This window comes from Spermophilus citellus (genome assembly GCF_964194105.1).
Source record: "Spermophilus citellus genome assembly, chromosome: 15".
In the NCBI taxonomy this organism is placed as follows: Eukaryota; Metazoa; Chordata; class Mammalia; order Rodentia; family Sciuridae; genus Spermophilus; species Spermophilus citellus.
The window spans coordinates 26,130,838-26,236,713 of record NC_138195.1 but is presented as its reverse complement, the minus strand read 5'-3'; the positions used below and the strand labels follow the sequence as shown (position 1 = coordinate 26,236,713).

General features: G+C 37.2%; 2 protein-coding genes across 2 annotated transcripts in view; one reads left to right on the top strand and one right to left on the bottom strand.

Moving 5' to 3' along the window:
• The first annotated feature begins 6,122 nt into the window (after positions 1 to 6,122).
• ATAD1 (ATPase family AAA domain containing 1) lies at positions 6,123 to 60,127 on the top strand. The gene is made up of 10 exons (XM_081268667.1): positions 6,123 to 6,258; positions 9,979 to 10,153; positions 20,335 to 20,433; positions 24,104 to 24,224; positions 34,054 to 34,254; positions 36,228 to 36,334; positions 43,353 to 43,442; positions 46,603 to 46,653; positions 55,193 to 55,326; positions 57,297 to 60,127. The coding sequence occupies exons 2-10, from the start codon at positions 9,992 to 9,994 to the stop codon at positions 57,415 to 57,417; spliced, it is 1,086 nt and encodes a 361-aa protein (XP_081124793.1). The 5' UTR covers positions 6,123 to 6,258; positions 9,979 to 9,991; the 3' UTR covers positions 57,418 to 60,127.
• Positions 60,128 to 73,054: 12,927 nt separating this feature from the next.
• The window catches only part of PAPSS2 (3'-phosphoadenosine 5'-phosphosulfate synthase 2), a 91,502-nt gene continuing 58,680 nt past the window's right edge, over positions 73,055 to 105,876 (bottom strand). The window contains exons 8-12 of the mRNA XM_081267562.1: positions 102,367 to 102,572; positions 79,544 to 79,679; positions 77,440 to 77,708; positions 75,599 to 75,828; positions 73,055 to 74,880 (exon numbers count right to left, since the gene is read on the bottom strand). Of these exons, the coding sequence (XP_081123688.1) occupies positions 74,739 to 74,880; positions 75,599 to 75,828; positions 77,440 to 77,708; positions 79,544 to 79,679; positions 102,367 to 102,572 (983 nt within the window). The 3' untranslated portion in view covers positions 73,055 to 74,738. The remainder of the gene's footprint in view (positions 74,881 to 75,598; positions 75,829 to 77,439; positions 77,709 to 79,543; positions 79,680 to 102,366; positions 102,573 to 105,876) is intronic.

Here is a 105,876-nt window from a genome sequence, read left to right as displayed (position 1 = left end):
AAAGACCCCCCCACCAAAAAAAAAAAGACATTTATTGGCGAGCATGGTGGTGCATGCCTGTAATCTCCAGCAATTCAGGAGGCTAAGGTAAAGTTCTAAGCCAGTCTCCTCAATTTAGTGAGACTCTGTCTCAAAATAAGAAAATAAGCTGGGCTGGGCACAATGGCAAACACCTGTGATCCCAGCGATTTAGGAGCCTGAGGCAAGGAGGGTCACAAGTTCAAAGCTAGCCTCAGCAACTTAGCCAGGTTCTAAGCAATTTAGAGAAATTCTGTCTCAAAATAAAAAATAGAAAAGGTTAGGGATGTGGCTCAATGGTTAAGCACCCCTTGGTAAATCCACAGTACCAATAAATTAAAATACAGAACAAAAGGGTTTGGGATGTAGTTCAGTGGTAAAGTATCCCTGGTAAAAAATCCCCAGTATGAAAAAACAAACAAAAATTATTAATTAAACCCCTCCTACTGCCTAGACACCCTCTTTTCCTGAGAAGTTCATATCTGATAGAGTGCAGACTCAAACTGTGATTTTGGGAACTAAGCATCATGCCAATGCTAAACATAGTGAATCACAGGAGCTGACAGAATGTACATAGACTTTAAGTGAATTTGTGCTTAGAAAACAAAAGATCTTAAATTCTTCTTGCTCATTTATGCTTCAAGTTTACAAGTTATTCTGGCTAATAGAGAAAGGGGATCAGAGAAATAATTCATGCAATCTTAATTTTTAATATGTTAAGTACCAGTACAGAATCTCTTCCAAAATTCTTCCAAGGGCATTTTCCTAGAATCAGGTAAATGAGAGCAAGCAAGTGACCTACTTACAGCAAAAATTGCTCCAGGTTATAAAGGATGGGAAGTCAAGTGCATCCTGGAAACCACAGCATCTGGTCTTGTTTTATGCCTCATCTATCAATCTGTTGTTACAGGAATTGAGAATTAACATTTCAACTACTGATTCTTCTATTTTGGCTAATGAATTTATATCTTTGTTATTCTTACGCTTCCCTCATCTTCCATTAAAAAAATATGAAAGAGATTGTATGAAGGTCTCAGATGAACTTCACTTTTTATTTATGCCTGAAGTTTTCCTAATGAGGCTATAGAAAGGTTAGCCATTTTCTTGAAGCAATTCCATTTTTCATCAATCCTAACTTTTTTTTTGGCGGGGCGGGGGGGGGGGGCAGTACCAGGGATTAAACTCAGGGATACTTGACCACTGAGTAACATCCCCACCCCTATTTTGTATTTTATTTAGAGTCAGGGTCCCACTGAGTTGCTTAGCACCTCGAAGTTACTAAAGCTGGCTCTAGTCTCAGCCTCCCAAACTGCTGGGATTACAGGCGTGCGCCACAGCAACCGGCAATCCTGATTTTTCATGGAAAGTTGGTTTATTTTTGGTACCAGGGATTGAACCCAGGGATACTTTACCACTGAGCCACATTGCTTTGTATTTGATCAAACCCCAGCCCTTTGCTTTGTATTTTTCTATTTCAAGACAGGGTTTCACTAAGTTGCTTTGGACCTTGCTAAATTGTTGAAGCTGGCCTCAAACTTGAAATCTTTCTGCCTCAGCCTCCAAACCATTGGGATTACAAGTGAACATCACCGCACCCAGCTTTGAAAAGTATCATTTGAACAGTATATTTTCAGTACTGTGGGAAAGCTGAACAACAAAATGCTGTAGATTTTTAAATAAATATCTAAATTCTAGAAAATGTTTTTTGTAGCAGAAACTCTAAAAAACATACAACTGGGCCAGGAGCCTGGCACACACCTGTAATCTCAGCAACTCAGCAGGGTAAAGTAAGAGGATCCCAAATTGAAGGTGAACCTCAGCAACTTAGAGAGGGCCTGTCTCAAAATAAAAAACAAAAAGGGATGGGGATGAAGCTCAGTGATAAAGTACCTCCGAATCCAATCTGGGTTTAAACACATACATACATACACACACAATTGGCAGTACTGCTTGAAAAAAAGTGTCACATAAAAATGTAAGATGGATTAGTACTACCCCAATGAATAAAAACTAATTTTCATGTACACTTATTATACTATGTGTAAAACTTTAAAAAACATAAAAGTATGAAAAGTAGATTTACAACTATATGTTCTTTGAATTTTAATGTTGTCTTTTAGCTCTCCATGCTTTCTATAGAATGGAGTTATCAATTTATCTTTCCATTTGTTCCAATCAGTTGAAATTTTAATTTTTCACTATTTTTTAAAATATGTTTTTTTTTTTTTTTTAGTTTTAGATGGACACAATACCTTTATTTTGCTTATTTTATCTTTATGTGGTGCCGAGGATCGAACCCAATACTTCACACATGTGAAGCATGCACTCTACCTCTGAGCCACAACCCCAACATCAAATTTTTCACTATTTTTGCCCTGATTCTATCTTATTAAATTGGAGCTCAAGTATATAATCTTGGTCTTTTTCAGTGCTTTCATAGCTTCAGGTATAGCTCCATATTCTTGTTTTATTTTTCTTTCTTCACCCATTCATTTACCTTGTCAAAATAATAATTAAGATTATTCCCTTCTGATAAAATACTTGAAAAAGAACAAGGTTATTATTATACTGATCACTGCTATACAATTTCATCTATTTGTTGGAAGTTCGCTCTTTCCAAATCACTGTCAAGTGAATTATTTCTAATGAGCAACAAATAGAGTCAGGTTTATTGTGTTTACTTATCCAAAGATTGTTTTATTCCAAAGGGATCTTACTCCAAATGTCCTCATGAAGCCTTCTTGATTTAATTTCTTAATGTATCTCAGTTGGCTTACTGGTTCAGATGACCAGATAAGCCTTTTGAGATAGGGTGATAGATTTTTGCAAATATACATCTAAAATTTTCACTGACTAGGGCAGAACTATTTATACCTGAATCATCTCAGTTGTTTGTCAGTTTATTTATTGGCTGATTGGCTTAACCAACAGAAATTTATTTCTCACCATTCCGGAGGTTGGGAAGTATAGGACCAGGGTACTGGCAGATGGTCTGTCTGGTGAAGGCATTCTTTCTGGCCTGCAGAAAGACATCTTCTTATCATATCCTCACATGACAGAGATCTCAGATGGTTCATAAAACTGCAGATCTGGGCCCAAACCTGGAACAATTGGATGGGAGCCTCTAAGTTTAGGAGCCAGGAATCTGCATTTTGCCAAGCTGTCTGTGTGAATGTACACACAATAAAATTGAAGAACAGCCAATCTAAGGACTTCCTTCCCACCAGGTATTCAGTGCATTGATCTAAGCTGCAGAGCAAACTAACCACTCCTACCTTCTAACGAACATGGAAAATTTGGTTCCATAGGGGAGAACTGTTATAACTGTTTCAAGAAGAATTGGTGTAAGTTTTTTTTCTTCAGTAACTATAATTATAATACTGATTCTAAAAAGGAGCAAAGGGGGCTGGGGATGTGGCTCAAGCGGTAGCGCGCTCACCTGGCATGCGTGCGACCCGGGTTCGATCCTCAGCACCACATACCAACAAAGATGTTGTGTCCGCCGAGAACTAAAAAATAAATATTAAAAATTCTCTCTCTCTCTCTCCTCTCTCTTAAAAAAATAAAAATAAAAAGGAGCAAAGGCCAAAAAGTTATAATTTCCTGATTAGTACTGCACATAATGAATTATTTATTGAATCCCTACTGTGGGCCAAATGTGATATTCTGTGTTGCCAGGGATTATATAAAGCTATCCTGGGACGAAAAGCATATGTTCATCCTCTCTATTTTGGAAGAACATACTTGATTTAGTGATTGCTGGAAATGAATGTGCATAGTACATAGAAAGACACTAATGTGATGTGTTAGGGCCCAGACATAAGAAATTTCCAAAGGATTTGCTACAAGGAAACATTAGATCCAAAAGGTAAAGGCAAAGCACTAGGTAGGAATGAGCAGCAGCATTTATTTTGGACTAAACTCTTCCTGATCAGCCTTGATTTTTTTTACCCAATAGTTTCCTTTCCTGTGAAAACTTCCTTTCCTTTGAAACCTCAGATATTAGGTAGATGAACTGAAAGTAGATTAAACATATTGAGAGCTCCACTTCATGGTAGGACTTGTTTAGTATGTCCTTAGTATAGGGTGTGTTTTAGCATTAAAAACCCCCATGCTGGGCATGTGCACATAGCAAACAAGGCCATGCATTCAAGACAGCAGGAGTTGGGGAGCTACTGCTCCCCCAGGAAGCAGTTGGGATAGAGGGTAGAGGAATTGGTAGTGCAGCTCACAGATATTTCTTAAAAAAAAAAAAAAAATTGAAGAAAACGCGCATTCCCCAAATCCTTTCACTCTCAAGCAAACTGGATAGGTTTGGTCATCCTGGTAAGGTGCTTAGTTGAAGTTTCACAGTAAATAATGATAATCTTTTGCCTTCTTGAATTTCTCAGTTTATTTTCCTTACTAGGGGCTATGATTACCCTAGTTGGCCTCAAAACCTAAGGTTTTTTCCTTTCATAACACCTTCTTTTGGGCCTTGTCAAATCATATCCCTGTGAACCTCCCAAGCAATGACTAAGTTTGGGATCATCCCAGAGAACCAGCGGAGAGTCTCTTCCAAGCCTGCTAAGCACTGATGTCCTCTGCTTTTTTGTGAATATTTTCCTGGCTTCATAATATCCTGTTCTTCTTAAAGACCTATCTTCATCTCTAAATAATTCATCTAGTATTCCCAAACCTAGCTTCACATTACTTTTTTTTTTTTTTTTAGAGAGAGAGAATTTTTAATATTTATTTTAGTTTTCGGCGGACACAACATCTTTGTCTGTATGTGGTGCTGAGGATCGAACCGGGCTGCACACATGCCAGGCGAGCGCGCTACCGCTTGAGCCACATCCCGAGCCCCCACATTACTTTTTGTGGCTCAAGCGGTAGCGCGCTCGCCTGGCATGCATGCGGGCGGCCCTGGTTCGATCCTCAGCACCACATACCAACAAAGATGTTGTGTCCACTGAGAACTAAAAAATAAAATATTAAAAATTCTCTCTCTCTCTCTCCTCTCTCACTCTTAAAAAAAAAAAGATGTTGTGTATGCCGAAAACTGAAAAAATATTAAAAAAAAAAAAGAAAATAGACACATATATAGGAAGCCTTAAAAACAAAAAAGGTCTGGATGTAAAACATTAACCGCTTATAGTATTAAATTCCATTCTATTCTTGTCAATGAACTATATACTACAATATTACAAGATTGTAACAGTGGTAGCATTTGCTAATTCAATAATCAGGCTGCAGAATTCTTTAGCTATCCAAGACGATCCCTACAGCAGACAAATACAAACTGCCTTCCCGAGGAAAATACGGAAGGGAATTGTCTCATGACTTTATAGTCTCACCGCCTCTATCTAAAGGAAGTGATGCCTCTTTTATCTGGGGACAGGGCTAATGTTATCTCGCCCCATCTCGCCCCCAGGCAGTCTGTGTAGTCAGAAGGTGATGGCTTTCAGTTTGTTCCCTTAGGACCTCTAGTGTCACGTCGCTCATTCTAGAGGATAAGGAAAAAAAGGAAAAGGGAAAGGAAAGGAGTGGTGGAGGTGAGAAGTAAAAATACGTGAGAGAAATAAAAATATATAACATATTACCAAATACCCTATTCCGTCCCAACTGCCAGTCCTGCCTGCGTGGGCTGCTCAGTCACTTCGTCAAAGGCTTTTCAGGCGCCACCCCCAGGTGTTTGTCAGTACAAAAATGGGAGAGCAGGGTGAGCTCACTCTAAAAACTAAGACAGATGGTGAGGGGTGGCCACGCGCCTCGAGCTTTGGCTAGACAGAGCAGCAGCGCAAGGGACTGCATGGGGTGATGGGAAAGAGTCAAAATCAGCTGGCGTCAGGAAAAAGATTTTTGTTCTTTGCGTTCTCAAGAAGCCTCCCTTATTTGTTAGTGTTGCTCCCAGCAGGCCAACAGGGCAAGGACTTTATGTGATAAGCGCCTTCTCCAATTCAATCTGAGACACAGCAGCTAAACTTTGATCCCTGGAAAGCTGTTTGCAGACACTTTGGCTTCGCGGAAAGACTCAGCTCAGCGAGTACCAGAGAAAGCACGAGACGCGAATCCACTTGCGTGCAGCGGCAAGCCATTTCTAGGACCCAACTGCGCTCCTTCCGGGCCTGCGCCGCGGCTCGCGCACGCTCAGTGTAGGGGGCGGGCCGCGGCTCCGCCGGAAGCGCTTTCTCCCAGGCGGCATTCCCTTCCTGTGCAAGGCCGGCTGAGGGCTCCTGCTGCTGCTGTTTCTTCCTCCGGGTGAGTAGCGGGTTCCCGCGGGGCCTGGTGAGACTCATACAGGATCTCTCCGAGCTCTCTTAGGGACTGGCTCCACTCTGGGAAAACCCACCGGAAAGGTCACCTCGCCCTCTTCCAAGTCCCACCTCAGTGCCGCCCCCCAGCGCTCCGTAGCCCTTGCTATGGAGCGGATTAACCTCCAAGGGCGTCCCGGGCCTCGCCTTGGCTTCGGGCCCGCCCTGGGCCCTGGGTCTCTGTGGGCGCAGCCTAAAGACTTATACCATTCCCAAGGGAATCTCTATAGACAGCCTGGACACTGTGGAGGCTTAGGGTCGTCCCGGACGACTTCAGAACTAGGGTTCATGGGCCAAGGCAGCCGGAATGAGCCGGGTCTGGTTGTTGCACTGGTGCTTCTATTATTTTGTGCAAAAGTAGAGGTGTTGTGTAACCCAATTTTGAGGGCTGGGCAGGCTTTCACAGAGAATGATGATGTTAACTTGTCCTCTCTGTGAAGGCAGGAAGGCCTTCATCGTAGGACCTTGAAGTCTGTGAAACTGGGACTTTTTGAGTTTGAGAAACCCGTTGTAAAAAGCTGCAGTGACCCAGAGAAATAATACAGCATGAATGCTATACTCTCGTCTCTTAATCTGCCAGTAAATTGCTCATAGATGAGGTAGTATGATCTTAAAGTTTTCCATCCTGAAATCGAGAAATCAAAATAAACCATTTGGAATTCAGGGTTGCCTAACAGATAACTGAATTGCCGGAGTTTTGCGATACATAGAACTGAGTATATGTACATCTTTGTGTATTCGTTTTGTTGAACCTAATGTTTATGCAGGATAGAAATGCTTCCATCCTGTTATGTGCATTGGCAGCTTTTATTTGTATTCTTCTGGAATGGTATTGTTTCTGTAATAGCCTTACCTTGGAAGTATATCAGTGCTGTAAGAATGTGCTGTAAGTGCACATCTCATCTACAGATAAAATGTAAAGTATTTGCAGTTACAGTCTACAAAGCAAGAGCTTTCAGTTTCATTTCAGGATTCTGAAGTCATTTAAAAAGGTAGACAATATATAGTTTTAGAATTGCCATTAGTACACTGCTGTACTATTATGTTAATAATTTTAGAATAGGAAACTATATAAACTGGTTTCTTATCTCGGCATTTTAAAATAGGATTAAAAATTGTAACTATCTTGATGACTTTGGAATGTGCTTTGGAAACAACCTTAATTTGTTCATGTAGTTCAGTGAACATCCAGTAGATGGCAGTTTATCACTACCAACTCAAACTTTATAGACCAATGAAAATGTTTTATTGGAATGTCACCACTTTTCACAAATTGTTAATAAAACTCCTACTTTGCCTACTGGATTATTTTCATCCATGAATTGTACCTCAGATTATGCTGCCACACATTCCTACTGCATTTTCAATTTTATTCTGATGGAATAAAGACTGAAGAAGTCAATTTTTCACTTTGTGTGAGAAGTGTTTTGTAACCCAATTTTAAAAATCCATCCTGATGGAAAAATCACACTTTGATTTGTTACCCGAGGAAAGATTTCAGTTATGTGGTTTTTTTTTAATAGCTCCATTTTTAAAAATAATTCATTATAATTAATATAATTAGTTTCTTAAGTAGTTAGGCATTATTGTATATCCACTATATAGTAAGCTTTGTTGTATATAGATGTTTAATAAATGGCCATTGAATGAATTAAATTGTTTAATATCCTTGGGCCAAAATTTCTTCATCCAAAATGAAGGACTTCAGTTATTTGTTGTGTTTAAATTATTGTATTTTGGTACTGGGGATTGAAACCAGGTATGCTTAACCACCTCGCCAATACCCAGCTCCCTCCCACTTTTGTATTTTATTTAGAAACTGGGTCTTGCTGAGTTGCTTAGTGCCTTGCTGAGTTGCTGAGGCTGGCTTTGAACTTGCAGTCTTCCTGCTTCAGCCACTGGGACTACAGGCATGCACCACCATGCCCATCAGTTATGTTTAAATTAAGTAATGTAATTATTGTGAAGTGAATGGTTCTGAGTAATAATGTGAAACCTTGACTTTTGGAAATTCTGCAGAAGTCTGACTTTGTTGATTGGAAAATTTTTCTTCAGTAGAACAAATAATTTTTGAATAGTCTCTCTGTGTGACAGTTGTAAAGATGTGAATAAGATGAAAATCCTGTTTATGAGGATTTAAACTCTAGTTGAGTAGAATAGATATAAATCCAATAATGATTTAAAATAAGACATTTCTTAAAATTGTGTAGTAAAACTAAATAAATAATATAGAGAGTTAATGTGATTTGAAAGGCTTTATGGAGCAGATAAGGTTAGTGTTTGAAGTTTGTATAGAATTTGAGTCATCTTAAATGAATGAGGGGAAATGGCCCCTCCAGGGCACAGACAAATATAAGACTGAAGGAGAAATTTGGCATTTTCTATGCCAGTGACTTCATTTGTTGAGAGTTCCTATTGAGAAATTTGAGAAATGGTCAGAGATAAAAGGCTTCAAAGTGACTCTTTGGAGCTAGATGAGGATAGGTTTGAATGCTTCGGAATCCTGCAAAGGGAAAGCTTTGAAGTCTTGATAAGGAAGAAATAGAGTATACGTGAATGAATAGGAGGTCTATAATAGAATTTTAAAAATTAAAAATATTGTGGAGAGATGTTCCAGAGGGAAGGAGTTGAAGAGGATCTTTAACTTAGAAGAGAAAACAATAATTTAGAGCTGGAAGGACCGTGGATTTTAATCTCTGCAGTACCTAATTTTTAGGTGCTGTTAAGCTGTTTGCACAATTGTGATTTACTCCTTTCCACTTGAATGCAAAATATATATTCCTGTGTGTGTGTGTGTGTGTGTGTGTGTGTGTGTGTGTTTTGAGTGGCATTGTTTGAAAATGAGATCCTATTCCCCAAAATGCAATTAGTCACATCATCTCTAATAAGTTTATTGTTTTATATACTTATTGCCTTTGACAGTGAAGTGCATGCCTCACTGTAAACCCAGCTTCAGTTGTTGTAGCTGTTAAGGGATATATACTTTATGTAAAAGTAAGCATATTACTTCCTTCTTCCCTGCTTTATTTTTGTGATAGTTTTCTTGATTAAATCTTTTGAAAGTTCTATTGTTTCATATTTAGCTGGGTTGTTGGGAGCAATAGAGGGATCAAAAAATTTAATATCACTTATTAATTGAGAAAATGGAATACTTAAAATTAACCAGGCTTCAAAAACTTTTAAAAGTAGGTATGAGAAAAAATAAATTATTTCATAGTTTGAATTTCACTCTCAAAAATTATCTGGTATATAGATACCTAATTGAAGAGATAGATTGTCAGCATCATATTAGTAAAGTATTTCATTGTCAGGCAGCCGTTCTTCAGTTAGATTAGTGTAAAGTCATTATTTCCAGATTTCCAGATTCTCTGGAATATTTATTTAAAAACTGAAAGTCACTTAAGACCATGTTTTTCAGTAAAATTATTCTACTCCTAAATAAACTTGTTTTTAAATCTACTTCAATTTGTAAGAAAAGCTTTAAATGTGTTTGTTTATTTAACATTGAAAATCCACTTCTCCTTAAAAATGAAACACATTTTTCTAAGGTAGGTAGTGTTTGAATTTGATTAGAACTTAGCTTCTTGCTTAGTTCAAACATTTTAATAGTCTCTCAATGTTAATGAATATAGTTATTATTTAGTGACATTTCTCTTTGTTTTTTAAGGTTAACAATCAAGATGGTACATGCTGAAGCCTTTTCTCGTCCCTTGAGTCGGAATGAAGTTGTTGGTTTAATTTTCCGCTTGACAATATTTGGTGCAGTAACATACTTTACTATCAAATGGATGGTAGATGCAATTGATCCAACCAGAAAGCAGAAAGTAGAAGCTCAGAAACAGGTATGACTGAAATGTTTGAAGATAATTTCTGTTATGGCTAACAAACATTCTCCTTCAAAACTAAAAATAGAGTAGAATTTTAAATTAATAAGTTATATAAACCTCATAAGAAATGCAATGGTACTGAAAATGAAAGTCACTGAGATAACAGGCATGTGCCACTATGCCCAGCTGAGTTGTGACTCTTGATTCATTCAATAAGCATTTATGCTTGGTGTTAAGGAAAAAAGATAATAACTCTTGTTCTTTCAAAATGCAGCAGACAAATGTTGAGAAGAGGGCTGCATTATAAGCATATCTCTTTTTTTTTCAGTAGTAATATGATTTATCTTCATTGGCTTACAGTGTACCAGCATATTCAGAAATTCTTTTTTCTTTTTTTAAAAAATTAATTAATTAATTTTTTAATTATTTCTTACCTACATCACAATAGAGGAGTGCATTAAATTTATAATTTTTTTTGCATTACAATTCTTAATACACCTTTATACCACAATTTATCAAATCTCTGTTTGTATATAAGGTATGTTGACACCAAATTCACATCTTCATGCTTGAATTTTGTGTAATGATGACCATCTACAGGCATACCTCTTAAATCAGTAAAAAGTGAAAAATCACAGTTTCATTAACACTGATAGTAAATATATATCTGAAAAGTAGTTTTGATATTTATGAATTTATTTCCAAATTTGATTATAAAATAATTGGCTCAAGGTCTACTTATATCTTTAGCCTATTTATAACATGCTGGGAAGTCTGAGCAGTGTAGGTTGAAAAACAAAAGACTGACCATGGCCAGGTACTCTGGTGCACACCTGTAATCCCAGCAACTTGGGAGTCTGTCATAGGAGGATTGCAAGGTTGAGGACAGCTGTGGCAACTTAGCAAGACCCTGTCTCAAAATTTTAAAAAGGGGGTAGGATGAAGCTCAATGGTAGAGTGCCCCAGGATTCAAACCTCAATACCATCATAAAAAAGAAAAGAGAAAGAAAAGAAAAAGCACCTTATTATATATTATATACCTCAGTGTAGCTTTTTTTTTTTTTTTGCCATCTAGAGAAAGTCAGTTTGAGTCTCAGGTTAAGATATTGATAAGATATATTATTTTCAGCTTTTTGGGAGGTACTGAGTTAGAACTCAGGGGCACTCGACCACTGTGCCATATTCCCCAGCCCTATTTTGTATTTTATGTAGAGACAGGGTCTCACTGAGTTGCTTAGCACCTCACTTTTGCTGAGGCTGGTTTTAAACTCATGATCCTCCTGCCTCAACCTCCTGAGCCACTGGGATTATAGGTGTATGTGCACCAGTGCACCCAGCCCAAATATGGATGCTAAGGGCTATGTAAATAGATCACATCATTAAGCCTTTGGTGAAAATTATATGTATAATATTGTTCTAAATATTGGGTATGTGAAGTGTCAGAATACTGTCCTCATTGTGCTTATGGTAGGGAGAAAAAACTTGTTGTGACAATATAAATTATAGTAGTAAGTGGCATATGCTAGTTGTCTAATGAGTAGTATAGAAGACAAACTGGCTTTTGGAGAAAGGAATAGTTACCATGATTGAGCCAATTGAGTATGGTTTCATGAAAGAGCTTGGCTTCTAGGTTCTCAAGCAAGGACAATAGTAAGTAGAAAGAACATGAACACACTCATAGTGGGGGTAGAAATAGCAAAAGACCTATTAAAGGAAATGGCAAATGGTCTAGTCAGGTTGGAGAAGGAAGGTTTATGTAATTAATTAGGTGGTAGAACCTTCAGGGATATGTAAGGACTACATGCTTACGGGTCCTAAATATAAAGTTTGAGATTAGGGTTTTACTTTTTCTTCAGTCTTTAATTTTCTGGTGGGTAAACTGAGGCTGATTAAAAAATGGTACAGTATTTTAAAAGTCCATCATCACCTGAGGAGACATGCTTTTTGCTTCTAATGTTATCCTGTTCCACACTAACTTACTAGTGTTTAAAACATCAAGAATGAAAAGATTATCCTGAGTTTTGGGTGTCTAAGGGCTGTAGCTTCTCTGCATTCTGTTCTTCACTACATCCCTGACCAACTATTGAAATACACTGTTGAGCAGTTGAAGATTTCTGTGTAGGCAATGATAAACCATTAAACGTATTTGAATAGGTGGGTAGTATGCAAAGCACTGCTTTTAGGATAATTCACTTTAAAGTGGTTTATAGGAGGAATTGAAGTCAAAAGAAACCAAAAGGGAGATGTGTTAGTTATAAACTACAAAAATCCTGACAAAGACCTAGAATAGGGGAATGAAATAAATTCAAAGGAATGAATGCAGGAAGCACTCTGTGATGATGTGAGGAAAGAAAAAGGACATTGTTTAAAGGAATCAAAGATTTGTCTTGATTCCTCAAAGACTGGCTAATATTTTTATAGAGGTTTGGAAATTGTTAGGGCAGGTTTTATGAGGTGATGACTTTTGAAATGTGCATATTGAGTTTGTTTTGATGGTAGGGATTCAGGGAAAAGTGTTGACACCAATTGAAATTGTAGATCTGAATTTCAGCAAAAATGTCAGTCTTAGGGGTACTTTCTTATGCCCATAAGTAATTGGCATTGGAATCATTAAAGTAGTGAGTCTTGGTCGAAATGGTGTAAGTCATAAGATTTTTGCTGTGTATGTGTGCATCATTTATAGAGCTTTTTCCAGACCACTCTCCAATCTTCACCACCACTATCCAGAATTATACATTCAAATACTTGTTGAGAGCTTTTGATATAATTGTCATAATAATCAATGCTGATAACTCCACTGAGAGTGCTGAGATCTTCAAAGGAAGTGTGATAAGTAGTAGTCTAAAGAGTAATCCTTGACACATTCTCATCTTTTAGAGAATGGGAAGATGATATGAAGCCAGTGGAGAAAGACTAGGTCATTCTGAGTTGCTACATACCTTAACTGAATTTCCTGTTTAGAAAACTAAGTAAACTTAATTTTATATATATATATATATATATACACATATAAATATAATTATTTTTTTTAATCCTCTTTTAAAGTATTCATGAGCTGTCAAGAAAGTAAGGAATTCTGACTGGGCACAGTGATACATGCCTATAATTCCAGTGATTTGGAAGCTAAGTCAGGAAGATTTTGAGGCCAGGCTCAGCAGTTCAGTGAGAGCCTATCTCAAAACAAAAAATAAAAAGGTATGAGAATGTAGCTCAGTAAAAAACACACTGGATTTGATTCCCAGTACCAAGGGGGTTGGGGGAAAGTAAGTAAGGAATTCAGGTAAGAAATACTTCAGGCAAAAATTCAGAAAGGTAAGCTGAACTTGATGACTCACTTTCACCTTGAGGGAATTTGCTGAGCCTACTGAATTTTCGTTGTCTATTCTTATGACTCCAAGGAACTCAGGATGCAAAGCACAGAGCCAGTCCAAGATAGAGTCTCATAGACAGCAAGGTAACATAAGAGTATCCAGAGATGAGTAACTCAAAAGATTTGGTTAAAATTTTAGTTTAAGCTGGGCAGGATGGCACACAACTGTAATCCCAGTATCTCCAGAGGCTGAGGATCACAAGTTCAAAGCCAGCCTCAGCAACAGTGAGATGCTAAGCAACTAAGTGAGACCCTCTGAAATAAAATTCAAAATAGATCTGGGGATGTGGCTCAATTGTCAAATGCCCCTGAGTTTAATCCCCAGTACCCATCCCCCACCAAACAAAACTAAACTAAAATTTTTAGTTTATATAGTATCTTAGCAAAAGAACAATATGTTTTTAGAGAATTGAGCAAACAAAAGGACCTGAGTCTCTGCATGAAGCAAATAATGGGAGGGTAACTATATGGGAAACCATGGGTAGGAAAAAACTAGTAGAGTTTGATGGGTGTGGTGGTGTATGCCTATAATCCCAGACTCGGGAGACTGAGGCAGGAGGATCACAAATTCAAAGCCAGCCTCAGCAATTTAGTGAGGCCCTAAGCAACTTAGCAATACCCCATCTCAAAAACAAACATAACAGGTTGGGGGTGTTGCTCAGTGGTAAAGCTTAAATAACCAACCAACAAAATTAGTAGAGTTTGTTACTCTGGTGAACATCTTCAGGATATGTCTAATGTGGACTTTGTGACTGACTTCTGTCCTTGGTAGAGAGGGGAGGAATGACACTTTTGTAAGCATATGTCCTACTTTCAGGAAAATACAAGGAGGAAAGAGGATTTTTCTTATACTTATTTGTTTCCTTTGAATTGCCCTCAGCTCAAATATGGCATTCAGCAGAGAAAAGTGACTAGAATAAAGCCAAGATATTTAAGGTACTGATTATTGTCATTTTCCCCTAATCCCCCATGTAGCATACAGAACACTGAAGACTATAATAATGGTTCCTTAGGACATTGATTATCAACTGACTTGTCTGTGTTCTGGAAAGAAAAAAAATTGAGAAAATTGGTGGAATGGGGAATATAATTTTAGAAAGCTCTAGAATTTTTTTTTTTGTTTATACCCCTCCTCACATTCTTTCATACTATCTGGAGAATAACTTTTGTATAAAGTCACCATTAGCTAAAGGAAGAGGTCGCAAAAAAGGATTGGTGTGAATGTGGTATAGAGTGGCCAAGAGAAATATGACCTAAGAAAGTGTAGTAAGTTTGGTCATTTAGTGGGGGGCAAGTATAGTTTGAGGTAACAAATATGAGCATTCCAGCCAGGTGAAGTGGTGTACACCTGTAATCCTAATTATTAAGGAGGCTAAGGCAGGAGGATTACCAAGTTTGAGGCAATTATTAGTAATTTAGACCCTGTCTCCAAATAAAATTTTTTTAAAAAGGAGAGCTGGGGATATGGCTTAGAGGTAGAATGTTCCTGAGTCAATCCCTAGTACTGGGGAGGGAGTTGGGGGAGGGGTACGAGGAGGAAGTAGATGAGATTACTAAAGAAGGTGTGTAGTAGATGGAGGAAGGTTCCAGAAGAACCAGGAGGAGTTGGGATTAGTAGTTAGAGGAACATTTTAAGGTTGAGCTAAATATTTTTTCTCAGTAACATGAAAGGGAGTGGAGGAGGTTGAAAACCTGCTGAGGTAAATAAATGTTTGAGCAGTTCAATGGGATTAAATTATTATTGACCATAGAACATTAGGGGATAGTTGAAGAAATTGGGAACTCAATTGGATGTTTGTTTTGTGGTACTAGGAATTGAAGCTAGGGCCTCACACATGATAGGGAAGCCCCTCTACCTTTAAGCTACAATCCCAGTCCTTGTTATTCAAGCATTACTTAGCAGCTTAGTGTCTGGGAGTATGGTAGTGCTGAACCAGCATTGGGGATAATGCTAATTAGAAGTGTTAAAGGATTCTGAGGAGGGTATTATCTAACTAACCACCTTATAGTTCAGCCTATGTAGGAAGTCAGATATTACCAGATAGGAGAATAATTCAGTTGGAGAATTGCCAGGAATTAAGGAATTATAGTACACTTTAAGAGCAACAATCAGATGTGAATGAGAGAGAAGAAAAATATGACTTTGGTCAGAAAGAATGTGGAATCTAAAAGCTTAGATTAAAATACTTCTTAGAGGTTGCCAGATTATTAGTAGACCTCATGTGATTTTTTTTTGGGGGGGGGTATTGAGTATTGAACCCCCAGGGCCACTTGACCACTAAGCTACATCCCCAGCCCTTTTTAATTTTTATTTTGAGGCAGGGTCTTGCTAAATTGTTTAGGACCTCAGTAAGTTGTTGAGGCTGGCCTTGAATTTGCAGTCCTTTTATCTCAGCCTCCTAAAGAGATTATAGGCGTGTGCCACCATACTTGGCCCTTATGTGATTATAAAGGCATTACAGTTTGAAAGGTGCAAGGTAAAAGATGGCATAGTTGCACTGAAATCAGGAGTAGTAACCTGGAGGTAGTTTTTGTTGGATTAAATGGGATATTTGTAAATAACTTCTAGTTTGAAGTCAGGAAAGCTTCCGGTTTGTGAGAATGTAGGATATTTAATGGTTCCCGCAGAATGTTATAGAGGGACAGGAATTTTCTGGATATATGCTGCTGTTTGGATCATACTTAAATGTAATAGGAGAGTTTTGATAGACATCTCTGTAATAAACAGTGGATATTGTTAATTGGGACATTATTATTATTGTTATTATTATTATTATTATTATTATTATTATTATTATTTTTTGTACCAAGGATTGAGCCCAGGGGTACTTTGCCATCAAGCCCCATCCCCAGCCTTTTTTTATATTTTATTAAGGTCTTGCTGAGTTGCTGAGTTGCTCAGGGCCTTGCTAAGTTGCTCAGGCTAAGTTTGAACTCACGATCCTCCTGCTTCAGCCTTGTTCACTGAGATTACAGGTGTGTGCCACTGCACCTGGTTGGGTTGTTATTTTATTTAAAAGCTTTATACTAGGTATTGTGGCACTTGCATGTAATCCCAGCTATTTGGGGGAGGATAAGGCAGGAGGATTGCAAGTTGAGGCAATTTAGGGGGAGGCCCTTTCTCAAAAAAGAGCTGTAGATATGTTAGTGCTTACCTAACATGTGCAACGCCTGAATTCAAGCCTCAACATGACCAGTAAAGAAGAGCTTTAATGTACAGGATGAGTGATTCATACTGGAACTGTTGTGGGCATTTATAAATGCAGTATTTTGTTTGTCACATTAGTTAGACTATGTACTCTTCCTGAGATAGATTTATTTAGTAATAAATCACAGAAAAGATTCAGTACCCAAAATTCATCATATACAGGAAGATAATGTACATAACTGTGTAACTGTGGCCTTAGTTTTCTTCCTGTTTGTCATACTGTCATTACAACTATAATCTTACAAATTTTGTTTCCATTATTTTGAGAGAAATAATACCTCAAATGCTTTATAAAGAACTGTACACTGGAATATTAAACTGAAACTCTCAGCTGCTAAGTAATTTTAAAAATAGCCATCATATAATGACAATTGGAAGAACTATCATTTGTTACCCCAGAAAACAGTTGTAAAACTGTATCACTGTATCATCAATCATGTGACTTTTAAAGCGTATGATTTATTGGAACCAAATCTTAGAACAGTAAAAGGTAAGGTCAATAGGAAATTAAGATAGGAAATCCATAAGGAATGTACAGTATTGTCTGAGTGAGAGAGTAGATAGAGGAATAAGGAAAGAAAAGCAGTAAAAAAGGAAACAAGAGGAGGAGAAAAAAAACTCAGTTTAGCATTGAGTTTTATACATAAGCATAGTAGAAGAGCACTATAGTACAGATATCTTACCCAGGAGCTTTCAGAACCCTATGGTAATATCAGATATTACCCTAATATTACGACAATAAGTACACTACTGCTAACAAAGAAGTTTCCTGTCTCCACATTTCCTAGAAAAAGATGTTTCTAGTCTTTATTATAAGTTTGTGATAATAAGGGCTTATACTTAACATGTAAAGATACTCAAATTCTCTGCTAGTTCTGCTTTAAGTGCATTTCTTAAGATAGTTTATCAATGATTTCCTCTACCTACACTTAAAATGGAGCAGTTCAGCTGTGACCTCAGTGAAAGAATCATAGGTTGTCCTTGTTTCTGATCTTTTTAATTAGTTCCTCTGTGTTTTTCATTTTAAGTTGTTAAAGTAACTTCCTAAAATTATTCTTCCAAAAGGACAGTTAATCTTACGAATCTTTTAGAACCTGAATGAAATGAGTGTTACGCATAATAGTTCCTTTTCCTTAATTCCTCCTTCCCCATTCTAGGCAAAAATAGTAGTTCACTGTTTCCTATCCCACTACTTCTTCTTCATTTTTTTTCCTATTCCACTTCTTAACAGCTTTTAATAATTGTACTTCACATGAAGAAGAAAAAAAATAGCAAGAAAGGGTAATAAAGTAATGTGAAAGGGTAAAAAAAAAAAAAGTGTAAAATAGTTTTTTTTAAAGAGGGTGGGTATTCAGTAAAAAGTAATTTTCCTACCTATCTGGTTTTTTTTTTGGTACCAGGGATTAAAGCCAGGGGTGCTTAACTCCTGAGCCACATCCCCAGCCCCTTTTTTTGAGCTTTTTATTTTGAGACAGTATCTCACGAGGCTATTTAGGGCCTTGCCAAGTTGCTGAAGCTGTCTTTGAACTCAGAATCCTCCTGCCTCAGCCCTCAGAGCTGCAGAGATTATAGGCATGTGCCATCGTGCCTGGCTCTTGGTGCATTTTAGTCGTATATAGTGCTGGGTGGAGGGGGGCTTTCTTGTGCATTATAGAATGACTAACAGCATCCCTACTTCAATGGTCTAGATGTTGATAGCCCCTTCTTCCCCATCTCCAAGTGTGCTAGCTAGAAGTATTTCTAGACATTGCCAAATATCTCCACGGGACCACATTTCCCCAGTTGAAATCCACTGTTTTAGAGCATTGCCCTGAAAGAACACATGTAGGATGGCTTCACATTTATAGCAGCATAATGAAAAAGAAGAATAAATTAATGTCTTTACCAGTGCTAAAATAAGATACCTTCCATAGCTGACACATAAAAGCTTTACAGACAGTGAAAGAGAAGGCATTTTCAAGAGGTAAAGGAACCTGGAAAAGGTTACTTATTTCATAGGAAGTGAAAAATTGAAAATTTATTCTATGTGATTATCTGATGACTTATTATTTTTTAGTTGTAGTTGGACACAATACCTTTAGTTTATTCATTTTTACGTGGTGCTGAGGATCGAACCCAGGGCCTCGCACATGCTAGGCAAGTGCTGTACCGCTGAGCCATAACCCCAGCCCTCCCCCCTTTATAGCACTTTTTTAGAAGAGGTATTACCAGGATATGACTAACACATATTTCTCCTAATAACCTAGCTAAACTGTAAACATAAGCTCTGTGATATGAATTTCCTTTATAGAACAGCGATATCCCTGACAAACAGCAAGATCAGCAAAAGCATCTTAGGAAAACGTAACAAAAATTGTAACATTTTAAAACATGATATACTAGAGTACCTTTATTCTAAAATGCTCACTTATTTGAAATTTTAATGTATATATAGATTTATGAGGGTTTTTTTTTTTTTTTGGTGGTGCTGGGGATCAAACCCAAGGTCTTGTGCATGTGAGGCAAGTACTCCGCCAACTGAACTATATCCCCAGCCCTCTGCATTTTAAGTAGAGAAACCAAGGCAAATATGTGTGGTGGTTAGAGTATGGGCTCCATAGTTGTATGGCTTGGATTCAGATCTTGCCTCTTCCATTTGTTAACCTTTCATCTAAGGCAAATTACTTAATCATGCTAAGCTTCAGTTTCTTTTTCCTTGATAGGGGAAAATTCATTCTACTTTATAGGATCACTGAAGATTCAGTGACTTCATCTATTTACTCTTTTGGCATAGTATTTGGCACACTCAGAAAATGTTTGTCTTCAAACATTTGTTGCATTGCTAGAACTCATAGATTTAAAACTAATTTTGCCCTACTTCCAGAATACACACACACACACACACACACACACACACACACACGTTAGAGTCATTTTATTATCTTTGGTTAACTAGATCCAGAAGTTGACATTATTATTATTTTAGTTGTAGATGGACACAATACTTTTATTTATTTTTATGTTGAGGATTAAACCCAGAGCCTCTCACACATGCCAGGCAAGCATTCTATTCCTGAACTACAACCCCAGCTCCCAGGAATTGACTCTTAACTGAAAGGGACAGTGTCTCAAAACATTTTAAGTTAGATATTTACAGACACCTGTCGTACATACCTGGATAATTTGAAGGCAGTTGGATATCTATTTTAGATTCTCTGCTAATTTAAGGAAAGAAAAAACAATTGTACATTTCTTGGTATCCTTAGCTACTTGGACTTTTATCTTGAGGTTTTACCTTTTCTTGTATGTTCATCCTAATAGGTCAGAGAAACCACATTGTACCCTAAGGTCTCCTTGAAACCATAGGAGGCCATATTATGAAGTACATCCTTTCTTCAGTATTGTATTCTATTTTCTCATTTCCCAAGAGCTGGTTAAATTGCCCTGGTTTCTGTGGAGTGGAAATTTTTTTCCTATAATTCTTAGTGTCTCACAATAGGGAAGGATAAGACCAAGAAACCTAGAATAGTCCTTGAAAATTCTTGTTTATTTATTGCTTTTTAGATTATCTGTCTTTCTATCTTGAAATACCAGTAACTAATATCAAACCAACAATGATCGCTTGTTTTTTCTTTCTAGGCAGAAAAACTTATGAAGCAAATTGGTGTGAAAAATGTGAAGCTTTCAGAATATGAAATGAGTATTGCTGCTCATCTGGTAGATCCTCTTAACATGCATGTATGTATCCTTAATCTTATTATGATTTATTTATTTTGGCTAGTGTTCTATATTAAAGGAGTGGAAGATTATGAGCAGGTTCAATGATTCTCTAGGAGGAATCACAGGACTTAGAACATAATTGTATTCACAGGTATGATTTATTCTGGGTACAAGGCAGCATCAGCAAAGGGAAAAGGGAATGGAGTAAAGTCTGGAGAAAGGCACAGTCTTCCTAGAATTCCCTCCACTTGAAGTCATAAAGACGTGCTTAATTCTTTCATCAACAAGTTGTGACAACACATGTGCAGTATTGTCTTCTAGGAAGCTTAATAGAGACACAGTCCAGGGTTTTTAATTGGGGGCTATTCATGTAGTCCTCATCTTCCTTATGTGTTTTGAAATTCTAGACTCCCAGAAGGAAAAGTGATATTAACCATAAACCACATCATTGGCACACACTGTTTAGGAACAGTGAGCTGTTGTCAAGGAATTGTGAGAACTCTCAAGTTCCCAAATGCTAGGCCTGCTATGTTACTCTTTTCTGAACACATTTTGAACACATTTGCCTAGGAAAACTTGTAATTTTATGTATTTTTCATTGTTTTATAAAACTTCTTTCCTCATGTGGGTGTTTTGATTTGTGTAGTTTAAATCTAGACCTTTTTTTTTTTTTTTTTTTTTTTTTTGTACCAGGGATTGAACCCAAGGGTGCTTCACCACTGGTTTCTCCACATCCCCAGCCTTTTTATATTTTATTTAGAGACAGGGTCTCACCGAGTTGCTTAGGGCCATGCTACATTGCTGAGGCTGGCTTTGAACTTCTGTCTCAGACTCCTGAGCCTCTGGGATTATAATCATATGCCACTGTATCCAGTTAAAATCTAAATTTTTATGGTATGTTATTGTAAGCAACACAGGATTCTGAATCCCAGTTTTTCTATTTGTGACCTTGGCAAATGGTTTTCTCAAGTTTCAGTTCTGATGTCTATAGCCCAGGGATAATAGCATAATACCTGTCTATCTATATACTTCATAAACATTTTTTTGAGGATTAGATTAATATAGTTTATAAACTCCAAGATGCTATGTGAATACTTGATTAGCAACAGATATAAATATGCTAGAATATATTTATCTAATACATTAATGTTATTGATACAAATTGAGTAAAATATGGTAGAGCCATCTCTAAATCTAGAAAATAAAAATGTGCAATACCTTTTAATATTTGTGTATAGAGAGACATATGTACACATCCCTAGATTTAAGCCTCTACTTTAATTTGATTTATGACTTTATAATGACATCTTTTAGGGCCCTAAATGTATCTATGTGTGAGTTAGTCTACAATAAGGGATAGTATGTTTTCCCAGCTATTATGAATATTTTCTTCAGATTTAGCTACTGTTTTACATCCCCACCGGTTATGGTTTGGATTTGAATTGTCTGCCAAAACCTCATGTGTGAGACAGTGCAAGAAGGTTCAGAGAAGAAATCATTGGGTTGTGAGAGTCTCAACCTAATCAGTGAATTAATCCCTGATGGGATTAACTGAGTGGTAACTGGAGGCACATGGGGTGTGGCTGGAGGAAATGGTTAATTGGGGGCATGGCTATTGGGTATATATTTTGTATCTGGAGATTAAAAAATATTTTATCTTTTAATTTTGAGATAGTGTCTCTCTATCTTTTCCCACTGCCCCCTCTTTGCTTTCTGATCATAATGTGAGCTGTTTCCCTTTCTCACGCTCTACCACCATGATGTCCTGCCTCACCTAGAGCCCAGAGGAATGGAGCCTGCCTTCTGTGGACTAAGATCTCTGAAACCGTGAGCCCTTAAATAAACCTTTCCTCCCCTACAGTTGTTCTGGTCGGGTCTTTTTAGTCAGAGCAGCGAAAAAAAGCCGACTAAAACACCATCCCACTTTTTCCCCTAAGTTATAAAAAAAAAGTAAAGCAGTGCTTCTGAATGACCCTTTTACTATGCTAGCTTAGAACTAGGTTGATTTCTTTTTCTCTTTCTGTTTTTTTTTTCCCCCTTGGAGGGGCAGGTACGCGCAGCACTGGGGATTGAATCAAGGGCCTTGTGCACTATAGGCAAGCATTCTACCACTAAAGCTACACTCCCAAGACTCTTCCTTAAAGTTTATTTTGAGACAGAGTTTCAATAAGTTGTCCAGACTGGCCTTTAACTTGCATCCTCCTTCATCAGCTTTCTGAGCTGCTGGCATTATAGATGTGGGCCCAGCTTATGGGATGGATGGATGGATATACACACACACACACACACACACATACATACATACATACATATATATACACACACACACACATTAATATTAAATTATAAACATATATAAATGTCTATATAGATATATAGATACAGCTTTTTTTTTTTTTTAAGTCCCTTTTAGCTTTATTTAAAAGAAACATTTTGATTCAGAAGGTTTTCCATGTCTATTTGAAAATATGTTGTGTTAGTCAGCTTTTTGTTTTGGTGACCAAAATACCTGACAAGAACAACTTGGGGGAAGTGAATAAACTCTTATTTTAGCTTATAGTTTCAGAGCTTCTTTTGATGGTCTGCCAGATGTTCTGGGTCTAAGGTGAAGCAGAGCATCATGGCCTAAGGGTGTGGTAGAGAAAAGCTGCTCACTTCTTAGTGTCCTCAAAGCAGAGAGAGAGAGAAAGGGGAAGGGGTTGCACGGAATGTGGACCTTCACAGGGCATTTTCCCAGTGACCCACTCTTCCAGCCATGTTCCACTTGCCTAGTTACTACCTAGTTAATTCATTCAAATTAGGTTGGATTGATTAGTTTACAGTTCTCATTAATCTAAGCATTGCACCTCTAAATATTCCTAAATTAACACAGGAACTTTTTGGGGAAATCTCATATCCAAACCATAGCATTTATTTTTCTTTTTGTTACTTAGAATCTAGCCCTGAGGTGCTTTACCCTGAGCTATATTCCCAGCCCTTTTTATTTTTTATTTTGAGATAAAGTCTTATTGAGTTGCTTAAGCCCTCACTAAGTTGCTCCTGCTGGCCTTAAATTTGCACTCTTTCTATCTCAGACTCTTGAGTTGCTGAGATGGATTACAGGCATACAGAACTGCTCCCAGCACTTCATAAGTTTGACAGTTTTTACTTTTGATGAATAAAAATCAGAAGTTCAGTGTGATTAGTATACACCTTATCTCTAAAATTCCTATTGTGTTGATAATATCTTATGTAAAATAGGTACATTCCTGGCAAAACTCTTCCCCATCAGCTGGTGCTAATTATCCTGAGCTGTTTCTCAGTATTCTTGTGGAAGTGTATTTTCTACTCAAATGGAATGAATTCAGTTAAATTCTTAACCCCACATAAAACACTGGCGATTGAACCCAAGGCCTCTCCCATAAGAGGGAAGTGCTCTACCACTGAGCTACATCCAGAGCCATAATGCTTTATTTAATTTTTTTTTAAATAGAAAGAAATTGACTTCTAAATTCCCTTTTCAAGTGTCACTGAGCTTATTAATGTCATTACTGCTGCAAAGTGTTTACTCATATTAATATACAATTTTAACTTTTTATTATTTATCTGTAATTACCAGATTATGTAATGGTTTACAATTGGGGGTGGATTTTTTGCTTTGTGAGTATACATTAGTTGTAAAATTTATATTGACTTTAACTTTTTCCAGGTTACTTGGAGTGATATAGCAGGTTTAGATGATGTCATTACAGATCTGAAAGATACAGTCATCTTACCTATCAAAAAGAAGCATTTGTTTGAAAATTCTAGGCTTCTGCAGCCTCCAAAAGGTATGGTAAAGAATATATATTTGCCGAAAGCATTAAAAGTCTAGAAGACATTATAACTTTTAGGCCTTAGAGAACTGTTTTTTGTTTGTTTTTGATGAAATCAGGTTCTCCAAACACAATGCTGCGATCCAGTGAACTGTTGTATAAGTAATAATTTTAAAATAATTTTTTATTCTGTTTACTTATTTTGGTACCTGGGATTGAGCCCAGGGGCACTTAACCACTGAGCCACATCCCAGGGCTTTTTATTGTATTTAGAGACAGGTTCTTGCTGAGTTGCTTAGGGCCTTGCTAAGTTGCTGAAGGTGATTTTGAATTCAGATCCTCCTGCCTCAGTCTCCTGAGCCACAGGATTATAGGTGTCTGCCATCACCCCCAGCCTCAGTCATTTTTTTTAATATTTATTTTTTAGTTGTAGTTGGACACAATACCTTTATTTCACTTATTTATTTTATGTAGTACTGAGGATTGAACCCAGGGTCTCACATGTGCAAGGCGAGTGCTTTACTCTTGAGCCACAACCCCAGCCCCCCTCAATCATTCTTTAGCTTCTAAAATTTTTATAAATTATTTCCTCATTTGTAGTTAGTCACCACTTTGAAACCTTGAAACTTAAGCATTGAGAATGTTTATAACTGCATTTGTAAGTATGATCCTTTTAGTTTTGTTTATGCATACAGTCTTATTATAGGCAATTCAAATAAAGAATGCAGAATCACTTTCGGGAAGGAAAGTTGGTTGCTTTTCAAATACACTAATAAGATAGTATATTTGTCACCAATGAGGATTATTTTAAATTGGAATATGTATGTATCAATTAGTCTTGTCTTTCTTTTTTTGAGTGAGAGGGATACTGGGATTGAACACTACTGAGCCACATCCCCAGCCCTTTTTTTATATTTTATTTAGAGACAAGGTCTTGCTGAGTTGCCAGGACCTCACTAAGTTGCTGAAGCTCTGAACTCAGCATCCTCCTGCCTCAGCCTCCTGAGCCACAGCGAGTGCTGTATTGTCGCGACCCCCTTGCCCGCAAGGAAGACGCAACACCGGGAATCTTCTTACAGCTGTTTATTCAGGCTCTGCAGAGTTCTTCCTCCCCCGGAAGCCCCTCCCAGCCTTAATAAAGTATCCGAACACCCAATGTGAAGCTGCCACGTGGAGCTTTCTCATAGGGTGTCAAAGAACCAAGTGCCAACTCTCCCAAAGAAGGAGTTGTTTGTCACAGACCACAACGAGGCCGGCGCCATCTTGTAATGGCGACCGGTCTGAAGAAACGGCTCACCACAGTTCCCCCTTTTGTTTTCTAAAAACAACACAGGCGAGAGTAGAGGTCCTATCCCACTGTGCAGAAGTGGCTGCATAGTATGGCTCAGCACATACTTATATATTTCTTGCAGATAGAATGGAAAGTTACCAGTAGGCGGGAGCAAGGGCGGGGGGAGACAGAAAGTTCTTGTTAACTCATACCAAGCCTTCAACCAGGAACCTTATCGGACCCAAGCAGGTCAAGACGTTCCCACATGACCGTTATAGGCTGAATAATATGAAAACAGACACCACAAGTCCTTCAAGGCCTGGTGAGCTGCCTCAAGGCCTTGTGAGCTGGCCTCTTTGACGTGCACAACAAGAAACCAGGGCTGGATCCAAGCCCTGGGGGCCGGGGGGAGTCCGTGCCAGCAGTTCCCCCTCTTTTGTTTGTGGCACGTCAAAGGGAATCAAGTAGCCCCTGTCTTAGGTCGTTCACTGCCCTTACAGTGCTTACCCGTCTCTGGGGAGGCCCCATTCCCCTGTCTTAGGTTGCAGTGCAAGCGTGAAAGTTGCCCGTCTCTGGGTACTACAAGATCAGCTCGTTGTTGCCAAGGCGTTTAGTGGTATCTATTCAGCCAGTCATTATTAGGTCTTTAATTGGTTCCGGTTCAACAGGGCATAGAGTCAGAGGAGAGGAATAATAAAAATAAGGAAGAAAAGGGGGCAAAAGGAGAAAGGCATGAAGCAGGAATCATTGTAGAAAAATCATCTTCGAATTGGTCGGAGACAAACTTCAGTAAGATCATCTTTGGTTTGTAGGCGTTGATAATGGACCTGTATTGGCTTAGAAGTCAGAATGTTAATTTGGTCTTTAATAAATTGTGTCATTCTCTTGACAAGGCAGGGGCCTACAGCAGCTACAAGAAGGAGACCGAAAAGCGGTCCCATTACAGTGGACATCAAAGGAGTCAGCCATGGGGTATTTTTAAACCATTGTTCAAACCATCCTTGTTGTGCTTCAAACTCCTTTTGTCTTTTAGCCAATCTTTCCGTGACCTTTTCTATAGTTTTAGGATTACCCCAGTGTGATCTGCATAAGCATAACACTGTTCCTATAAAGCTATACATAGTTCTCCTTCCCTTACGAACAATAAATCTAGTCCCCTCCTATTTTGTAACACAACTTTTGAGAGGGAGGTGAGGGACTTTTCCAAGGCGGTAATTGATTTGGCCATGGCTGTTAAATCCTCATTCATAGCCATTTGTAGATTTAGTAATTGACCTCCCTGGACATAGGTGGCTGTCCCTGTTCCTATTCCGGTTGCTATTCTGCCTATGCCCAGTAGGAGGGCAATAGTCATAGTTATGGGTTCTCTGGGGAGCCGAGTATGTCCCTCAAGGTGTCCCAGGGTGTAGTCTGACCCATGATAAGATATCCTCGGCCATAGTTGTACCAACACACAGAAATCAGTAGTTGTATTTAAGACTGCCATGGAAACACAGGGAGTTAACCCAGTATTGCAAGCAAAATAGGACCCTTTGGGACCCCACAAATAATCAGATTGAGATTGATTTATTGGTCGGGTGATGTTGCAGAAATGTTGGCGTGAAAGCGGCACCTTTCCCAAGCAAACCCCTTGCCCCATGACCTCCGTGATAGTCAACTTATAGCTGGGCAGAGAATAACATTTAGGATCTGCAGTGGTATTAGAGGATAAATTAGACAGTATCGTTACCCCCTCATAATAGGGCGGCCTGGAGGTCAAGCATAGCCAGCAATCTTGGGTCCTGTTAGGATTAGTGGCATTGAGAGCGAAGAAGGCTCCTTGGACCAAATTAAGAAGGCGATCTCCAGTTCCAGGGTATATGGGCTCAGGGGCATAATCAAAGGTTTGATAGCCCATAGTTTTTGTTTGACCGCTGGGGGAAGGTTTTACTGTTGGGGCTATGGGCTGCTTGGGTCCAGATGGGGCCTTTTGGTCTCCGAGCACCTGATTAGGTCCTATTAGACTTCCAGTAGGCTGTTCTGTGGTCAATTTGAGCCGAAAAAGCAGGCCAGGATTGTACTGTCCGGGGGTGTAAATACTCAGCCCCCAGAGATATCCTTAAGTCCAATCTGGTTGTTGTCTTCCATTGGAAGTAAACTGAATAGTAATATTTGTTTGCCAGAAATGGGCATAGTCATTCCTAGGTGAATTCTTAAGTCAATACCCATTACTAGAGGTTTCACATCCCCAGGAGGCACAATAATAGGCCTTAGGTCCCTGGCAGCATCTATATATTTTCCCCTCCTTTATTTTTTGTAGATAAATTTTTAAATGTTGATGGGCTCGTTCCACAATAGCTTGTCCCTGGGGGTTATAAGGAATACCTGTTTTGTGTTCAATCTCCCATTGGGTGCAGAACCGTTGAATTGTTTGGCTTATATATGTGGGTCCATTGTCTGTTTTGAGACAACGTGGACTGCCCATGCAAGAGAAAGCTTTTAAGAGATGTCCAATAACATCTTTGGCCTTTTCTCCAGTGTGTAATGTAACAAAGATATAGCCAAAGTATGTATCAATAGAAACATGTACAAAAGACAGCTTACCAAAACTAGGGAAGTGGGTAACATCAGTTTGTCAGATATCATTGGGGTGTAAGCCTCTAGGATTAACACCCAAACTGGGGAAATGAAGAAATGGAGCACATACTGGGCACAGGGAGACAATTTGTAAAGCTTGATCACGCGAGCATCCTGTGCGGAAGCGTAAAGATTGTGAATTTAGATGGAATTTAGCATGGAGTTGTGAGGCCTCATCATACTTGGTTATAGTGTATACTAGGCCCATATTATGAGTGGCAGCATCTGCTTTAGCATTACCTTCCGCCAGAGGCCCAGGAAGCTCCGAGTGTCCTCGGATATGTCCAATGAATAAAGGATCTCGTCTAGCCCAAACAAGGAGCTGAACCGTTTGTAATTGTTCCATGATAGTGGATTGCCTGCCAATATAAGGGGCTGTTTTAATAACTGAGGCTAACTTAGCAACATAGAGACTATCAGTATACACATTAAGTGGGATGGAATTGTATAGTTTAAGGGCCATAATTAGAGCCTCAACTTCTGATCTTTGGGCAGACAGTTTAGGAACAGGGTGTCAAATTACTTGAGATCCATCAAAAACAACAGCAAACCCCCCTTTTTGCTCCGTCTGTATAAACAGTTTGAGCTCCCGAAATAGGCTCTCTTTTAATAATTTTAGGAAAAATGATAGGACATCTCTTAAGGCCTTCTAGAAGTTTATGTCGGGGAAAGTGATTATCAATTTTACCTTTGAAAGTACAAAGAAAAAGACACCAAAGATCATGTTTTTGTTGTAATTTTAAAATCATATCTTGGGTATAAGGTTGAATGAGAATGTCAAGAGTCTTTTTAAATAGTGCATCACCCAAATATTTGGCTTTCCAGAGCAGATTTATCACCAGTTCATAAAAGGGAGTTATCACCCGAGAGTTAGAAGCAGGTAAATGGACCCAATAGATGGGACTAGTCTGTCAAAACACTCCAGTAGGAGTTAATTTTGATGGCAGGATTATAAATGATAGGGGTATAGAATAATCTATCTGGGTAACCTGCATCTCTTGTAAGGCTGTTTCTATTAACCTGAGTGCCTTCAAGGCTTTTGGAGTAGGTTTTCGCAGGGAGGTGGGTGAGGGGCCTCCTCTCAAAAGGTCATACAGGGGTTTAAGTTAGTAGTTTAATATACTTAATGTTTAATCAACAATGTGAATTTATTTACCAAAATTAATCCCTATCTTAAACAGTAAGAATTGTTAGGCAACAAGGATCTTTCTGTAAAGAAATAAACTCACATTCCAATAGGTGTTTGTCATGTCAAAATATGGACAAAATTTTAGCTCACATTAGTATGGTTAAATTAGGAAAATAAACTGAAATATCTTTAAGTTAATTATAGTCAGTTTAGTATATGAAATTTTTTCTCTCTTTTTTGTTTAGATAACAATATAAAAATCTTTTTACTTAGGGAAATGAATAGAAAGACCTTATTTTACCCAAAGATGATTTCTTTCTTCTTCTTAGGATCCATGTGTGCTTTGTCTTTGTTGGAACATCTTGTTCTTTAAAAAAAATACACTTTGGAACAATTTCTGAAAACCTTAGGATCCATAAACAAATTATTATACTTTGATAAGAAATATCAATGAAAATATAGTTAAAACCCTTAGATATTTTGTAGAAATAATTATAATAATTTATCATCTTATGAGTTTAAACAGTAACTTTGAGAAGGAGAAACTACGTGATTGCATTTTCACTTAAAAGCAAATTTACAGTAAACACATTTATCTCAAATATCTGTAACTGAAAAGGCAGAGTATCTGATAAATGTAAATATAAAACATAAATTATGGGTTTTCTGTTGAAGAAAAACAATTAGGCAAATATATATTAATTAATCAATTAGGCATGTGCTAATTAATTTATAGATTAACAAATATAGGTTATTTAAATATCTAAAAAATATATATTAAGAATAAGAACTTAACTTATAATTGTATTAACTTTATGTAACCACGTGGTCTTAAAATATTTGGATCCATGTTAATTTATTTTTAACTAGGAGTGCACTCTTCTATGTGACGTCACTTGATGTACTGAAATAAGATCCTTGAGTATACATTTTTATTTTTATAGTTAGCAATTAGAATAAGGATTTTTTGGTCATCACAGGAACCTTGCCGGCTTGTTCCTGTGGCAAGCAAATGCATCCTCATAACTTCCAAAATTAAAAGTAAAATATAAAGAAGCATATTTGATATCTCTCATCAATAGAACATTATTTAGTAACACAACTACAGAGAAAAGTCAGGTTATTTAACTTGGAACTAGCATAAATTTAGGACTGTAACATAGAAAGCTGTGGAATTAAATTTTGTCTGAAAAAGATATCTTTTGTTAGCATTGATAGGCAGGCATGTTTCAAAAATATAGGCTCTGAGTAGCTCCGGTAGAAATCTGAAACACAGCAAAACAGGTCAGTGGCTGGAAGGCGGGACTAGAAGTCCTGTCTGAGTGACTGTGGAAGAACCAATCGGCAGCCCCCAAAAGTGTGGGAGGTGGGACCAGGAAGCCGCTCTTCTGGCTAGGCACCCCATGGTTACCATGGTGATGCAAGCAACATGGAGTCCGCTGCTCATTTTGGAGGCAAAAGTTCCCCAAGGTTTCCTAGCCGATTGCATTTTGTTTGATTTTGTCTGCATTTTTCCCCGCCTGGCCAAGATCTTACTGCGGTAGCAGCTTGTTCTGTCTCTGGACCGCCCCGTACACTCTGGCTTCCGGGGCCCGGGGTGGGCCCCTGTTCCCGTTTCCCGGCTGCAGTGGGCGTCCCTGAGCATCAAACTTGGAATTACGCTCGCTGCTGTAGCTATCTGAGCATAGACCCCAGGACCATAATTAATTTGCTGATTTATGATAGCATATTGTCCTGAGCCTGTTAAAATTTCAAGGTTACACTGTGGGAAGCCGGCGTCCTGATTGACTCAGGCTAGCTCACGACACCTCTCTTGATTTTCACTTGTCCACAACAACAACAACAACAACAACAACAAAAATCCCTCCGGACAATACAGCCCTGCAAAGTTGTTGCCAGTCACTAGGTGTCAGCTGATTGGCAGAGAAAAACTCGAAGAGAGTCAATGTAAAGGGGGCATGGGGTCTGTAATTAGTAATTGCCTCCTTTAGTTGTTTAATGTCCTTAAAGGCTAAAGAAACATACACTCTGGCCGGCTGTCCATCGGCATCCAGGTTTTCAATTACTGGAAAAGTTTGGGATATCTTAGGCTGCCACTGAACACCCCCCCTGCCTTCTGGGGTTGTCCTCGTTCCAATCGGGGTTATAAGGAGGGAGCGCAACAGGGATCGGGGCCGTAGATGCTTTAAATCTTGACTTCTTCATTCGACCCTCCAGTTCCTCTATCTCCCTTTCCAGTTCCTCCTCCTGCCAGCTGTTACCATGGAGCCCAGTTAGTAACTCCCTTATCTTAGAAATGTACTCAGCACTGTGAAGCCCAGCTCAAGGCCAGGGGCCTTGTTACATATTTGTGTGAAAAACTAGTAAGGGAGTGTCTAGCGCCTGGAGTGCTGATCTTTTCAGACAGTAGCCAAATAAAACAGGACACAGCAACAAAAGAAACACAGAAAACAAAAGTGAAAGTACACAGTGCAGCTGCAATAAAATATGAGGCTCTCTCTTTCTTAGTAGAGGAGCTGATTCCGCTTTGGTCGCGGGTCCCACTAACCGGGACTATCAGGTCCCGCCCACCGGGACTATCGGGTCCCACTCACCGGGACTGTGGGGTCCCACTTACCGGGACTGTTCAGTGCACCACCTCTGACGACTTGCAAGTTTTGATTTTCCCGGGTCTCGGCACCACTTGTCGCGACCCCCTTGCCCGCAAGGAAGACGCAACACCGGGAATCTTCTTACAGCTGTTTATTCAGGCTCTGCAGAGTTCTTCCTCCCCCGGAAGCCCCTCCCAGCCTTAATAAAGTATCCGAACACCCAATGTGAAGCTGCCACGTGGAGCTTTCTCATAGGGTGTCAAAGAACCAAGTGCCAACTCTCCCAAAGAAGGAGTTGTTTGTCACAGACCACAACGAGGCCGGCGCCATCTTGTAATGGCGACCGGTCTGAAGAAACGGCTCACCACACTGTATGTCAGCTTAGTTTTTTCTTTCTTATCCTAAATCTTTTATTTGCCTGTAGCACTTAACAAGTAAAACCCTCACAAAAAACATCCATCTTAAAAAGAAGTATGAATTTTTAGGCTTCTACAAAGCATAAGATAAACATATATTTGTTTTGTTTAAATTGGTTATGTAAGTGCCAAATTAAGCTCAAGAAACTAGTTAAAAGATTGTGAAACTAAGAATTAAAGCAAAATGCTTTATGATGTTAACTTATGGACTACTACTCATTTACCTCTCTTAATACATACTAACACTGTTTAGACCACTAAACTGCTAAACTCACTGATAATATGTCAGTTGAATCTTAAAAATGAAATATAACATACATAGATAAAATATTTGAGTGAATAATTATAAAGGTAACATGTAACTATCACCCAGGTTAAGAAGTACAATATTGATATCTCCTTATGTATACCTTATTTATCATAACTCTATCTGCCAGAAGATTATGAGATTTAAAAGCCTTCATTTCAAGTTTAATTTTCAGACACTAGCAACTACTTACTTAGTAACACTAATTTTGATTTACAAAGAGAAATAATTGGAAAATATTAATCTTCTGTCCAAACTACTAGGAGAAAAACATGAAACGATCAACGAATACTTTGAAACAAATATGGCATTCTAAAAGTAGTGCATATGTTTACAATGGTGTAACTGTAAAGTGTACAAAATACAGAGGCTTTCATATGAATGGTTCTAAAAATTCTGATATAATTAATATTTACATATGAATTTGCTAGTAAATGTGCAGCCCACATTATTATATGATCAAAAAATGAGATATAATAATTCCACAACACCAGCAATGATCCATGTGTTTTCAGCTTTAAATGAAATGTCATTAGATGACTATTCTTTATTGTTTCACATGGCTATCCAAAAGAAAAATGTCAGTTGAAGGATCAGATTATAATTGACTTAAGTAAATTTTAAGCAGCTGTAAATGGACTTGAATTAAAAATCGTAAATTCTGCTTGAAAATATTAACTTGTCCTGGTAAAGTTTATGGAGTTAAATTTCAAAATCAGCTTTAGAAATGTTTAAAACTTGGGCTAGTTGATGGCCAAGCGCAATGGCACACGCCTGTAATTCCAGCGACTTGGGAGGATGGGGTAGAAGGATCACAAATTCAAAGTCAGCTTCAGAAATGGTGAAGCACTAAGTGACTCAGGGAGATCCTGTGGCTCAGTGGTCGAGTGCCCCCTGAGTTCAATCCCCAGTACCAAAAACAAACAAAACTTGGGTTAGTTTGATGTTGTAACATGAATCTTAAAGAATTGTGATCAATAGAAAAATATGTCTACTCTTTAGGAAAAGTTTGACCATTATTTTGAGATGCCTGATGTAAAAAAAAATATATAAGGTTTATGGAAACAAGCTCAAGTTTTTTATTTAAAAAAAAATTGAAAAGTGGGCTGGGAATATAGCTCAATGATAGAACTCTTGCCTAGCTTGCTCAAGAACCTGGCTTTGATCCCTTGCATGGCAACCAAAAACAAATTCAGTTTTTTGACATGTGTTTTATATAAATATTTTATGCAAAGTATTTATTTTTTTCCTCAGTTTGAATTTTATTTTTATTGTCCAACATTAAGAAAATTTGTATATCTCCATGGGGCTGGGGTTGTGGCTTAGCGGTAGAGCACTTGCCTACCATGTTCGATGCCCTGGGCTTGATCCTCAGCACCACAACTGTCCAACTACAACTGAAAAATAAATATTTTAAAAAAATTTGTATACCTTCATATCTATTATACTTTACTCCAAAGAAAGCAAATATTTCATTATCTTGAAGATAATAATAAAATAATGTTAATTTTTCAGGTGTTCTTCTCTACGGACCTCCAGGCTGTGGTAAAACATTAATTGCAAAGGCTACAGCTAAAGAAGCAGGCTGTCGGTTTATTAACCTTCAACCTTCAACATTGACTGATAAGTGGTATGGAGAATCTCAAAAATTGGCTGCTGCTGTTTTCTCCCTTGCCATAAAGCTACAGCCTTCCATCATCTTTATAGATGAAATAGGTATGTTGTTTTCTATGTGAGCCTTTTGAAAAGTCATTTTAAAGGTAATATTTAGAAAACCAGATTTAATTTTTAACAATTGTTAGGCTCTGCTAATGAAACAAAAGGCATAACTCTCAGCTGAATATTCTGTATCTCATATCTGTGTTTTGGAATGAATCATAGCCTTTTCATACCCTTGCTTGATAGGCTTTTCTCTCTTAATAGTATTCAGTGGAGATATATGTACATGTTTTATTATGCATATATGTTTATCTAGGATAGGTTCCTAGAAGTTGAACTTTCTTCAACTTCACTAGGATTACAAGTTCTTCAAAATGATTATACCTAGACACTCATAACAGTGAATTTGTTTCCCAGCATACTAAGATTTATTTTTTCAGACATTACCATTAATTTTTGCCGATTTGAAAACCAAGAATTATCACACCATTATTTTAATTCATGTTTTACTAATCACTAGTAAATTTGGATGTGTTAATATGTTGATTCGCTGTTAGGGTTTTTTGCTTGTAATTTCCAGTTTTTCTTTGGGGAATTTATATTTTTCTGGATAATTCGTTGTTGATGTTTATTATAATTACTTCAATTTGTTTATAGTAGTTTCTTTTACAATGATTTAAATGGCTGCAGTGATTTAAATTTGAAAGTAGTCACGTTTATAAGTATTTTTCCTCTGTGATTTATGCTTTTTATGTCTGGTTTACAATACTTTACACTATCCCCACAAATATTCTTAAAATTTTTTTTTATTATATGGTATGAGATAGAAATCCAATTCCATTTAGACAGCAAACTTATAAAAGAGACCATCCACCAGATTGCTAAATAAAAAGCACTAAATTGCATAGTAGAAATAAATCTGAATACATTAGCTGTCATAAAAATAGCAAATTAACTACACTTCCCAATTAAAGAAATAGATTGAAATTATTTTTAAATCTAGCTATATACTCTCTTTTTTGAGATGCATACCAGAACCCCAAATATTGAAAGAATAAAACAATGAAAAAATTCCCAAGGCAAATACATAACCAAAACGTTTCTTTTGCTACAGATTAGAAGTTCTTTATTCTTCTTCTAGTGAAACATTTAACATACGTACTTGTCTTTTTCTTTGGTATGGGGATTGAACCCAGAGTGCTTAACCTCAGCTCTTTTTATTTTTGATTTTGAAACAGGGCCTCACTAAATTACTTAGGTCCTTGCTAAGTTGCAGAGATTGGCTTTGAACTGGATCTTCCTGGCTTAGACTCCTGAATTGCTAGGATTATTGGTGTGTGTCATTGTACCCAGCTATACCTACTTTTCTTAAATGTCTAAAGCCTAATCATCGTCTCTGCCCTCCTTGTAAGCTATATAGTGACCTTAGAACTTCTACACATTGATAATTCCCCCTAAATTTTACATGTTTTCCAACATTTTTCCTTTTTTATATCTTACCTATTACTGTTATTTTCATTGCTTTTTCACCTACTCACATTTGCCAGTTTTTTATTCACCAGTGCTTCTTAGATCTTGCCTTTTCTGGATTTAATTTTCTTATTAAAGTCTTAAATTTCTTTCAGCAAAGGTTGTAAGGAGTGAATTCTTTCTGTTTTTAGATGAAAGAGTGTTAATTCTTTCTGCCTTATCTCTTAAATGATACAGAATTATTTTCCCTCAGCATTTTGAAGTTTCAGTTTCCATTGTTTTTCAGACTTTCTTGTTGCTTTTGAGAAATCTGCTTATTGCCTAAGATATCTAAAGATTTTATCTTTTTTCTCTAGTTGTTTAGGTGTTCTATTTGCTAAGCCTAGTAAACCCACAGTAATGCGTTTTGATCTGAGAATTCATGGCTTTCATTACTTCTGAAAAATTCCTCAGGCCTATGTATTTTTTGAATGTTGTAATTCTTCCAGTGCATAAATTATATAAAGGGTAAATAATTAATTTCTAAAGTTAAGGACCTTTTTTTTTTTTTTTTTTTAAAGACTCCTTTCTACGGAATCGTTCAAGCTCTGATCATGAAGCTACAGCCATGATGAAAGCTCAGTTTATGAGTCTCTGGGATGGTTTGGATACTGATCATAGCTGCCAGGTATTTGAGTAAAACTTGGTTACACTAAACTGGTTGTTTTATTATTAATTGGAAATGTGGTGAGCCACTTAATACTTCCATACAAAAGTTTTTTTCATAATATTTATACTTATACTGTATTATACTTATCACAATATAATGTGTTCAGATACATAATCTTTATACTTTTTTTTTTTAAGAAAGAGTGAGAGAGAATTTTAATATTTATTTTTTAGTATTTGGCGGACACAACATCTTTGTATGTGGTGCTGAGGATCGAACCCGGGCCGCACGCATGCCAGGCGAGCACGCTACCGCTTGAGCCACATCCCCAGCCCCCATCTTTATACTTTATACTACTTGTCTTTTCAAAAAATACAAGTGATGGGGCTGGTGCTGTGGCTCAGTGGTAGAGCGCTTGCCTAGCATGTATGAGGCCCTGGGTTCGATTATCAGCACCACATACAAACAAATAAATAAATAAAGGTCCATCAATAACTAATAAAAATATTTTTAAAAAAACACAAGTGACGAAAATTCAAAAGAAATAGTTTGTGTAAATTATCCATTTTGAGGGTTTCACGTTTAGTATTGACAGATCGTTTAAGTACCTGAAATAGATGGTGATGGAAGAGAGAAAACGAGGGTAAAGCCCCTCTTTGGAATTTTCAGAACCATTATGCCAAAGAATTGACTAGTGTCTGTGGGTGTTATTATTCTTTCTTTTCCTTTTGAGTCTTACCCATAATTCCTTATAGTTTTTCAGTTCTGTGTATATGTATGTGTAGTGCTGGGTTTGAAATTTTGAGCCTTGTACATGCTAGGCATACTCTGCCACTGAGCCCTACTCTCAGTTCTTATGTCCTTTGTCTTCTCATTTTACTGTGCTCAATAGCTGCTGAAACTTGTATACTTTCTCACTTACTGTCACATGAGCCTTCCTTTAGATTTCTTCGTTTATGCTAAACAGTCCTTTATCTAGACTTTGTCTCTTGCTGCTACAAGGATGTGGAAATGGGTGAGTTCTCTTGTTATGCCCCTAAAGAGAAAGTCAACTTTAGTGTTCAGTTTTCTTCTTTTGTGTTCTCACTTTCATTTACTTGATCTCTGAATATTTCATATTTTTTGCCAGCTTAATGGTGTTTACATGGGTATGTTTCGGTATGCTAGGGAAACGCAGGGCCTAACACATTAGGCAAGGCTCTACCGCTGAGTTGCATCCTCTGCCCTCAATGATGTATTTTAAAAGTAAAATTAAAATTCATTTTGCATTTTATTTTTTTCTGCATATTGCTGGAAATAGAAATCCCAGAACCATTTTCCCATAGTTTCTTCATGAATTATGTCACATGGAAAAATTAATGTTACTTTAGCTTTTTTTTTTTTTTTTTTTTTTTGTACTTGGGGTTGAACCCAGGAGCACTTAACCACTGAGCCACATCTGCAGCCCTTTTTATTTTTTTTTATATTTTTACTTTGAGGCAGGATCTTGATAAGTTGCTGAGGGTGGCTTTGAACTCATAATCCTCCTGCCTCAGCCTCCTGAGCCTTTGGGATTATAGGTGTGCACTACAGCCCCTAGCTTGTTTTGTCTTTTCAAAAAAACACAAATATATTTGAAATCACATCTTTCATAACTTTTTTTTTAGACACAGATAGGAACAGAACCCAGGGCCTTGTGCATTCTATCACTGAACTATACCCCTGACCCTTTTTTTTTAATATTTATTTTTTAGTTTTAGGTGGACACAATATCTTTATTTTATTTTTATGTGGTGCTGAGAATCAAACCCAGTGCCTCACGCATGCTAGGCGAGCGCTGTATGACTTGAGCCACATCCCCAGCCTCCCTTGGCCCTTTTATCACTTCTTAATAATTCAGCTGCATTTCTTTAATTATTCTTTTTTCTCCTTTCCCCATCTCCTTTTGGCATCCAGTTAGATGTATGCCTTTTGATTTTCATATTGTTTTTTTATACTTCATTCTGAGTAATTTCTTTACCTCCTTTTGTTGTTGTTCAATTTGATAAATCTGTGTTCTTTTGGAGCTCTTCTACTGTAAAGGAAACATTGATCTTATTTTTTTAGATTGTTTTTAGAGGAAATTTTTTTAGATTGTTTTTCAAGTCTATTGGGTCAATTTTGATAGGCTCTTGCTGGTTACTTATGTTCCCAGTTCAATCAGAAAACCAGAACTGTGACATCAACTAACCAACTTTAATAGTTATTCTGTACTGTATAGAGGAAATAATTTATATGAAAGGGAACACTACCTCGGAATTGTTGTAAGGAACCAGTCTGAGTACAGCGCCTTAAAAGGTGCCTGGCGTAGATTTATAACTCCATAAAAATATATTAACATACTGATTTTTATAATCTGTATTCAATAAATCTAACATATGACTCTGTACGTCTATATTCTTGTGACTTTCTATCATTTGTAGTTTGAATTTATAGCATTTTTTTTTGTTGTTGCTACTTAGTGGATACTTTATTTGATAGAACTTTGTGAATTCTTCGAAACTCAAGTTGAAGGTTTGTTGCTCAAAGGAAATTTTGTATTTGCCTTCTGCTGGATTTTTTTTTTTTCCCCAACACAGATATGTAAATTCAAGCCAGGCCCAGTGGCCCACTCCTTTAATCCCAGCAATTTGGGATGCTGAGGCAGGAGGATTGTAAGTTCTAAGCCAGCCTTGGCAATTTAGCAAGACCCTGTCTCTATAAATAGAATATAAAAAGGGGCTGGGAGTGTGGCCCAGTGGTTAAGTGCCCCTGGGTTCAAACTCCAGTACCAAAAAAAAAAAAGAAGAACAAAACAAAAAATAACCCAAATATGTAAATTCCAAGATCCAGCATGTTACCTGGCTACAAATTGTGAAATCTGAAGAACTTTGTGTGCATATATACCACCCCTTCCCCATGAAGGCATGCTTTTACTAAGTGAATTTTCTAACATTTGACCACTTTTTGAGCATGTAGTATGTAATGAGTCCTGGCTTCAGGTAGAGTGTGCTCTAATAAGGTGTTATAACCTGAAAGATATTCAATACATACCATACATTCTAGGTTTTATACATGTCTATAGGGTATTTGGTCAACTTCTACTTTTGCTTGCTTACTTTATGCATAGGCTTTACTGATGGCCTCAATTCCTTTTTTTTTTTTCTTTCTTTTTTTTTTTTATTGGCAGACTTAAAGATCATCATCATTATTTTGGTAGCACTGGGGCTTGAACCTTGGGGAGCTACATCCCCCACTCCTTTTTTATTCTATATTTTGAGAGAGGGCATCACTAAGTTGCTGAAGCTGGCCTTGAACTTGGCAGTTCTCCTGCCTCAATTCCCAAGAAGCCGGAATTATAGACACATGCCATTATACTGACTACAGATTAATTTGTTTGAGATATTTTTATATTTTATTATTCTTATATGTCTTGTTGCCACAGGGCTTTAAGGGTCTCTTAAAGTTCACCACATTACCATAAATTAAAATTCTGAACCACATCAATTTGAAGAAGAAAATTAGGCCACATGTCCTAAATTGCCTTTATGAAAAGTCTATTTTTTATGAGATTTTGAAATAATCTTTAGCTCTATTGAATGGTTAGAGAAAAAAGCACAACATAAATTTCACAATGGTATTTAACTCAGACAATTTAACTCAGACAACCCATTTGAGAGAAAACATTTTAATTTCAGAATATAGTGTTCATCTATTTAGGGCAGAGAATATTTAGTCATTTCGATATAGCATACTCTAGAACTGCCTGTCTAGCATGTGCAAGGCCCTGGGTTTAATCCCCATTATTGCAAAAATAAGCAAAGAATAGAAGTAGAATATAAGATTTGATAGATATTTTAACTTGTTATGAGATTATATTTCAAAAATTAAAACCTCTTGAGCTGAGGAGGTCTAGATAGTTCTGATACAGCACAACTGAGTTTGCAGAACAATGAGTCCTTATTCCATTGATAGCAATTGCTTTTTTGATTATGATGAGTTTTGAATTGAAGAGCCAATAGAAGATGTTGCTATTATATTAAACTCCAGAACCTTTTTTTTTTCATTTTAACATTTTTTTTATTGGTTTTATTTTTTAAATACATAACAGCAGAATGCATCACAATTCTTATTACACATATAGAACAATTTTTCATACCTCTGTTCAGAACCTTTTTTTTAAAAAAAACTTTTATTGTGTGTTGAGGGGGTTAAAATTGATATTAATAATTTTAAATAAAAATTTTAGACATGTTACTTTGCTTTTTCCGTATTTTTTGTTGGTTTATTGTAGTTGTACAAAATGGTGGCATTTGTTGTTACACCTTTATATATGCACACAATAAATAATATAATTTGGCCAGTATAATTTCTCACTATTTGCCCTTTCCCTCCCTTTAGATATATTTTACTTTCATATGAATTTCTCAGATCCCAATTACTTTTAATTAACTAAGCAAGTCTGTCACCTGGAGGAAAAATATATATACAAATATAAATTTAGGAAATGTTAGCTTCACAATGTAATGCATCTCCATGCTTGGATTAAGTGACCCTAGAATCCAGTATTGATGCTCATCCCCATTTTTCTTTACTGGCATCTTACAATTGATAAAATTATTAAAAAAGAAAAAAATTCTACCAAACAAGTGATTAAATGGATTAACTGCATAAGATAAAGAATACATAAATGTTTTTACATATTAAGTATCAAAAGAGAAATTACAAGTGATATAGAGTAGCTTATTGAATACTGACTATACTGAGTCGCAGAAAATCATAAAAGATATTGTAGTTGAGAAAATATTTGAGGGACTAGGGTTGTGGCTCAGCGGTAGAGCGCTTGCCTCGCACATTCGAGGCCCTGGGTTTGATCCTCAGTACCACATAAAAATAAATAAATAAAAAAAAATATTTGAAAAAAAATTAAAAATGGGTAACATTTTAAGAAACATTCTAGGTAATAAGTAGCCTAAGACCAAACAAAAAACCCAGTAGTAAGGTGAAGTGCTAGAAAACAGAATCAAGGAATTCAAAGCAATTTAGTTATATAAAGGACTTTCATGATGATAAAGCACGAGTGATTGTAGATACTTACACCTTCACTCAAAGAAGCAAATGTTAAAAAGTGATTTTAAGGATAAAGACAGAATCTTAACACATTAATCCTATTTAGTACAAATGAACTAAGAATTCAAAATGGGAAACAATATTAATTTTTTAGTATTTAAGCAGCAAAAAAGTCATCTAAGATATTGTTAAAACTTTTTAAAAGTCTTAAAACAGATAATGAAGTTCTTTACCCATTCACATTTAAAATAATCAGATCTAAATCTATGACTCAAAGCAAAAACCCTCCTATAGCACAATGAAACACACCTGCAATTCCAATGATTTGGGAGGCTGAGGAAGGAGGAGCACAAGTTCAAGGACAGCCTCAACAATTTATCAAAGCCCTAAACAAGTTAGTGAGACTCTGTTTCAAAATAAAAAATAAAAAGGGCTGGGGATGTGGCTCAGAAGTTAAGTGTTCCTGGGTTCAATTGTGGTACCAAAAAAACCCCATGAGAATGTGTCCTCATTTCCATTTACAGTGATGATTTTCTTTGGGTAATTTACTATATTTATTTCCATTGTAACCATATACTGGAAAGGTAGTTAGGATACTGAGCTCCATCTATTATCAGAGAAAAGATAATTTTAATGTGAGGAGTAGAAGTAGAGGCCTGGAGAGGTAGCTCAGGGGTAGAGAGCTTGCCTAGCACGTTCAAGGCCCTGGATTTAATCCCTAGTACCACACACACACACAAAACAAAACAAAACAAAGTAAACAAACAAACAAACCACAATGAGTAAAATATAAGATTTGGTAGATATTTTAACTTGGCCTGGGAATTATGTTTCAGAAATCTAAGACCTCTTGCACAGAAATAAGAATAGAGAAATGTTTCCATAAATACCAATAAACTTCATTTTGGATAGCAGATGTATGCTATTACTAGATTTTACCCAAGTATTGATCCCCCTGCTTCAGAGATGTACTTCTGAATAGTTGTTTTGTTTGTGTCTTAAGGTTTAGTTTTTTCTACTTTCTACATCCTTTATAAATTAAGTTATATAGACCCAGAATTTGATAGGACCACCAGCAATTTTTTTCTTTGGTATTAAAAATTCTTTTATTTTCCCCTCATACATGCTAGGCAACTGCTCTACCTAGCTAGCCCGCTACACAGCATTTTGTTGTTTCCTTTTACTCTTCTCTTTTTTTAGAATTGGATTGCTTTATGTTTAACTTTTTTTTTTTTTTTAAGCTTCTATTTTCTCTCTTTCTTTCTTTCTGGTACTAGAGATTGAACTCAGAGGCACTCAACCATTGTGCCACATCCCCAGCCCTATTTTGTATTTTATTTACAGACAGGGTCTCACTGAGTTGCTTAGTGCCTCGCTTTTGCTGAGACTGACTTTGAACTTGCAATCTTCCTGCCTCATCCTCCCGAGCCACTGAGATTATAGGCGTGCACCACTGTGCCTGACTTTATATTTAGCTTTGAGAAGATATTGCCTACAATGCTGATAGTCTCTTAAGACAATGATGTGAAATCTAGAGGGAAAAAAGTACATTTTCAGAATCCTCATACTTGTGGAGAATTGATTCTCTTCATATTTATTATTAAAGGACATGATCCCCCACTGTCTATACTCCCAAACTATATTTAAGGTAAGTATTTTGTAAAATACAACAACCCTCTAAAAAATCTTTATAATTCTTTAATAATGACACTTGCAACTGAACAGTACATGTTTTAGTTACTAGACATCCAATGAAATGCATGAGTCTTTCCAGATTGGTTATTATTTTATTTAGGATTAACTTTACTTTTTTCTATAAATACTTGAGTAATACTGGATTAAAACTAGAATTCTTAAAGGATTCAGTTTAAAAACCACTTAATTTTCTTTACCTTCGAAGTCCTAGTAATAATAACCTCAAAGGTTATTATTGATATATTTAATACCTTGTGTTTTTTTCTGTATTTAGGTCATAGTAATGGGAGCTACTAATCGTCCTCAGGACCTTGACTCAGCTATAATGAGAAGAATGCCTACAAGATTTCATATCAACCAGCCTGTAAGTGCTCTTGATTTATAAAACAGTTAAATATTCACCTTTTAAACAAGTCTTTCTGTGATTTTTAAAGAAGGAATGTTTTGTTTCATAGGACTCATTTATGACAGGCAGGGAAGGAATGGAGCAGGAAATTCCACAATTGCTTCTTTGAGCTTTCCTCTCTCTCCTTTGCTTTTTTTTTCTTTTTACCCTAAGATCAGTGGGTTTTGCTTCTCTTCCAAGAATATAATTACATCATATTTGCCTAGTTATTTTAATGATTTACTTTAGGAAGATATGTTAAAAAATCTAAATTATATTTTTAGATTAGCAGAGAATAAAATTGGGGAAAAATATTAAATACTTATTTTATTCTGAAGGCCTAGCATGAAGAACTACTTGGTTTTGATTAATTATTGGTAAATGTAATCAGTACTTCTCTCTGACTGGATACTAATTCCCAAAGCTAAAGTATTATATATGCTTAACTTAATGCAAATTTGTGGCTCATGTTGAACCATTACTGCCTTCTTTCTAGCTTTTTTTTTTGGTTAGTTAAGATGTATCCTCAAATAGATGATTATAACTTTTTGATACCCTTTAAATTTTGCAGAAGATCTTAAAATATTGAATTTTGTATGTCTTCATATTGAAGAAAAAAGAAAAAAACAGATTTCCATGGTAGAAGATATGTTCCATATAGTCAACATGATATACTTATAGTTAGTTTTTATTCCTTTCAGGTTTGGTTGTAAAAATATATATAATTTCATTTGTAATCCTTGACTAAAAATTATTTGTCCCATTTATATTCTGAAGCTTATCATATCAGTTTGTTGCAGTAAAAATTGGCCTTCTAAAGTTTGATGATTGTGACTCTGTAAAATTAGTCTGATAAAGTATTTGCTACAGTTAGAATCTCTGGTACTTCTGGTTCCTCAGAGAATATGCACATATTTAGTTACTATATTTGAAAATTACCTGATAAATCAATGAAGAGATTTTTTAAAAAACTTGATATAGGAGAGCATAAATTATATTTAGTATGATGAATACTTACCAAGTATTAATATTTGTCAGATACTTGCTGGTTCTGGTGAATGAAACATTGCCCTTTTTCTCAAAAGAACTTTGGGTTACTGGGAAAGCAGACAACATAAATAATGTTAACATGTTTTACAAAGGTATGTTCAAAGAACCATGAGAATCTGATGAAAACTAATAATTTTGTCTATGGAGCCCTTGGATTTACGGAATCCAGTTGGATGTTGAAGGATGGTAGGAATTTAACAGGCAAATAAAATAAGGGTTCTTCCTACCAGAATGAACAAAGGCAGGAATAGTTTGAGTGAGCTTTAGGGGTAGCTCTGTTAGATACCAAGGAAAATAGAGATAAACCTGGAAAGATTGACTGTAACCAAGTTTAACTTCATATGCTTTATGCAAGAATGTTTTATATTTTGTAAGCAAAACATTTTAAAGTAAATTAGGTTTCTTGTAATTCTGAATCCCAAGATTACTGACTTTTATCAGTAATTCATTTGGAGTCCCATGGACAACAGAGGTTTTGATGAATAGTATTTATCAAATAATAGAAGATACCTTGTAGCCCAATAGAAAAAGAAAGGTTTTTGATGTACAAGCGAATAGAACTTAGAGTACAACATGGAAAGTAATCTTTTTTGAAGTTATAATGTATTATATGTTATCAGACTAATTTGTAACAGATTTCATCAAATTTGTTATAAATTTGTGTATGGATAACATAGAAATTGGAACTTCGTTACTTCCTTTTCATTCTGTTTTAAATGAATATGCACATATATTAGAGGATTTTCTTTCCTGTTTAACTACAGTGTCAAAGTGTAACCTTATCTTAAAACTCCTAATCAAATAAAATGGTTATTAACAGAAGTAGTTATTGGTGATCACATAACATACCAAGTGAACCTTCATTACTCAATACATGTGAATTACAGAAACTGTAGAGTTTTATTTGGTTTTTCAGGTAATTTGATTTGAAGATCATTGTAATGAGCATTTTTTTGTCAGTGGTTCAAGAGGATTAAGGATGAATTCTGTCATAATTCTAAAAATCTAAACTGACGTCAACTTCTTTCAAAACCTTTGCTGGGATTGTAGCTCAGTGGTAGAGCACTTTGCTAGCATGTGTGAGGCATTGGGTTCGATCCTCAGTACCACATAAATAAATAAACAAAATAAAGTTATTGTGTTCATCTACAACTAAAAATATTTTTTAAAATCTATATAATTATTCCCTAAGTGTAGTTTCTAATATAATAATGTGAGGTATCACTGGGGGAAAATTATTGGAACTAAATAAAAATTCACTGATAAGTGTTAGTGAACGTGGACATTTTATGTTAAATGGAGGAGAGGTAAGTGTTGCCCCAACCTCCAGTTACTAGTAAAAAAACATCTTATGGCAGCCAGGTGCAATAGTATATTTCTATAATCCTAGCTACTCTGAAGGCTGAAGCAGGAGGATTACAGATTTGAGGCCAGTCTGGTGAATTTAGCCTGTCTCAAAAATAAAATGAAAAGAGCTGGAGATTTAGCTCAGAGGTAGAGCACCCCTGGGTTTGATTCCTAGTAACCCCCTTTCCTCAGTCCCTCTCAATCTTAGGGTAGTAGTGAGTTTTCATAAATTTCGTAAGGAAGATTGTAGAGTTATATAGGAAACACATTGTAGTCTTAGATATTCCTTCACTCATTCAGTAAATATTAAGGGCATATTCTTTCCCATACCTTATAGGCACTGGGGATACAGAATAAGAAATAGAATTCAGTGGCATACCCACAGATGATTACTGTAGAGTATCAAAATAAGATCTTGCTTTGATCTCTACCAGAGTTTCTGTTTTGTTTATTTATTTATTAGTACTGGGGATTGAACCTCGGGGTGCTCTACCATTGAGCGATATCACCAGTACCCTGCCCCGCCTTTTTGAGAGAGGTTTCACTAAGTTGCTGAGACTGCCCTCAAACTTGCCATCCTCCTAAGCTTCCAAGTTACTGGGATGACAGTCATGTGCCACTATGTACAGAAAGTTTCTGTCATTTTGTTTAGGTATCATCACATAGTTCACAAGGGAAGAAGAATTAGGAAAACTAATTGGTCCTTTAAAAAAAATGCTAACTGAAATTATTCTGCATTTAGGCTCTAAAACAAAGAGAAGCAATCTTGAAGCTCATCTTGAAAAATGAAAATGTAAGTAGAAAATAATTTTTCCTCATTCTATAATGTGGTGTTTATGTTCATAAAATTATTTTAAAGAGGAATGAATGAGGTGTCTGAAAATCATGTAATTTTGAACTTGATCAAAATTACTGTAAAACTGTAGTTTGCTCCTGTAACTCAGTACCTTTGAACTAGTTAAGGTGAGCTTCATGTTTTTGTATTAATACTCTTTAATATTTTTTAGACCATTCTGTGGTTACATAAGAACATTTATTTTTGTAAAGAAAATAAATTTTTTGTTTTGCGTCTTGTTTCTACTTAGTTGAAAATATTTTTTGAAGTTGGAATTTAGATTTAAGAGAAATCTTCAATATCTTAAAAAAATCTTTGTTATTTTTATGTGGTGCTTAGAATTGAACCCAGTGCCTCACATGTGTGAGGCAGGTGCTCTACCACTGAGCTACAACCCCAGCCCCTTCAATATCTTTTGTATTTAAGTTGTGTTTTTTTAATAGGCCATATAGTCAAATGTTTCAAACATTAAAATACATATATTGAATGGTATACAGGGAAAATTCTCCCTTCCTTGTATTCTGTACTTTGAAATTGTTGTTATGTCTTTATAAGCAAATTAAAATATAGTGTTATTCCTCCTTTTTTAAAAAATATAAACCATGTTAACAAGTCATTTCACTATTCTGGTCATTGCTTTCTTATCTTCGAGGTCTTTCCATATTAGCATATATTTTTCTTATTCTGCTCTCTCTCTTTATATTGCTGGGATTCTATTGTATAACTACAATGTAATGTTTTTAATCAGTGCCATATTGAAGGACATTCAGGTTGATTCTAGTCTTTCATTATTATAAAAATATTGCATTGAATAACCTTGTACCAGAATATTAGTAAAGCAAATTTTTACAGAAGAGAAATCGCTAAATCTAAGGACAGGGTATTTCTTTCTGTTTTGGTAGCTCTTGCCAAATTGTCTGTGAAAGTTTATTCTCATACTGGCAATATTGGAGTACCTCTTTTCTTATAGCTTCGGCAAAGAATGTTATAGAATTTTGTGCCAACATGATGGGTTAGAAAATAGTTATCTCATTAAAGTTTTAATTTGCATTCTTTAGAGATGAAGTGAGTATTGCTATATATTTTTAAGAGGAGTTTGACTTTTTTTTCCCCCTATAAATCCCTCCACGCTCCCGCCCCCCATTTTTTTTGTACAAAGAACTGAACCCAGGAGCACTTAACCACTGAGCCTCATCCCTAGCCCTTTTTATTTTTTATTTTGAGACAGGGTGTCACTAGGTTGTATACAGTCTTGCTAAATTGCTGGGGCTGGCTTCAAACCTGTATCCTCCTGCATTAGCCTCACTCATTTTCTATTGAATTGTTCCTTTTTATAAAGATTTGTAGAAATTCTGTATTAGGGAGATTTGTCCTTTGTATGATTTGACAAAGTTTCCAAGTTCATCTTTTGATTTTATTGATAATTTTTAAGATCCTTTTCTCTTCTCAGGTTTACAAAAGAATTTTCCATATTTTCTAAGTTCTTGTTACTTGTTTTTCTAAAATTCCATATATTTTTAATTTTAATATTTTTATTTTTAAAGTAAAACAAAATCAAAGCCATCAAGATATTATATATCTCCTGATGGAAGAATATAATTTCACCTAAGAAGTCCTGTCTCCTCTCTCTATCAACCTGAATATATATTTTTTAATTTTTACTTTAAAAATATTTTTAGTTGTAGATGCACACAATACCTTTATTTTGTTTATTTTGTTTTTTTAAAATGTGGTACTGGGGATCGAACCCAGTGCCTCACATGTGCTTGGCAAGTACTCTACCACTGAACCACATCCCTAGCCCCCAAATATATTTTTGATATCTAAACTCACTGTTTGAACTCAATACTAAAACTAAGAAAGTAAAATAGATTTCCCTAGTCCAGGATATTTGTATGTCTGTGGCTTACTTCCTTTCTTGAACCCATCGGTATCTACTTCTCCTTTCATATCTCACTTCCTAACTTCCCACATTTCCCATTGTGTTACATCTGTAAATATTTCATTGTATTGTATTGTATTTGTATAACCTTGTTAATAATCCATCTAACAAAAATTTAGTTATCATTGTCTAATCTGTTCAAATTTTTAATTGTCTCCTAAATGTCTTGATTTTTTTTAGCGGTTTTTGTTTGACTTGATTATCTATATTGAGTTCATAATTTGCAGTTATTTGGTACTTTTTTTAAAGTCTTGTTTAATGTATAAACTAAAGTTTCATTTCTCTTCTTCTTCTTCTTTTTTTTTTTTTTTTTTGGCTCCCCCTCCCTTTTGAATTATTTTCCACCGTCCAGATTTTGCTGTTTATACAGACAGTTACCCTCTAAATTTGGTAGTTGGGTTAGGAGACTGGTAATATTTAAGTTCAGGTTGATAGAAAAGACAGGACAGGACTACTTCTTAGGTGAGCTTATATTCTTCCATCAGGAGATATATAATATCATGGTGGCTGTGGTTTTATGTTTTATATTTAAATCTTGGGTATAAGGAGCTAGATATGGTGGCATGCATCTTTAATCCCAGCTATTGGAAGACTGAGGCTGGAGGAGTATGAGTGCAAGGAAAGCTAGCCTGGGCAACTTTTGAGACTATCTCAAAATTGAAAGAATTTTTTTTAATTTGTTCAAATTTGAAAATGTATAAAAAAAGACAGGATGGACTGGGAATGTAGGTCAGTAGTAGAGTGCTTACCTAGCACATGTAAGGCCTTGGGTTCAATTCCCAATATTGGGGGGAAAAAAAGGAGAGGACAAAAAAGAGCTGGGGATGTAGTTCAGAGGGTTCAAATTAATAAGTAAGTAAGTAAATCTTTGCTGTATTTGGAATTTATCTGAATAGGTAATGTGCAGTATGAATCCAAATTTGCTTTTATTTTATTTTTTTTAAGATGGGAATTCATTTGTCCTAACACCAATTATTGAATAGGCCATCTTTTTCTTTATTGAATTTTCACATTTTGGCTGTGTTTTGGACTTTGAATTCAGGTCATTGGTCTTTTGTGTTTGTGTACACTGGCAACACACTGTTTTAATTATTGTGGCTTTATAAGTTATAATATCTAGTGGAACTACCCCATGTTGTTTTTCTATCCCTATTATTTATTTATTTATTCCTATTCCCATTCTATCTATCTATCTATCTATCTATCTATCTATTTATTTTTCATGAAGTTTAAAATCAGTTTGCCTTTTGGAGGGAAAAAAGTTAATATTTTTAGTGGATAATTATTCAAGAGAATTGAGATCTTCTTGGTGTTAAATCTTTCTATCCCATAGCAAATATTCTTTCTGATTAATTCTTCCTTATGTTTCAGCAGGGTTCTAAAGTATATCAGAATAACTGTTCTAGTCATTTTTCCATTGCTATAACAGAAGCTTATTTAGCTCACAGTTCTGGAACCTGGGAAGTCTAAAGGCATGGTGACAATGGATAGTGCGGGCTTTCATACTGTATATAATGGCAGAAAAGCCGAAGGGCAATTGAACACATGTGCAAAAGTAAAAGTATGAGTGGTGGATCTCTCTAACAGCCTGCATACTCAGTAACTTACCCACTCCCATGGTGACATTAAACCATTCTTTTTTATATATATATTTATTTTTTAGTTGTAGTTGTACACAGTACCGTTATTTATTTATTTTTATGTGGTGCTGAGGATAGAACCCAGGGCCTCGTACTTGCTAGGTGAGTACTCTACTGCTGAGTCACAACCCCAGCCCAACATTAAACCATTCTTGAGGGCTCCAATCCCGTGAGGTCTCAATACTACTGAGGTGAGGATTAAGTTTCTGACACATGAATTTGGGCCACTTACTTAAAGCAGAGCAGTAATATGAAAAAGATTAAAGAACCTATCAAATTACAAAGATCAGAATAAATTACAAAGATTACAGATCCATGGTTTTAACCATTTTGGGAGTGGTAGAGTCTTTTAAGAATGAGATAAAAGCTCTAGTCTTTCCTAAGACAGCAACATATTTGCATGGAATATTTTGTTTGATTTCAGAGAAATTCCTAAATCTTCCATATTAGTAAGGAATTCCTGTCTTAGATAAAAAATGCAAATTACATTTTGCCTTTTAATTGAATATTTGGTAACTGCTTTCAGAAAGATATTGTGTAGTTGCAGTACTATTTAGATAAAACACAGTTTATAAATCTTTCTCAAGAATAGACATCAGCAGGAGAAATAAACAGAGGAGATAGGTCGACTATGTTGTGCCTAGAAATTGAACAGATATTAGGAGATAGTTCTTGACAACTTTGCAGAGATTTCAGATTATCAGTATAATTTATTTAACTTTAAAAAAATGTAATGAGATATTGTATTGCGTAACTGAAAGTTAACCATGTTTTTAAACCACATGTATGTATCTAGTAAAGATATAGATAATGTAGATGATTTATATATTTAAATATATATCAACAGTGTAAATGATGAAATTTCTGTTTCAATATTGTTTTGTGTGATTTTTTTTTAATAGCAATGTCTTTGGAAATTCTTTTAGAATTACATTTGTCATGGGCACAGGAAGTTTGTAGCATTCTGTTTCTTATTCATGAAAGCACAAATGATTAGTCTCTAATCAGTTTTATGATGCAAAATATGAGTGTTTTCCAGATAATTGCTGACATGGGAACATCTCATTTCCTACTAGCTAATATTTATATGCTGAAGGCAGATTGCTCCTTCAATAAAATATGAAAGAAATTTATTTACTTTTTTTAAAGATGCTTCACATCAGTAGCACAAGTGAGTACCATTGCTGTTTTTACATTACTGAATAAATAAGCGTTTATTGATAGAAATAAAGTAGCAGACTTTTATATTTTTTGAGTTTATGTTCTCTGAAGAAAAGATTGATACTCTTAAAATGATCCTGTGTTCCACTCTTACAGTTCTTTATTAATAGATATTCCATAACATTATTTGCTTTCTTTTAAAAAGAAAGGGTAAGCTGGGTGCAGTGGTACACACCTGTAATCCCAACTACTTGGGAGGCTAAGGCAAGAGGGTTCAAAGCCAGCCTGAGCAATATAGCAAATCCCTGTCTCAAAATTTAAAAAATTAAAAGGTCTGGGGATGTAGCTCAGTGGTAAAGCTCCCTTGGGTCCAGTCCCTAGTACCAAATAAAATAAATAAGTTTTTAAAGTAGGGTAGTAGTTTTGGCTTAAAATTTTAAGTGTAAAAAGAATTAACGCTAATAAAATTTATATAATAAAAGTATCATGTCTGACTGTAAAGTAAGGAGGTCACTTTTTTCCCCTATACAAACTTATCTGAATTTAAACAGAAATAATTAACAGGCATGGGCTTCAGAGACAGACCTGAGAGTCTCCCATATTCTGGCTTGACCATTCCCTGCTTGGTCATACTGTTCAGTATATTTATGCCTCATTTTTTTTTCCTTTTGGAAATTAGATGCCAACAATCTAATGGAATCATTTTGAGAATTTAATTAGATTTTTGTATGTAAACTACTTAGAGTAATATGCATATTAAGTGTACAGTTAATTTTAGGTAAAGTAAATACCTATATAAACAAGTGCTTTTCTTTCAAGTTATTTTATTTATTTATTTATTTATAAAGAATATCACATGGTGCTGCAGAACACAGGAGGGCCTTTATTTATTTATTTATTTATTTGTTTATTTATTTATTTATTTATAAAGAGAGAGTGAGAGAGCCAGAGAGAATTTTAATATTTATTTTTTAGTTTTCGGCGGACACAACATCTTTGTTTGTATGTGGTGCTGAGGATCGAACCCAGGCCGCACGCATGCCAGGCGAGCGCGCTACCGCTTGAGCCACATCCCCAGCCCTCAAGTTATTTTAGAAGTCTCTTAATATGCTCTAATATTGTTACCAATTCTCAAAAATCTTCAATTTGGGAATTGGCTTTATTGCTTAATGAAAAGAATTTCCATTCATGATTTGTCTAATGTCTATTATTCTACAGTAAAAAAAAGAGGGGGGTACTTTTGGAGTGCTTGCTATGTACCAGCACTGCTGTGAATTGTGCCTTGTTTTATATACTACTCAGTCCTACAAGGAGTACATATTAGCTCTGTTTTATAGTTGAGGAGACTGAAACCCAGACAAGTTATATAAAAATTTGTTCAGAATCACACAAAGAAGTGATGGAACCTTTCTCTGAACCATTAGGCTATGCTTTCTCTGTTAACTAACTTGCTCCCCCATGACTAGAATTTTCTTTTTTTCTTTTTCTTTTTTTTTTTTTTAAGTTATAGACAGACAACTAACTTCTTTCAAATTTAGATCAAATTTAGCAACCTATCTCTACCCACACCCCTATCACCATCTAACCTACTTTCCTGAAGTTGACAGTGAATATCAATTTAATTAATATTTGAGAGTAGATGCCTTACATTTGCATAGGTGTAGGTTATTTATTTTTTACTATTACAAATGTTAAAGAAATTGGATCCTTGTATGTATCTGTTGATGTACAAAGAAGAGTCCCTGAAACAAAAAAGTGAAAACTACAAAGAGAATAGACAAATCTGACTATAACAGACTTAAATCTTCTCTATGACAAGATAACATGAACAAAGTGAAAAAACAAGTCATTGGAAAAACATTTACAACCCTATAACCAAAAAGGACTAATATCTAAATTATATGCCGAATTCCTGTAATGTGTTTGCAAGGTTTATGTGTGGTTATAGTTTAGATATGAAGTATCCCCTCCAAAAAACTCATGTTAGGCAAATCGGGAATGTTCAAAGGTGAAATGCTTAGATTACGAGAGCTAAAACCTAGTGAGTGGGTTAATCTGCTTGATGAATTAATAATTTGAAAGGACTACTGTACTCTGTGATGACTATAGGCAGGTAGGGTATAACTGAAGGAAATGGGTCACTGGGGGCATGCCTTTAGGATTTATATTTTGTTCCTGGCACCTCGAACTCACTCTCTGCTTCCTGACTGCCACGAGCTGAGAAGCTTTCTTCCACCATTTCTTTCCTCCATGCATTCTACCTCATCTTGGCCCCAGAACAATGGAGTTGACTGATCATGGACTGTGCCTCTGAAACTGTGAGCCCAAAGTAAACTTTTCGTCCTAAGTTGTTCTGGTCAGGTGTATGAGTCCTAATACATGTAAGTACATTAGATCACAGGTGCAAATTTTAACTGGCTGTAAGAATTTATTCTTTGATGTTTCAATATATGAGACATGTTAAAAATATCCCAATATTATTGTGAATTTGCCCATTTTTTTACATAATTATGTTTTGGGGCCATGATGTAAAGGTACAGGGAGTTTTTGTCTCTTCTGGTATATTATTTTTTATATAATGATTTCTCATCCCAGTTAAGCATTTTGCATAAAAATGTTTGATCTGATGTAACGAGAACTATATTAACTTTCTCTCAGTGTTTGCTTTGTATGTCATTTTCAACTTTAAACTTCTTTTTAAATATAAACAAAGCCTATTTTCTTTAGCATAGTTGTGAATTTCAGACCTCAGCTACATTTTTACTACATACACATAAACAACATAAACACAGAATATCTTGTCATTTCCTGATTTATTCTATTTGTGATGATTACTGGTAAATTTGTGTTTATTTTTATTTTAATCTTTCCCATGCCTTTGCTTTCTACCCCTACCCCCTAGTCTTTGTTCATTAGTATTGCTCTTGCATTTCTTACTCCCTTTTTTCCTCTTCCTCTCTTGATTTCAAAGCTACAAATTCTCTTTGTATGCTTTAGTGGTAACCCCCCAATTTTTTAGATATAAATCTAATTAATAACATCTCTTCCCTCTTTCCAGTGCTATTATTATAAAACCTTAGAAAGCCTTAATGGCTGGTCAAGGTGATGCATACTTATAATCCCAGCTACTTGGGAGGCTGAGGTAGTAGGATATATCCTTGGCAACGTAGCATGAGCAGATATAGATGGTAGTCATGAATATATCTTCTTGTTCATTTTTTTTATCCATAAGTTTATGATGATGCTTTTATTCTCCCAAAGCTGTTATTTGGCCTTGACTTAACTGACTTGACTATAAGCTTAGGATGGAGAGTAGAACTGTAAGCACTAAAATAAAGCATCACATTTAAAAGGAATGTTAAATAGAGTGTTTTGGTTTTTGTAATGGACTCTGGACTTAAAAATGCAAGCTCTATGCCAAGTATGTTGAATATATTATAAAATATGTCAATTTGATATCTTCTTTAGAAGTTCAAAAGTGAACCCCAACAGTGCTTGAATGTCTACTCTTCTTCATCACTCCACAGTGTATCCAGTAAACTAACTTCTATCATGATAAATGATAATGAAAATTGAATTTCAAGTTTCTAAACTTTGTGGTTATTGAAAAAAATTCTAAAATTTGAAAGTACTTTTTAATGTTTCTGCTTTGACAATATGCTTAACTTTCTTTAACTCTGAGACAGATGTTTGGAAGCATCCTTTGCAGTATATTTTATATTTGTTTCTTAAGCACGTTTCATGTTTGTTTAAGGTGGATAGGCATGTAGACCTGCTAGAGGTTGCCCAGGAAACTGATGGCTTTTCAGGAAGTGACCTAAAAGAAATGTGTCGAGATGCTGCCCTCCTGTGTGTCAGGGAATACGTTAATTCTACATCAGAAGAAAGGTATGTATATATTTAGACTTGTTTCTGGTATTTATCAAACCTTTTAGAGCTTTTAGTTTTAGTTTTTTGAAATTTTGCTTCATAATAGTAACCCTACTTGGGGAATAAAAGGTAAATTTGAATAAGCAGCTCCCCTTTCCCCCTTATTTATTTCCCCCTTATTTCTCCCAAATTTCTAAAGGGGAGTTCTAAAGGAAGGAAGAAAGGGCAGTGGAGAGGTTCTAGGGGACAAAAGCTGAATTTCTTCTGGTAATCCATGGCGTGGGTCCCAGAAAGCTGACAGAAACCTAGGCAAGCCCGTCTCTGTTAGGAGAGTTCTCTCGCATACCTAGATAATTTTTGCATCTTAATTTCCGTTATATAGAAATGAATGTCTTGTTTTCCAGGAATTTCATGTGTAAATGAAAGGGGTACTGAATCTTTAATTTGTTAGTAATAATGTTATTAAACAAACCATTTGTTACTAAACCAAATTTTCTTGAAACTAATTTCAAAGTATGTTAAACTTGAGAATTAAATTTTGTACTATTCTTAATTTCAGCAAGAATACTGGTGGATTGGGATAATTCAGCCCTATTAACTTTATCCTTTAAGGAAGATTCTCAAAAGGTCACATGCCCTGAATAAGTACTACTATGCATTTCTTTTCAGAATAGCAACCCTTTAACAAAGAATTCCTGAGACTCTTAAAACTAGTATTCTTTGCAGGGGGGCTGGGTAGGTTGAATGACTTCTCAAACTCTTGCCACTTTGTCAGTTTCCCTTCTTGAACTCCCTGAGGATCTTAGTCCAAGTGATCCTGATTTGCCTCTGGTAGTTTTATACTTACGTATAGGGTGTTACTATAGCACACTTCTGCAAAACCTTTGTGTGTGTGGGTATAGAAGGGTTTGTGTGAAAGCTACCCTATCAACCAGTAGCTATGTATGCAGGATTCTGGTTCCATTGATAGTACTTCCTCAAGCTCCATTGTGAAGAAGTTGACACTCTTTATTTGTTGCCAGATTAATCCAGCTACTTTAGCAAGTTGGGGAATACTTTTGACCTCTGCAGCTAAAGAATCTGCCTTCCAAAGGTCTTTATTGTTGTCAAATATGGAAAAATAAGCTGGGTACACTGGCATACGCCTATAATTCCAGCAACTTGGGAAGTTGGCGCCAGATAATTGCAGGTTTGATGCCAGCCTCAGCAACTTAGCAAGATTTTCTCTCAAAATAAAAAAGGACTGGGGATATAGATCTGTGGTAAAGCTCCCCTGGGTTAAGCCCCCAGTACAAAAAAAGGAAAAAAAAAAAAAAAAAGAAAGTAATAACCTATACAACATAAATTTTAAGATTACTTAATAAGAAGACATGTTTTTCTCTTCTGAAATTTATATATTTCAATATTGAAAAATCCAGCTAATAGACTTGGGTTATCAAAACTTTCCCTATCAATTTTTTTTTCCATCAAGTACCTTTGAACTACATAGGAGGCATAATATGCTTAATTTTTTCCTCATGATTAAGTGGGGAGGACTTGGATTGTTTTTTTTTTTTTTTAATGATGTTTTACTTCCAGTTTGTAAAAAGCTAAACATGTAGATGAGTATATACCTAGAAATGCTACTTTTCAATTCCATTTTCATAGAAATAACTTTTAATTTTTTGATGGGAATTATGTATATACCTATTTGGATAAACTGACAATACTGGGTAACATCTTCATTTTTTGGTAATATTCTGTACTTACATTATATTCTTGGTATTGATTTCCTATCTTTTAGCAGTCAGTGTCTTTAAAAAATCACTTATGACTTGAGTATGCATAGAATTCCTGAAAGAATTTGCTGTGTTAATTGTGGTTGTTTTGGGGAAAAGAGACTTTATCATTAACAGTCTTATTTTTCTACCACGTGTATTTTTTAAGATGTTGGTAACATATTTTAGGGAAATGTATTATAAAATTATTTGGATTTGTTTGCATTTTAGTCATGATGAAGATGAAATTCGGCCTGTGCAACAGCAGGACCTCCATCGGGCAATTGAAAAGATGAAGAAATCAAAGGATGCAGCATTTCAGAATGTTTTAACACATGTTTGTTTAGATTAAGAGTAAAGATCATTTGTACAGTTTGGTGATCTAGTTCCGTGTGCCCTCTTATTATGGAAATAGAGTGAAAGGAATGCTCTTAAAACATTGAGGGAGTTCTGTGTTTATGGTTTTTTACTCTGAATTCTAAGTTATTGAGGTATAGTTGTTATGTAAATGGCATGACTACTTTTCAGAAATCATGAGGAGGAACAATTTGATCCAGCCCAAGTGTGGGTGCTTGCGTTTGACCTCTTTAGCCATATGTTGTTATAGCCTTATAGAATCTAAGCTGGTCTTAAAGTAATAAATGATTCATTGGGTCATTAGTGAGAAATGGGAATGTGGTAGGTGCTGGTTCCTAGATATGTATGTATGTGTGTGTGTGAGAGAGAGTATGTATGTGTGTATATTAATTGTATATATCCACTCATTTTTTTATTGACATTCTGTAGATATGTTTGAATATAGAACTTTTTTTTACCCCAACTACTGAATCCAAAAGTACTGGAATAGTATATAGCAAAACTAAGATTTAAGGTTGTGTCCAATAGGTACAGTGATTCAGTCATTTCCAATTGTCATTTGTTTTATCTTTTTTAAACTGAACATTTCTTTGTCTGCAGTTGATCAGTTGAATCAGCTACGTCTGAATATATATTCGTGGCTTTGTCATAATGGCTGACAGGATAATGAAATAAAAATACTTGTTCAGTGATCAGCATTGGATAGTTGTTAGGCAGACATGGTCAATACTGATTTTGCCTCTTTTCATAAGCACATTGAGCAGACTTTTTAAGTTCTAAATTGATTGATTTAGGTGGATTGAAAGGCTTTCAAAAGAATAAGTTTGAAAAATTTCCGTGCCCTTCATGTGCATGACTTATTTTCCTTTCTTCTTTTAATGTAACAGTTTAATGTTGTAACCATGTGTTTCTTAAATGTTTGTCCTTTAATTATGGTCAAATATAATTTGGTCACCAAAAATGAAATGATAGTTTAAAATAAGTAGCTATTACTAAATGTACTAAGAATACTCATTTTGTAGCTTTAATTTGAAAAATTTTCAATGTATTAAAAATTGTGGCCTCATTAAGTACAAAACTACACATCAGAATTCCTATATTATATCTGTAGTTATTTACTGCTTTGTAACTACATACAAAACTTATTTTTAGTTCCAAATCTACTAACCAGAATTCTATTATAGGCACCTAAATACATAGCATGAGTAAAATGGCACGACACAATCTTAAGGTGCTTTTTGAATCATCAGAAAGATTAAATTAAGTTTTAGATGCTTTTGTTTTGATTATATTTTTTTGAAAACTCAGTTGTTGTTAATGAGTTATTGGATTAATTTAGTTTCTTTGATAATGTCTCTCACAAGAACCTATTGAATAGTTTTTTCTTTAATTTGTACTCTGGTGGGATAGAGGTTGCAGAACACTTTGGTAACAGAAAGCAAGTTATGAAAGATTGTAAGCATGATGGAAAAAGGAATGCAAAATATAAGATACCAAAAATTTGAAAAATTGTCCCATTTTTAATAACTGTAGTATATATACTAGTGTTTTATAAATGTGTAATAAAGGGGTCCCTCTTGATTTTTCTCCACTTAATCCTTGGTCTTTTTCAGTTATTTTAAATGTTATAGGGGTTTCGGGTTATAAAACTTGTATTTGGATAATTTTTATCTGGCAATCTAGATTTCATATTTTAATAGTATACATTTTAGTATCTAATCATTACTTTGTTTTAATATGAATTTCAGTTATCATTTCATTTTAATCTAATGGCACATTGTTTGAAAATCAGTGGTGATATATCCCCTTATGTCCTTTTTATCTTAAATTCAGAATATCCAATTGTGGTAACTAACTGAATTTGTCTTGATTTTTGTCATCAAATGAAACCAGAGAAATACACTAATCCCAATCACTGTGACTCTTGTAGGCATATTAAGGCCATAAAGATGAAGAAACTATTTTCCTATGATTTTAAAGAACTTTTAATATTATGTAGTTACCTCTCTTTTGGACTCAAGTTTCACATATGTAGTCTGATCTCTGATTTCTGAAAAATTTTGCTTTTGGTAACACTTAAGAGTACTCCTGGATTCAATCCTCCATACCAAAAAAAAAAAAAAAGAAAAGAAAGTACTTTGTCTAAAATCAGACTTCTTGAATTTAAATTCAGGCTTCCCATTAATTAACTATATGTTCTTGAACCTTTACCATTGTTTGTTTCTGTATTTTAGATGCAGGGACTTGGCTGTATTTCCTAGGCTAGCCTCAAATTCCTGAACACAAATGATTCTCCTGCCTTAGCCTCTCATGTAGCTGGGACTGTTTGTACATACCACCACTGTCTTAAACTGGTTACCTTGTTTAAGCTTCAATTTCTCATCTATAAAATAAGGGCAACAGTAGCACCCACCTTACAGGGTTTGACAGTGAGGTAATGCACATAAGGCACTCATCACAGTGTCTGACACAAACATAGTGCTGAAATTTTAACTATCATATTGTTAAGGTTATTACTTTTACACATTTATACACATCCTGTTGACCAGGTTCAGTCTCCATGCTTAACCCATTTTCATCATCCCTAGGCCTGCACTCTGAGAATTGAGATTAAAAGGATCACTTGTGTGGTGTTTCTCTAAAAGTTTCATTGTCAGAAGACTTCTGATAAGTCTGGTGTGTCTCATGCTTTTCCCATTCCTTTTTTTTTTTTTTTTAAATATTTATTTATTTATTTATTTTTAGGCAGACACAACATCTTTGTTTGTATGTGGTGCTGAGGATCGAACCCGGGCCGCACGCATGCCAGGCCAGCGCGCTACCGCTTGAGCCACATCCCCAGCCCTCCCATTCCTTTTAAAATAGAAGTTAGAAACTCCAGTGTTTGAATCAACCCAGCGTTGCCTTTACTGTTTTTCCATTTTCTGGCTTATCCAGGCTCCCACCTGCAGATAGACCCAGAAAGCATGTTATTAAGAGCTGGGTTAAGGTAACCTAAACATTCTGTGTGAACCATAATAATCTCATGGCGTTGGTGCTAGATGCACATGTCTCCAGCCTTGACTGTGTTTGAATAAAAATGACAGCAGTGTCTTGTGTAGGAATTTTTTACTGGAATAATGTTGTCTGTGGGCAAATATTACAGCTTTCTTCTGATAAGGAAAATAAATTGGATAATTTACATTTTATGATTTTGTTCTTAGTTGCTCTTTCAGTCCGAATATTGAGTAGAATCTTTGTTTGTTCTAATTAGTTATACATGATAGTAGAATGCATTTTGACATATCATCATATATGGAATATAACTTCTCCTGGTTGTACATGATGTAGAATTGATTGTGTAATCATATATGCACATAGGCTAGTAATGTCTGATTCATTCTACTATCTTTCCTATTCCCATTCCTCTTCCCTTTCCCTCATTCCCCTGTCTAATCCCAAAGTACCTCTATTCTTCCCTAACCACTGCCCTGCTTATTGTGAATTAGGATCCACATATCAGAGAAGACATTCAGCCTTTGATTTGTTGGGATTGGCTTATTTCACTTAGCATGATATTCTGTTCCATCTATTTACCAGCAAATGCCTTATTTCTTTAGGGCTAAGTAATATTCCATTGTGTATATGTACCACATTTTCTTTATCCATCCATCTGTTGAAGGGCACCTAGGTTGGTTCCATAGTTTAGCTATTGTGAATTGAGCTGCTATAAACATTGATGTAGCTGCCTCACTATAGTATGCTGATTTTAAGTCCTTTGAGTATAAACCGAGGAGTGGGATCTCTGGTCAAATGGTGGTTCCATTCCAAGTTTTCTGAGGAATCTCCATACTGCTTCCCACAGTGGTTGCACCAATTTGCAGTGCCACCAGCAATGTATGAGTGTACCTTTTCCCCACGTACTCACCAACATTTTATTATTGCTTGTATTCTTGATAATTGCCATTCTGTCTGGAGTGAGATGAAGTCTCAGTGTAGTTTTAAGTTGCATTTCTCTAATTGCTAAAGACGTTGAACATTTTTTCATATATTTGTTGACTGTATTCTATGAAGGATCTGTTCAGTTCTTTAGCGCACTTATTGATTGGGTTGTTTTTTCTTTTTGGGGGGGTTTAGTTTTTTGAGTTCAAAGCTGTATCTGAGGTGCAGGTGGCAAAGATTTCTCTATTTCTGTAGGCTCTGTTCATGGTCTTGATTATTTCCTTTGCTGTGAAGAAGCTTTTTAATTTGAAACCTTCCTGTTTATTGTTTCTCTTTTTTTTTAATTTTAATTTTAATTTTAATTTTTTTATTGGTTGTTCACAACATTACAAAGCTCTTGACATATCATATTTCATACATTAGATTGAAATGGGTTATGAACCCCCAATTTTACCCCAAATGCAGATTGCAGAATCACGTCGGTTACACATCCACAATTTTACATAATGCCCTATTAGTAATTGTTGTATTCTGCTACCTTTCCTATCCCCTACTATCCCCCCTCCCCTCCCCTCCCATCTTCTCTCTCTACCCCATCTACTGTAATTCATTTCTCTCCTTGTTTATTTTCCCATTCCCCTCACAACCTCTTATATGTAATTTTGTATAGCAATGAGGGTCTCCCTTCATTTCCATGCAATTTCCCTTTTCTCTCCCTTTCCCTCCCATCTCATGTCTCTGTTTAATGTTAATCTTTTCTTCCTGCTCTTCCTCCCTGCTCTGTTCATAGTTGCTCTCATTATATCAAAGAAGACATTTGGTATTTGTTTTTTAGGGATTGGCTAGCTTCACTAAGCATAATCTGCTCTAGTGCCATCCATTTCCCTGCAAATTCTATGATTTTGTCATTTTTTATTGCTGCATAGTACTCCATTGTGTATAGATGCCACATTTTTTTATCCATTCATCTATTGAAGGGCATCTGGGTTGGTTCCACAGTCTAGCTATTGTGAATTGTGCTGCTAGGAACATCGATGTGGCAGTATCCCTGTAGCATGCTCTTTTAAGGTCTTCAGGGAATAGTCTGAGAAGGGCAATAGCAGGGTCAAATGGTGGTTCCATTCCCATCTTTCCCAGGAATCTCCAAACTGCTTTCCAAATTGGCCGCACCAATTTGCAGTCCCACCAGCAATGTACAAGTGTACCCTTTTCTCCACATCCTCGCCAGCACTTGTTGTTGACTATAGAACTATAGAACTCAATATCACAATCAATAACCTCGACTTAACTGACATATATAGAATATATCAACCATCATCAAATGGATATACTTTTTTCTCAGCAGCACATGGATCCTTCTCAAAAATAGACCATATATTATGCCATAGGGCAACCCTCAGTAAATATAAAGGGGTGGAGATAATACCATGCATTTTATCTGTTTCTCTTTTTTTAATATATACATTTTTTTAGTTATACATGGGCACAATAACTTTATTTTGTTTATTCATTTTTATGTGGTGCTAAGGATCGAACCCAGGGTCTCACACATAAGAGGCAAGTGCTCTACCGCTGAGCCACAACCCCAGTCCCTGTTAATTGATTCTTGATTTTACTTCTTGTGCTATAGAAGTCTTGTTGAGGAAGTCATTTCCTAAGCTCACGTGGTGGAGATTTGGGCCTACTTTTTCTTCCATTAGGCGTAAGGTCTCTGTTCTAGTGACTAAGTCCATGATTCATTTTGAGTTGAGTTTTGTGCAAGGTGAGAGAGAGGGATTTAATTTCATTTTGCTACATATGAATTTTCAGTTTTCCCAGCACCATTTGTTGAAGAGGCTATCTTTTCTCCAGTGTATGTTTTTGGTGCCTTTGTCTAGAATGATATAACTGTATTTATGTGGGTTTGTCTCTGTGTCTTCTATTCTGTACCATTAGTCTAAATGTCTGTTTTGGTGCCAGTAGCATGCCCTTTTTGTTACTATAGCTCTGTAGTATAGTTTAAGGTCTGGTATTGTGATGCCTGCTGCTTCACTTGTCTTGGTAAGGATTGCTTGGCTAATCTGGGTCTCTTATTTTTCCAAATGAATTTCATGATTGCTTTTCTATTTCTATGAAAAATGTTATTGGGATTTTAATAGGAATTGCTTTAAATCTAACAGTTTTGGTTGTATGGCCATTTGACAATATTAGTTTTCTCTGATAGCACTGGAGATCTTTTCATCTTCTAAGGTCTTCTTCACTTTCTTTCTTTAGTCTTATATAGTTTTCATTGTAGTGGCTTTTCACTTCTTTTGTTAGATTGATTCCCAAGTATTTCATTTCATTTTTTGGGGGGGCGGCTATTGTGAATGGGGTAGTTTTCCTAATTTCTCTTTCAGTGGATTCATCACAGATGTATAGAAATGCATTTGATTTATGGGTGTTGATCACTTATTAGTTCTAGAAGTTTTTTGGTAGAATTTTTTTTGATCTTCTAAATATAGAATTATGTTGTCGGCAAACAGTGATAGTTTGAGTTCTTCTTTTTCTAGTTGTATCCCTTTTTTAAAAAAATTGTCTAGTTGTAGTTGGACACAATACCTTTATTTTGTTTATTTTTATGATTGAACCAGGGCCTCACACTTGCTAGGTGAGCACTGTACCGCTGAGCCTCAACCCTAGGCACCACTCCCCCCACAATGCCTTTAATTTCTTCTAATTGCTCTGGCTACAGTTTCAAGGACAATGTTGAATAAAAGTGGTGAAAGACAGCATCCTTGTGAAAGAGGGAATGCTTTCAATTTTTCTGTATATAGAATGATGTTGGCCTTGGGTTTAACACATAGCTTTTACAATGCTAAAGTACGTTCCTCCTATCCCTGTTTTTTTTTTTTTTTTCCTTTGGGGGGGTGGTGGTTACTAGGGTTTGATCTCAGGGGTACTCAACCACTAAGCCACATTCCCAGCCCTATTTTGTATTTTATTTGGAGACAGGGTCTCACTGAGTTGCTTATAGTACCTTGCTTTTGCTGAGGCTGACTTTGAACTCATGATCCTCCTTCTCAGCCTCCTGAGCTGCTGGGGTTATAGGCATGCACTATATTTCTAGTTTTTCTACTGTTTTGAACATGAAGCAGTGCTGTATTTTGTCATTCTTTTTCTGCATATACTGAGGTAACCATCTAATTCTTGTCTTTAAGTCTATTGATGTAATAAATTACATTTATTGATTTCCATATGTTGAACCAACTTCACATCCCTGGAATGAATCCCACTTGATTGTAGTGTGTGATCTTTTAAATATGTTTTTGTATGTGATTTGAAGAAGTTTATTGAGAACTTTTGCATTTATGTTAATCAGGGATATTGGTCTGTAGTTTTCTTTGCTTGATGTGTCTTTGTCTGGTTTTGATATCAGGGTAATAGAAGCTTCATAGAATGAATTTGGAAGGATTCCCTTCTCTTCTATTTCATGGAATAATTTGAGGAGTATTTGTGTTAATTCTTCTTTGAAGGTTTTATAGAACTTGGCTAAGAATCTGGTTCTGGGCTTTATTAAGTTGCTAGGCTTTTGATGGCATCTTCTGTTTCATTGCTTGAAATTGATCTGTTTAAATTGTGTATGTCCTCCTGATTGAGTTTGGATGGGTCATATGTCTCTAGAAATTTATTTATGTCTTCAAGATTTTCTATTTTATTGGAGTATATATTTTCATAATAGTTTGTGATTATCTTCTATATTCCTCTATAGTGTCCATGTGAAAGTTCCTTTTACATTATGAACTTTTACTACTTTGAGTTTTCTCTTTCTTTGTTAGCGTGGAAAAGGGTTTATCAATTTTATTTATTTTTACAAAGAACCAGCTTTTTGTTTTGTCAGGGTTTTTTTGAATAGTTTCTTTTGTTTCAGTTTCATTGATTTCAGCTCTGATTTTAATAATTTCCTGTCTTCTGCTGCTTTTGGTGTTGATTTGTTCTTTTTCTAGGGCTTTGAGATGTAATGTTAGGTTATTTATTTGGCTGTTTTCTGTTCTTTTAATAAATGAGCTCAATGCAATGAGCTTTTCTCTTAGAATGCCTTCATAATGTTCCAAAGATTTTAATATGTTGTGTTGTTATTCTCATTTACTAAGTATTTTTTGAATTTCATCCCTGATTTCTTCTGCTATCCATTGGTCATTCAATAGCATATTATAGTCTCTGGATGTTAGAGTAGCTTCTATTTTTTATTTTATCATTGATTTCTAATTTTATTCTATTATGATAGAATGTCAGGTATTATCTCTATTTTTGTGTATTTGCCAAGAGTTGTTTTGTAGCATGATATATTGTCTATTTTACAGAAGGATCTGTAAAGTATTTTTGATCATTGATGGATGAAGTACTCTGTATGTTCATTAAGTCCAAATTATTGATTGTATTATTTAGTTCTACAGTTTTTTTGTTTAGTTTTTGTTTGGAATATCTATCCAGTGATGAGAGAGGTATGTTAAAGTCACCCAGTATTATGTTGTGGTTTATTTCATTCTTGAAATTGAGAAGGTTTTATTTTATGTATGTAGATGCTTCATTGTTTGGGGCATAAATATTTACAATTGTTATGTCTTGTTGACACATAATTCCTTTAAGCAGTATGAAGTGACCTTCTTTGTCCCTCTTGATTAATTTTGGCTTGAAGTCTACTTTACCTGATATGAGGCTAGAAACCCCTGCTTATTTAGTAATCCATATTGAATGATATATTTTTAGGCATTTTCATAATAATGAGCATTGGTGTGGGGGTCTGTGGTAATTTTGTACATTTGAAGTCCTGTAAGCCTTCTGTATTTGATTTTCCATTTCATTCTTTAGGTTTGGGACATTTTCTGATATTATTTCATGGATAAGATTGTATATTCCTTTGGTTTGTGTCTCTGCACGTTTAACTATCCCAATAAATCTTAAATTTTGTCTTTTCATGTTATCCCATATTTCTTGGAAGTTCTGTTCATGGTCTCTTAACATCTTCTTTCCATGATCAAATTTATTTTCGAGATTATATATTTTGTCTTCATTGCTTGAAACACTCTCTCTAACTGGTCTGTTCTGTTCGTGATGCTTTCTATTGAATTTTTAATTTGGTTTATTGATTCCTTCATTTCAAGGATTTCTGCTTGATTTCTTTTCCTAATCTCTATTGAAGTGATCTTTCATCTCCTGAATTTTATCTTTTGATTTCATTCCTTACATCATTCTTTACCTTGCAGATTAGTTAAACTATGTACATTCTAAACTCCTTTTCTGATGTTTCTTCCACTGTGGTGTCAGTGGATTCTATTATTGGAGCATATTAGTTTGTTTGGGGCAATTTGTTCCCTTGTTTTTTCATGTTATTTGTGTGTCTACCCATCTAGCAGTGGATCTGACACAGTACAGTTTCTACCCTGTAGTCCTCCCTGAAGGTTTCCAGTACCTCACTTTTAAGGGGGAGTCAAATAATAACAGCACCCTATGCGAACAATATACAGCCTTAAACCAAATAGTTACTACTAAGTCATCTACAATTTTGTCACAATAAACAAATGATGTATTTAGTTATTGCCCACAATAAAAACAGTAAGTCTGCAAAAGGGTTTACAAATGGTGGACAAAGCGAGAACAGAAGTATTGTATGATGTGATGTTTATGAGGAAGGAGGAGAGAGGATATAAATAAGAAATTATAGGAAGAGTGATAGAGGGAATAATAGAGGCTGGCTGTTAGGAGAAAAGAGATGGAGAATCCAGGGAAACAGACAAGTGAGAGAAAAAATATAAAGTAAAATTTTAAAAAAATTAAAAATAGGAAAAAGTAAAAGTAAAAGACTACAAAACAAAACTGAATATACTATTCAGATATCCCAGTCTTCAACAGATTGAAGCATGAAAAATAATTGATTCAAAAAACGGTAAAATTTGAGAGAAAAAAGAAAAAGAACTCAATGAAAATTGAACAGTTGTTTATGTTGGAGTTCAAAAGTTTCTCAACTTCCCTTCTCAATAGTTAGGTGTAGGTTTTTGGAATATGAAGCTTGCTCCACCTTCAGGGTGGGTGAGGTTGCTAGGGTAAGGATCCTGGAGATGGGGTGTAGGCTTAGTTATGCTCCAGGCTCTGAATGCCAGTTGGTCTGGAGATTTTAAGTCAGAACACCTCTAGGGCCCAGCAATTGCTGGTCCACCCTGGAAGACTGCACACCAGGAATCTTCTTTAGGTTCTATTTGTGTGGTATAGGAGCCTGTTCTTAGGCCACCGTGTTGCCTATGGACCCCACGATTCCTGGTCTCTGATTCAGACACCAAACTCAATCTCCCCTGCCCTCACTCTTGAATTCCCCGTCAGAGACTTCTCTCCCAGCCAATCCTGCAAGCAGCTGGACTGAAAGGGGAAGGAGAAGCCAGGTGGGTTTCCATGACCAGTATTCCCCTGTAAACTTCTCTCCACACTTGATTTTCTCCTGGTCACTTAGGCACACTCTCTGTTACTCACTGTGGGTTTACCCAGCTTGTTTTCAAACCAGACTCGGGTCTGCTAGAAATTGGCTCCCCCAGCTGTCAGCCCCAGGCTTCCGCTGCAAAGTGGTTCCTTCTATCTTCTGCAGCTTCTTTTGCATACAAGGATATTTTGCAGCACAGCTTACTGTTTTTATTTGGGCAATGATTCTGCTCTCTGAACTCTATCTTGACTCTCCTCATTCCTACCGAGAATTGGGTGTTCCTCTAATTCCCTTACTGCTTTCCTGTGTTTACGGAGGGACCATTCTGGCTTGTGCCTCCAGCTGCTGCCACAGCTGTAGGGCTGAGGAGTTTTACTGTATTATAATCAATCTCTTCTGGGTTTCTGATATGTTTTGAGTGTCCAATATTAAATTCCAATAAATTCCCCCCTAATTCTTCTTCATTCACCCACATTGCTGAAAGCTGCCTGCCTGATTTTTTGGTTTCACTCGATGGAGCTGCCAGGGAAGCAATCTATTCCGCCATCTTCTGAAAAGCCCCTCTTGAGTAGAATTCTGATAGGCCAAGGCTACATACAAGCTTGTATGACCAAAACTCCACCATCAACTGGGTGTCCTAAGTAAACCATAGACTCTTCTTATATATAGCTAATAAATCATCATAGGCTTTTATTATTAAATTCATTGTAGATTAAGTTTATAAAAGTTAAAGCTTTATGTGTACATGGAAAATTTGTGTGCAAGTCATCATCACATTTATGAAATCATTCAGGGGAACTTGAAACTTAATAACAAGTTGAACTTTACAAATAATTCCTAACTGAATTGACTAAAATACAACTATCATATAATGCAGATTATCATAAACAGATTAGATCAAACTTAAAAGAAATGAAGTAGCAATGTAAAAAAATCTTAGTAGCAAGTATGTTTTTTATTAATGACCCACAAGAGTGCCATTACTAAAATTGGAGGTGGGACTATTTTTGTGGTTATCTAATATTTGCAGTTATGTGCTTGGTTTTGAACACTTTTGAATAGTAATTTTGGTGCTTTGAAATAATTACCAGAGAATGTCAGTGCTAGCCACGGAGTGCATCAGGACAACACAGGCTTTCGAACCATGACAACTCACTTTGAAAACATTCCAAGCATTGAAATAATCACCGATATTCAGGCATGGAACTCAGAATAGAGCACAGCATAGATGACAGAAAGTATAAGAATGACTAAAATACTCAAAGATGGCTGTATCATGCAGTAAAATCTCTTTGCAGTCATGTGTAAGGAAGATGAGGGTCTATGGGATCATAATCCTAAAATTACAAAGAATATGCCAATTAGGATTCTGTTGGAAATGATCATCTCTAATACAGGGAATAAGAATTTACTTGAAGGGCCTGGGAAATTCATGAGATCAAAGGGAAGCTAAAGAAAGTGACTTAGGATACAAAATCAAAAAACTCCAGAAGTAGTTTTTTTTTTCTTTTAGCAGAAATTGCTATTCAATAGGCTTGCATTTATTTCTTCATTGGATTAAATTAACCCTTTAAATTCCTGATGCAAGAGAATGAAACCTCCAGGACTCATCCATGGATAAGTTTGTAATGGGTCCATTTCATGCTTTGAGTATGAACCTTGCTGCTTGATCACACATGGGTTATTCTTAAACTGACATGTATTTCTTCCTCCTCTCCCAACAGTGGGATTGAGGAAGTATTAATGTTCTTCCCATTCTAGGCCAGCAAGTAAAATACAGGCTGGGAACTGGTGCCAGCAAGTGAACAACAGCTCTCTCAAGGTCACTAGATGGACAGTATTATATCTACTGATAATTATACCCAGAGCCTAGTCCTTGAATTTCCCTTTAAAGGTCCTTTGTTTTTCCTTGTGAGGAGAGGTGGCGGTCTTTGGACTTTAGTCCACTGCCTTCTTTCTTTGCTAGAAGTTTTAATAAAATTTATTTTTTTCTCAAAGACCTTTTCCTCATTATTTGAATTGGCACCAGGCACAAAAACCAAGCCTTCTGTATCAAAATGGTTTGAGAGCAATTATCTTGGTTTCCCTATTGACTCTTTAAGACAAAATGTAACAGGAAAAATATAAGGTATTCAAAGGAAATTATATGTTAAGGCAAAGAGAGCTAGATAAACAAAAAATGGCAAATGTCGAGGTGATGAAGCCACTGGTATTTGCTAAATAAAGGCAATGTTAGAACAAGTAAGCATGCTAGAAGTGTGAACAACATGTATATGGTTTGTGTGGACAGGCTTGCAGGGACTGCTCCATTGGATTCCTTCAGTTTGCTTTTACTTGGTAATAGAGAGCTGCTTAACTCACCCAATTCTCCCTAGGTGGATAACGTCTTTAAAACTTACTTTCATATGGGGGATTGAACCCAAGGGTGCTTAACCACTGAGCCACATCCCCAGCCATTTTTATTATTTTGAGACAAGGTCTCACTGAGTTTCGTATGGCCTCATTAAATTGCCCAAGCTGCCCGAGTGCTGGAATTACGGGTATGTGCCACCACACCCACCTAGTGGGTAACTTTTTAATTTGTAATTAAAAATTTTTGTTCCGGATGGTGGACACAAAAGAACAATGGGAACTGAAGTATAACATTGGTTTTTTTTTTTTTTTTTTTTTTTTTTGACATAATGTCTTTGTTTTATTTATTTATTTTCATGTGGTAGGCAGGCAATCTTCCACCAAGCTACAACCCCAGCCTTAACATCGTGATTTTTCTTACCTAGACATAGTTATGTTGGGTCTGGGACTGTAGGGCTAGTTTGTTTGTATTACCCGCCCCTCTGGCTTTTTACCACTGAACTACATCCCCAACCCTTTTTATTTTGATACAGAGTCTCACTAAGTTGCTCTTGAACTTGCAGTACTCCTGCCTACGCCTAAATAGTTGGTATTATATGCATGTGCCAGAGTACCAAGCAGGATTGGATTGAGTCAACTGATTTTAGCCAAACCCCTACCCACCCCTCCAGCAGTCTTTTGATCTTGTTGGCATTTGAGCTGGGAGGGATTTGAATTGCAACTTGAGATGTTTAGGGTTCTTAGGGTTCTAGAATCCACTTGCCTTGAGAATGTGCAAGACATCCAGTCCCTCTCCTGCCATGATTTTGGCAAAATTCAGGAGAGGGAATTTCCTAGCCAGTTTGTTTTTACAGGGGGTGTGGTTCCAGATTTCAGTCTGTCCCAACAGTCTGGTCCTGACTTAATTCCCATCTCCCTGCAAAATATCCTCCATCTAGGACAGGCCCACATTTCCATACATTGTAACCATACCCCAGAGTCCACCCCAGAATTAAAAACTGCCAAGACAAAGCTCTGAACTTACTTTCAAAGGGCTTCTCTCTGGAGGATAGTTCATGAAGAATTTCTTGCATCCACTTGTTCTTTTGCTGAGTCTCATAGAAAGGTATTATGTTTACCTTTTCTAGAATGAGACTAAAGTGTTTAAACTCTGGTAGTAATTTATTTGCAGTAATTCAGTAAAATTACAACATAAGCAAAAAACAAACATAAAAAACCCAGTCTTTGAAGTACATATTGTGAGTTGCTTAATGCCATTTTCAGCATTTAATGAATGTGTACCATGAGTGGCCCAATAATAGCATTTACCAAAGAACTAATTGCATGCCGGGGCAAGAATGGTACCTGTTAATGGGTAATGAAAACCTGAATCATTAAAACATCTCAGGCCAAAGCTGCACCATTTTTCTATCAAACCTTTAGACATAAGAACAGTTGAGTCAACTGATTTTAGCATGTGCCATCACACCCACCTAGTGGGTGCCCCTTTCTAATATCTGGTGCCCCTTTCTAATATCCTCATTTCTTGCCTGTAAGGAAAATTATGTTGACGATCAGAGCTAGAACTAAGGGGAAATAATAGAGAAAAGTGAGAAGAAAACAAACTTGCTCTTCCTAAGTAACCAAGATTCTTGCAAAGGAGTTGGAAATTTAAAGGCCTGGTAGAATCATTGATACAGGTGGATGCAGTGGCACATGCCTATAATCCCAGCCACTCAGGAAACTGAGGCAGGTGGATTGGATCACAAGTTTGAGGTTAGCCTCAACAACTTATATCCTGTCTTAAAATAACAAAGGGCCGAAGATGTAGCTCAGTGGTAAGTCACCCCTGGGTACTGAGGAGGAAAAAAAGTTGATATATTTGACCAAATGATCATTGTATGCATTTCCAGGATCTTTTCACAGTATCACTGTCCTGAACAATTTGGCACACTCCTTCAGCACTACTGACATCTTCATGCTCATTTTTTGTCCTATTTTGTCCTGCTAATTGACACCAGGAGCCACCAAGTCTGGGGTCAAAAAGGAAGGGACTAGAGTTGACAGCTTCGAGTTGTCTGAAAGCTTATACCAGTTTTATTTGGAAGTGAGGATTAATAGCAAAAAAAAAAAAAAAAAGAATTGCATGAAGCCTTCAGGACAATGAATCAGGGGCTCAAGAAGAAACAACAACCTGCATGCTTGAAGGCCACTGAAAGGATGGGTGGAGACAGGTAATTTTTCTTTGCACATATAAAAATAGCAGTGCTGAAGTTAGGGGAGGGGCAGGGATTGCTGAGGGGGGAAAAATAAACAAAAATTCCTGCAACTATTTCTAAGCCTGCTGGTTTTAAACTCCTTGGGAGCACTTTTGAGGACAAGATCTGTTCCTTTGAGAAACAGGTGGCAAAGAAGATAACTTCATTGCCTCAAATGAAAGGGAAAAAAGGTCAAATCCTCTTTCAGTGAAATTCTATGCAGAGGCTCCAGAGCAACCCAGTCACTTTTTTTTTTTTCTTTTTTTTTTTTTTAAAATATTGGTATTAGTTCTTTTTTTTTTTTTTTTTTTTTTTTTTTTTTTTAAAGAGAGAGTGAGAGAGGAGAGAGAGAGAGAGAGAGAGAGAATTTTTTAATATTTATTTTTTTTAGTTCTCGGCAGACACAACATCTTTGTTGGTATGTGGTGCTGAGGATCGAACCCAGGCCGCACGCATGCGAGGCGAGCGCGCTACCACTTGAGCCACATCCCCAGCCCCCCAGTCACTTTTGAAAAGATCAATCTGCCTGGCTGAGACCAATGTCATTTACATGTACAGCACAAGTTGGAAAACGACATGAGCACCACAAACAGTCCCAAGTTTGGTCTTGCTGTTTCTTTCCAGTCAGTCACACAGCTCTCAAGGGTTGTGTGGTCAGCCCACACCCAGTGCTACAGGCAGAAAAGACAGCCTTTGTTTTAAGAAATTTATTAAAATAAGGACAAGCATCGGTTGTACACAGAAAGAGTCATTGCACTAAATATAGAACTACAGCAAAAGAGCAATTTTAAATATATTTTTTAAAATCACAAAATACATTTTGGTTAAGGCACTATATCCTATCTCATGTTTTAAATAAATATCCTGTTTTCTAAAAAGGCAGCATTGAGTATCTCTGATTAAATGAGTATAGGCACTATTGTGTTAAAAACAAACTTTGCTGTGGCCATTGTGTGTAATTTATTCTCAAAAGAACTTGTATTAGCCCAGACTTTTTTTTTTTTAATGGACAATATGAAAAAAAAAAATCAGTTTTCTCTTTCTAGTTTAGGTTTTTCCAATAGAAACCTATGTATAAAATATGCTGTTTTTTCATATATTCCTTGGCATAAAATTTATGCATAGAGCACAAAAGATTATTTCTTGGAATTAAAGCCATCATAGGACATCTCAGAACAGCCTGAGTCTTTGGAAAAGTTTCAGTTCCAACTACAGTAAAATTAGTGGAGTTTACAAAACCCTGGACCTTCTTTTTATCCAAAAAGGCTGCTTTTTAAGCCCCCGCTGGTCAAAAGACTTTGCTAAGAAGCTGAGGGGGCACAGACCCAGCTGTATTGTCTGGTGTAGACAGAACACCAGACAGGATCCAAATGGCCTGGGCACTCATTCAGTGCCAAGAGTACTTCCTAATGGGAATTTTTCGTTTTTTGATATAATGCTCAGCAGCTCACAAGGCACATGAATGTATATCACCTAATTTTGTTCAACTCTAAGAGAAAATGTTAGTATTTGATAATTCTGCAGTCTTTTCCAGTTCTAGTTCCTTGCTAGTCTGATGATGTGAATTACTTTTTGGTTATTTATAGCTGTTGCTGCTGCTGTCAGACAGGCCCCAACCACTGTGTAGACACAGTGACCACAACAAAGGAGAAAAATTAACTTTCTAAAACATGGTCAGATTGATCCATTGGTACAAATTCCTTCATTAAAGTACTCTATATTATTATATCACAATTTATTAGTCATGGAAGGCCACTGAGACTTCTCTTATTGGAAAATATAACTTGCATGGCAGAAGTAGGTTGCATAGACTCCTAAGACTAAATTCACATTATCACACATTCGCTTTCTCCAGTCAGAGGATATTGGGCAGTAAGGCTATGTATAGTCATGAGGTAAATGATTAGCAAGAAACTTGATGTGAGGCACATCTCATTTAGGGTGATGATTTTTTTTTTCCCAGTTGTACAGAAGGGGCTGTTAATCCGATTTATTTTGCCACTGGTACATGATATTGAGATTGTAGGTTAACAAGTTTAAACTGAAAAATGTGCTTCACTTTTTTGCAAGTAAACTAGACACATGGTCAAAGAAATCTGGGACCTACGTGCTCTGATATGGTAGAGAATACAGCTAATTTCATTCTGAAATGTATAACAACATTGCTTTCACCTGCTAATATTTAATCTTCAGTTTGACTTTGATATATAAAAATGAAGTTGGCTTTAAATTATAGGCACAGTTTTTGCCTTTTTACAAAATATTAATTTTAAAATCAGTCACTGAGAAGCAATTTGGATACAAAATATCTAATCACAAAAATAGAAAAGGTAATCAAAGAGCACTTCAGAAGGAAACTTAGGAGCCAAGGCGCATTTAGTTGAGCTTCTCCAGGGACCTGTAATAATCTGTCAGGACTTTCCATGCTTTGGGGGCCATGAAGCCATCTGGGGGATTTTCTCCTTCTCTGGCGAGCTTCCTCATACGGGTTCCTGAGATGAAGTCGAACTCATTGTGCCTGTCACAGTAGAGCAGCAAAGAACTCAGGGTAGGTCAGTAACATCTATTCTAAAGGTTCCTGGAATTAGGTTATGGGTTTATACACCCACATTATTTTCCTTTCTGTAAAATATTGCATTTTTGAAAATGATCAGTTCACTAAATCTTCAGTTCAGGAACTTGGCAGAGGAAAAAGGAAATCATGGCAACTATGTATTCAATATTTACTGTCAACTACTCTATTGTGAGAAGTGTCTTGAGGCCCAGGACTGTTTTCTATTTTTCTGCCTAGTTCTGTGGGCTCTCAGCCTGGGGAATGAGTGCATCATAAATACTCATTGAAATCTTTTTCCATGTTGCCCCCTGCCCTTAATGTCCTAAATATTTGGTGCATGCTCAAAGCAGACATGTTGAGAAAGAAAAAAAAATTATATATTGTGGTGCTGGGGATTGAATTCAAGAGAGTCTCATGCATGCTATGCCAGTGTGCTACCACTGAGCTACAACGCTGTCCTTGAAAGAAATATTTATGGACCATTTACTATGTGCATGGGACTGTGCTGCAACTTCAGGAGATTAAAAAAAAAAAAATGTCCAAGACCAAGTTTTAACTCCAAAGGGACTTCATTCTAACGGGAAGCGTGTGCAGAAGTGCTGGAGAGTTTCCCAAAGGGCCAAAATTTTGCCTCATCATTCCAGTCATAAAGATTTTGACTAATTTTTCTCTGGAAACCTACCTTGTTGGATCATAGAAGTCCATGGCTTTTTTAGCCTTATTGTAGGCAGCCACTCGGAATGGAATGATTTCCACAGAGGTGAGGCCAGGGGCCATGCTCAAGACCTTCCCCCCATGAGTGGGTTCATACAGGTCCTCCTTGGTCTCAGGGTGGGGCATTCCTGCAGGATCCCTGCCCACGATGTAGAAGTTGGCCCCTGCAATCATCCGGGCCCTGCAGTGCCACTGGACCTAGGAAACATCATATAAAGGACATGATGGTCACCACAGGCCAGGTCTATGGGTCTCTGCTTTAAAAGTAGTTCAGTAATACTGGTCACCTAAACTTAGTCCTAACTAAGACTATGTGCTCTCTTCATGCTTGGTTCTATTGGGTTCAATAGGAGCTTCAAAGAAAAGAATCACATAATACCCAAAGGACTTAAAATCAGTATACTGTAGTGACATGGCCACATCAATATTCATAGCAGCTCAATTCACAATAGCTGAGCTATGGAACTGACCTAGGTATCCTTCAACAGTTGAATGGAAAAAGAAAATGTATATATACACGATGGAATATTACTCATCTATAAATAAAAATGAAATTGTGGAATTTGCCAGTAAATGGATGGAACTGGAGTTTATGATGCCCAGTGAAATAAGCCAATCCCCCCCCCAAAAAAAAATCAAAGGCCAAATGTTTTGTCTGATAGGTGGATGCTGACTCACAATAGAAGGGGTCGTGTAGGGAGGAGTAGAGGTTCACCACATTTGACGGTGGGAAGGAAGAGGGAATGGGAATGGGTAAGGCAGTAGAATGAATAGGACATTACTTGCCTATGTTCATATATGAATTCACAACCAATGTAACTCCACAGCGTGTACAGCCACAAGAATAGGAAGTTATACTCCATGTCTAAATGTTAAAATACATTCTACTGTCATGTATAACTAAAAAGAACAAATTTTTAAAAAGGCAAAACAAAAGAAAGGATCATATGAATTCCCTCCTTAGAACTCAAGGATTATTTCCTCATCTCTTCTCCAAACAGGACAGTAGACTAGGAACACTCAGATCTTCTGACCTACAAAAACTATAAACTTTGCTATCCAGTCCTTCCTTATTTGGCTAAATCACATTTTAAAGGAAATTACAGACTCCAACATGAGCTAATAATTACCTTTCACATGCAAACATTGATTCCAGTTCAACAGAACACTGCCCTCTCTAAAGCTCAGATAGAAATACAAAGGATGGAGATTTAAGAGAATTCATGAACTTCAGTTTGGGACAGCTCAAAGGTTGAGACTTTCATCATATTTCTTTCAGACTTCTTCAATCATTACACTGCTGGTGCAGTAGGACGAAGAAGATCCCTGATAGGCTCACTGGGTTAGGATAAAAGGGAGACATTTACCATTTTTGTGTGTATGTGTGGTGCTGAGGATTAAACCCAGTTCCCTGTACATGCAGGCAAGCACTCTACCAACTGAGCTACATCCCCAGCCTGACATTTATCTTTTAAGGACATCCTCTCCCTTCTAAGGCTCACTGGGCATGTTGAATCATTTATGATGATTGAATATTAGGCTACATACAACTTGCCCAATAACCCAGATGAGCTCCATTACCTATCTGGTTCACAAGCCAGCCTCCATATTCTCAGAGGCAATATATAATAGGTGTGGCTTGATGTTTCTAGCATTTTTACAAATACAAAATGGCCGCATTGTTAAACTGGACAAAGAGACCAGAATTTGCTCATGAGGAAGAGAAAAAGAATCACAGACTCATTCACTCTTCTAGATACAGTTTGAGCTTGCATCCTGATCTAATTGCCCAGCTCAGGGATTGCTCACCTCTGTGGGGCCGGCGTATAACATAGGAGATGGAAAGATAGCAACAATGGTTGATTTGGGGTCCAGGACCCCTTCCTCAAGCACGGCAGCATGCTGTTTCATCCGCCAGTCCAGAGGCACATCATCATCCTTGGTCCAGCCCCCCAGAGGGTGGAGCAGGAGAACTGGGTGTTTGTAGCCCCTCTCCAGGAGCCGGCGACGGGTGTCCTGCATCAACAGAGCATGGCCATTGTGGACGGGATTGCGCAACTGGAAGGCAAACACTGCATCTGGGAGAGAAAAGCAGAAAAGTCAGGGTCAAAGAAACACACTGTTTCTTGTCCATAAGAACAGACAGGAAAGAAAAGCTATGTTTATGGTTCAGTGTATTCATTACATCCACTTGCTTTTGCCTGTCAGCTGGAGAATATGCCTGGCCATCAGGAGTGTTAATCAAACCCCACCAATCAATGCAAGATTGCTTAGACAATGAGAGGATGCAGACAGGAAGCCATCAAGGGAGGCTCAGGAATGAACACTTTTTTTTTTTTTTTTTTGAACTGGGGATTGAACCCAAAGACACTTAACCATTGAGCCACATCCTCAGCTCATTTTAATATTTTATTTAGAGACAGGGTCTGTCTGAGTTGCTCACTAACTTGCTGAGGCTGGCTTTAAATTTGCGACCCTCCTGTCACGGCCTCCTGAGCTACTGGTATTCTAGGCATTCACTACTGTGCCTGGCTGAACACATTTTTTTGCAGGGCCTTTACTGCAACCAAGGCTCAGGAAGAATCAGTGCTCTTGCTCTAGTCCTGTTTCCCCAGGAGATGAATAATAAGGAAGAACATTTCCTGGGGCCCATGCATGGCGCAATAATCTACAGATACAAATACTACTTCAGTGCACATCTAAACACAATGACTCAGGAGGCTGAGACAGAAGGACTGAAAGTTCAAGGCCGCCTTCAGCAGCTTAGTGAGAACCTGTCTCAAAAAATAAAAAGCTCTGGATGTAGCTCAATGGTAGAGCACCCTTGGGTTTGGTCCCCAGTGCCACCAAAAAAAAAAAAAAAAAAAAAACTTGATCATCACTTTAAAGTAGTTTTAAAGAAAGCTTAAAACCTACTCCACACAATGATAGACTTCTGAGAGCCTTACTCTCTTTCTGGTGGTGAAATATAGTTAATATATATCTAGAATATAACAATCATTGATAATTCTATCATTACTTTTCCTTCTCTTTTTCAAAATGTATAAAGAATTACAATCTTCCCTTCTCCTTCATCCAACTCCATCCCCAAGAGGTAGGTAGTTGCTGTTATCTGCCATTTGGTGCCATATTACCCCAGAAACTTTTCTGCTTTTATATACACAGGTTAGGGTTTTAAAAATGATTTTTTTCTTCCAAAATATGATTGTGCTGTACATATTGTTCTGCAATTTGCTCTTTTACTTAATACATTTTAGGTATCTTTCTGTGTCTGTGCATATTTCTAACTACTGCATAGTGTTCCAGCATATGAATAGACTACAAATTTGAACTGTTTCTATATCATAGATATACCTATAGATATTTTCATTTTATTTTATTTCTGTTTATTTAATTATTTATTTTGGTACTGGGAATTGAACCCAGAGTCGCTTTACAAAAACTGGGCTATGTCCCTACCTCCTTTTATTTTTTAAAATTTTTTGGTACTGGGGATTGAATTCAGGGGCACTTAACCACTGAGCCACATCTCCACTTTGTATTTTATATTTTATTTAGAGATAGTGTCTCTGAGTTGCTTAGCACCTCGCTTTTGCTGAGGCTGGCTTTGAATACGAGATCCTCCTGCCTCAGCCTCCTGAGCCACTGGTATCATAGGTACATGTCACCGTGCCCAGCTATTTTTTTTTTTTTTATTCTGAGAAAATTCTTGCTTAGTTGTTTAGGACATTGTTTAAATCACTGAGGCTGGCCTTAAACTTTCTATCCTCCTGCCTCATCCTCTGGAGTAGCTGGGATTACAGGCCTAATACCAGATGTTTTCATTTTAAAATACTGATTCCTGATATCTTTAATTCTTTTATCAGACTATGGTAGGCAGTACTAACAAATGCACTCAAAGCAGTTTACATACCAGCATTCATTTCTTTACATTTCTGTTTGAGCTCCAGAGGTGTCAGACGGTATTGGTCCAGCCCGTCATTCCATCTTATTCTCTCCAGCACCTGAAGGTCTCCACCAACCAGCCAGTCCCCACTTTCCATCACCATCTAGAAAGAACATGATTAAAGTCGTTCAGGATGAATATTGATTTCTATTTTATTTGAACTTTTCCCTCCTTTTTGGATTAGTCTTGGGATGAAGAGCTGCCTTCAATTCTTCAGCATTCTTAGCACATTATTTATCAAACTTTTTGGTCTTTTGGCTTCCTTTGCTCTTAAAAATGAAGCCAGGTGGGTGGTGCACACCTGTAATCCCAGAGACTTCAGAAGCGAAGGCAGAGGGATCACACGTTTAAAGCCAGCCTTGGCAATTCAGCAAGACCCTTGGTTACTTAGCCAGACCCTGACTCAAAATTTAAAAATTAAAAGGACAGGAGTCGTAGCTCGATGATAAAGTGCTCCTGGGTTCAGTCTGCAGGATGGAAAAAAAATTAGTGGGGACTGTACAAAAGCTTTTCTTTATGTGGATTATATTTAACATCATTTTCCATATTAGAAATGAAAACTGAGAAACTTTGAAAATAGTTATGAATTAATTTAAAATGAACATTAATATATCTATTACACGTTAACATAAATAACATTTTTAGCCAAAAAAAATCCTATTATTCCTCTCCCTTCCCCTAAAAACCCCCAGGATGTACAGCATTATTTTACATGTCTACAAATCTCTTTATCTGACTTAACAGAGGACTGCTGGCTTTTCATACTTACTTCTGCATTTAATCTGTGGGAATATGTTGTTTGGGCTGAAGTATATAAAGAAAACCCAGTGCTCTACCATTGAGGCACAAACCCAGCCCCTTGATAGCTTTTTTATATAATTGTAGATATTCCTTTTTGACACTACACCAAAATACGATAAATGCTAGTTTTTTTTAAAGGTAAGCTGCACTGTAAGATCTGACACTTTTTCTATGCACTTTTCATATTCCATTACATTAAAAATCCACTATGCTTTGAATGAATCTTTTACCCATGAAGGATTGTGTAATATAACATATGGGTCAACTAGAAAATATTGATTCACTGAGTTTTTTTTGTTGTTCTTTTTAGTTATACATGACAATAGAATGTGTTTTGACATCATATAACTTCCCATTTTTGTGGTTGTAACAATGTGGAGTTAATGGTTGTGTATTCATATATGAACACGGGAAAGTTCTGTCTGATTCATTCTACTGTTTTTCCCATTCCCATCCCCCATCCCTCCCCCTGACACTCTCCTTCTCATCCAATCTGGTGAACCTTTATTTCTCACCCCCACTTATTGTGAGTCAGCATCCCCATATCACAGAGAACCTTTGGCTTTCATTTTTTTGTGGGGATTGGCTTATTTCACTTAGCATGATAATCTCCAGTTCCATCCATTTACTAGCACATGACATAATCTCATTCTTCTTTATGGCTGAGTAATATTTCCATTGTGTTTATGTACCACATTTTCTTTATCCACTCATCTGTTGAAGGACATCAGAATTCACTAAATTTTTAAGTCTTCCAATGCTGACACGGTTTATTATAGAACTTTTAAAAACACACACATTTGTTAATATTACTGCTGTTCTTACCAGAAATTTTTCTAAGAACTGTGAAGCTGCCTAACTTATGGCAATGAATACACATTTTACAAAAAAAAAACTTTTTTGCTTGAAAGATTAATCGTAAGCAACTAATACTCTTGATTGTGACGGGACTTTGTTCATTTTGAAAAGACCTGCCAAACAAGCAACTCTGAATAACCATAGTTTTTCACCTATTCTTTCAAGTAAAAATGGTGTTCCATGCTGGACACATGGCTGTAATCACCATAGCTCTGGAGGTTGAGGCAAGATTGTAAGTTCAAAACCAGCCTCAGCAACTTAGTCAGACTCTGTCTCAAAATAAAAAATAAAAAGGGAGCTGGGCAGGTGGCATACGCCTATACTCCCAGTGGCTCAGGAAGCTGAGGCAGGAGGATCATGGGTTCAAAGTCAGCTTCAACAAAAGTAAGTTGCTAAGTAACTCAGTGAGACCCTGTCTCAAAATATTGCAAAAAATAAATATATAAATAAGGGGAGAGGATGTGGTTCAGTGGTTAAGTGCCCCTGGATTCAATTCCCAGTATTTTTTTTTAAAGCTATTTCATAAAAAACAAAACCATAAACAAAAAAAAAAAGCATCTAACTTCACTTGTAGCTCAATCATACAAGTACTTTTTCCTTAAGCTAACCATTGTATGTTAGTAAATGCAGTGGAAGTACTTTAATGTGACAGGATGTGAGAGAGACGTGAATTCAGGTCAAGATTTAATAATCATTTTTAGAGCTTCATCAAGAACATTATTGGGGCTGGGGTTGTGGCTCAGTGGTAGAGCACTTGCCTAGCATGTGTGAGGCACTGGGTTTGATTCTCAGCACCACATATAAACAAATAAATAAATAAAAGTCCATCAGTAACTAATAAAAATTAAAGAACATTCTTAATTGAAGTTTTTTTTTTTTTTTTATGCAAGCTCCTCATGTTGATGGAGAGTACAATGACCATGCATCTAGTTAGCTGTCACCATTTCGAGTCTAAGGTGCTAGTTTTATGCATGGTTGCTTTTATATCAACTGTGCAACTGTCAACACAGTTACACAGTCTTAGTATCATGAGCATAATTTTATGCTTGGAGATTCTCTGGCTAGCTCATGGACAACTCCAGGGTTTGGGAACCACTTCTAGCATACTGCTCCTACAGTCTGATGTATCTTGGACTATTTCTAGTAAGGACCCAAAATAGAGGCCCTGGTGGGAAATCAGACAAGTCGTTTTCTACCAGTTAATTATTGTTTAGCATAATTTCTAAGGAAACTCTCAAAAGATGAAGCTTCCTTCACTTATATCCACTTTAAAATTAAATCACCAAAGAGCAGCAAAATGTAGCAAAGTCTGCATGGCAGGCTAGACATAAGACTGTTCACTAAAACCCCATTTTCTCAATGATCTTCACTAAGGACATCAGGATCACTCTGGGAGAAAGGACAGTCCTTTCAACAAATGCACTGGGGAAAAGGTACACTCATACATTGCTGGTGGGACTGCAAATTGGTGCAACCACTCTGGAAAGCAGTATGGAGATTCCTCAGAAAACTTGGAATGGAACCCCCCACTTTGACCCAGTTATCCCATCCCTTGATAGGCACCCAAAGGACCTAAAATCAGCATACTACAGTGAAGCAGCCACATCAATGTTATAGCAGCTCAATTCACAATTGCTAAACTATGGAACCAGCCTAGGTGTCCTTCCACAGATAAATAAAGAAAATGTGGTATATATACACAATGGAATATTACTCAGTCATAAAGAGAAACAAAATTATAGCATTTGCCAGTAAATGGGTGGAACTGGAGACTATCATGCTAAGTGAAATAAGCCAATACCAACAAACTAAAGGCTGAATGCTTTCTCTGATACGCCAATGCTAACTCACAATCAGGGTAGAGGGAGATAGGGAAGAAGAGAGTACTTTGGGCCTCTCAGCGTCACCAGTTGCTGTGTGTGCATGCGGAGGACCGAGCTAGCTCACAATAAACACCTCTTTGCTGCTTACATCGATCTTGGGTCTCTGGTGGTCTTTTGGGGGTCCCGAATTTGTCCATAACATATGGGGGCTCCTCCGGAATCCCCCTAATAAGCTTACCCAGACACCCTGATTGAGAGGTGATTAAAACCCGGCCGGGCATAGAGAAGATTTTAATGAACCAAGAGGTCTGAACATCTCTTATAGAAGAATAAGAATTAGATTTGGTGATTAAGTAAAGTTAAGCAGAATTGTAGAAATTAAAGAAGAGGAATGTAATTAAGGAACCTGATATAACAGAGAATTTGCCATCAAGAGTCATGTGAAAAACAATTGGAGCTAAAAAAATCTGTTAATACAACTTGATAATACAGGAAAAACTCTCAGAGACCAAGAGTGCCTTTGGATATCTTTCCCTCTGGGCTCCTGAAATGCTTTGCTGGAACTTAGGTCTGTTCCAAGAGAGCCAGCTCTGCTGGGTGTTGACACTACAACTGAATAACAAAATGATCACTAGGCAATGCTGAGCTGACGTGGATCTGGGGCGAACAGTCTGGGCCTCTCAGAACACGCACTGAGCCCGGATCGGCTGAATTCAAGCTCCCGTTCACCTGCTTCCCGCAAACAAACAGCTGTGACTCGGCACTAATCCATCCGGCTGAAACAACTGGTCAGCCCTTCTGATCTAACGGAGGTAAATGCCTACCGAGCCTTCATAGGTAGTGGCCACAGGTTTGAAACGGGGCTTGGGAGAGACAGTAAGGACCCACCCGTTGCATTGGTCGCCCAGCAAAGGGAAACGAACTGTCTCCATTTGCAAGAGATACCACCATGGCAGAGAACTGACGTCATCAGACTGTGGCGGAGGAGATAACTTCATTGAAACCTGCGGATACAGGAGTGTAATCCCCTAGCCTTCCCTCTCCACACATCGGGGAAACCTTAAGGGCCCCTCCCAGCTCTCCCATAAGGGCCCCTCACAGCTCTCCCATGAGCGCGATAGCCAGACCTAGGGAATCAGACGTGGCGTGGGACTCGCGGCGCGGAACTACCGCTCCCACCAGTGCTGACAGGTGAGGTCTCTTGCACCAGCTACCGGGGGCATGGCTACCGGAGGGCAAGTAAAATTCGCTGAGGATTCTCAGCCCCAAGCTCTACAAACTTAGGGTCTGAGGGAATGGCAAACTGGGAGAGTGTGCCCAGTCGTTCATGAAAACAGGGCTCCCGGGAGCAGCAGACCTGGCGTGTAGCCAGTATTGTGGTGAGCGGCACCCGTGACAGGGGCCTGGCTAGAGGAAAAGTGGGAAGTGACTAGACACAAGAGGAGACCCTAGGCACTCAGGATTGGAGACTCGCCCAGTCTGGGAGGAGCTGCTGCACAGTGATTGGTTCCCCCTTATTGACAGGAGAAACTTGGCCTGGTGGGCACAGCGCCACCTACTGGAAGAGAAGTTAATCAAACTCTAAGACTGCATTTATTAGTTTTTTTTTTCTTTTCTCTTTTTTTTTTGATTTGGGTTTTTCTTTCATTTTCATTTTTCTTTCTTGTTTTTTTTTAATTTTTTTACAATTTTTTAAAAATTTTTTCTCTTCTAATTTTAATTTTAATTTTTTTTATTATTTAAAAAATTTTTTTTTCTTTTTTTTATTTCCTATTTTTTTCTTCTTTTGTCTTTTCATTTCTTTTCAATTATCTTATCCCCCCTTCCTTGAATTCTACCTGTTTACTCTCATTCTCTTTAGTGACTTCTTCCCTTCCCTTCTAATACCTTTCCTCCCAAGCATGAAATAAATTTATAGGAGTAACTCATCAAACAGAACAAGAAGTAACATGAGCAGCTTCAAAAAGCAAGGAAGAAAGGGAGTACAAACAATGCAGGACGGCCTAAATATTCAGGAGGACCTAGAGTCATCAGAAAAATGGTCATATAAAGAACCCAAGGAACACCTTAGACAGATGGAATGGAACCTTAAAGAGGATATGAGACAGCAAATTCAAACAGTGAAAGAACAATTTGAAAACAAATTACATAAACAGATAAAAGAAGAAGTTAAGCATCTTTATCAGGAGATAGAGATTATAAAAAATAATCAAACAATAATTCTAGAAATGAAGGAAATGATAAACCAAATTAAAAACTCAATTGAGAGTATCACTAACAGAGTGGAGCAAGTAGAAGCCAGAACATCAGATAATGAAGACAAAATATATCATCTTGAAAACAGTCTAGCCAACTCACAAAGGCTGGTAAAAAATTACGAGAAAAACATCCAAGAGTTATGGGATAACATAAAAAAACCAAACTTACGAGTCATCGGGATAGAAGAAGGTACAGAGATTCAAACCAAGGGAATGAGTACCTGCTGAATGAAATAATTACAGAAAACGTTCCAGAAATAAAAAAGGAAACAGATATACAAATTGAAGATGCATACAGGACACCGAGCACACAAAATCACAGTAGACCAACGCCAAGACACATTGTTATGAAGATATCCAATATACAGAACAAAGAGAAAATATTAAAAGCTACAAGAGAAAGGAGACAGATTACATTCAGGGGTAAACCAATAAGGTTAACCACGGATTTTTCATCACAGACGCTGAAAGCAAGAAGGTCACGGAACAATGTATTTCAAACACTGAAAGACAATGGATGCTAACCAAGAATTCTGTATCCAGCAAAATTAAGCTTCAGGTATGACAACGAAATAAAAATCTTTCATGATAAACAAAAGTTAAAAGAATTTGCAGCCAGAAAACCAGCATTGCAAAGCATTTTGAGCAAAACACTACACGAGGAAGAAATGAAAAACAATAACCAAAACCATCAGTAGGAAGTGCTTCGGTAAAGACAGAGGGTGAGGGAAAAGATAATCTTGGAGAAACAAAGTAAATTTGTTAAAAAAAGGATAAATAATCAAACATGGATGGAAGTACAAACCATATATCAATAGTAACTCTGAATGTTAATGGCTTAAACTCTCCAATAAAGTGACATAGGCTGGTATCATGGATTAAAAAAACAAATCCAACAATATGCTGCCTCCAGGAGACACATCTGATTGGAAAAGACATACACAGGCTGAAGGTGAAAGGATGGGAAAAAATATACCATGCACACGGTCCTCATAAGCAAACAGGGGTTGCCATCCTCATATCAAATAAAATCGACTTCAAGACTAAGTTAATTAAAAGGGATAAAGAAGGACATTATATACTGTTAAAAGGAGCCATTCACCAACAAGACATAACAATTATCAATATTTATGCACCAAATAATGGTGCTGCGACATTCATAAAACAAATTCTCCTCAAGTTCAAGAATCAAATAGACCACACACAATAATTATGGGCGACTTCAACACACCTCTCTCACCATTGAACAGATCCTCCAAACAAAAGTTGAATAAAAAAACTATAGAACTCAATATCACAATCAATAACCTAGACTTAACTGACATATATAGAATATATCAACCATCATCAAATGGATGTACTTTTTTCTCAGCAGCACATGGATCCCTCTCAAAAATAGACCATATATTATGCCATAGGGCAACCCTCAGTAAATATAAAGGGGTGGAGATAATACCATGCATTTTATCTGATCATAATGGAATGAAACTGGAAATCAATGATAAAAGAAGGAAGGAAAAATCCTACATCACATGGAAAATGAACAATATGTTACTGAATGATCAATGGGTTACAGAAGACATAAAGGAGGAAATCAAAAAATTCTTAGAGATAAATGAAAATACAGACACAACATATCGGAATCTATGGGACACAATGAAAGCAGTTTTAAGAGGGAAATTCATTGCCTGGTGGTCATTCCTCAAAAAAAGGAAAAACCAACAAATAAATGAGCTCACACTTCATCTCAAAGCCCTAGAAAAGGAAGAGCAAAACAACAGCAAATGTAGCAGAAGGCAAGAAATAATTAAAATCAGAGCGGAAATCAATGAAATTGAAACAAAAGAAACTATTGAAAAAATTAACAAAACTAAAAGTTGGTTCTTCGAAAAAATAAATAAGATCGACAGAACTTTAGCCATGCTAACGAAGAGAAGAAGAGAGAGAACTCAAATTACTAACATACGGGATGAAAAAGGCAATATCACAACAGATGCTACAGAAATACAGAAGACAATTAGAAATTATTTTGAAAACCTATATTCCAATAAAATAGAAGATAGTGAAGACATCGATAAATTTCTTAAGTCATATGATTTGCCCAGACTGAGTCAGGAGGATACACACAATTTGAACAGACCAATATCAATGGATGAAATTGAAGAAGCCATCAAAAGACTACCAACCAAGAAAAGCCCAGGACTGGATGGGTATACAGCGGAGTTTTACAAAACCTTTAAAGAAGAATTAATACCAATACTTTTCAAGTTATTTCAGGAAATAGAAAAAGAGGGAGCTCTTCCAAATTCATTCTATGAGGCCAACATCACCCTGATTCCAAAACCAGACAAAGACACCTCAAAGAAAGAAAACTACAGACCAATATCTCTAATGAACCTAGATGCAAAAATCCTCAATAAAATTCTGGCAAATCGAATACAAAAACACATCAAAAAAATTGTGCACCATGATCAAGTAGGATTCATCCCTGGGATGCAAGGATGGTTCGATATACGGAAATCAATAAATGTTATTCACCACATCAATAGACTTAAAGATAAGAACCATATGATCATCTCGATAGACGCAGAGAAAGCATTCGACAAAGTACAGCATCCCTTTATGTTCAAAACATTAGAAAAACTAGGGATAACAGGAACTTACCTTGACATTGTAAAAGCTATCTATGCTAAGCCTCAGGCTAACATCATTCTGAATGGACAAAAGTTAAAGGCATTCCCTCTAAAATCTGGAACAAGACAGGGATGCCCTCTATCACCACTTCTATTCAATATAGTTCTCGAAACACTGGCCAGAGCAATTAGACAGATGAAAGAAATTAAAGGCATAAAAATAGGAAAAGAAGAACTTAAATTATCACTATTTGCAGATGACATGATTCTATACCTAGAAGACCCAAAAGGGTCTACAAAGAAACGACTAGAACTAATAAATCAATTCAGCAAAGTGGCAGGATATAAAATCAACACGCATAAATCAAAGGCATTTCTGTATATCAGCGACAAAACTTCTGAAACGGAAATGAGGAAAAAGACTCCATTCACAATATCCTCAAAAAAAAATAAAATACTTGGGAATTAACCCAACAAAAGAGGTGAAAGATTTATACAATGAAAACTACAGAACCCTAAAGAGAGAAATAGAAGAAGATCTTAGAAGATGGAAAAATATACCCTGTTCATGGATAGGCAGAACTAACATCATCAAAATGGCGATATTACCAAAAGTTCTCTATAGGTTTAATGCAATGCCAATCAAAATCCCAACGGCATTTCTTGTAGAAATAGATAAAGCAATCATGAACTTCATATGGAAAAATAAAAGACCCAGAATAGCAAAAGCAATTCTAAACAGGAAGTGTGAATCAGGCGGTATAGTGATACCAGATTTCAAACTATATTACAAAGCAATAGTGACAAAAAGAGCATGGTACTGGTACCAAAACAGGCGGGTGGACCAATGGTATAGAATAGAGGACACAGAGACTAATCCACAAAGTTACAACTATCTTATATTTGATAAAGGGGCTAAAAGCATGCAATGGAGGAAGGATAGCATCTTCAACAAATGGTGTTGGGAAAACTGGAAATCCATTTGCATCAAAATGAAACTGAATCCCTTTCTCTCGCCATGCACAAAAGTTAACTCAAAATGGATCAAGGAGCTTGATATCAAATCAGAGACTCTGCATCTGATAGAAGAAAAAGTTGGCTCCGATCTACATATTGTGGGGTCGGGCTCCAAATTCCTTAATAGGACACCCACAGCACAAGAGTTAATAACAAGAATCAACAAATGGGACTTACTTAAACTAAAAAGTTTTTTCTCAGCAAGAGAAACAATAAGAGAGGTAAATAGGGAGCCTACATCCTGGGAACAAATCTTTACTCCTCACACTTCAGATAGAGCCCTAATATCCAGAGTATACAAAGAACTCAAAAAATTAGACAATAAGATAACAAATAACCCAATCAACAAATGGGCCAAGGACCTGAACAGACACTTCTCAGAGGAGGATATACAATCAATCAACAAGTACATGAAAAAGTGCTCACCATCTCTAGCAGTCAGAGAAATGCAAATCAAAACCACCCTAAGATACCATCTCACTCCAGTAAGATTGGCAGCCATTATGAAGTCAAACAACAACAAGTGCTGGTGAGTATGTGGAGAAAAGGGTACACTTGTACATTGCTGGTGGGACTGCAAATTGGTGCGGCCAATTTGGAAAGCAGTTTGGAGATTCCTGGGAAAGATGGGAATGGAACCACCATTTGACCCTGCTATTGCCCTTCTCGGACTATTCCCTGAAGACCTTAAAAGAGCATGCTACAGGGATACTGCCACATCGATGTTCCTAGCAGCACAATTCACAATAGCTAGACTGTGGAACCAATCCAGATGCCCTTCAATAGATGAATAGATTAAAAAAATGTGGCATCTATACAAAATGGAGTACTATGCAGCAATAAAAAATGATAAAATCATAGAATTTGCAGGGAAATGGATGGCACTAGAGCAGATTATGCTTAGTGAAGCTAGCCAATCCCTAAAAAACAAATACCAAATGTCTTCTTTGATATAATGAGAGCAACTATGAACAGAGCAGGGAGGAAGAGCAGGAAGAAAGATTAACATTAAACAGAGACATGAGATGGGAGGGAAAGGGAGAGAAAAGGGAAATTGCATGGAAATGAAGGGAGACCCTCATTGCTATACAAAATTACATATAAGAGGTTGTGAAGGGAATGGGAAAATAAACAAGGAGAGAAATGAATTACAGTAGATGGGGTAGAGAGAGAAGATGTGAGGGAAGGGGAGGGGGGATAGTAGGGGATAGGAAAGGTAGCAGAATACAACAAGTACTAATAGGGCATTATGTAAAATTGTGGATGTGTAACCGACGTGATTCTGCAATCTGCATTTGGGGTAAAATTGGGGGTTCATAACCCACTTCAATCTAATGTATGAAATATGATATGTCAAGAACTTTGTAATGTTGTGAACAACCAATAAAAAAGTTGTACACAATAAATGAAAATTTAAAATAAAGTAAATCCTGTTTATGTAAAAAAAAGAGAGTACTTTGGATTAGACAAAGGGGAATGAAGGGAAAGGGGGGAAATGGGAACAGGTAGTAGAACAAGACAGTAGAATGAATCAGACATAACTTTCCAGTGTTCATATATGAATGCACAACCAGTGTAACTCCACATCACACAACCAGAAGAATGGGAAGTTGTACTTCATATATATATAATATGTCAAAGTGCATTCAGCTGTCATGTATAACTAAAAAGAACAGAAAAATGCATTGGGGAAACTGATTAACCATGTGCAGAAGAAAGCAGTAGGACACTTATCTTACACCATAAACAGAACTTAACTCAAAATGGATTAAAGACATACATGTAATACCTAAAACTACAAAACTCTTTTAGGTAAAAATATAGGGAGAAACAAGGAATTCAGTAGTGATTTCTTGCATATGGAACCAGAAAAGCACAGGCAAAAAAGCAAAAGTAGACAAACGGGATTACTTCAAATTTAAAAACTTGTGTGCATTGAAAAATGGTCAACAGCTGGGCGTGGTGGCATACGCCTGTAATCTCAGGGACTCAGGAGGCTAAGGCAGGAAGATCACAAGTTCAAAGCCAGCCTCAGCAACTTAGTGAGGCCCTGAGCAATTTAGAGAATCTTTGGTTTCTGCCTCCTGAGTGGCTGGGACTACAGGTGCGTGCCACTGCACAGGACTGAGAGGGTCTTGAAGAGATGTTGCTCAGCAACTATTCACCATGGCCAAGAGGTGGAAGCAAACCAAATGTTCACCAGTGGATGACTGGATCAATAAAATGTGGTATACACTTAAAATGGAATATCATTAGCCTTCAAGAGGAAAAAACATCCTGTTAAATGCTACAACATGGATGAACCTGGAGGACATTCTGGTGAGTGAAATAAGCCAGGAGCAAAGAGACAACCACTGAATGATTACATCTATATAAGGACAACTTGTCCATCTGAAATATTAATATAGGAGGAGGTGCAGTGAGCAAGAGAAAGCTGATTGATTTAAAAGGTTGCTAAAAGCTGCTCAGAGGCTGAGTCCAGAGGATCCAAGTGTAAGGTCTATTTGGGCAACTCAGTGAGAGCCTGTCTGGGAAAAAAAATGAAATTAAAAAACAACACCTGGGGCTGGGGATGTAGCTCAAGCAATAGCGCGCAAGCGTGCGGCCCAGGTTCGATCCTCAGCACCACATACCAACAAAGATGTTGTGTCTGCCGATAACTAAAAATAAATAAATATTTTTAAAAAATTCTCTCTCTCTCTCTCTCTCTCTCTCTCTCTCTTAAAAAAAAAAAAACACAACACCTAGTAGGAAGGCACAAAGGTAGTAGTGGAGTGTTCCTTGAAGCTTTCTGTTATGGCCAGATATTGGGGTTTATAATGACCTGCATCCCAGAGGGCTCCAGGGAATGGGATTGTGGTGAGCAAGTGGTGGTTCTCAACATTTTGCTTGTGGTGACATTTGACAGGCATTAGTGATTGCCACATTTAAACTAGGAGAAAGTATGCTATTGACATCCAGTGTGTAAAGGATAAGGATGCTACTATATATCCTGAGCTGCATGGGACAGCTGCCCACCTCCCTCCATGCACCAATAAAGAATCATCTGACCCCAAATGTCAAGAGCATTGCAAATGAGAAAACTGGGGTAGAGCAAGGGTAATTGGGCAAGGTATTTGATTCTGTTTTCATGGCCCCCTTTGTAAGCCCTGTACTCAGGCAAATTATTTAAAAGAATATTTTCAAACACCCATAACTGTATATAACTTTGTCCTCATTGCTTAAAGTTATACAACCGATAAAATTTTCAAATTAAGACCCCAAATCCCTGTGGTGCAGTAGCTCATCTGGACACTAGGGGTCCTCCCTGCACTGCATTGCTCTATTGAAGACGCTGACTTCATTTACCACCCAGCCTGAAAGCCAGTCTGATGAGCAGTGTTGAAAGTGTGACATTGGCATTTCTAGGATGGGGCAGAATGACTGCAAGGACAATGCCCTCTCTGCGGTGTTCCAGCTATCCCCAGACTGGGTCCAGCTGTAGGAAGGGAGGTCCAGTGCTTGTGGCCTCAAGCCTCCTGCCAAAGGAGGGCCACAGCCAGGGGATTTGCAAATCTGGATGCACCCAGAAGAATGAGGATCAGGCTTAGCAAGTCTGGTGGAGTGGGGAAAGAGGAATTGGGTTTGGAATCACAGGCAAGAAGAATGCATAAAGGAGGAGATGATGAGTTCAAGCATTGGTGCAAAGACTAAGAAAGCCGTGGCAAATAGAATGGGCCCTGAGTGGGCAGGGAGAGGAAGAAGGCGAGGGAGTGGGCAAACTGAAAGGAGAGGAACAACTGAGAGCAAGAAGCTGCAGAGGCCAAAATGAAAAAAAGAAGAGAGAGTAGAAAAAGAAATAGTAGGTTCAGGAAAATAAAGCCACAAATATGGTCATGATGGAAGGGGTTCAAAGAAAAGAATTGAGAAGAAAAACCAACGTGATACAAGCAGGGAATATACATTCTGTTCTGCAGTGTCTATCATAGTCATGGAATCTGCAGTTTTAAGGGACCTGGAAATCATGTGCATCTAATGTCTTCATTTTCAGGTAGGAAGGCAGTTTTGTGAAGGGAAAGTAGCACAGTTCAAGGGCACACAGCTGTCTTACCAAAGCCAGAACCCAAGTCTAGGATTTTTACAAACCAGGACTTTTCTTTCCACCACACCCACTGCCTCTAAACAGTGGCTCACTGCTCCCTGTTTCAGCCTCACCTTCAGTATTACCTGTCACAGGTGTGGGCAAGACACGTACAAATTGCTCTGAGAGCATACAGAAGGCATTTATTCATGCTTATGTGTCATGTGCGTTAGGGTTGACTTTCTTAAAGGAGGGAATAAGATGAAGAGGCAGGAGTGGACAGTGTCCTAAGCTGAGGGAACGAGCATGTGCAGAACTAAGAGAGGAGGAGATCCAACATGGCGGCGGGTGCCGAGAGATCAAGTCTCTGACCTCTTCAGCTGTGCGGGCATAGGGAGTCGTAAACAATCTAAATGCTGTTTGCTCAGGATCACTAGGCAATGCTGAGCTGACGTGGATCTGGGGCCATCAGTCTGGGCCTCTCAGAACACACACTGAGCCCGGATCGGCTGAATTCAAGCTCCCGTTCGCCTGCTTCCCGAAGACAAACAGCTGTGACTCAGCACTAATCCATCCGGCTGAAACAACTGGTCGGCCCTTCTGATCTAACGGAGGTAAATGCCTACCGAGCCTTCATAAGTAGTGGCCACAGGTTTGAAACGGGGCTTGGGAGAGACAGTAAGGACCCACCCGTTGCATTGGTCGCCCAGCAAAGGGAAACGAACTGTCACCATTTGCAAGAGATACCACCATGGCAGAGAACTGACGTCACCAGACTGCGGCAGAGGAGATAACTTCATTGAAACCTGCGGCTACAGGTGTGTAATCCCCTAGCCTTCCCTCTCCACACATCAGGGAAACCTTAAGGGGCCCTCCCAGGTCTCCCGTAAGGGCCCGTCCCAGCTCTCCCATGAGCGCGACAGCCAGACCGAGGGAATCAGAGGTTGCATGGGACCCGCGGCACGGAACTCCTGGCTATCGCTCCCACCAGTGCTGACAACTGAGGTCTCTTGCAGAAGCTACCATGGGTGTGGCTACCGGAGGGCAAGTAAAATTCGCTGAGGATTCTCAGCCCCAAGCTCTACAAACTTAAGGTCTGAGGGAATGGCAAACAGGGAGAGTGTGCCCAGTCGTTCATGAAAACAGGGCTCCCGGGAACAGCAGACCTGGCGTGTAGCCAGTAGTGTGGTGAGCGGCACCTGTGACAGGGGCCTGGCTAGAGGAAAAGTGGGGAAGTGACTAGACACAAGAGAAGGCCCTAGGCACTCAGGATTGGAGACTCGCCCAATCTGGGAGGAGGAGCTACTGCACAGTGATTGGTTCCCGCGTACTGACAGGAGAAACTTGACCTGGTGGGCACAGCTCCACCTACTGGAAGAGAAGTTAATCAAACTCTAAGACTGCATTTATTAGGTTTTTTTTTGGGGGGGGTTCATTTTCATTTTTCTTTCTTGTTGTTTTTAAAAAATTTTTTTGCTTAATTTTTTAAAATTTTTTTCTTCTAATTTTAATTTTAATTTTTTAGATTATTATTATTTTTAATTTTTTTTTCTTTTTTTAATTCCTATTTTTTCTTCTTTTGTCTTTTCAATTTTCTTATTCCCCCTTCCTTGAATTCTACCTGCTTACTCTCATTCTCTTTAGTGACTTCTTCCCTTCCCTTCTAACACCTTTCCTCCCAAGCATCAATTAAATTTATAGGAGTAAACAGTAACTCAGCAGTCAAACAGAACAAGAAGTAACATGAGCAGCATGAAAAAGCAAGGAAGAAAAGGAGTACAAACAATGCAGGACAGCGTAAATATTCAGGAAGACCTAGAGTTATCAGAAAAATGGTCATATAAAGAACTCAAGGAACACCTTAGACAGATGGAATGTAACCTTAAAGAGGATACAAGACAGCAAATTCAAACAGTGAAAGAACACATTGAGAATGAATTACATAAACAGATAAGAGAAGAAGTTAAGCATCTTTATCAGGAGATAGAGATTATTAAAAAAATCAAACAATAGTTCTAGAAATGAAGGAAACTATAAACCAAATTAAAAACTCAATTGAGAGTATCACTAACAGAGTGGAGCAAGTAGAAGCCAGAACGTCAGATAATGAAGACAAAATATATCATCTTGAAAACAGTCTAGCCAACTCAGAAAGGCTGGTAAAAAATCAGGAGAAAAGCATCCAAGAGTTATGGGATAACATAAAAAAACCAAACTTATGAGTCATCGGGATAGAAGAAGGTACAGAGATTCAAACCAAGGGGATGAGTAACCTGCTGAATGAAATAATTACAGAAAACTTTCCAGAAATAAAAAAGGAAACAGATATACAAATTGAAGATGCATACAGGACACCGAGCACACAAAATCACAGGAGACCAACGCCAAGACACATTGTTATGAAGATATCCAATATACAGAACAAAGAGAAAATATTAAAAGCTACAAGAGAAAAGAGGCAGATTACATCCAGGGGTAAACCAATAAGATTAACAACGGATTTTTAATCACAGACACTGAAAGCAAGAAGGTCCTGGAACAATGTATTTCAAACACTGAAAGACAATGGATGCCAACCAAGAATTCTGTATCCAGCAAAATTAAGCTTCAGGTATGACAACGAAATAAAAATCTTTGATGACAAACAAAAGTTAAAAGAATTTGCAGCCAGAAAACCAGCATTGCAAAGCATTTTGAGCAAAACACTACACGAGGAAGAAATGAAAAACAATAACCAAAACCATCAGTGGGAAGTGCCTCGGTAAAGACAGAGGGCAGGGGGAAAGATAATCATGGAGATACAAACTAAATTAAAAATAAAGGATAAATAATCAAACATGGCTGGAAGTACAAACCATATATCAATAGTAACTCTAAATGTTAATGGCTTAAACTCTCCAATAAAGAGACATAGGCTGGTATCATGGATTAAAAAAACAAATCCATCAATATGCTGCCTCCAGGAGACACATCTGATTGGAAAAGACATACACAGGCTGAAGGTGAAAGGATGGGAAAAAATATACCACGCACACGGTCCTCGTAAGCAAGCTGGGGTGGCCATCCTCATATCAAATAAAATCGACTTCAAGACCAAGTTAATCAAAAGGGATAAGGAAGGACATTATATACTGTTAAAAGGAACCATTCACCAACAAGACATAACAATTATCAATATTTATGCACCAAATAATGGTGCTGCGACATTCATAAAACAAATTCTCCTCAAGTTCAAGAATCAAATAGACCACAACACAATAATTATGGGTGACTTCAACACACCTCTCTCACCATTGGATAGATCCTCCAAACAAAAGTTGAATAAAGAAACTATTGACCTCAATATCACAATCAATAACCTAGACTTAACTGACATATATAGAATATATCAACCATCATCAAATGGATATACTTTTTTCTCAGCAGCACATGGATCCTTCTCAAAAATAGACCATATATTATGCCATAGGGCAACCCTCAGTAAATATAAAGGTGTGGAGATAATACCATGCATTTTATCTGATCATAATGGAATGAAACTGGAAATCAATGATAAAAGAAAACAATATGTTACTGAATGATCAATGGGTTACAGAAGACATAAAGGAGGAAATCAAAAAATTCTTAGAGATAAATGAAAATACAGACACAACATATCGGAATCTATGGGACACAATGAAAGCAGTTTTAAGAGGGAAATTCATCGCCTGGTGGTCATTCCTCAAAAAAAGGAAAAACCAACAAATAAATGAGCTCACACTTCATCTCAAAGCCCTAGAAAAGGAAGAGCAAAACAACAGCAAATGTAGCAGAAGGCAAGAAATAATTAAAATCAGAGCGGAAATCAATGAAATTGAAACAAAAGAAACTATTGAAAAAATTAACAAAACTAAAAGTTGGTTCTTTGAAAAAATAAATAAGATCGACAGACCTTTAGCCATGTTAACGAAGAGAAGAAGAGAGAGAACTCAAATTACTAACATACGGGATGAAAAAGGCAATATCACAACAGATGCTACAGAAATACAGAAGACAATTAGAAATTATTTTGAAAACCTATATTCCAATAAAATAGAAGACAGTGAAGACATCGATAAATTTCTTAAGTCATATGATTTGCCCAGACTGAGTCAGGAGGATACACACAATTTGAACAGACCAATATCAATGGATGAAATTGAAGAAGCCATCAAAAGACTACCAACCAAGAAAAGCCCAGGACCGGATGGGTATACAGCGGAGTTTTACAAACCCTTTAAAGAAGAATTAATACCAATACTTTTCAAGTTATTTCAGGAAATAGAAAAAGAGGGAGCTCTTCCAAATTCATTCTATGAGGCCAACATCACCCTGATTCCGAAACCAGACAAAGACACCTCAAAGAAAGAAAACTACCGAGCAATATCTCTAATGAACCTAGATGCAAAAATCCTCAATAAAATCCTGGCGAATCGAATACAAAAACACATCAAAAAAATTGTGCACCATGATCAAGTAGGATTCATCCCTGGGATGCAAGGCTGGTTCAATATACGGAAATCAATAAATGTTATTCACCACATCAATAGACTTAAAGATAAGAACCATATGATCATCTCGATAGACACAGAGAAAGCATTCGACAAAGTACAGCATCCCTTTATGTTCAAAACATTAGAAAAACTAGGGATAACAGGAACTTACCTTGACATTGTAAAAGCTATCTATGCTAAGCCTCAGGCTAGCATCATTCTGAATGGAGAAAAGGGTACACTTGTACATTGCTGGTGGGACTGCAAATTGGTGCAGACAATTTGGAAAGCAGTATGGAGATTTCTTGGAAAGCTTGGAATGGAACCACTATTTGACCCAGCTATTGCCCTTCTCGGACTATTCCCTGAAGACCTTAAAAGAGCATATTACAGGGATAGTGCCACATCGATGTTCATAGCAGCACAATTCACAATAGCTAGACTGTGGAACCAACCCAGATGCCCTTCAATAGATGAATGGATAAAAAATGTGGCATTTATACACCATGGAGTATTACGCAGCACTAAAAAATGACAAAATCATGGAATTTGCAGGGAAATGGATGGCAGTAGAGAAGATTATGCTTAGTGAAGCTAGCCAATGTCTTAAAAACAAATACCAACTGTCTTCTTTGATATAATGAGAGCAACTATGAACAGAGCAGGGAGGAAGAGCAGGAAGAAAGATTAACATTAAACAGAGACATGAGATGGGAGGGAAAGGGAGAGAAAAGGGAAATTGCATGGAAATGAAGGGAGACCCTCATTGCTATACAAAATTACATATAAGAGGTTGTGAGGGGAATGGGAAAATAAACAAGGAGAGAAATGAATTACAGTAGATGGGTTAGAGAGAGAAGATGGGAGGGGAGGGGAGGGGGGATAGTAGGGGATAGGAAAGGTAGCAGAATACAACAATTACTAATATGGCATTATGTAAAATTGTGGATGTGTAACCGACGTGATTCTGCAATCTGCATTTGGGGTAAAATTGGGGGTTCATAACCCACTTCAATCTAATGTATGAAATATGATATGTCAAGAGCTTTGTAATGTTGTGAACAACCAATAAAAAAAAAGAAGTAAGAGAGGGCATCATTTACTGACCAGCTTGGAGATGACTGGAGGAGAAGATGTGCTGAGTGGCAGTGGTGAAAGGCTACAAGATAAGTCCCATCTTTGCAAAGGGGTTCTCAAATAAAGCTTGAACAGTTCTCTCTGGTTGAAGAATAGTTTAGAGGGACAGGGAAGAAATGAAATGTCCTGGCCCAAACTGAAACAGGAGTGAATAAATTTAAGTAATACCTGGGAGGCAGAACTTTGTGGTTGAATGAGCAAGAGGAGAAGTAAGAAGCAAGAACGACACCCAGGTTTATAGATCACCATTTGGATGGTGGGGCTGTTGGTGAGAAAAGGTACACATGAGGGGGAACAGATCTGGGGAGAGGATGAGCATGTTGAGTTTGGGGTGTTCTTCGATATATCCAGGTGAAGTCATAGGAAACAGCTCCAGGTAATTATCTACTGAAGTGGTTCTCAGCACATTCAAATCATGGTGAGATTTAAAACCTCCCAGGACCAGGACTGATCCAAAGCCAATTTAATCAGAATCAGTGAGAATGGGATCCCATCATGGGTAATTTTTACAGCTGCCTAGGTGATGCTATTGATCGAACTGAACTTCTGGTCTTTATTGTGGAGTTAAAGGACATAATTATGACCTCTTTTTCCTGTCCTTCACTGGGAAGTCACACTTTGTTCTCTTGGTTTCTACATCTATAAAATGGAAGAAATGATTTTTTTTTCCTACTTCACAAGAGCATTGTGAGAAATTAATTACTGTCTTAGAAAGGCTTTGAGAGCTGTGGATGAAAGGCATCTGGGTTTCTCCAAGCGTTATTTTTACAAGTTCCACCAGCTCTTCCTCATGATTTCATCTGGGATCATGTCACATGGTTTCACAGTGACTCAACAGAGTCCTTGAATGGACCATCAGGACTGTCATCAATGAGGCGCTATGAGAACAGATGGGAACAGACAGACCGTTTCCTTGGTGACATAAAGAAAATGCCATTCCCAGTGCCACATGGAAATACAAGTCTCATGATTACTTTTGGGAGTAACAACTTTTGGAGGTTTAGGGTTCTGAAAAAAAAATTATGCTAAAGTATGACTGAGTTCCAGGCAGCTAAAAAAAAAAAAAAAAAGGCACAGCGAAGAGCGTTTTTCCCAATAAAACCAGTGTTCGTGTTTTCCAATAAATTTCTTGTGTGTCTGGTAAATGCAACAACCCAAGGGTAGTGTATACCGGGTGAGTGGCTTTCTTTCTCTGGTTATCCATGGCCCATTTCTCACCATTAGCTCACTGAGAATGTTTACAGAGTCTCTCTAACAATCTAATGGTACAGAGTCACTGACAATATTGTCAAAGTCACGACAGCACTCCTTGGCTTCTAATTCTTACTGCAACTGCTGACATACATCAGCAAGATAAGATGAAAGACATAATCACTTAAGATCACCCAAGAGCTTCCTGAGGGTTTTTTTTTATATATATATATATAAGTGCAAGTCATGTCTATGTGGATGTTAGACCTAAAGAATAGAAATATCTGATCTGCCATAATGAAAAGCCGTTATTCTTTGGGTCACTGGGCAAAGATAAGATCCCAAACCCATATGATTAGGATCAGGAAAGAAATGACCAGAAATATAATTGAAGCCTAGAACAAAATGTTCCTCAAACAGCTCTAAGTCAGTATTCAGAAATTACAAGAACTGCTGGCAGCTTATTTGAGAAAAACCGTGTAAATGTATTTGATCTAGATATGCATTAAGGTTGAAGATTCTTATTGTTTTTTTTCCTCCCCTAATGCTGGGGATTGAACCCAAAGATGCTTTACCACTGAGCTACGTTCTCAGCCCTTTTAGCCTTTATTGTCATCATCATCATTATTTTGAGACAGGTTCTCGCTAAATTGCCCTCGCTGGCCTTGAACTTGCAATCCTCCTGCCTCAGTCTCCTGGGTTACTGGGATTACAGGCATGAGCCATTGCACCTGGCTAATAATGCTGATCTAGAGGGTGGCTAGCTATATCCAGTGACTGAAGAGGCTGCTTTGCTTGCCCGGTGCCCTCTTTCATTCGGATTAAGAAATTCCCTGGAGCCACTCTTGGGACAGGACCAAAAGGGCAATAGTTCAGTTTCCTTGGTGAGGCTTTTGGCAGGCTGTTATGTTTTATGTTATGTTTTTAGTATGTAGCCAAGGCCATAAATTGGCTATGTTATGGTTAAGGTGTAGTCAAGGTCAGAAACATTCCCTCTCTCTCTCTCTCTCTCTCTCTCTCTATATATATATATATATATATATATATATATATATATATATATATATATATAGTTGGTTGGACATGATACCTTTATTTCACTTATTTATTTTTATGTGGTGCTGAGGATCGAACTCGGGGTCTTGCACATACGAGGTGAGTGCTCTACCACTGAGCGACAACCCCTGCCCAAGGTCAGAAACATTCTGATTCAGTGGACATGCTCAAGGTTGTAAACATTTGCTTGTGAGCATGCCCATTGATGTAACCTGTTGGCAGTGTGCCTTCTTTGTTTGGACTGTATGTAAAAAGGGAGCTAAGTAGAACTGGCTGGGGGCTGAAGCTGGAGGCTAGCGGCTGTTTCCACCTCTGAATAAAGCAATGTTAACTATCCTAACCGCATTCTGCCTCTCATTCCACCTGCTGGGATCCCAAATCTGTTTCCTGGGTCTGAGCCCTGGCATAACATCTACCAACAGGGACCTTGGAAATGTCCTTTCTGTCCTGGAGCATTTCACAACTGAGAACAACAGCAGCATAATTTTCTCTGGGGTCAAGGGACTGGAAGAGACCTTAGAGTTATTTTGCCTGGCCCTTTCTTTTGTCAGTGAAGAAACAGGTCCAGAAAGATAGCATACCTTGTCCACCAGGAGGCTTCTTAGAGCCTCTGGGCCTTGAACTGCTCTTGATGAAACTTGGGAACTTGCTGAAAGTTATTCCAGTTGGGGAATCTGAGAAGTCAAATTAGTAGTATTTCTCTCTCTTCATTTTCCATCCTAATGTGTTTATCTTGGATGAGAAATGGTTTGTGAATCCAATTTCACATATTTTTCTTTATGGGAAATGGAGATCCCATAATGCCCTCTCACTCTCACCCCCACCCCCAACAGCAGTTAGAAGTTGTGAATGAACCCAAGGAGGTTCATTTATGATAAATGATCCTACTCAGAGGAACACATTTTTCAATCTTGAACATATACACTGATGAAAATGTATTATCCTTCCTCTGGGAGCTCGGCCACTAACTATGCTGATTTGTGTTTACTGAAAAGGTTCTTTGACCCCCTCACTGGCCACAGAGCATGAACTCTGAGTTCACTTTCCAGAGGTTGACTGGGTTTGTTCTGTGTGAAGATATTTTCCTTGATCTTTTTTTTTAAGATGAACAGGGCTAGCAGTGAGTTTGTGCATAGCTACACAAATTTAGTCTGGTATCATGATTTCCACTCATGACACCAGACTAATTTATCTACACACTCCCATTTAGCTAAGGATGTGACCATTAGAGGATCTGAGGTCTCCAGGATCTCAAACAGAAAGGCATTTCTGTATCCTCCTTTAAAAAATATCTCCCAAAGCCAAGCTTGCAAAACCAATCTTAGAAAAGCATTCTTCTGTTGGACCTCCGTTTTTGAAATCCTCCGTGAAGGAATTAAAAAGAATGATTTCTGTTCTTGGTTGAAATAGATCAGGAAAGCCCTTCCAAAGATCTCACAACTTACTTTGATATGGGGATGTTTTGAACATGTGGTTCCCCACACGCGGGAACAGCGCTCCTCTTTCCTATGCTCGTAGAACTCAGGGTCATGCATGATAGCCACTCTTTGTCCGCCATGTGTCAGGACAAACTTGCTACACCCTTCCAGCCGAGTCTTATCATCCGTAGAGACGGGCAGCACGATGGGAATGCTCATGTTGATCACTCCGTCTGTGGAAAGACCCGTGTGATGCGTGAACACTGGAAGTAAGGTGTGCCCTCCCTTAAGGATGTCTCCCACGTGCACAGTGTTTCTTCCAAAGAGTCCCTTTGAATGTTTTAAAACCCAAATCCAACATGGTTATGTCAGCGGTGTGGGGTTTTGTTTTTGTTTTTGGAACCGGGGATTGAACTCAGGGGAACTCAGCCACGGAGCCTCATCCCCAGCCCTATTTTGTATTTTATTTAGAGATGGGGTCCAACTTGAGTTGCTTAGTGCCTCGCTATGGCTGAGGCTGGCTTTGAACTCATGATCCTCCTGCCTCAGCCTCCCAAGCCACTGGGATTACAGGTGTGCACCACCGCACCCAGCTGCTTGTGGGTTTTTCTAGAATTAGTGATGAGAAGTCCTGAAGGGCTTCCCAGAGCAGGAGATGGGCAGTGGGTGAAAAGTGGGCTGAGTGGCCCACAAAGGTGGCCTAACCTTGGGTATGGGAAGGCCATGTATCTCTTTTGGGGTTCTGCTTTTGTTTGTTTGGTACTGGCGATTGAACCTAGGGATGCTTTAAAACTAAGCCACATCCCTTTTTATTTTTTATTTTGAGACAGGGTCTTGCTAAGTTCCTGATAGACGCTCACTGAGTTGCTGAGGCTGGCCTTGAACTTATGATCCTCCTGCCTCAGTCTCCTGAATAGATGAGATTACAGGTGTGCATTATCACACTCGGCCTGGGTTCCATTTTTAAAGCTTTGTCCTGATCCCAGTGCACGAGGAAGTTTAAAGTCTTTAAAAACCCAATTAAACAAAATAAAGTTTGATGGAACAAATTAACACTCTCTAGTTTTTCTTGGAAACCAACTTTGTAACAACACTGGGCATGGCCAACCCACTGAATTGAAAAGATAGGAAAAATCAAGACAACCCACAATCCCTGGGACCCCAAATAGGTAGTCCTTCTGATGCTCACTGTGGTGCAGGCACAGAAGCACCTTTCAATATTTTTACTGGTAATCTGACTTTTCTGGGAGTCATGAGTCTTGCAAGCTTAACTGTAATTGAGAACCATCAGCCAAAAAAAAAAAAAAATAGGAGGATTAAGAAATGACAGGAGGCCATTACTGAAGCTCCTGCACTTTCTTTGGAAAGTGAGTCCCTCTCACCGTTATGCTGAGTCTCTAAGAGGAATGTAAGTAAACTGCATGTTCCGACAGCTCAGTATACAACAGAATGAATCAGAAGGTATAGAATGCATGGTTCAGAGAAGCTGCGCCTTCAGCAACATAACATGTCAACATCTTGACCACAAAGGAAGAGGCAGGAAAACTCTTGATGACAAAGAAACGGGGATGGCTGATTTTATATGAACTCTTGAGTTTGCTCTCCACCGAGAGGCCATCGTACCCAGATATTTGGTCAAATGTTATTTTGATGTTTCTTTAAAGATAATTTTAGATGGGATAAACATTTAAATCAGTAGACTCTAAGGAGCTCATCCTTCATAATGTGGTTAAGCCTCCTCCAATCAGTTGAAGGCCTGAAAAGAAGAAGACTGATCTCCCCAGAAGAAGAGGGAATTCAGGCAGCAGGGTGCCTTTAGATTTCGACTACATCTCTGGGTCTCCAGCCTGCTGGCCTACCCTACAGATTTTAAACTTGCCTCCAATTGCACGAGCCAATTTTTTAGGGTAAATCCTTTCTCCCTCACCCTGCCCCCTTCACATATATGTATATGTGTGTCTGTGTGTGTATGTATACACACACACACGCAAATATGCATCCTGTCGATTATGTTTTTTGTATTAGAACACTAACACAGAAACTAAAAATACACAAACACCAATAATCCCACAAGTGTCTCAGGCATCATGACATGAAAATCCAGCTTAATAACTAGTAGGACTACTGAAAACAGAGTTATATCGAAAAGTTTGCTTATGTTAAACTTGTGTGTGTGTGTGTGTGTGTGTGTGTGTGTGTGGTGCTGGGGATTAAACTCAGCGTCTCACACATGCTAGGCAAGTGCTCTATCACTGAGTTTTTCGCCCCCCCTCCCGTCCCCCAATGAATTTTTTTTTTAGTGAATAAGGGGGTTATTTTTTTTAAATAAGAATATTTTGAAGTGTCTCTAGATAAAATAGTTAAAATTTGTAATTGTTTTTCAGTTGGAAGCTTAAAAGAGTAGAAATTGGCTCTCATGTTTGAACAATGTCAATGTAAAAAAATAAATATGAACCCACCCCCCAATACCTTTTGTAACAATGCTCTAACATTCTAATAAACACATCTGCCTCTCAATTGTACTTACAGGTGAAATTGTACTTACTGGTTAGGTGTGTAACACAAAAGAAATATCAGGGAAACAGATTCCAAAGAGAATCAAAGGAAGATGAATAAAGAAAACATTCAATTCCAGAGTAAATACGAGCAGCTCTTCATGGATTTGAGAAAATATGTCATAAACTAATGAAATCATTTAAATCTAACTTTCAAATTCAACATTTAGAATGCCTCTGACAGAGTTAAATATTTGAATTCTATTGTTTGGGGGCATGAGACTCCACCTTAGCAGCTATAAAACCAAATTTTCCAGGCATATCACTTTGCACCTTTTAAACTCTCTCTAAAATTAGGACCTAAGAATATCATAGAATACAGACAGCAGCTACCAACCACAAAGAAACCCAGACTATCATAAAAATTCTGCAACATACATTAGGACCCTTAATAAGACACAAATTAGATATGTGCCTTACAAAAGTTAAGGCTTTTGTCATTCAAACAACTCTTCGTTTCCAAGGTCAAAGACACTTAGAGCAGCCAACCCCTTTGCAGAAAACACTAAAGTCTAAGTGAGGAGTTTCCCACTTACAAAGTGTGTGTCATTCAATTTCTCTGAACTCATTTCCTCACTTAAAAAAAAAAAAGAGGGAATAGTAAAAAGATGTATTTCTCTGGTTTGATGTGAGTGGGCATACTATTTAGCACTAAATTAATGATGGTTCATGATGAAAGATAATTAAATATACCATAGTTCAAGTGAGGAAAGAGAGAGAGGGAAATTAAGAATACCACTTTCAAGGATGCTGATATTCTAATTAGAAATTGTGCTTATGCCAGACATGGTGGCTCCATGGTATAATCCCAGGGAGGCCGAGACAGAAGAATAGAAAAATTCAAGGTCAGAATTGGCAATATTTTGAGACCCTCAACAATTTAGCAAGACCCTGTCTCAAAATTAAAAAAAAAAATAAAAATAAAAAGGATGGAGATGTAGCCAAGTCATAACTAAAGCACCCTGAGTTCAATATTTGGTAC

Coding starts and splice junctions, on each gene's coding strand:
- ATAD1 (XM_081268667.1), top strand. CDS start 9,992: ATGGTACATGCTGAAGCCTTTTCTCGTCCCTTGAGTCGGAATGAAGTT. Junction 20,434..24,103: donor TAGATCCTCTTAACATGCAT/GTATGTATCCTT, acceptor AACTTTTTCCAG/GTTACTTGGAGTGATATAGC. Junction 43,443..46,602: donor GATTTCATATCAACCAGCCT/GTAAGTGCTCTT, acceptor TTCTGCATTTAG/GCTCTAAAACAAAGAGAAGC.